Source organism: Nomascus leucogenys, chromosome 3, assembly GCF_006542625.1.
Source record: "Nomascus leucogenys isolate Asia chromosome 3, Asia_NLE_v1, whole genome shotgun sequence".
Lineage (NCBI taxonomy): Eukaryota > Metazoa > Chordata > Mammalia > Primates > Hylobatidae > Nomascus > Nomascus leucogenys.
In genome coordinates, this window is record NC_044383.1 from 44087796 (window position 1) to 44218080 (window position 130285).

Below are 130285 nucleotides of genomic sequence, written 5' to 3' on the forward strand. Positions count from 1 at the left end.
CCGTTTTCAGGCTTTGAGTCAACGTTTGGGGAATTGTGTTACGTACTGGGCGCCTACACCTCACTCATGTCATCCTCTCAGCAACAACATGAAGTGGGCGCTATTATCCTTTGTTTTACAGGGAAAAGTGAGGCTCAGAGAGTTAAATTGCCCAAGGTTATGAGATTTTCAGATGCGTTGAACCCAGGTCCTTTTGACTCCAAGAGATAACGCTTTTCACTAGCATTCTGGAGCTTCAGTTTCCTGTGCTGTGAAATGGGAAGGATTGGCTAGCAGGGTCCAGATCCCTGCCAGATACACCTAAAGGAGGCCTTGTATTTTTTCTCGAGATCTTGCTCTTTGACCCTGCGGGGAAAAGTTCTCTTTGGGAACACCGAGCTCCCCTCGGCTTGCCGAGGTCAGGGGTCATGTGCTCTTCCCGGGGAGGGTCCGGCCATCCTAGAGAGGTTTGGCTGGGAACACAGAAAGCCGGCGCATTACATAACCGCGAGACGTCCCTCCGCCGCTGCGCCCCTCGCCCCTAGCCAAGCCGCAGTACTTAGAGCGGATCCCCGCGCTAAATCCCCTTCGCCCGCCAGGCAGAGTCCCTGGCAGAGCTGGCGGGGCTGAATGAGCCGGTGCATTTCGAAGGCCGAGCACTGGGATTTTCCGCGCTACGCTTCCCTCCCCCCGGCGTTGCCAGCTGGGCCCCCGGCCCCAGCCTCGCCGGCGCCTCCGCCCAGGCCGCTCCCCGCCCCACCGAAGCGCGGATCGCGCCGCCTGGGGCCCGGGAAGGGGCCACCGCGCAGGGACGCGGCTCGGCGGGTGCGCCCCGGGGGCATGTCCGCGCGCTACCGCCAGGGCTGCAGTGGTCCCGGCGAGGTGAGGAGGCGGCGGGGCAGGGTTGGGGGCGGGTGTGGCAGGAGGGCGGGCGGGGCATGGGGGTGGTCTGCGCGCTGTGGGCGGGCTGGCAGAGCGGTGGAGCGCTGGAGCGCTGGGCTGTCCCGGGCTCAGTCTCGCCGGCGGCCCCGGCTCCCGGATCGCCAGCGCCCGGGCCAAGAAGCTTCCTCGGCTCTCCCTCTTCCCTCTCCCCGACTCGGTTGTGCAGAGGGCGCGGTGGCTCAGGTGACACGGGCATCCCTCAAGGAAGGGCGGCGGGACGGCGGGGCGCTGGCGCTGTCCTTGGAGCTGGAGGAGGACGGGGACGCTCCATTCTCCGCTGCCCTAGCGCCCATCCCGCGCCGGGAGCCTGGGACCCTAACTTGGGTGCGTCGGCGCGCAGCTTGGGTTGGGAGGGAGACACGTGCTCACTTGCCCTGTCTGGGTTGGGTCTGCGCTGCGGCCGAGTTTTTGGGCAGGTGGCTGGAGAACTAGCGGCTTTGATCTCCATCTCTTGTGGTTTTCAAATGCAGACTTCTCGGTGGAATAGAGACCATCTTTCTTCTGGATTTTATGTTTATAATACATTTTTAAAATCTCTCCCCCGTCCCCCACCTTAGACAATAATATTTACTTCCCGTGTGTTAATTAAAAACACACCGGCTTTCAGTGGATTGAACTCAATTTCTCAGTTGCTTCTTGTCCACAAAGAAACCAGTGATATCTGTATTTTGGACTCGGAAAAGCGTTCGTAACAAAATTTTGAAACACAATTCCAGTAAGTCCTAGGGCTATTTGGTTAGTCTTCCGTTTTCACACATCAACATTCTAAACCTCTTATACTATTTATTTATTTAGAGACAAGATCTCGCTCTGTCGCCCAGGCTGGAGTGCAGTGGCGCGATCTCAGCTCATTGCAACCTCCGCCTTCTCGGCTCCAACGATCCTCCCTCCCCAGCCTCTGGAGTAGCTGGGACTAAAGGTGCGCGCCACCACGCCCGGCTAATTTTTGTATTTTTTTTGCAGAAAAAGGGTTTCGACATATTGCCCGGTTTGCTCTCGAGCTCCTGGGCTCAAGCGATCTGCCCGCTTTAGCCTCCCAAAGTGACAGGATTACAGGCGTGAGCCACCGTGCCTGGCCATAATTTTTTAAAATGTCTAGTCAGGTGAGTCCTGCCAGGAAACTGGATAAACACTCTCCTTTTGAAGAGCCTCTAGTTAGTTCAATCCTACTTGCTTCTTTGCTCAGAGCTAGGCACTCCCGCGGCGCCACCAGCTTAGCCCGGGGGAAAATCTTCCGGCCTTTCAAATTCAGAAACACGTTCGCTCCACAGGTGTCCAAGCTCACTAACATTTAAAATCATCAGCTAGCTGCCCTTGCATAGTTTGTCGCTCCCCCTCCGTAAATGTCATGCCAAACTATGGCTAATGGTGTTTGACGTCCCCCACCCCCTGCGCCCCCAAGGTGACCGGATGTTTGTTGAAGAAATGAAGGATGTAAAAGAGTAGTGGTAGTAATTAGGTGAACTGGATTTGGTCACTTATAATTACAGGGTTTAGAGAAACTTTGAAACTGAAAGGCTTTGGAGACCATCTACCAAATTCAAAGCCTTCACCTTACAGCCAATACAGGAATCACAATACAGGAAGCTCAGATCCAGGTTGGCAAGGATTGGCTGAATTCATACTGTTAACTGGTGATGGAATCAACACTAACATCCAGATCTTCTCATTCCCACCTGACTCGGTTTTCCAAGGCATATTGCCTCTAGACATTTTGAGCGAAAATAATATGACTAGCATCACCTAATCATATCATTTTCCTTTTCTTATTTTTTATGTTTGTTTTTTTAACTGATGGGATTCTGAAATAGATGAGAGGTTGATTTAATCAAATTGCTTTTGTGGCACAATTTTTAAAGATGCAAACCTTTAATTTTAAGTAATATTTTAAATTATTTTTATATTATGGATATGCAGATACTTCTCAGGTGAACGCCCAGAACAAAATTAGTCCAAATAGATGGGAGTGAGTCTACCCCCATCTTTCCTTGGAGTCTTTTCTGATTCTCAGCACCCTCTATGGTAATGATTGGTCAGAAGTAAAAACATGAATTATAGTGTTGAAGTGGTTTATATGAGGACTGTTTGTTTGTTGTGATTAATACTATGACCAAAACAAAGCTAAGAAAGGAATTTCAAACTGACTTATTTAACATTACATTGCACTGCATATTTTTCAATTTAGTTCAATTTAGCAGATATTTATTGAGTGCCTACTGTATGCCTAGTGCTATTCTGGGCATTTGGGATGTGTCAATGAACAAAACAAAGAACTTTGATCCTATAGAGCTCAAGTTGCAATTTATTCATTAGAACTTTTCCAGGATTTCTTAGGCAGATACAAGAGAATTTCAGTTTTACCTAAGCAGGAAAATAAACATAGTGATCCAAACTATCTTCCTTCCAATCCTACAATTCTGAGAATCTTACAATCATGGAAAAAAAAAATGACAACAACAACAACAAAAAAAACAAATTCAGGTGAAGTTACTTTGACTTTTATGAGCTGACATTTTACTGTAAGTGAATTGCAGTCCCCACATTTGGTTATTTAATATATGTTCATTTGGAGTCAATGAAATTACATTTCCTTTATTGCAGGGACATCACCATGGTGACTAAACTTGAAGCACGGGATGATTTGTTTTCTTAAGAGTGTTAGTGGTACCATGTTAGTATTGGAGACTAATTAAATTAGTTTATAAGATGTAGCTTTTTATTTATTTATGAAGATGGTGTTCTGTTGTTATTTTGTCTCACTTTACATTTTGTCCCCCACTTTCCTCCACATTTATAGACTATCAGACATTCCAGTTTTAAGCATTTTCTAATTCTCTCAATTGCTTTTTCTTCAAAACAGCATGGTTTGCAAGCTCAGGCATGTTTATTGTTTTTAGCAAAGGCTTATCAAAATGAACTTGGCAGTTTTTCAGTCGTATACAGCCAAAGAAAAGTATTCAGTGCCGCTTTTGGGGTTGTTTATGCATTCCTCACCTAACCAGTTGCTTTGCTTTTAAAAATTGCCAATTTGGAAGCTATTTTCTTATGAGTACCTTTCCAGCGTATATAAAAAGTCACCCATTGAAATGGTATAGTAATTTAATTGATGAAAACTAAATATACAGTTGAAGAGGTTGGGGGATTTTGGACAGAAAGATTTTCCCTCTGATAATATTTTTAATGTGCTCTACATCAAAGGACATCAGAAAGTGTCATTATCTAACAATGTCCTGTTTGAAGGTGGTGTCTGTTGAACATCTGGAGAAGAGTCACAATTTCTGATGCATGCTAGGCACCTGGAATAGCTGATTTTTTTTTTCCTTCATTCACCCACCACTGTGCCCCATCAGATACATATCCTTCCTTCATTTACCGCACATTGACGAGTGGGGTTAATTGCTGTAGCCAGGTAAGATGTTGCATGAGATTAATTAATTATTTAATTCGTGTGTTCTTTCATTTATTAATTTGATGAATATTTATTGAACTTCTACTCCTTATTAAAAGATTTGTGTAAGGATTTGTGTGAAGATTGTGTTTTGAGCATCTCTTTTCTGGTACTGGTGACAGCAGGACGTATAAAGACACAGAACATGCCTCTGATGCAGCTTACATCCTGGTATGGAAGAGAGGACATTGTATGGCTAGCTATCATACCAATTCAAACTACCATAAGAGATGCATAAGTACTTTGGGAATTAAAAGGAAGAAGAGAGAGCAGGCAGGCACTGTGAAGATTTGAGGGTTAGGGAAGACTTTGTAGAGGAGGGCACATTGGAGTTGCTTCTTGAAAGATGGTAAAGCATGGTAAAGCTTTTATAGAGGCAGAGGATATACCTGTCTTTATGGGAGCACATCCTTGCCTCTTTTTGAAGACATGTAGAAAACTTCCTCTCGGGAACCAGTTGAGGCTGTGTTGGGTCGTATAATAGACACTTATCACCTCTCTGCCCCTCTACATGCATCTGACTCTGTTCTGCTTAATGAAATACTGCCCAACACTGAAACAACTCATTGGATTAACCAATGCTCTCCTTCTCCTCTGAACCACATTGTGGTGATTGCTCAGACACAGAGACCACTGTGGAAAATAGGTATCATCTTAATAAATTTGTATACTTTACTGTTACTAGGTCAGGTGCATGCTTACAGTGGTGTTTGGTTACAGTCCAGTTTATGCCAGTTGTACTTTGCTATTGTATTTTTGTTTTTTCTTTGAGACAGAGCCTTGCTCTGTCACCCAGGCTGGAGTGCAGTGGTGCTATTTCGACTCACTGCAACATCCGCCTCCCTGGTTCAAATAATTTTCCCACCTCAGCCTCCTGAGTAGCTGGGATTACAGGCATCCACCACCATGCCTGGCTAATTTTTGTACTTTTTTTTTTTTAGTAGAGACAGGGTATCACCATGTTGGCCAGGCTGGTCTCGAACTCCTGACCTCAGGTGATCCACCTGCCTTGGCCTCCCAAAGTGCCAGGATGCTATTGTAATTTTGTGATTTAATGAAATATTGCCTAAACCGTTATAACGTGAATGCTAAACAAAGAATGGTATTTCTGTGAAAACTAAGTTGATCACTATATGGGCCCATAAAAGTAAGTAATGTTAAAAAAAAATATATCAACACATGCTGCAACATGGATGAACCTTGAAAACATTATGCTAAGTGAAAGAAGCCAGATACAAAGACCACATGTTGTATGATTTATATGAAATGTCCATAATAGGCAAATGCATATCAACAAAAAGTGGATTAGTGATTGCCAGGGAAGCGGGGTAGGGGAAATAGAGAGTGACTGATGATGGATGCAAGGTTTCTTTTTGGGGTGACGGCTATGTTCTGGAATTAGATAATGGGGTGGTGGTTGCACAGCATTGTAAATATATAAAAACCACCAGCCAGGCGCTGTGGCTCACGCCTGTAATCCCAGCACTTTGGGAGGCCGAGGCAGGCAAATCACAAGGTCAGGAGATCGAGACTATCCTGGCTAACACGGTGAAACCCTGTCTCTACTAAAGTACAAAAAATTAGCTGGGCATGGTGGCGGGCGCCTGTAGTCCCAGCTACTCAGGAGGCTGAGGCAGGAGAATGGCGTGAACCCGAGAGGCGGAGCTTGCAGTGAGCCAAGATCCTGCCACTGCACTCTAGCCCGGGCAACAGAGCGAGACTCCGTCTCAGAAAAAAAAGAAAAAAAAAACCCACCAAATTGTACACTTTAAAAGTGTTAAAATAGTGAAGTTTATGTGAATTTTATCTCAATTTATAAAAAGACTATAAAGCTTTTTAAAAAGCAACATGAACAAGCAAATTACAAAAGGAAGAGGGATGAGTACTTAGGTGTGGCATAGTGATAAGAGATTTGAAGAGTACAGTAAAAATTTCTAGAATGATTTTGCATTCAGGTTTTTTCACAAGCTCCAATAAGGTCCTGATCCTCTTTAAGAAATGGAAGCAGGAAATCTGGATGTGGCTTAACCAAGAAAAATAACATAGAACTCCAATCATGACCCAATATCCAAAGATTAGTGAATGAATTTTTTGTTTATGAAAGGAATTGAAACAAAATGTTCAAAATATGTTTTATCAACTTTTTGACTCTGCTTTTCCTGACTTCTGATTACTTTACTGCTGAGAGCTTCTAATGTTTCCATTTCTGAGGGTACCCTGTATATTTTGAAAATAACTCATTTCTGTATCTAGAGAGAAATTCCATGTCTATGAGCCTCTTATAGATATAGCATTAGTCACTGAAGACTGTAAAGGAGGCCGGGTGTGGTGGCTCATGCCTGTAATCTCAGCACTTTGGGAGGCCAAGGCGGGTGGATCACCTGAGGTCAGGAGGTCGAGACTAGCGTGGCCAACATGGCGAAACCCCGTCTCTACTAAAAATACAAAAATTAGCTGGGCGTGGTGGCACGTGCCTGTAATCCCAGCTACCAGGGGGGCCGAGGCAGGAGGATGGCTTGAACCTGGGAGGCGTAGGTTGCAGTGAGCCGAGATCATGCCCCTGCACTCCAGCCTGGGTAACAGAGCAAGACTCTGTCTCAAAAAAAAAAAAAAAAAAAAAAAAGACTGTAAAGGAAATTGGGACTCAGTTTCCAAATTCCAAACTTCCAAATCACCATAAAAATCAGCAACTGTTTCCCCCTAACACTGTCTTCTGGCTCAGTGGTTCATATATGTAAACAAAGTAGCTACATAAAGTATTAACTATACCAATACTTAAAAATTATCACCCAAGTCATTTGTAGACTGTTTTTTTCAAAATATTCCTGAGCACAATTAATCATTTTGTGGTTTATTTGACATATTATAAATTAGGGCCATAATTACTTATTTTGGGATCAACTGGTATTATTTTTGTAATTCCACTTTGCTTGATGGAATACTTTCCATGGGAGTGAGTTCATATTTATCTACTGAAACCAGATGTATTTCTTGAAACAGCAATTTCAGCTCTCTGAACCTGTAACTTCAAAGCAACCACGTTCATAGCCCGTGAAGGAATCACCAAAAAAATAAAAACTCACGACAAAGTTAAATCTCATAAGGGAGAACAGAGTGCTGCTTCTTCAGGCAGTGACAGTTCAACCAGACAACTATCAAAAACCATCCTTAACCATCATTATTAAATAGTTATGAATAGGGGTAGCCCAAACTCACAAGCATAAATGATATAAAAAATAAGTGGTCTGTTCAGGTTGACACCTGACAACCTAGTATCCATAAATCGGTTGATTGAAGACTCTATATCAATGGTTCTCAACCCCACCTACACATTTGAATTACCTGAGGAAGGAAAAAAACTGGTACCAATGTCCTACTCTGAAAAATTCTGATTCAGTAGGTCTGAGATACGGGCTAGGGTATTGATAGTTTTTAAATCTCTCTGGTGAATCTCATGTACAGCCAGGGTTGAGAAACTATGGAGATATATACTAATAATTTTATGCTTCCTTAGAAAAAAATTTATTGAAACATAAAATTTCGTGTTGTGATATCTTCTTAACATATAATGGAAATTTTTTGTGTGTGCATTTTCTCTACAGAGGGACCATTCATTATATGGAAAGCTTTTCCCAATGGTTGAATGAATGTTCAGTGATTTTTTTTTCTTCTCTGTGGAATTCACTAGGCTTATGTTTATAAGATGTCAAAACAACCAAATCAACCCAATTGGTATAATTACTGTCAACCAATGAATTAATTAACCAACTATTTTCAAGTTTTTGGTGATTGTGGTACCGTATGGGTATTTTTGTTTAGGACAATAATTTGGCCTTTTACTCTACAACAATAATCTGTTTCCTCTAAAATACTTACAGATGTGTCCTTTATTATGTGTTTCTTTAAATTGATTGAGTTGTCAACCTTAATACTCAAACTTTCTCTGAAAACTTTCTCTTTTTATTCAATTGTATCAAATTAAATAAAAAGGGTTTTCTTGGGACAGGGTCTCACTTTGTCACCCAGGCTGGAGTGCAGTGGCCTTATCAGGGCCCACTGCAGCCTCGACCTCCCAGGCTCAAGCAATCCTCCCATCTCAACCTCCCAAGTTGCTAGGACTAAATGCATGAGCCACCATGCTTGGCCAGACTTTTATATAAGAAAGATATTATATAGGACTGTTACGTAAGAAAGATAGGAGTTTAAACCTTGCCCTATGTGACTTCAACAAAGTATGATTAATTTTAGAGTTTTCCTTGTCATTAGGATTTATTGTTTTTGAGAAAATGTGGTGAGGTGACTGATACAGATTCTGAAGATTGATCTAGTGGATTACTTCTACTTAGAATTCACCTCTTTTTTTCTTTTTATCTTTTCTCTCTCTCTCTCTTTTTTTTTTTTTTTTTTTTTAAAGAGATGGGATCTCACTGTCACCCAGGCTGGAGTGTAGTGGTGCAATGATGGCTTATTGCAGCCTTGAACTACTAGGCTCAGGCAGTCCTCCTGCTTCAGCCTCCAAAGTAGCTTGAACTACAGGTGGGCACCACCATGCCCAGATAATTAATTTTTTTTTCTTTGTAGAAATGGAAATGGAGTCTTACTATGTTTTTCCGGGCTGGACTTAAACTCCTGGGCTCAAGCAATCCTCTCGCCTCAGCCTCCCAAAGTGCTGAGATTATAGATGTAAGCTACCATGCCAGCCCCTTATTTTTTTTAGTTTTATTATTAGATTTTTTAGATGGAGTCTCACTCTTTCACCCAGACTGGAGTGCAATGGCACGATCTTGGCTCACTGCAACCTCTGCCTCCTGGGTTCAAGCGATTCTCCTGCCTCAGCCTCCTGAGTAGCTGGGACTACAGGCATCTGCCACCACACCCGGCTAATTTTTGTATTTTTAGTAGAGATGGGGTTTCACCATGTTGGTCAGGCTGGTCTCAAACTTCTGACCTCAAGTGATCTGCCCACCCTGGCCTCCCAAAGTGCTGGGATTACAGGCATGAGCCACCACGCCCTACTCAACCCCTTATTTTTTTAATTTGTTCTTATTTAGTTTTAATGCTCATGGAGATTCTCACCCACTGTTACCAGTTAGCTTCCCCAAATTATGCTTTAACTGTTGATTTTGTAATAAAAATAAATAAATTTTTATCCACGAATAAAAATCTTGATGGATTTTGGCCAGTAGATTTTAAACCGTATTTTGCAAATTCCTGAGAGTATCAGGGAGCACCTCTGGAGCTGTGTTACAGGGCATGAGGGCAATGGGTGGCAGACCGATGTCCAGCTTCCAGCTTTGGGCTCCTTTCTGGTGGCCCCTTCTGCTATCTGAGCAGGTGTCCTGTTCTTGATTTCACATATTTGGTTTCCAGGTAAGATTTTATTTGAACAAAGGATTTCTTGGCCAAAACAAGTTTCTAAGTGATTGGGCCACATGTTTCTAAGTTTCTGCTGTTCCTTGGCAAATTTGTTTTATATTCTGGCAGCTCCTAATTGTTTCAAGCTACTACTGTGCATCTGTGTTGAAAAGCCTGGGAAATCTTTGGTCTTATTAACTTTATAACTTTGATGCCTGTGGGGAGAGATAACCAAGTAAGCAGTTAGATATTTAGGGCAAGAACTATAGCTTGGGAGTTATCAGTATAGGGACTCAGTTCAAGTTATATGTCTCCCTGGGAGAGTGTTTCTAGAGAGAGGTGAGATGGGTCAAAGATCAAATTCTGGGGAATGGCTATGCTGGGCTAAGTGACCTTCTCTGTATTCACGTTAACCAAATGCGCATTTTGGTTAATGAAGTTTGCATTTCATATTTTAATTTTATAATTCCCCCATGTACAGTTGTACATAACTGCCAAAAGGGTTGATTCATGGGTATATATGTATGGGGGTGGGGGGTAGCATGATGGGGTCAGAGGACAGGGCTTGGAAACCAGCCAAGGATGCTTATACTTTCTTTAAAAACCCTGCATCATGCACAAATCACTGGGGCCCCTTCTACATGCAGGTTGAAGTGCACAATGAGAGGATAAACTTGGGTGGTTACCTAGTGAATTTGGCAATTCAGACAGCCATTGTGGCATTTTTTGACATAAAATTATTTGTTAAGAAATATCATGGTTTCTTACCTTAAAAAATCTAGCCATTTCCCCCGTATCTTAGTTCTCCCTTGTGGAGCTTGAATGGTGACTACTAGGTTTTGGGTATGATTCCATGGAGGTTTAGGTCAAATCCCCCTTCCACATGGGTCTGTAGCTAATTGTGTTTTATTGACACAGACTCCACCCTCAATGCCAGCTGGCTCTTTGGTAAATTTAGTCACGAGGAACACCTGGCAACAGCTATTAACTTAATTAAAAAATTCAAAAACACTCAGAAAAAGGCAGAGTACATAGATAAAGAACAAATAAATACTCATAAGTAAGATACTTGTTAAAATTATTTTACTTGATAATTGAAGTGTTCCAGTGATTAAGGGACTCGTCATTTTATCAAAATTAAGCCCCACACATTTTTTCCTTCCTTTCTTACTTGCTGAGATTGACTTCTTTCATTATCTTCCATATTCAAAAAAAATAAAATTTAGACAACCATATATTCTGATTTTATTACAGATGAAGATCTAACTAAAATTTCAAGTATTGCTTAGTAACTGATGGACCCAAATTGGTATCTCAGAATGTTTCTGGCATATTCTGCTTTCTTTGTCAATTCTTGCATGATAGTATACCTAATTGACTGCTCATGCAGGCTCTGTTAAGGTGAAATTTCAGTTTAGCTTTTGTTTTGTTTCGTTTTGTTTTGTTTTTTTGATATGGTGTCTCGTTCCGTCGCCCAGGCTGGAGTGCCGTGGCACGATCTCGGCCCACGGCAACCTCCGCCTCCCAGGTTCAAACAATTCTCCTGCCTCAGCCTCCTGAGTAGCTGAGACTACAGGCGCACGGCGCCACGCCCAGGGAATTTTTTTTTGTATTTTAGTAGAGACGGGGTTTCACCATGTTGCCCCAGGCTGGTCGCAAACTCCTGAGTTCAGGCAATCCGCCCGCCTCAGCCTCCCAAAGTGCTGGGATTACAGGTATGAGCCACTGCACCTCAGTTTAGCTTTTAACAGCTTTAAGCAGAATCTGTAGAAGAGACATTTGATTTAGACGAAATGAAATTAATTACCTTTAAAGTCTCTAACAAAAAATATTGTGATTAAAGAATGCTAAAAATAACTTCATGAGTTTACCTCTTCCCAGGCAAACATGCACTGAGGCCCTGCCATGTGTTAGACAGGCTTCTTCCTCAAAGGCTTGCCTTTTTCTGGGGAAGATACTTCCCAGGAGACGGAAAGCCTTTGAGGAAGGGCCTCTGTACGCACAAGTGTGTGTACAAAGTATCACAGCATTGGAATGAGTCCCATAAGTGATCACCTGCTATGGGCGTGCAGAGCCAGAGGCACTTAATGATGCCGAGGTTGGTCAAACCATTAAATAATTGTAGAAATTCTCAGGTTGAACCTTCTAGGCAGTAGGAGCAACAGGTGCAAAAGTGCTGAGGTGGGAATTGCCTTGGAATTGAAAGCGCTGCTCATCTTCGGATGGTGTGGCATGGCTGACAGGTAGGGAATATGTGTGGCCAGGGGGCTGGAGACGGCTAGAGGAGCAGGCAGGAGCGAGAGCATCAGGGTCTGGTACATTGCACCACCAAGGGGTTTTGATTTTGCTTTGGCAGTTTTTGAACAAGGGAGTGGGTAGGAGTGGGGATTTGGTGATAAAATTAGCTTGTGCTTCAAACAGATAACTCTGAATGGGGTTTGAAGAAAGGCCCCAGAGGGTCTGTTAAAATGGTGCAGATGGGAAATAAGATTAATACCTTATGGTAAGACTTTTATTTATTATTTTTATATTCCTGGTGCTTGGTGCCCTATAAGGCATGTGGTAGAAATGTGTGGTAGAAAGTTTGATATTCTGAGGAAGAAATTCAAAATTGTATCATCAGCTAAGAAGCTCAGTTGAAATCACTTGTCTGGATGTCTTTTCCTGAGGAAAAGGTAAAGAGTGAGGTATGAAACAGGTCGAAGAACTTGGGGGAATAACTAGGCTGTGCTCACGCGATACCCAGGGCATCTCTCGGTCATTGCACCTTTTGTTTTATTCTCTAATTATCTAGCTGTGTTTTGGTCTTTTTCACTGGTCCAACAAGAGGGCAAGGACTATATATTCTTTGTAGCATCACTGCCATTGCACAACTTTGGATGGGGTCATTTATATGCCTGTGTAGTGTGTCTGCACTGTGAATAGTGCGTGGAGTAGTGCTTCAGCTGCCTCTGCTTAACTGGTCCTAGCAGCTGTCATGGTACCTGACATATGGTAAGAGTTTAATATGCTTGTTGAATGAATGAATGAATGAATGATGACACAACATATAATGAGTGGTCAGAGGAAGAGAATCTGGCGAAAGAAACTAAGAAGCAGGGGTCGGTAGGGAAGAAAGATAAATAGTAGAGACTCCTATCATGGAAACTCAGGGAAAAACAAGTTTTAGTCATGACAGAGAGGTCCACAGTGCCACATTCTACAGAGATTGGCCAATTAAGGATGCCAGAGTAAACACTGGCAATTAGGAGTCGTTGGTGATAATGTCAAAAACAGCCTGAGTGGTGTGTGGAGGACACAGGAGGCAAATTCCCTTCCATTGAGGTGGGAATGGGAGGAGAAGCGAGGAGATTGTCAGTATTGACAGGACCTTAGAGGGTGGGTTTGTGAAGGGAGGATTCTAATCAGTGAGAGCCAGAAAGGGTGGTAAGGCTGAAGGGGAGTTTTCTTCCCTGCTTTTTCCTCCTCTTCCCTTCTTTTCTCCCTTACATTCTCCCTTCCTGCTTTCAAGAAAAGAGACACATGAGTAAATTTATAGGCTAAGGAGAACCCAGTGAAAAGGTCTAGGTTCAAAATACAGAAAAAGTAATAAGGGATACTAGCTGGCAAGACTAAATATAGAGTGACAAGTCTTTCTTTGAAACAGGAAGAAAAAAGATAAGGATGCATGTGGATATGAATAAATTGGAGAAATAGGAAATAGAGGAAAATAATAAACTGAAAGAAAGGAAAGGAAATGGAGGGAAATCCCATCTAAGGTCTCAATTCTGTCTACAAACTAATAACTAACGTGTTTTGGGCACTTTCTATATCGCAAGCATTGTTAAAATACCTTACACAGATAACTTACTAAATTCTTTCCACAACCTTGTGAAGGTGGAATTGTCTTAATTTACAATTGAGGTAACTAAAGCACAGAGAGGTTAAGTCACTTGTCTGAGGTTATACAGTGACGCAGAACCAGGATGCAAAGCTGTGTACCGTCATGCTGTACTGCTGAAAATGAGGGGCACATGGAGTACTTAAGACTTCAAATAACCAGTGTGTGTAAGGAACAAGTGCAATATATTTTTGCTGAGTCACACCAAGGACTTAGTTTCTGTTGGAATTCATAATTATGTTTTGCCATTAATCTCCAAGATTGAGAGATTTTCTCTAGTAAAACTTGATTTACCAGTTATAGGAGTGGAAATGTTTGGGTGTTCAGATTGATGTGGAATTGGGGGTTAGTAGTTTGAAACAGAGGTGCTTCTAGCAAGAGAGCAATTGAAGTGATGGATCATGAGGTCTAGAAGCCAAGAAGAGGGAAAAGAGAGCAGGACCAGTTAATGGAATGGGGGAAAGTGGAGCAGCAAGGGGCCCAAGGGCTCAAGGGGGTTGAAAACCAGGTGCAATAAGAGGGTGTTGGAGATGTTTGGAGGATAGAAAGTTGGGATTCAAGAAGGATACTTAATTCTCAATACAACTCTAGATTTCAGAAGTGAGGGCTCGCTTCACCTTGTGATGATAGGTAGATAGTATGGCTTTGGGAGCACATGGCTGAAATGGCTTGGAGGTGAATGCTATGGGACATGAGGTGGTCAAACTTGAGGCTGAGAATGGCAAAGCTGCTGGATAGATGTTGACTGGGCCCTGCCTCTCATTGGAGGATGGTTCCTGGTAGTCCTAAGGATGGTCTGGACTTCAGGAGGACACAACCCAAGTATGAGCAGTAATATGGAAAGATACAAAAGGATAGCTGGTTTCTGGCATACAGTAAAGACCACTTGATGATCTCAAAAGACCATTGTCAAAGGACAGTTGCATAGCTTACATTTTGCATGGCAGTTTTTGAAAAATAACTTGAAGTATGAATTGGCAAAACAATACACATCACAGGTAACTTTGGATGCTTCAGCCAAATTATAATTGGAAGAAAAGACTACATGCCCTGATGAAACCTCCTCCTCTTCTTCCTCCTCCTCCCTCTTTCTTTTTTCCTGGTAATGTGCAGTGTGACACTCTCTGGACAGAGAGAGGCAGCTGAAGATCATCAGGCTTCCAGATGTGGAGCTTTGTTATGACATGTGGGGGTGAGGGTCATGGGAGAGGGGCCGGAAGCTTCAGTGGGACTCAGTGTGGTGTCCTCTGCTTCTGTAGTTAGCCATGTGATGGGAAACCAGCAGTATGTGTTTCCTTTGTACAGCTGTACATATCATTGTTTCTTTCTCTCCTCTGCCCATGTAGGATTCTAGGAAATCAAAGTTAGATCTGATGTAAGCTTCAAAAGCCCCATATATGAAGATATGGAGCTATTGCTCCGTGATAGAATATGTGTACTAGGTCTGATCCATAAGTGTCATGAGTAGAAGATGTAGTTGGTAGGATGTTTTGGGGTGTAAGGAACAGAAACCTCGACTTGGACTGACTTTGTTGGGACTGGGATCAGTTACAATGGGATCAGCTACAATGTCCATGACAGAGACAAGGCATTGTTGTCAGATTCAGACAGGCTTACTAAGGGGAAGGAGCCTTGGCTGGCAATCAAGTCCCCAACTTCAGCATTTGATAGCAGCATGAACTTGGACAGATTATCACCTTCCATGAGCCTCAGTTTTCTCTTACAAGACCATTGCAGGGATTGAAAGCACTTTACATAAACTCTAAGTAGCTATACAAATGTGACTTACTCATTTAATAGTAAAAATAAGGACAATAACAAGAATACTTCCATTTACTGAGCATGTACGTGTTCCAGGCACTGGCTGGAGGCTTATCTGCATTCTCTTTATTACCCACTAAATACATAACAAGCAATGATCATATCCAGGCACTCTAGTAAGTACTTTAATTCCAATCTCAGTTAAGCTGAGATCTGAAACATTAAGGCTCAAGGACAGGGGCAGAGAACAGGTATGGGTTCAGTTTCACCCAGGGGTTCCATTTTTTTTTTTTTTTTTGGCCTATGTGACCCAGTAATGGCAGCTGACATGGGGCCTTGGACAGTTCTTCTATCTGCCAGGGATTGTCATTTGCTAACTAGTTCAGGGCTCACTGCACGGGTGATTTCCAAAACACAAGTGTATGTGTGCTTTTAAAACACTTGATGCTTTTGTTTCTACTGTTCTTTTAATTTTCTGAAATATAAGCTTTTTGCATTTTTAAGCTTTTGAAACAGTTGAGGGATTTACAAGTGCTTACTGAGTTCTAGTATATGTATTGGCTAATTTAAACCTCATGAAGAAGTCAAGCTTGAATTTGTATTGTATTAAGGCTTAGTGACCATGGGATCTGTCAGTAAGGTTTGAAGTTAGAAGATAGGTGACATGATTTTTTTATGTTGCAAATTGCCTTGCTTTGAGCATTGTGTGAGATGAACTTTTTCCATATTTTTGGTTTATATTGTTATGATAGTTTTCCTGAAGCAGCCTTGGTAGGTGGGTCAAAGGGTTTGAACTTCTTTTTATATAGATTGCCTGATTGTTTTGTGGAAACTTTTTGGATGGTGACAATGATATGCTTGTAGTGCTATTTGAGAAATATGCGTTTTTCTCTTTGTATGTTTTTTTTTTTTTTTTTTTTTCAGACGGAGTCTTGCTCTGTCACCGAGACTGGAGTGTAGTGGCGCGATCTCGGCTCACTGCAACCTCCACCTCCCAGGTTCAAGCAATTCTCTTGCCTCAGCCTCCCGAGTAGCTGGGATTATAGGCGCCTGCTACCACGTCCAACTAATTTTTGTATTTTTAGTAGAGACAGGGTTTCACCATGTTGGCCAGGCTGGTCTCAAACTCCTGACCTTGTGATTTGCCCTCCTCGGCCTCCCAAAGTGCTGGGATTACAGGCATGAGCCACCACACCTGGCCTTTGTATGATGTTTTACATGTCTGGGATTATAAAAGATTTCCAGAAAATCTGAGTCATTCTGTTGCCATGTAACATTCTTTTCCTCGGACCCCCCACCCCCTGCAATGACAATACAAATGGTGTTTCCATGGTTCAGCCTGTACTAGATCTTGAGGAAATCCAGCCTGAATTCCTGTATCCAGGAAATACATCAATTCCTGCCTATTAGTTCATAAAGTCTCAGGGGGAAACTAAACTTGTGCATCTGAATTCATCCTCGCCCTGGTGTGAGTTCCCTCTCAAGAGGCTTCCTGATCCTGTGTGCACATACACTCCCTGAGGGCCTATATTACAGACACATCTGTTTTTTATTCATAGTTCCAGTTCTCACGCTGGGATCCCTGCTATACTCTCAAACAGTTTATGAGTAAATTGATAGGGAGAAAGAAGTGGGAGATACCAGTTTTTGCTGATAGGGTATTTTTTTTTCTTCTCTCAACTTTTGTTTTAGGTTTAGGGGATACATGTGCAGGTTTGTTCCATGGGTAAATTGTGTTGGTGGGGTTTGGTGTACAAATGATTTCTTCACCCAGCAGTGAGGATAGTACCCGATGTGTAGTTTTTTGACCCTCACCTTTCTCCCACCATGCCCCTTCAAGTAGGCCCCAGTGTCTTTTGTTCCCATTTTTGTGGCACAGTATCAATATGGGATATGTGTTTTGGAGTTGTGGTGAAAGTGACAAGACTTTCATTCATATAACTGAATGTCGCATATAATTATTTCACCAATTCCTAAAATACTTCTCCCCAACTGTTCCTGCCTGCCCTAAGATATACTAATGCTGAAGCTATGTAGCAACCACCACTATTCTTAAATAGATTTTTAAAATATCATAGTTGTGATCATAGTGTATATTTAGTATATAATATATATTGAGTGTTTATATTTTGTTTTCTGCCTGTACATTTCCCCAGGTAATTTTAAACACCTAATGGGTTAGATATGATAATAGGAAAAAGCAAAAAGTGGGACCACCCCTGCCACATAAGGGTCCACCGGCAGTGACCACAACTGTGGCCAGGATTGTCAGGTAGGTGGAAAGAGATTGCTCTTTGGGGGCTGGGCCTCAGAGTAGCCCTATGAGTAGGAAGAAGATGGAGGCCCAGGAGGTCACTTGTTCCAGGTCACACGGCAAGTCAATGGAAAGCCTAGATTTCAATCCTAATCTTCCTAAATCCAACTTGCATGTTCTTTGCTTTTCTTCGTTTCTTTTTCCAGATTTGAATTTTTAAAATCACCTCGAAAATAATCCAGGCTCTAGAGAAGGGAATAGAGGAGATACTGCTCCCTCCACTGCCTCTCATACCTTAGGCTTGCACTGTGAACAGTTTGGTGTGCTCCCAGGCCACCTTCCTTGCATGTACAAATTGCCTAAGGAAACCAGCTATGCCTGTCACCAGCCAGACAGAACAGCTGCTGGGGGTAGGGCATGACTTGTCTTCTCCAGGACCTACCTCGGTGAGGCTTGTGGCATGCTGGGCTCTGGGGACCAAGACACACTGAAGTTTAACAGCAACAGAGAGAAGCCAGAGTGCCCCTGGCAGCCAACCTTTTGGGAAAGGAGAGCTATTTGTGCTCTCTGGCTTTCTGCCTGCACTGTTCTGACTTCCCAAGCAGAGAACAGAGCCCCTTACCAGTGGAGGGCTTCATGGAGGCCCAGGGACTGCCTCTTGTTTATCTCTGTTTTTCCTGTGCCTGCACTTATTAGTGCCCAGCTACTGTTGCATGAAAGGAATGAAGATGCCCTAACCCTAGTTCTGCTGGTAAACCATTTGAGTGACTTTGAGCAAGTCACTTCAAGATTAAAAGCCTAGTCTGTTTTCCCCAAGTCTAAGGTGCCCTTTTTTCCCCTCCTTATTTTAATGTTTCTGCAATAAGATGTTTTTGGCATCTTAGGTGTATATATTTAATATAGCAGTGTTTCTTAATTTTTCCTTTTTCTTGAAAAGTTGTAATAGCGAGATAACTCACAATTTATGTTATTTTAGGACTGTGGGAATGTGGCAATCATTTTCTTGAAGGATAGTTGAGATAGTGGCTACCTCCTGTGAACTGTGAAGTTTTATATAAATATCAAGAATCAGAAAACTGCCCAGCTGTGTTGTTACCGCCCAAATGCCCATTTCATTATTTCTCAGAGATGCCCAGATGGGAACTTCTTGATTTAAAAAGTAATGACATTCCTCTATTCAATAAAGTTGGAGCCAGGTGCAATGGCTCATGCTTGAAACCCCAGGGGTTTGGGAGGCCAAGGCAGGAGGATTCCTTGAGGCTAGGAGTTGAGGCTAGCCTGGGCAACATAGTGAGGCCCCAGTCTCTACCAAAAAAAAATTAATTACCTGGGCAAGTGGCATGTGGTTATAGGCCTACCTACTTGGGAGGCCAAGGCAGGAGGATTGCCTGAGCCCAGGAGAGGTTACAGTGAGCTATGATTGTGCAACTGCATTCCAGCCTGGGTGTCAGAGTGAAACCCTGTCTCTAAAAAAAAAGAAAAGGTGGTATTCTAGGTACATTTCTATTCTGTCCCATCGCCCTACCCCCCATGGAACTCAATAAACTATTTTATTTTAATTTTTTATTTTTTTGAGATGGAGTTTCACCTTGTCACCCACGCTGGAGTACAGTGGCACAATTATAGCTCACTGCAATCTTGAACTCCTGGGCTCAAGGGATCCTCCTGCCTTATCTTCCTAAGTAGGTGGGATTACAGGCACATGCCACTGCACCTGGCTAGTTTTTAAAATTTTTTGTAAAGATGGAGTCTTGCTATGTTGCCCAGGCTAATCTCAAACTCCTGGCCTCAAGCAATCCTCCTGCCTCAGCCTCCCAAAGTGCTGGGATTACAGGTATGAGCCATCATGCCTGGTACTATTTTTATTTCAAGTGAAACAAACAAACAAGCAAACATAGCTTTTAAACATTTGAACTTTTCTTAAATTAGACCTTAGCAAGAATCAATTGCTTACCGTGGATTTAGTGGATTCCTGGCCCTTACTGGAAATATCATTAAGGCCACAAAACTCTTAAACAGAATGTTAGTCCAAAAAAGAAGTGTTGTGACTCAAACTGAAAATGAGGAAGCCATTGAATGCTTACAATCTTCCAGGTAACATCAGGGGATCAAAAACAATTACTCAGACACTCTATTCCTGTCCAGATAGAGTTAAGTTTGGAGGAAGCAAAGGTTGCAAAGCCTAGGAACTGAGCTAAAATTTCACTTTCCAGCTTAATTCAGCCAATTTGCCCTAATACCAAGTCTGAAGGAGTTTACAGTCTAGTAGGAAACAATTTACCTTGCCAGTTAAAAACATGGTGCTAACCAAGTCACCAGTGGAAACAAGATCACAGAGAGAGTATTTACATTCCTAAAAGAAATCTCATCAGTTATTTAGAGTTTCTATTTTCAAGTTAATGGTCTGTCACAGCATTTAAACCAGAGGTTGCAAAGACAGACGTTTTGGGGGCCTCCAGTGTGAAGTAGCTGAGTGGTGACATCATCAGGAGGGGCTGGACCATAGCCAAATCAGAGAGGACAGACACATCAGGGCTCATTCTCTCACCATTCGACAGATAAACTTAAGTTCCGCTCTTGGTGATAGGGATACATCAGTGAACAAATTCAACAAAAAATTCCTGCCTCTCGGAGTTTACATTCTAATCTGCTGCTGTCTTAGAAAACAAATAACTAATAAGAGTAAATGAGTCAGACACACCGGTGTGTTCGTGTGTTCCTGTGAGTAAATTGTATGGACTTAGATTTTGTTCGCTTTTAGGCCCTTTTCACACAGCTAAGATTCTGCATACATAAGATTTACTACATAATGTAAGTAGAGTTAGTTTGTTTTTGGAGTTCTGCTTGGTCTGATGAGATAACTTGCCAAATGACCATATTTATAAGATATTATTGGCTCTGCAAGGCAGTACCTGGTTTATTTAATTCTAGTTTTGCTATTTAATTGAAAATGAAAGCTCATTGTGAAAAATCCCATTTCTTTCTCCTGTTACGGTACTGACTGTGATGACTTTCTGTGGTTAATTCATGAGGACTTAGTGATTTACCACGGCCGCAGTCATGAATTCCATGGCTCCGGGCTGGAGAGTGCAGGGGGTGCTCTTGCAAGCCTGGTTTTTCTTTGGGCAGCACAAGCAGGGCTTTCTGCACTGTGACTCGGATGAGATCACTATAATAACAAGCCTGGGAGCTTGGACCTGGGAAACCATATGCCTTTTCTTGAGCTTCTTGTGGGAAAACGGGGATAAGAAGCATCTGGAACTGCACTTATCTTCAGTTTCAACAAGTGGAACTTCTGCTGTGCCTGTAAAGTGAGGCAAAATGGGTCATTGTTGAGAGGAAGAAAAGCAGGCAGCTGGAGGGGAATAGAGCCCTCTGACACTGACTTCAATATCCTGCGTGGCTGTGTTTTAGTAAATGAATGAATACCGAGGATATGAATGTCTGTGGCATGGATTCCTGTTTCAGGAGGCTCTCTGCATGTGAACCTAGGAGCGCATTAATTCTGCTAAACAAGGGTCTTCACATTCCCGATGTGGGGGATTTTCCACTGGAGGGATTTGAGAGTCCTGACATGCTGTACGTATTACAGAAGTGGTCTTGGGAAATCCATGTGTCCTCATGTAATCACATCATCCATTGAAATTGCTCCCCGGTACCTAACAGGCCCCTTTTCTTTTCTTTTTCTTTTTTTTTTTTTTTTGTTTCTTTTTTTTGAGATGAAGTCTTGCACTGTTGCCAAGGCTAAAGTGCAGTGGTGTAATCTCCCTCACTGTGACCTCCGCCTCCTGGGTTCAAGCAATTCTCCTGCCTCAGCCTCCCAAGTAGCTGGGATTATAGGTGCATGCCACCATGACTGGCTAATTTTTTGTATTTTTACTAGAGACGAAGTTTCACCATGTTGGCCAGGCTGGTCTCGAACTCCTGACCTCAGGTGATCTGCCTGCCTTGGCCTCCCAAAGTGCTGGGATTACAGGCATGAGCCACCACACCTGGCCTGCCCCTTTTCATCTCTACAAAGCACAGTGGGCACTATTGTGGATTGATGGTTTGTGTCAACCCAGATTTATGTTTAAGCCCTATAAACATTGAGGAAACATTGTCACCCCCAATGTGATGGTATTTGGAAGTGGGGCCTTTGAGAAGTGATTAGGTTTAGATGAGGTCACAAGGATGGAGTCCTCATGATGAAATTAGTGTCCTGATGAGAAGAGGAAGAGAAAAATCTGTCTCTCCCCATACATGCTCTGAGAATGGCCATGTAAGCAAGCACACAGCCAGAGGGCCATTGTCTACAGGCCAGGAAGAGTGCCATGACCCAAGTGTGCTGGCACTCTGCTCTCAGACATCCAACCTCCAGAGCTGTAAGAAAAATAAATGTCTGTTGCTTAAGCCACCAGCCTATGGTATTTTGTTATAGCAGCCTGAGCTAAGACACACATAGTCCTCTGATGGTATCATTTCTTTCTTCTTTGACTTCAGTGACACCAAGCTCTCCTGGACTTCTTTTTATCTTTCTGGCCACACTTTCTCAATTTCCTTGCAACCGCCTCTTTTCCTAACCCTTCCTAATCTCTTTTTTCTTCCACCTACCTGCAAGGCACCTTGCTGCTCTTATGATCTGTAGACCAGCGAAGGTGTCACTTGTGAGCTTATCAGAAATGTGAATTTCAGATTCCACCCAAATCTGCCGAATCTGAATCTGCTATTTAACAGGTGGTACCTAGGAATATCTGAGAAGCCCTGCTCTTTAGGATTTCAGTTACCAACTGAATGATCTGACCTCCAAGTATACATCTGACACTAGATCTCTCTCTTAGGCTCTTGACCAGTTCATCTAACAGGTCTACTTAGAGGTCCCACAGGGATATCACACTTTTATCCATCTAGAATCTGACTTCTTTTTCCCAGATATGCCCCTCCTTCTTTGAGCAACCAACAAAATATAGGACCTTTCCAGAAAGTTTTACTTAAGAATGCCCATTTAACTACATACTCCTGGATTAAATGGTTTCTTTGGGGTCAGGGCTTATTGTCAGCTGGTGGGCACTGGTCTGACTAGTCCCTTGTTCTACTGGTCTCTGATTTCTCAGTGTTATCAGTCTCTTGCTAAATATTTTGATTTTCACCCATTGAGTCACATTTGATTAGTAACAAGTCTAACTTTTTATCCTCTGTGATGTTTCAAGGTATACATTTTATAAATATATTAAGTATTAATCATTATATTTGTTATTAATTCATTACAGATGCAAGTGGTAAATATTTTTAATGGTGAGGAAATATAATATTCTCTAATTTCAGTGTCAGATTTTCAAAATATTTGTGAATGACCACAGTGAGTCCAAAGGAAGAACCATCAGGAATGCAGTGTGACCTGATATGTCACATGATTGAATCACACATCTTTTTGGGAGAGAGAAATCAGAGACAACGTAACTGTCCAACAATAGGGGATTGGTGAAGTCAGTTACAGTGCGTTCAAACAATCAAATACTTTGCAACCATTAAAATGATCAGACAGAGTACATTTATTAACATAAGTGTACATCCATGGTATCATTATGTGAAAAGAGCAATATAGATTAAATGATCACAGTTTTTTTTTTTAAATTATGGTAAGTGTACATAACTTAAAGTTTACCATTTTAACCATTATTAAGGGTACAATTCTGTGTCATTAAGTACTCAATAGGAAAAACAAACTGTTTTCCTGTCTAGTCTATTCTCAATACTTGAGAAAACTTTGACATCAAAGGTATGGGGTTTTCCACACTGGGTAGTCCTCCAGTTCTCTACAGATACCACCCAGGTGTCCTGCAATTTAACTCAGTTCTGAAACTATCTACCTGGAGATAGCAGATCCCACAGATTAAGGGCTCTGTCCCATAAGACAGCCCCCACTTCAGATGCCAATTCCATGTCCTGGTTGGCACCCATACTTTGACCCAACCTGCTATAAATCAGAGGTTCCAACCCCCTCTTGGGTTCGATCATTTGCTAGAATGGCTCACAGAACTCAAGAAAACAATCTACTTACTAGATTAGCAGTTTATTACAAAGGATATATTGAAAGATACAAATGAACAGCCAGATGAAGAGGTACATAGGGCAAGGTCCAGGAGATTCCCAAGCTTCTCTCTTACTGGACCTTTGGCTTGTGGATGCATTCTTGTTCACCAGCTTGGAGGCTCTCTGAACACTGTCCTTTTGGGTTTTAGTGGAGGCATAATTGCATAGGCAATAATCATTAACCATTGGTGGTTAAGTCAATCTTCAGGCCCTATTCCTTCCCCTAAGGTCAAGGGTGGCTTGGGTTGGGGCAGAAAGTTCCAACCCTCTAATCACAAGTTTGTCTTCTCTGCAACCATCCCACAACCTGAGGCTGCCCAGGAGCCCGCAGACACTAGTCATCTCATTAGTGTGCAAAAAGAAACATCACTTACAAGGTTTGAAGTTTTCTTAAAATTCCTTATGTTGGGGAGCACAGAGACCAAATATTTCTCACTATGTCAGAAGTATGTTCACCGTTCGCATTGTTGTGCGTTAATCACCGCCATCTATCTCCAGAAGTTTTTCATCTTCCCAGACTGAAACTCTGTGCCCATTAAATACTAACTCCCCTTTCTCCTCTCCCTCAGGCCCTGGCAACCACCATTCTACTTTTTGTGTCTATGAGTTTGACTACCCTAAGGACCTCACATAAGTGGAATCATACAATGTTTGTACTTTTGTGACTAGCTTTTTTCACGTAGCATAATGTCTTCAGGCTTCATTTATTGTGTAGTATATATCAGAATGTCCTTCCTTTATAAGGCTGCATAATCCATTATGTACCACATTTTGTCTATCCATTCATCAATTTTTTTTTTTTTTTTGAAAAGGAGTCTCGCTCTTTCACCCACGCTGGAGTGCAGTGGCGCGATCTCGGCTCACTGCAGGCTCCGCCCCCCGGGGTTCACGCCATTCTTCTGCCTCAGCCACCTGCGTAGCTGGGACTACAGGCGCCCGCCACCTCGCCCGGCTAATTTTTTGTATTTTTAGTAGAGACGGGGTTTCACCGTGTTAGCAAGGATGGTCTCCATCTCCTGACCTCGTGATCCGCCCGCCTCGGACTCCCAAAGTGCTGGGATTACAGGCGTGAGCCACCGCGCCCGGCCTCCATTCATCTATTAATGAACATTTGGGTTGCTTCTGCTTTGGGGCTATTGTGAATAATGTGTCTATGAACATGGGTGTACAAACATTTGTTTGAGTCCTGGCTTTTAATTCTTTTGGGTATATATCTGGAAGTGGAATTGCTGGATTGTATGGTAATTCTGTTTTTTATTGTTGTTTGTTTTTAAATTTTATTTATTTATTTGTTTATTATTACTATACTTTAAGTTCTGGGGTACATGTGCACAACATGCAGGTTTGTTACAGAGGTATACATATGCCATGTTTGTTTGCTGCACCCATCAACTCGTCATTTACATTAGGTATTTCTCCTAATGCTATCCCTCCTCCAGCCCCTCCACCCTCCGACAGGCCCTGCTGTGTGATGTTCACCTCCCTGTGTCCATGTGTTCTCATTGCTCAATTCCCACTTATGAGTAAGAACATGCAGTGTTTGGTTTTCTCTTCTTGTGTTACTTTGCTGAGAATGATGGGTTTCCAGTTTCATCCATGTCCCTGCAAAGGACATGAACTCATCCTTTTTTATGGCTGCACAGTATTCCATGGTGTATATGTGCTGCATTTTCTTTATCCAGTTTATCATTGATGAGCATTTGGGTTGGTTCCAAGACTTTGCTATTGTGAATAGTGCTGCAATACACATAGGTGTGCATGTGCCTTTATAGTAGAATGATTTATAATCCTTTGGGTATATACCCAGTAATGAGATTGCTGGATCAAATGGTATTTCTAGTTCTAGATCCTTGAGGAGTCACCACACTGTCTTCCACAATGGTTGAACTAATTTACACTCCCACCAACAGTGTAAAAGCGTTCCTATTTCTCTACATCCTCTCCAGCATCTGTTGTTTCCTGACTTTTTAATGATCACCATTCTAACTGGCATGAGATGGTATCTCACTGAGGTTTGGATTTGCATTTCTCTAATGACCAGTGATGATGAGTATTTTTTTATAAGTTTGTTGGCTGCATAAATGTCTTCTTTTGAGAAATGTCTGTCCATATCCTTGGCCCATTTTGATGGGGTTGTTTTTTTTCTTGTAAATTTGTGTAAATTATTTGTAGATTCTGGATATTAGCCCTTTGTCAGATGGATAGATTGCAAAAATTTTCTCCCATTCTGTAGGTTGCCTGTTCACTCTGCTGATAGTTTCTTTTGCTGTGCAGAAGCTCTTTAGTTTAATTAGATCTCATTTGTCTATTTTGGCTTTTGTTGCCATTGCTTTTGGTGTTTTAGTCATGAAGTCTTTGCCCAGGCCTATGTCTGAATGGTATTGCCTAGGTTTTCTTCTAGGGTTTTATGGTTTTAAGTCTTACATTTAAATCTTTTATCCATCTTGAGTTAATTTTTGTATAAGTTGTAAGGAACGGATCCAGTTTCAACTTTCCCCATATGGCTAGCCAGTTTTCCCAGCACCATTTATTAAATACAGAATCCTTTCCCCCTTGCTTGTTTTTGTCAGGTTTGTCAAAGATCAGATGGTTGTAGATGTGTGGTGTTATTTCTGAGGCCTCTGTTCTGTTCCATTTGTCTGTATACCTGTTTTGGTACCAGTACCATGCTGTTTTGGTTACTGTAGCCTTGTAGTATGGTTTGAAATCAGGTAGCATGATGCCTCCAGCTTTGTTCTTCTGGCTTAGGATTGTCTTGACTATGCAGGCTCTTTTATGGTTCTGTATGCAATTTAAAGTAGTTTTTTCCAATTCTGTGAAGGAAGTCAGTGGTAGCTTGATGGGGATAGCACTGAATCTATAAATTACTTTGGGCAGTATGGCCATTTTCACGATATTGATTCTTCCTATCCATGAGCATGGAATGTTCTTCCATTTGTTTGTGTCCTCTTTTATTTCTTTTTTTTTTGAGACGGAGTCTCGCTCTGTCGCCCAGGCTGGAGTGCAGTGGCGCAATCTCGGCTCACTGCAAGCTCCGCCTCCCAGGTTCATGCCATTCTCCTGTCTCAGCCTCTCCGAGTAGCTGGGACTACAGGCGCCCGCCACCACGCCCGGCTAATTTTTTGTATTTTTAGTAGAGACGGGGTTTCATCGTGGTCTCGATCTCCTGACCTCGTGATCCGCCCGCCTCGGTCTCCCAAAGTGCTGGGATTACAAGCGTGAGCCACCGCGCCCGGCCTGTGTCCTCTTTTATTTCATTGAGCAGTTTGTAGTTCTCCTTCAAGAGGTCCTTCACACCCTTTGTAAGTTGGATTCCTAGGAATTTTATTCTCTTTGTAGCAATTGTGAATGGGAGTTCACTCACGAATTGGCACTCTGTTTGTCTGTTACTGGTGTATAGGAATGCTTGTGATTTTTGCACACTGATTTTGTATCCTGAGACTCTGCTGAAGTTGCTTATCAGCTTAAGGAGATTTGGGGCTGAGATGATGGAGTTTTCTAAATATACAATTATTTCATCTGCAAATGGGGACAATTTGATTTTCTGTTTTCCTAACTGAATACCCTTTCTTTCTTTCTTTTGCCTGATTGCCCTGGCCAGAACTTCCAACACTATGTTGAATAGGAGTGGTGAGAGAGGGCATCCTTGTCTTGTGCCAGTTTTCAAAGGGAATGCTTCCAGTTTTTGCTCATTCAGTATGATATTGGCTGTAGGTTTGTCATAAATAGCCCTTATTGTTTTGAGATACGTTCCATCAATACCTAGTTTATTGAGAGTTTTTAGCATGAAGGGCTGTTGAATTTTGTCGAAGGCATTTTTTGCAAATATCAAGATAATGTGGTATTTGTTGTTGGTTCTGTGTATGTGATGGATTATGTTTATTCATTTGGGTATGTTGAACCAGCCTTGCATCCAAGGGATGAAGCCAACTTAATCATGGCAGATAAGCTTTTTGATGTGCCACTGGATTCAGTTTGCCAGTATTTTATTGAGAATTTTCACACTGATGTTCATCAGGGATATTGGTCTAAAATTCTATTTTTTTGTTGTGTCTGCTAGGTTTTGGTATCAGGATGATGCTGGCCTCATAAAATGAGTAAAGGAGGATTCCCTCTTTTTCTATTGATTGGAATCGTTTCGGAAGGAATGGTACCAGCTCCTCTTTATACCTCTGGTAGAACTCGGCTGTGAATCCGTCTGGTCCTGGACTTTTTTTGGTTGGTAGGCTATTGATTATTGCCTTAATTTTAGAACCTGTTATTGGTCTATTCAGAGATTTGACTTCTTCCTGGTTTAGTCTTGGGAGGGTGTATGTTTCCAGGAATTTGTCCATTCCTTCTAGATTTTCTAGTTTATTTGTGTAGAGGTGTTCATAGTATTCTCTGATGGTAGTTTGTATTTCTGTGTAATGACAATACACAGAAATTGGTGGTGACATCCCCTTTATCATTTTTTATTCTGTCTATTTGATTCTTCTCTCTTTTCTTCTTTATTAGTCTGGCTAGTGGTCTATCTATTTATTGATCTTCTCAAAAAACCAGCTCCTGCATTCATTGATTTTTTTGAAGGGTTTTTTATGTCTCTCTTTCAGTTCTGCTCTGATTTTAGTTATTTCTTGCCTTCTCCTAGCTTTTGAATTTGTTTGCTCTTGCTTCTCTAGTTCTTTTAATTGTAGTGTTAGGGTGTCAATTTTAGATCTTTCCTGCTTTCTCTTGTGGGCATTTGGTGCTATAAATTTCCTTCTACACACTACTTTAAATGTGTCCCAGAGATTCTGGTATGTTGTATCTTTTTTCTCATTGGTTTCAAAGAAGATCTTTATTTCTGCCTTCATTTCGTTATATACCCAGCAGTCATTCAGAAGCAGGTTGTTAGTTTCCACGTAGTTGTGCAGTTTTGAGTGAGTTTCTTAATCCTGAGTTCTAATTTGATTGCACTGTGGTCTGAGAGACAGTTTATTGTGATTTCTGTTCTTTTACATTTGCTGAGGAGTGTTTTACTTCCAACTATGTGGTCAATTTTGGAATAAGTGTGATGTGGTGCTGAGGAGAATATATATTCTATTGATTTGGGGTGGAGAGTTCTGTAGATGTCTATTAAGTCCACTTCGTCCAGAGCTGAGTTCAAGTCCTGGATATCCTTGTTAATTTTCTGTCTCATTGATCTGTCTAATATTGACAGTGGGGTGTTAAAGTCTCCCACTATTGCTGTGTGGGAGTCTAAGTCTTTTTGTAGGTCTCTAAGTACTTGCTTTATGAATCTGGGTGCTCCTGTATTGGGTGCATATATATTTAGGATAGTTATCTCTTCTTGTTGATTGATCCCATTACCATTATGTAATGGCCTTCTTTGTCTCTTTTGATCTTTGTTGGTTTAAAATCTATTTTATCAGAGACCAGGATTGCAAACCCTGCTTTTTTTTGCTTTCCATTTGCTTGGTAGATCTTCCTCCATCCCTTTATTTTGAGCCTATATGTGTCTTTGCATGTGAGATGAGTCTCCTGAATACAGCGCACTGATGGATCTTGACTCTTTATCCAATTGCCAGTCTGTGTCTTTTAATTGGGACATTTAGCCCATTTACATTTAAGGTTAATATTGTTATGTGTGAACTTGTTGCTGTCATTATGATGCTAGCTGGTTATTTTGCCCATTAGTTGATGCAGTTTCTTCATAGCGTTGGTGGGCTTTACAATTTGGCATGTTTTTGCAGTGGCTGATGCCGGTTGTTCCTTTCCATGTTTAGTGCTTCCTTCAGGAGCTCTTGTAATTATGGCAGGCCTGGTGATGACAAAATCTCTCAGCATTTGCTTGTCTGTAAAGAATTTTATTTCTTCTTCATTCATGAAGCTTAGTTTGGCTGGATATGAAATTCTAGGTGGAAAATTCTTTTCTTTAAGAATGTTGAATATTGGCCTCCACTCCCTTCTGGCTTGTAGGGTTTCTGCCGAGGGATCTGCTGTTAGTCTGATGGGCGTCCCTTTGTGGGTAACCCGACCTTTCTCTCTGGCTGCCTTTAACATTTTTTCCTTCATTTCAACCTTGGTGAATCTGATGATTTTGTGTTTTGGGGTTGCTCTTCTCGAGGAATATCTCTGTGGTGTTCTCTGTATTTTCTGAATTTGAATGTTGACCTGCCTTGCTATGTTGGGGAAGTTCTTCTGGATAATATCCTGAAGAGTGATTTCCAACTTGGTTCCATTCTCCCTGTCACTTTCAGGTACACCAATCAAATGTAGATTTGGTCTTTTCACATAGTCCCATATTTCTTGGAGGGTTTTTTCATTTCTTTTCACTCTTTTTTCCCTAATCTTGTCTTCTTGCTTTATTTCATTAATTTGGTCTTCAATCACTGATATCCTTTCTTCTGCTTGATCACTTCAGCTACTGAACCTTGTGTGTGCTTTACGAAGTTCTTATGCTGCGTTTTTCAGCTCCATCAGGTCATTTATGTTTTTCTCTACACTGGTTATTCTAGTTAGCAATTCGTCTAACCTTTTTTCAAGGTTCTTAGTTTTCTTGCATTGGGTTAGAACATGCTCCTTTGGCTTGGAGGAGTTTGTTATTACCTACCTTCTGAAGCCTACTTCTGTCAATTTGTCAAACTCATTCTCTGTCCAGTTTTGCTCCCTTGCTGTTGAGGAGTTGTGATCCTTTGTAGGAGAAGAAGCTGTTGGTTTTTGGAATTTTTAGCCTTTCTGCGCTGGTTTCTCCCCATCTTTGTGGTTTTATCTACCTTTGGTCTTTGATGTTGGTGACCTATGGATGGGGTTTTGGTGTGGACATCCTTTTTGTTGATGTTGATGCTATTCCTTTCTGTTTGTTAATTTTCCTTCTAACAGTCAGGCCCCTCAGCTGCAGGTCTTTTGGAGTTTCTTGGAGGTCCTCTCCAGACCTTCTTTGCCTGGGTATCACCAGCGGAGGCTGCAGAACAACAAATATTGCTGCCTGATCCTTCCTCTGGAAGCTTTGTCCTAGAGGGGCACCTTCCAGATGCCAGCCAGAGCTCTCCTGTATGAGGTATCTGTCGGCCCCTACTGGGAGGTATCTCCCAGTCAGGTTACATGGGGTCAGGGACCCACTTGAGGAGGCAGTCTGTCTGTTATCAGAGCTTGAACACTCTGCTGGGAGAACCACTGCTCTCTTCAGAGCTGTCAGGCAGGGACGTCTAAGTCTGCTGAAGCTGTGCCCACAGCTGCCCCTTCCCCCAGGTTCTCTGTCCCAGGCAGATGGGGGCTTTATCTAAAAGTCCCTGAGTGGGGCTGCTGCCTTTTGTTCAGAGATGCCCTGCCCACAGAGGTGCAATCTAGAGAGACAGTTGGCCTTGCTGAGCTGTGGTGGGCTCCACCCAGTTCAGACTTCCAGGTGGCTTTGTTTACACCGTGAGCACAATACTGCCTACTGAAGCCTCAGCAATGGCAGACGCCCCTCCCTCTGCCAAGCTCCAGCATGCCAGGTCGATCTCAGACTGGTGCGCTAGCCGCGAGAATTTCAAGCCAATGGATCTTAGCTTGCAAAGGGGCGTGGAACCTGCCGAGCCAGAAACTGGAGGGAATCTCCTGGTCTGCCGGTTGCGAAGACCATGGGAAAAGTGCAGTATCTGGTGAGGAGTGTACTGTTCCTTCTGGTACAGTCTCTCATGGCTTCCTTTGGGAAGCTGGGAAAGGGAAATCCCCTGACCCGTTGCACTTCCTGGGTGAGGCAACACCCCACTCTGCTTCGGCTCACCCTCTGTGGGCTGCACCCACTGTCCGATCAGTCCCAGTGAGATGAACCAGGTACCTCAGTTGGAAATGCAGAAATTACCCATCTTCTGCATCAGTCTTGCTGGGAGCTGCAGACCAGAGCTGTTCCTATTCAGCCATCTTGCTGGAATTCTTGTTTTTGTTTTTTTTTTTTTTTTGAGACAGAGTCTTACTCTGTCACCCAGGTTGGAGTGCAGGAGTGCAGTGGCGTGATCTCGGCTCATTGCAACCTCTGCCTCCCAGGCTCAAGAGATTCTCCTGCCTCAGCCTCCCGAGTAGCTGGGACTACAGATGTTGCCACCACGCCAGGCTAATTTTTTGTATTTTTAGTAGAGGTGGGGTTTTACCAACTTAGCCAGGATCGTCTCAGTCTCCTGTTTACATATAAGTATATAAAATAATTATTCAAAGTATTTATTCCAAATAAAAGTAGTGCCTATTTGGGTGGCAGATGTGGATGATTTTTATTGTCTTTTTGCTCTATTTTCTCCTTTTTCTGCATCAATGATGTATAACGTGTAATTAAAAATGCTTGACACTCAGAATCAAGCTGTATCAATTCAGAGGTTGATGGCAACCCCCATTTGCTCTGTCTGCTCAGCCTTCGCCTGGGTCTTCATCCTTCTTGCCTTGAGACTTATGCTCCCTGGCACACTCTGTACCCTGGGTCCCTCCGATGATGCTGTGGTGCTTGGAGCTTCATGTTCCTCTGCCCAGTGAAGCAGAACCAGGGCTTGTTGGCAGTGGGTTAGACTCTAAAAACATTGTAACCAGGCCCCAACATATGTCTCTGCTTCTGTCATCTACCTTCGTCCCCCATCTTGGTTTTTAGCATAAAATAAATCTCCTTTTTGGGTTCGTTCACTCACCAAAGTTTTGGCTGGTCATCTTCGTTAATTACAACTAGCCTGGGAGAGTACTTTCTTCCTAGTCTGTAACACTGTATATTCTGTAATTTTCTGAATACTTTTAAGGCTTATAGCGAGTATTTATGTCAACATCAAAAGCAATAGTGGTTCCATATGTACCAACCTGGAAAAAGCGGAAAATCTATTCATGGAGCCAATTACTACTTTTATGAAAATAAGGGTTGTCCAGGGTACAATAATATATATATTTTTTTCTTTCACTTACTATATTTGATTATGGGCCAGCTAAAGGGTGGGTTGGAAAGCATGTTTGTGTTTTATGGTTAGAGAGCTTGATGAACCAGGGAACAGGTAATAAGGAAAGGCATTAGTTAAGAGCCTCTTTGCAACTAGTTAATGGACTCTTTACATGAGATTGACTGTTTTAATCAATGATCAGTGACCTTTCCGGGGAGCTTTTTTTGTTTTGTTTTGACAGGATGATTCTGGCTGCTTAGCTTCAGGACCAAGAATTTGAAGCAACGGAAAAGAGACTTTCAGAGCTGTTTGAACTTGAACTATTTTGTGTAGATATGGGAAAGAGTGGTATAATCTGATGACTAATTTTGAGGCCTCATGGAGATGGGAGCTGAAGCTGAGAAAATTGTGTATTGGGGAGGCACAAGGGTAAAATTCCATTTCTTATTTATTTTGTAACTGAACAAGACATTGCTGTTTATTTCCTCTTGACATGTCTTCCTTGTGCTGTTTTCTTGCAGACTTCTCAAATGAGAAGCATTTGATACCCTGGGGTTTTGGCTTGCTCTCGACTTCCTCCTTCACTTCCAGTCTCTGGTGATAGACTTGTCTTCCTCCACAGCCTCTGCTCAGCCCTCCAGTTCCTTCCTGTTGCTGTGGCCCCAGCTGGCTACAGTGGCCTCTGTGGCCCAAATTGTATGGGAACAATTGCGGACTCCACCACAAGCATCTTTCTTTCCAGTCTCTTCTCAATCTTATTGTGGACTTGCCTTCTCCAGTGACTCTGAACACACCCACCCTTCTTGACCCAGCTGGCCCCATGGTCTTTTCAGGCCACTACTTCTGACTCACCTGTCCACATCTCTTCTTTATTTGGGAACATCTAGAAATTCATATGCTCCATGCCCTTACTGGACTTCGCCTTCTTTCTCTAACCCCACGGTGTGAAATCACTTCATATTTCATCTACTTCAATCATGCTGTGCATCTGCATGGAAGAGGCAGAGAGCTATTAAGAGAGAGGTCTTGGGCAGATTAATGGGATTTTATGGGGACCTTCTATAATTCTATGTGGGATTGGAACAGCAACTACCGATTAAAGGGCATTGCATTCATTGTTTGTGGGTTTTCCTATTAAAATGAGTCACCACCTTTTTAATCTTTTTCAAATAAAACAAGGCCTTTGTTTACATGAGGATGCTAATTAAGGACCCACCACTTTAGTAAGGCATATTTAATGTAAAAGAAAAATAACGTAAAAAAGAAAAGGTAGGAGTCAATTATGTGAGGAATAAGTCACTCTGATGTGTTTATAATTTACTAAGATTTGTTACTCAAAGAGAATATTGCCTTGTTCTCTCTCATCCTATTGTTTCTAGTGACTTGGGGCTGCTTTTGAGAGCATTCACTGGAGAGAGATGAACTAAGTGCTTGTCTGTTTTGACAAGGTACTTATTACCAAATAGGAACCCGCTGATCCTGATCATAGATTGTAGTTTTGATTGTAGATAGCGCACATGTTTCCTACAAGCTTTGCTGATCACCATTGCTCATCTTTTCAGCCTTTGATTAAGAGATAGGAGAAAGCAGACTGTTGGCTTCCTTGGACAGATGGAAGCCTAGTTGACATGAAGTTGGGGAATTCCTGATCCTCTGCCAAATTAACATTTATGAATCATGTTGGCCTCAATCTGTGACAACCAATACGATTTGGCAGCTGGAAACTGAAATGCACACTCCTTATGGAAGGGGTGTTGACTTTAGCAGTGTCCGACACACGTGCAGCCAAGATGACTGATGTTTATTTGCTTCTATAGTCCTCAAGGCTCGAGGCACATGACACAGTTTTGATAGCTGTCCAGTGCGTGGCTCTGAAATGCTGCAAACTCCTGGGCAAGCTGCTGAGTTCTGCTCAGAAGCTTTACCATAAGTAGGTGAATGCATGCAAGATCTAGTTCTCAGTTGTATCAGGAATTTCTGAGGGCATAACTTTTTTGTTTTTTGTTTATTTGTTTTTTTTTTTTTTTTTTTTGAGATGGAGTCTCGCACTGTCGCCCAGGCTGCAATGGCGCGATCTTGGCTCACTGCAACCCCTGCCTCCTGGGTTCAAGCAATTCTCCTGCCTCAGCCTCCCAAGTAGCTGGGATTATAGGCTTCCACCACCATGCCTGGCTAATTTTTTTTATTTTTTGGTAGGGACGGGGTTTCACCATGTTGGACAGGCTGGTCTCAGACTCCTGACCTCGTGATCTGCCCACCTTGGCTTCCCAAAGTGCTGGGATTATAGATGTGAGCCACCACACCCAGCCAGGCATCACTTTTGCCTGAATTCCAGCATCAAATGGTCATTGTGCTTTATACTACCCTACATCCTCCCTGAGACAGTGACAGTTTTCAATCTGGGCTGTGTCAGCTGCCAACCTAGATAACTTAAAAGCAACAAAAGATCCTTAAAAGTAAGGATCAAATTATCTTCAATTCATGAGACAATTCGTTTTCCAGTTTTGACAGGGATAGGTATTTATTGGGGAATTTTTAAAATATATGTTAGGCATGTTCTAGGTACTGGGAATCCAGCCATGAAATAACATAGGCAAGTGTCCCTCCTGCATGGAGCTTACACTTTGGTAGTGAAGACAAATAATAAACAAATGAACAAATGAGACAACTTCAAATAGTGATAAATATGCTAGGAAGAAAATAAAACAGCCTAATTTATTATTATTATTATTTTTGAGATGAAGTCTTGCTCTGTCGCCCAGGCTGGAGTGTAGTGGTGTAATCTTGGCTCACTGCAGCCTTCATCTCCTGGGTTCGAGTGATTCTCATGCCTCAGCCTGGGTAGCTGGGACTACAGGCATGCACTGCCACACTCAGCTGATTTTTGTATTTTTAGTATAGATGGCGTTTTGCCATGTTGACCTTTCCCCACTTTATGTTTTTGTTTGCTTTGTCAAAGATCAGTTGGGTTTATTTCTGGGTTCTCTATTCTGTTCTATTGATCTATATGTCTGTTTTTATACTAGTACCATGCTGTTTTGGTAACTATGGCCTTATGGTATAGTTTGAAATTGGGTAACGTGATGCCTCCAGATTTGTTCTTTTTGCTTAGTCTTGCTTTGGCTATGCGGACTCTTTTTTGATTCCCTATGAAGCTTAGAATTATCTTTTCTAATTCTGTGAAGAATAATGGTGGTATTTTGATGGGCATTGCATTGAATTTGTAGATTGCTTTTGGCAGTATGGTCATTTTCACAATATTGATTCTACCCATCCATGAGCATGGGATGTGTTTCCATTTCTTTGTGTCATCTGTCATTTCTCTGAGCAGTGTTTTGTAGTTTTCCTTGTAGTGGACTTTCACCTCCTTGGTTAGGTATATTCCTAAGGTGTTTTTTTTTTTTTTTTTTTTTTTTTTTTTTTTGCAGCTATTGTAAAACGGGTTGAGTTCTTGTTTTGATTATCAGCTTGGAAGCTGTTGGTGTACAGAAGAGCTACTGATTTGTGTACATTAATTTTGTATCTGGAAACTTTGCTGAATTCTTTTATCAGTTCTAAGAGCTTTCTGAAAGAGTCATTAGGGTTTTCGAGGTAAACAATCATATCATCAGCAAACAGTGACAGTTTGACTTCTTCTTCACCGATTTGGATGCACTTTATTTCTTTCTCTTGTCTGATTGCTCTGGCTAGGACTTCCACTACTATGTTGAAGAGTAGTGGTGAGAGTGGACATCCTTGTTCCAGTTCTCAGCAGGAATGCTTTCAACTTTTCCCCACTTAGTATAATGTTGGCTGTGGGTTTGTCATAGATGGATTTTATTACATTGAGGAATGTCCCTTGTATGCCGATTTTGCTGAGGATTTTAATCATAAAAGGATGCTGGATTTTGTCGAATGCTTTTTTTTCATCTATTGATATGACCATGTGATTTTTGTTTTTAATTCTGTTTATGCAGTGTATCACATTTATTGGCTTGCATATATTAAACCATCCCTACATTCACATTCCTGCTATGAAAACCACTTGATCATGGTGGATTATCTTTTTGATATGCTGTTGGATTCAGTTAGCTAGTATTTTGTTAAGGCTTTTAGCATCTATATTCATCAGGGATATTAGTCTGTAGTTTTCTTTTTTTGTTGTGTCCTTTCCTGGTTTTGGTATTAGGGTGATACTGGCTTCATAGAATGATTTAGGGAGGGTTCCCTATTTCTCTATCTTGTGGAATAGTGTCAATAGGATTGGTACCAATTCTTCTTTGAATGTATAGTAGAATCCTGCTCTGAATCACTCTGGTCCTGGACTTTTTTCTGTTGGTATTTTTAAAATTACCATTTCAATCTTGCTGCTTGTTATTGGTGGGTTTCTAATTCTTCCTGCTTTAAGCTAGGAGGGTTGTATCTTTCCAGGAATTTATCCATCTCCTCTAGGTTTTCTAGTTTATGCCCATAAAGGTATTCATAATAGCCTTGAATGATCTTTTGTATTTCTGTAGTGTCAGTTGTAATATTTCCTGTTTTGTTTCTTATTGAGCTTATTTGGATTTTCTCTCTTCTTTTCTTGGTTAATCTTAGTAATGGTCTATCAATTTCATTTATCTTTTCAGAGAACCATCTTTTTGTTTTATTTATCTTTCATATTTTTTTTGTTTCACTTTCATTTAGTTCCGCTCTGATCTTGGTTATTTCCTTTCTTCTGCTGGGTTTGGGTTTGGTTTGTTCTTGTTTCTCTAGTTCCTTGAGGTGTGACCTTAGATTGTCTGTTTGTGCTCTTTTAGACTTTTTGATATAAGCATTTAGGGCTATGAACTTTCCTCTTAGCACCGACTTTGCTGTATCCCAGAGGTTTTGATAGGTTGTGTCACTATTCATTCAGTTCAAATAACTTTTTAATTTCTATCTTGATTTCATTTTGACCCAATGATCATTCAGGAGCAGATTATTTAATTTCCTTGTATTTGCAGGATCTGGGCTCACCACAACCTCTGCCTCCCAAGTTCAAGTGTTTCTCCTGCCTCAGCCTCCCGAGTAGCTGGGATTACAGGCACACGCCACCACACCCAGCTAATTTTGTATTTTTCATAGAGACGAGGTTTCTCCATGTTGGTCAGGCTGGTCTTGAACTCCTGACCTCAGGTGATCCGCCCATCTTGGCCTGCCAAAGGGCCAGGATTACAGGCATGAGCCACCGTGCCTGGCTTGATTGTTTTTAATAAATAAAAATATCAATTTCATTGATATCGTTTTTTTGATTTCCTTAAACTGGGCTTTGCCTTTCTCTGGTGCCTCCCTGATTAGCTTAATATCTAACTTTCTGAATTATTTTCCAGGTAAATCGGGGATTTCTTCTTGGTTTGGATCCATTGCTGGCAAGCTAGTGTGATTTTTTTTGGGGATGTTAAAGAGCCTCGTTTTGTCATATTACCAGAGTTTGTTTTCTGGTTCCTTCTCATTTGGGTAGGCTCTGTCAGAGGGAAGATCTAGGGCTGAAGGCTGTTCAGATTCTTTTGCCCCATGGAGTGTTCCGTTGATGTAGTTCTCTCCCCTTTTGCTATAGATGTGGCTTCCTGAGAGCCAAGCTGTAGTGATTGTTATCTCTCTTTTGGATCTAGCCACCCAGCAAGTCTGCCAGGCTCCAGGCTGGTACAGGGGGTTGTCTGCACAGAGGCCTATGATGTGGAGCGTCTGTGGGTCTCTCAGACATGGATACCAGCACAGTATTTGGGGTGTCTCCCAGGTCCTGCAGGAGCCATCCACCTCCTTCAGAGGGTCTGTGGGTCCTCTCGGGTTTCCTGATTTATTCCTGCAGTCATTCTGGAACAAAAATTCATAATGCGAGTCTCCTCAAGCTGTTCTGTCTGCCCAAGTCGGAGCTGCAAAAACTCTCTGATCATGACTGCCCTTTCTATTTCTTAACACTTTAAAATATAATATTCCAGGTGTTTTGTAAATATTTTACATCCTTGATAAAAATGAGGTCAACTATTTGTTGTTTTTCAACTTCATTTGTTCATATAATTTTTGGAACACATTCCCTTGCCAGTGTCTATATTTCAGCCAATTGTACATAAACAGGGAATCATTGTTAATGTAATTAATCTCAATCAATTGAACTAGAAATGTTTCCTTCTCTTCTCTTCTCTTCTCTTCTCTTCTCTTCTCTTCTCTTCTCTTCTCTTCTCTTCTCTTCTCTTCTCTTTCAACACAGTCTCTTTTTGTTAACCAGGCTGGAGTGCAGTGGCATCATCGGGGTTCACTATAGCCTTGACCTTCTGGGCTCAAGCCATCTTCCCACCTCACCCCCGCCGCCCTACCCCTACCCTACCCACCTCCGAGTAGCTGGGACTACAGGCACCCACCACTACACTCGGCTAGATTTTTGTATTTTTAGTAGAGTTTGGGTTTCGCCATGTTGCCCAGGCTGGTCTTGAACTTGTGGACTCCGCCTGCCTTGGCCTTCTAAAGTGTTGGGATTACAGGTATGAGCCACCGTGCCTGGCGCCTACTATCTTTATTTTTACTAGTTACAAAGATAAGAATTGTTTCTTGTTAAGTTTTCAAATAGTACAGACATAGATAAAATAATTATACCTACTTCTAACTTTCTCTCATGTAGTTTGCCTGCCGTTATGATTTAAGATATTGGAAATATAATTACATAGTAACATACATACATAAAATATAGCTCTGAGACCTCAGTAGGAAATGTTGGTTTATATCTTATTAGAAAGAATCCTCTTTAATGAAGATCGACTTGGCCTTAATGAAATCATCTTGGGTTTTTTTTTCCTCTTTCTGATCTCTACCCCTATTAATTCTTTAATCAGTAACTGCACAGAGGATAGCAATAGCATGATGAGGATGTATGCTAGATCGGAAGTCAGGAGACTTGAGTTTAATTCTGTTCTGCCTCTCACCTGCTATGTATGTTTAGGGAGATTTGAGTTCCAGAGGCCCTAATACAGTGCTCTTTCTCCCACACCGTGTAGAATTCTTCCTCTGTGCTTTCCAGTTATCCTTTTGTACCACTGTGCTTTTATTTTTCATTTGAAAAGACCTGGTCTTTGAGTTCTCAGCAATTTGGTCCAAAAAATATTCACAGTAGTTCAGTTTTTAAAATATATACATTTTTGTTTGTATAAATAGTATACGTTAGCCTCTGAATTTCTTTGTTTCTACCTATATTTTTTAAGAATAAATAAAACCAAAAGAAACTTGCTTTTCAAATCAATCTGATGTCTTTGTAGTGATATCTCATGTGTGTGTATTTGTTTAATTAATATACTTTATTTCTTAGAGCAGTTTTAAGTTTACAAACAGAAAGTACAGAGTTCCTGTATACTCTGTGTCTGCCCCCATCCCCTACTTTCTGGTTTTTCCTGTCGTTAACATCTTGCATTGGTGTTGTACACATATTACAACTGATGAATGAATAATGATACATTATTATTAACTAAAGCCTATAATTTACATTCGGGTTCACACTTTTCTCATTGTGTTTTAAAACTGTATTTCTCTGATTAAAAATGAGCATCTTTTCATGTATTCATTGGCCACTGGGTTTCCTTTTGTGTTGATTGCCTGTCAAAGTCCTTTTTGTATTGGACTGTCTTTTTCATATTGATTAATAGGAGTTCCTTTTATATTCTTGATAGGAGTCCTTTGTTGGTTATACATGTTGCAGATATATTCTTCCACTCTGTCTTGCTTTTTTATTGTCTTAATAACATCTTTTGAAATTATTAATTTTAATGTAGTCAAATGTGAAAGCGTTCTTCTCCTTTATAATTGGAGCTCTTTGAACCCTGTTTTAGAATTCTTTCCATACCTCCAAATCATGAGGATATTAGCTCCTGAAAGCTTAATTATTTTGCCTTTCATATGCAGTTGCATAATACACCTGAAATCAACTTTTGTGAATGGTGCAAGATTGAGGGCTCTGGGTTTTTTCGATAATTTCATTGGACGCTCAAATGTGGGAAATGTTTTTATAGCATTTCCTTCATCATTTATTTCCCCTTGTTTTCTTTGTTTCTGGGACTCCTATTGATTGAATATTAACTCTTCTGAACTAATTCACTAGTTTTCCTGTTCCTTCTAATATTCTACATCTTTGTGTTCTTGTTTACTTTATGGGATAGTTCTTCTTCTGATCCTTCCATTAAATTTTCAATTTCCACAATTATATTTTAATTCCAAGCATTCTTTTTTAGTTTCCAAATGTTTCTTTCTTTATAGCCTCCTCTTCTTGTTTTATTTATGCATTATGTTTTCTTGACCTCTCTGAAGATATTTACTGTAGTTTTTTTCTTTGAATTTTTCTTTCATGTCCTTGTATGTCCTTTCATGCCCTGAATTGTCCATGTTTCCTCTGAATTTATTTCTTTCCCTTCCTAAAGCCCCCATCCCACTTCTTATGTTAATTGTTAAAATAATTATTAGTTATATTAATAATTTCCTAATTATTTGATAATTTCTTAACTATTTGATGGTCTTTGGTTGTTCATTTATTTCAGAATGAGACATTAAGAAGCTGATCAGAAGGAAGGATTTGTGGATTGGCCAGTTGCATGTAGAATGAGCAGCTCTGGTTCAACTTACACATTTTTGGCTTTACAATGGTGCCAAAGAAATGCACATTCAGTAGAAACTGTTTTTCACATTTTGACTTTTGATCTTTTTTTGAGCTGGTGATATGTAGTAAGATAACTTTCTCATGATGCTGGTCAGAGGCAGCAAGCCACAGCTCTGTCAGCCCTGCGGTCATGACAGTAAACAACTGGTACTGTACTCTACAGTGTACTGTATTCAATACATTATGAGATATTCCACACTTAATTATAAAATAGGGTCTGTGTTAAATGAGTTTGACCAACTATAGGCTAATTTAAATTTCCGAGCACATTTAAAGTAGGCTGGGCTAAGCTAGGATGTTCAGTGGGTTAGGTGTATTAAATGCATTTTAACTTGGGATATTTTCAGTTTTTGATGGATGTATCAAGATTTAACCCCATCATAAGTCAAGAAGCATCTGTAGTTTCTGAGTAACACTCCCAAGGGTTAATACCTTTTCTCTTAGCTTGGTTAGTTTCTCCAAAGACAGTTGTCAGTGTTTTGCCTGGAAGCTAGAAACCTTGTTCCTAGTGTGATGTTTGTTTGTTTGTTTGTTTGTTTTTCGAGAGACGGAGTCTTGCTCTGTGGCCCAGGCTGGAGTGCAGTGGCGGATCTCGGCTCACTGCAGCCTCCGCCTCCCAGGTTCAAGCGATTCTCCTGTCTCAGCTTCCCAAGTAGCTGGGACTACAGGCGCACACCACCACGCCCAGGTAATTTTTGTATTTTTTAATAGAGACGGGGTTTCACTATATGTTGGCCAGGCTGATCTCAAACTCCTGACCTCAAGTGATCTGCTCACCTCGACCTCCCAAAGTGCTGGGATTACAGGGGCATGAACCACTATGCCCGGCCAGTTCCTAGTGTTTTTAGAGTAATATAGGGCCAGAGTTGTGGGACAGGGCATTTCACCATTCGGTATGATATTCATTTAATCCTCTTGTTTTTGTGTGGTGTTCTGCCTTCCCTCGCTACTTCCGCTGTATCTGCTATCTCCAAGAACAGTATGTAGCATTTCCACAGACTAAATACCAGTTTTCTTCCAGGGAGGGGAAGGCTAATTGTCTGAGGGGTGGGAACTTCTACAGACTTTCCATCAGTCCTATTTTTAGCTTCATTCCCACACTTGCTGTCTTTAGAAATCTTCTGTTCCTTCATTCCTGAGTCTTTCTGGGGTTCTGCAGTTTAGCTTCCTTCTTACCGTCTCCCTTCCATGTTGGATTAGGTTTCAGTGTTCTCTGTTTTGCTAAACCAGATCCCATCTGTTCATTCACTTTCCGGCTTCCAAAATGTGGTTGACATCTTTTGTTTGCTATTATGTTCTCTCCTGTTCTCTTTATCCTTGTGGTTTATTTCCTTTGATTCCTTTACTACCAGCAATGTTTTAGGAGGAGAGATAAACATGCGTGCTCAATCTGCTGTATAAAATTGAAAGCTGAATGTACCACAACTTACCCAGCTGATTCCCTGCTAATGGAAACATATTCCAATGTTTTGTAGTTACAAATAATGCTAATGCATTCTTACATGAGCATATCTGAGCATTTGGGGAGTGTTAACTATATGACAGATTCCTAAATGTAGAAGCATTGGGTCAGAAGTTGAGTACGTTTGAAACTAACTGCCAAATGTCACTCCAAAACAATTGAACCGGTTAATACTGCTGTCAACAGTGTGTATGAAATACAGCACATTTTTATTAACGAACTAGCTATGTGTCCTTTTTGATGCTGGACCAATGTGTTTCTTTGCTTGATTTAAAACATTTCCTCTATTTAATAATCTTGGCTGACACTTTCATGTTAGATAATTGAAAAACTCAATCCTAAACATTACCGTATTATACTTCTTCAAGAAGAAATATAGTGCGGGGGATTAAATTAGTTTACCAACAGGAATGGGGCCAATATGATTACTTCAGTTTTCTTTATTTCTAATATGTTATTGTGGCTCACAATCCTTCAATTTCACAGGCTTCTAGAACTTTTAACTTTGGAGGAACTGATGATTGATTTTTTTTTTTTTATAGTTTGCTTTGACAAAATTACTTTGGTAGAACCTTTCATTTATATGCTTAATGATACACACTCATTCTCCTTATCACCCTGCTTCTGACACGGCTCCTGGCCTATTTGCTTATTTAGGTATTTCAGCAAAAAGAGAAAAAAATGCATTTGTTTAGGTCTGTAAAACACTGGTAGTATAACTATATGGAAAGAGGAGCCAATCCGAGGAAGGAAGAGGAGCTGTGGACTGGGAGTTTGACAGCTCTCTTAGCTTACATTCTGGCTTAGCCGCACATTTCTGTGTGATCTTGGACAATCATATAAGCCCCGACCATATTTATAAGACAAGAATAACAGTGACTTTAAAAATTAGGACTTTAGGGTGCAAGTGACAGACATTAAACTCAGGGTGACAAAAAGTAAAAAGCGAATTCATTTGGCAGGCCAAAGTGAGTGGATTACCTGAGATCGGGAGTTCAAGACCAGCCTGACCCACATGGAGAAACCTCGTCTCTACTAATAATACAAAAATTAGCCGGGCATAGTGGCACATGCCTGTAATCCCAGCTACTTGGGAGGCAGAGGCATGAGAATCGCTAGCACCCAGGAGCCGGAGGTTGCAGTGAGCCGAGATCGGGCCATTGCACTCCAGCCTGGGCAACAAGAATGAAACTCCGTCTCAAAAAAAAAAAAAAAAAGAAAGAAAGAAAAAAAGTGAATTCATTCATTTACTTAACAGAGAACCTCAAGGGTGGGATTCAGATATAGCTGAGTTCAAATGTTTAAATAATTTCAGCAACACGTATTTCTTGAACTCTTTTCTAGGCTGGCTTAGTAAAGGCAAAAATGGCCACCTGCAGCTCACTGTTGGCATGCTGTGACTTGGGAACCCCATGAAAAGAAGCCACATCTTCCTTGTTGTTCTAGTGAATGTCTTATTTGCTGACTCTTATTGGTCTAGCCTGGTTCATAAGTCTCTGAATGAGTCATGTCTCTGATTGGCCAGGCCTCCCCAGGAGGAGATAGGTTCAAAGCACTTGAACTGAGAATGGGAATACTGAGGTGTTGTTTCCTAAAGGAAAGGGCATAGATGTTGGGCAGACAAAGGCAGGAGATGACTATTAACCTTCTCTACCTTCCATACTAGATTGGTCTGAGACTTAGAAAGAGTAATATTTGTGAATATAAACTCCATGGTGCTATACAACTAATGTAGATTATCTTTTTTATCTTATGAATACTTAATTATGACTTAGTTCAGACTTGTCCAAATAAATTACTTATAGCTATTTTTTTTTCAGACAGTTTCGCTCTTGTTGCCCAGGCTGGAGTTTTTGTTTTTATTAGAGACTAAAAATACTCTTGTATTTTAAGTAGAGACGGGGTTTCTCCACATTTATCAGGCTGGTCTCGAACTCCCGACCTCAGGTGCCTCAGGTGATCCACCCACCTCGGCCTCCCAAAGTGCTGGGATTACAGGCGTGAGCCACCGCACCCAGCCACTTATAGCTATTTTTTTTTTGCAAGTCCTTTTAAGCATAGGCGAGTTGTCCCCATTCTTGTTCCTAAAAAACTGCTCTTATCTTGGGCGATGTATAAAAGGGAAGATCGATAATAACCTTTAGTGGATAATTATATACATTTGTCATCATCCTTGTAGTGTCATGTTTAAAATGCTTTGGCCAATGAAGTAATAATCATGGCAGATTATTTTATCTTGGTATCTAATGGTTGTGATCAATTAACACATGCACAGCTTTAAAATATTGAAATTGATCTTTTGTTTGTTTGTAAAACAAATGACATCATAAACAAATGAAGCCAGTGGGAGAACATTGATATCATGGCAGCCTCAAAGGTGACAACATCTTCTGAATATTTCCTCCTTGTCATAACTTATTTTGATATCCAAGAATTGATCTAAACTTTTCCGTAATCTATTTATACTTAAGTTGGTATTGCCTCTGCAGATGACTTGCATACTTTTTTTTATAGCTCCTGTCTATATGTTTTTCTCCCTTTTGTGTATATGGTATGGATGGTATGGTGAATAAGCATCATTTGCAGAGTATAGTAAAACTGCAGCTTTATTTTTCGACTCCTACTTTCCCTTTAAAATTTGTTCAGTGGGAACAGCCTTTCCCCATCCCTGGGTGAACACGTGGACAGGTCCTATGGCTTTCTGCTCATTGTTAGGTAACAGACCATCCTCTGGGTCATTTTAAGTCACAAACACAGTCTCAATTTAGAAATTAAAATATCTAATTCCCACACGATAAAAACTTAGAATTTAATTTAATGTCAATTCTTACCTCCTCCCCCAGGCAGAGCCACTATAAAATTGTTTGTTTGTAGTGGGAGAAGGAGGCATGATTCTTCCCTCTTTCCAGCTTAATGTTTCTTCTTTCCCAGCTTTCTGGAATTAATTTTTTTAAAAAAAACTCCTCTAGGGTCTGGCTCAGTAGGAGAAGAGATTAGGAAAATAGGGCACAATCTTACTTGGTATGCGCACTTCTTAACTTTTTATGTAGTAGGTGATTTTATGTTTTGTTTTATTTTTTGTTTTTATTTTTATTTTTTTATGGAGGCTCCCTGCTTGTCCTTCTAGGCACACACCTGTGAGGCATGTAGTATATCTCTTTTGCCTGGTTGCAGCTCAGCTACTGGTTCTCTTGTGATTATGGACCCTTACTGTTAGAAAACCATCCCCTCTGCCAGCGGGCCCTCTTGGGCAGGATTATAATCGCTCCAGGCAGCTCTTTACCCAGAAAGCTCTGTAACTGGCCCATGAGAAACTCACGCATCTTTTGCCTCATGGAGAGTGGGGGTGGTAGTATAGTTGCTATTCATGGGAGGAGTCATGTAATAAAATAAGAAATATGTATTTGGCTGCCTAAAACTCTTGGAATTTCGTAAGTGTTAATATGAGTGATGGGGCATCTTTTGTTATAGTATTTGGTTTTTGTCTCCAGTTCTTGAAATAGCATTGGAGTGAGAGAACTGTCTTTTGTTATTCATAACAAGCTAACTTCATCCAACCTGAGCTTTTGTTAATGAGATGATTTTTGAAAAGGCCCTAAAGATGGGAGACTGGTTGTCCCATGACTAAAGGGTTGGACTTTCAGCAACTGCTCCCACTACCTCCAGGAGTAGAGAGGGGCCGAAGGTTGAGTTTATCTGAAATGGTCAATGATTTAACCAATCATGCTTACTTAATGAAGCTGCTATAAAAACCCTAACTGAAGGGATTCAGAGAGCTTTTGGGTTGGTGAACACATGGAGTTGCTAGGAGGGTGGGATGCATAGAAGCTCTGCGTTCCTGATCCCGGCCCCCCATACCTTGCCCTATGCATCTTTTCCATTTGATTGTTCCTGAGCTGTATCCTTTATAATATACCAGTAAACATAAGTAAAGATTTTTCCCTGAGTTCTGTGAGTAATTAAAGCAAAGTATTGAGGGGGTTGTGGGAACCCTTGATTTATAGCTGGCCCATCAGAAGTTAGAAGGGAGGCCCAGACTTGTGACTGGTATCTGAAGTGGGGGCAGTCTTGTGAGACCGAGACCCTTAACTTGTGGGATCTGACACGAACTCAGGCAGATAGCATCAGAGTTGAGTTGAATTGTTAGACATGGAGTTGGTATCGGAGGATTTGAAAATCACAGAATACTGTTTTACATATAAACCGACATGACCTCCTCCAGGAGTTGCCAGCAAGTTCTGAGATTTGATTGCAAGTCCAGTTTCACCGTTATCTGCTCATCATGATTTTACAATCTTCAAGCCCATCCATCTTTGACTCATTTCTTTGCCTATTGAAGAAAAGCCCTACTTTTACATTCCTCTCCATATAAAGACCCTTCATATCTTGAGTCACTATAGTTATCTGTCTGACCCTTCAGAGATTGTTATAGTTTTTTTGATTTTCAAGTGAACAGAGTTTATGTAGCATTATGGATGCTAATGTTTTGCACAGGAGAAATACATTGTTTACTTTGTTCCTATTTCCCCTTGATGATGACTAGTGACTATAATGACTTTTTTGATCCTCAAAGGACATTAGACATATCTTTAGGAACCAGTCAGCATTAATTTTTACACCTTTTTTCATCATATTTGAAATAACAGACCTTATTATGTGTTTACAGGTATAAACACATGTAATAAAATATTGACTCAAAAATATAGTATAAAGTATATTCCAAATGATATTATCCCCTTAAAAGTATTCACCTTAGGTTTTTAAGGTCAAGTTGTCATAGTTCACAATTTTTAAGATCTCATTTAAAAAATTACTTTAAGGACTGGCACGGTGACTCATGCCTATAATCCCAGTACTTTGGGAGGCAAAGATAGGTGGATTGCTGAGTACAGGGGCTGAACACCAGCCTGGGCAACATGGGGAGAGCCCGTCCCTACAAAAAGCACAAAAAAAGTTAGCCGGGTACAGTGGCATGAGTCTGTAGTCCCAGGTAATCAGGAGGTTGAGGTGGAAGGATCCTTGAGCCCGGGAGATGGAGGTTGCAGTGAGCCTAGATCTCGCACTCCACCCTGGGTGACAGAGTGAGACCCTGTCTCAAAAATAAATAAAATAAAATAAATAAAATAAAACAAAATAAAATAAAATAAATCTTTAGTATATAAAGAATAATCCTCAGCAGTGGCCAATCTCCAAGAAGGTGAATATGATTTTTGGAAACATAAAAAAGCCATTGTGAACCAAGTCTAATGTGTGATATTCATGACCAAATTGGGCAGTAATGTTGGGGTCAAAATAGCATTAATATGTCTATAAAATGGTGAGCTTGGTTTTCTTATTTAAATGATTGGGCCATGAAAACAATACCAATAGTAATTTCAAAGATTTTTCCCAGTGGTTATGTGTTATAATATGCCCACATTTCTAGAGATGATTATTTAAAAGTAAAATGTACAAGTACAAAAAATATGATCACCCTTTCTTTCATCATGAAAGAACTCTCCCTGAAGCTGTACACTGGCTAGCTCTGATAAAGCCACTCCCCAGTCGTTTCCTGATACGTCAATTTTCTTTTTGACTCTTGTCACACTACATCCTGGACTTATCCTGATATTATGCAGAATAATCCTAACCAGATCTCAATATCTCTGTGCATAGCATCTGTCTAGTTTACAATGAGCTCTCTGCATCCTGGGCTCTATCCTTCTTCCTAACATCTTTTACAGGGTTAGGGGGTGGTCCTTTGGGAATCCCCCAAACTGCTCAGAGATGAGCCATCTACAGATTTCGAAGGCATCATTTGGTGGGAAACTGTTACTATTGTCAGTTAGTCGTTGCTGCTGCTGCTTTTATCCTAGGCATAGGCATTGGAGTGACCCAATATATGAAAGCTAACTTATTTGAGGTTCACTGAACCTCTCCCATAGCCTATCAATTAGAGTGTGAGGGAGTTTGTTTCCTAAGTCCTTATTAGCATTCCTATAGGCATGGAATTAATTCAGAAAGGAAAATGAAATTCTGCTGTGCAAGGTGTGGTACCATGTTGCTCAGTTCCACCAACAAAGAGCTGGCACCCACATCCTCTTCCAAATGACCGTAATGCATGTGACTTCCTTAGCACTGACCACAAGTCAGTGCTGAAAAAATAGTAGCTGCTATTCATTCTTTAAAAGGTTCAACAAAAAAACCTTCCTTATGATTAAAGGATTTTTTTGATGAATCTTTTAAAGAAATTTCTATGGACTCAGGGAGTATATGTGCAGGTTTCTTATATGGATATATTGAGTAATGGTAAGGTTTGGGCTTCTAGTGTGTCCCATCCTTGTTGCTGCAGAAACATGATTTCATTCTTTTTCTGGCTGTGTAGTATTCCATGGTTTTAGACATGTGTATATATAGATAAATAATATGTATTTATTATACATACACATATATATTTAATGTATATTTATTAATATGGTATAATAAATGTCATATATATATATATACACACGACATTTTCTTTATCCAATCATCTGTTGATGGAAACTTGGATTGATTCTGTGACTTTACTATTGTGAATAGTGCTGCAACAAACATACAAGTGCAGGTGTCTTTTTGACAGAGAAATAACAATTTCCGTTTTTTTTTTTTTTTTTTTTGAGACAGAATCGCTCTGTTGTCCAGGCTGGAGTGCAGTGTCATGATCTCAGCTAACAGCAACCTCTGCCTCCCAGGTTCAAGCCGTTCTTGTGCCTAAGCCTCCCGAGTAGCTGGGACTACAGGTGCGCACCACCACGCCCAGTTAATTTTCTTTTTTTTTTTTTGTATTTTTAGTAGAGGTGTGGTTTCTCCATGTTGGCCAGGCTGGTCTCGAACTCTTGACCTCAGGTGATCCACCAGCCTCAGACTTCCAAAGTGTTGGGATTACAGGTGTGAGCCACCATGCTTGGCCAACAATTTCTTTTCCTTTGGGTAAATACCCAGTAGTGTGATTGGTGGGTTGAATGGTAGTTCTAGTTTTAGTTCTTTGAGAAATCTCCATACTGTTTTCCATAGAGGTTTTATTAACTTACATTCCCACCGACAATATATAAGCGTTCCCTTTTCTCCACATCCTTGCCAACATCTGTTGTTTTTTGACTTTTTAGTAATAGCCATTCTGATAGGTGTGAGATGGTACACTATGATGATGTTAATCTTCAGAATTAAAAATTTGAGTTCTCTTTTTGCCACACCATTCTGGGCATTTCCTTTAAACACCCAATTAATGAGTTAGATGTGATTTCCCCTTAGACAAGGCTTGTTGCCTTGCCTCAGGATGGTTGTGTTCGTTCAGAGGAAACTGACCCTTTGTATGGAATCCACAGAGCCCACAGCTTTCTTCTCAGTCAGCCGTAAAAGGGATTGCTGGGGATCATCCTTTTGAAGCACTGCCTATTGGAAGTGAAAGGGTATATGTTTCGTCCCATACTTCCAAATTTTGTCCTGGAGTGTCTTTTGACTTTAGGGGTTGATTTCGTACCAGCCCACACACATCTCTCTCCGAACACTGTATCTGTTGCTTTTTGATCTAGAATCTTTGATTTACTAAGCAGAAAATCAACCTTTTTCTCAAAGAGTCACAGTTCTCTTTATTGGAAAACAAAGGTGAGAAAAAGAAAAATAAGGTATCCAGGACGTCCCTTTTTCTGTGATATTCATTTCCTAGTCTCTATTTCTATACTTATTTCTACTTATTTCTTTTTTCTCTTCTTTTCTTTCTTTCTTTTTTCTTTTCTTTTTTTTTTTTTTTTGAGACAAGGTTTCACTCTGTCACCTAGGCTGGAGTACAGTGGCTTGATAATAGCTCATTGTAATTTTAAATTTCTGGATTCAAGGGATTCTCTGACCTCAGTCAGGATCCTGAGTAGCTGGGACTACAGTCACATGCCACTGTGTCTGACTAACTTTTTTCTATATTTTGTAGAGAAGGTTCTATCACATGTCACAGGTCACATGGTTTACTTATATATTTGACTCTCTAAATTTAATGATTTTTTATGAATCCTAAGTCTCCTGACGGAGTGATGGAGCAGGGAGGCCAATTCTCAGTCTTTGTGGTCTTTTTCTTTCTTTTTTTAGATAAGAAAATAAGTGAGCCATATGGGGCTTTTACATAAAACCTAGATCATCCTCAGTACCAGGCTGTGAGCTCACTGCTTTCCAACCCTGCAAGACATGGGTCATCTTCCCCAGAGTATAGAATAGAGAACTGAGGAGCTTATTGATTAAAAACTATTTTGACTGATTGCCATAAATGCCAGGGATTTCTGTCTCTTCTTTTGTTTTACATCTTCAGAAAATGCTGCTTGTTGAACGTACCTAATCATGGATTTTACTGATAGGGCAAAGTTTCCACTCTGTCATGATGGCTTACCAAGGAAGTTTATATTCTCAGAGGTACTTTTCTTATATGCATGAATTTTTATAAGGATGAATTAGATTTAGTACAGTCACAGATATGCGAGTCTTTATTAGAATTGTATGTCCTGGTGCATCTTTCAAAACTGTTACCTCTTAAATTAACTTCTTTAACTTCCCCAGTGTGCACCTACTGATCTACACAGGCTGCTCTCCTTTGTGTACACAAACACACTATGCTTATTGGGGCTTCTTTGCCCTGAGTCATTTCTTCTTTCACCTCCATTGTTCTTCCCCTTTCCCTGGGTGTTTCTCCAAATGCCCTCTCAGTCTCCGTGTTTAATACACTCTTCCCCCTGCCTGAATCCCTCTTCCTGCCATCCTGAGTTGTTCTCCCTCAAGCCTATCTCAGATATCTTTGGTTGCAGGTAGCATAAACTCATTAAACTGCTGTTAGGAAATGGAGAACTTTTGTGGAATGGTAAGTGGACATGAAGAACATTGGCCATAAAGGACCTCAGGACACCTGGAGCAGGATGAGCCATTAGATGTTATAAGCAGCTGAGTTCAGGACCTGGGGAGCCATTGGAGCCAATGCAACTCATTTCTCCATCTCACCCTTTTGTTGAAGCCACATAGTTTCTTGCTCTAAGTCTATATCAGACATTTTCAACCTTGTCACTGTTGACATTTTGGGCCAGATAATTGCTTTTGTTTTTCAGGATGTCCTGTGGAACATTCAGCAGCATCCCTGGCCTCTGTCCCCTAGATGCCAGTAGCACACCCTGATTGTGACAACCAAATATGCCTCTATAGACATTGCCAAATATACTCTGGGGAGCCAAATTGGCCATTGTTGACAACGACTGATCTATAGGAAACTGTTTCCTTGTTCCCCTGGTTCTTGGCTGCTCTGAATACACGCAGAAGGTGGCTCCTCAGCCTTGTTGTCCTGCACCTCCCAGCTCCAGCCTGACTCAGTTGCCCACTCCAAAGATGTAGAATCTCAGAATTTGATTCGACCTTTGGATTGGTTCCTTGGGATGATGTGTAGACTCCCGGTACAATCGGCAGGGCCAGGGAGGTGCAGAACAGGTAGCACAAACATGGCTGTCACTCACCTGCCCCAGATCATGCTGGGGAGTGAAATTTCCCTTGTATCTGAGTGCATACTCCATTAGGTACCTAGTATTTCCAATTTACATAGGAAAAATTCTAAAAACTTTTTTTTTTTTTTTTTTTTGAGACGGAGTCTCACTCTGTCGCCCAGGCTGGAGTGCAGTGGCGCAATCTCGGCTCACTGCAGGCTCCGGCCCCTGGAGTTCAGACCATTCTCCTGCCTCAGCCTCCCGAGTAGCTGGGACTACAGGCGCCCGCCACCTCGCCCAGATAATTTTCTGTATTTTTAGGAAGCAATGCCTTCTTAGATTATATTGCACATAGATAAAACATATGCAACTTGTGGAGGTGGGGCAGTGCAGTGGTTAAGAGCACAGGCTTTGGAGCTAGACTGTCTAGGTTCACATTCATCATACTGCATGCCAGCTGTGGCTTGGACAGACTATTTATTGGATCTCTCTTTGCCTCATTTCCTCACCTACACAATGGCAGTAATAATAACAGCAGTAATAATAATAATTATCACTTGTGTATTACTCACTAGATAGGCCAGCTACTCTTTTAAGTGTATTAAATTAATTTACTACATACCCACAACTGTGAGTTGAAACTCTTTTCAGAAATCCTTAGGACCAGATTTTTTGTTATGGTACGGAGAGCAGATATTTATAACCCTCTAGCAGGATCTGAGGGAGTACCTGGTAATCAATCACAAGATATTCTATAATAGAACATAAGAATATTCTACTAAAAGAGATATATAAGTAGTTTAGGTCTTGTCACCAAATGATTACACTGCCAATATCTGGGAAAATTGTGGGTTTGTTCTCAGAACTTTTGGAATTATACATTTGTATATTTATCTTCATTGTACAGATGGGGAAAACTGAAGTTCAAAAAGACTTAGTAACTTTTTTCTTCTGAGACAGTGTCTTGCTATGTTGCCCGGGCTGGTCCCAAACTCCTTGCTTTAAGAGAGACGCCCATGTCAGTTCCTGAGTAGGTGACTGGGATTACACGCATGTGCCACCACAGCTGGGTTCTGAGACTTAGTAACATGACCAAGTTTACACAGCTAGAAATGCAGAAGCTGGGATTTGAACTCAGGCATTTGGATGCCAGAAGACTATGCACTTGACCACAGCATTATAATACTTCATGTATCAGAAGGTTTTTGTGAGAATTAAATGAGTGAACATGTGTAAAAAGCACTAAGAACAGGCATAATACACAGTGAATGCTATTTAAGCATTAATTATTATCAGGATCTTCTTTTTTTTTTTTTTTTTTTTTAGAGGCAGCGTCTCGCTATGTTGCCAAGGCTGGAGTGCAGTGGCTGTTCACAGGCACGATTATAATGCACTGCCGCCTCAAAGTCACGAACTTAAGCTATCCTCCTGCCTTAGCCTATTAAGTAGGTGGAACTACAGGCATGTGCCACTGTACCCAGACAATCTTCTTCATTTTAGAGGGTTATTGTAATTTATTAATATAATGGTTGGCAGGGCAGTGATGTATTCAATTTGATAAGGCAGTGCTTCCCAACCTCTCTTGGGGAGGCAGACCTCAAAAATCATCATCTTTCTAAACCACATTGGAGTAAACCATGATGCTGTTACTGGCCCCGGTGACTCTGGGGTATGGCCACCAGAAGCTCTGCCCAGCTGCCTCATGAGCTGAGGGTCCTGTTATGGACTCAATGTTTGTGTTCCCACCAAATTCATGTGTTGAAGCCCTAACCCTCAAGTGATGTATCTGGAGATGGGCCTTCAAAGGAAGTAACTAAGGTTGAAGGAGGCCCATAAGGGTAGGCCATGATAGGACTAGTGTCCTTAGAAGAGATGCCAGAGAACTCATACCCCCTCTCCTCCAGCATATGCACATGCACTCAAGAAAGGCCACGTGAGCACATTGCAAAAAAAAAAAGGTGGCCATCTTCAAGCCAGGAAGGGAGCTGTCCCCAGAAACTGAATTTGCTGACACCTTAATCATGGACTTCTAGCTTTCAGAACTGAGAAAGTAAATTTCTGTTTTAGCCATCCAGTGTTTGGTATTTTGTTATAGCAGCTGGAGTAGACTAATACAGATTCATGTCACACCTGGAGCCTGGCTCAGCAACTAGGAAGCTCTGTATTAAGAAGGCATATTGATTGATGTGTTTCCTTCTACACAACATGATTTCACTCTGCTAAATTTTGTGGTTTTTTTCTTCTTTTTTCTTGGTCTATTCTATTAGACATTTTTTTTTTTAGACAGTGTCTCACTCTTGCTGTAGTTCAGTGGTGTGATCTCGTCTCATTGCAACCTCTACCTCACAGGCTCAAGGATCCTCCCACCTAAGCTTCCCTAGTAGCTGGGACTATAGGCCCACGCCACTGTGCCTGGGTTTTTTTTTGTATTTTTTGTAGAGACAGGGTCTCGCTGTGTTGCCCAGGCTGTTCTCAAACTCCTTGGTTCAAGCAATTTGCCCACCTCAGCCTCCCCAAGTGCTGGGATTATAAGCGTGAGCCATCACACCCGGCATCTATTAGACTCTTAACTATGACTTCTCATCCTTGGTTATACATTGACCGTGATACTGTTTTCCGCCACACTGTGATTAAAATTTATTATTGATGGATGTAAAACCCATAACCTCAAACTTGTTAGTGTAGAGTACATTGTAAAAATACATTGACTACCCTGGCCTTTGGAATGCTTCTAAGAATATATGTTAACTTTGTACCATAGTCTGTAGCTATACTTTAGCCTTTTTTTTTTTTTGCTGTGTTCTTGAGAAATGAGAATCCAAAGTAAACTGAGTTTGTACTATTTGACACTCTATTCTAAGTGAGGAGTACGGATTTAAGACACAAATCATTAAGTACAGACTAAATTGTACTTTTCAATCTTTTGGATGATTAATTATTTTTCAGAAATTCAAAAAATTTATTTTCTCTGGGCTATTTCATTCAAAGATTCTAAAACTATTCAGCGTAACTCAAGCCTTTACTTATTTTTTATCCTGAAAATATTAACTTGTTTTTCTCCTAGCTTCCGGTGAAGACAATTTTATCATTGTCAGCATTCTCTCAAGAAGTTTATGAAAGAAAAAGAGAATGATTTCCTCATGCGAGCCTGAAATGCCATGAGAAAGAACATTGCATTCTCATTCTGTCTAGTGCAGTTGTCCTAAAGTGGACTTTTTCATTCCATGTTATTTACTCATCAAATGTTGCATCACTTTGTAAAAGGAAAACAATTTTTGAAAATTATAGTGAAAAACCATGCTGGAATACATTTTTTTTGTTTTACACACACACACACACACCACACACACACACACACACACTCTCTCTCTCTCTCACACAAGAAAAAAAAAAGTGTCAATTAGATAGCAGCCAACCTTAAAAAAATAGTCATACAGTTTATCTATCCATCAATAGATTCCTGTTTTTGGCTTCTTGGGCAGATAAAAAGTGAGGGGGAAACTTTTAATCCATGTATGAAAGAGTAGTCCCAAAAGCAAAACTCTCAGGTATTAGTGGAATGATAAAATCTCAGTAAGTTTAAATAAAGAGAGCAAACCTAAACATATATATATATGACAAATTTGTCATATATATATAGACAAATGTCAACTATGCCAAGTATATAGACAAGCAGATGTGAACTGATGTTAAATGAAAAAAAAATAAAATGTACACACTTAGTTGCCACTATGTACAAGTGGTTTTATTACTTTGCATAAAAAGAGCATGAGTATTCCAGGAAATTCAGAAAATACAGGAAGAGCTCATTCATTATCTCAGTTTCCTTACACAGCTATTTCCTATTTTGTTGCATTCATTTCTTATTTTGTCCTTATGCATATGTATTTCTACAGTCGTACTCATAGCATGTACATTTTGTGTTCTGATTTAGAGTTAATATCCCAACATAGATGGGCATTTTTGTGTGCTGTTGCAGTCCTCAGAGCTGTCATTTATAGAGGCTTTTAATAGTTCAGGGACTGGACATAGCATTTGTGTACAACTTAGGAAAAATCATTAAAAAGGAAAGAACGTAGACACAGATATTTAGTATACAGATATTTGTCTGTAAAGAATTTCAGTGGAAGTTCAAAATAAAGAGTCAACTAAATACTGCAAAGCAGTGAAAATTAGTTTAAATGTTCAAGAAACATGGCATTTCTTGGATTGATAGTTCTCCCTCTTATTTTCATTTTGCCAGTCTCCCTCACTCCATTTAACTCTTGTGTTGTCTGCATAGCATAAGGGAAAATTGACTTGGAAACATGAAGACACTGGGTCTGTTTTCCTTTTGATACTCCAAGAAAAGAAATATGTGTATTTTAGTGATGACTAAGATATATATTTACTAATTTTCTAATCATGTCACTGTTTGATCTAGTAACTGGTATATGTAATAACTTAGTTAAGCATTTTTTTGTACCTACTGTATGCTCCTGTATAGCTACTGTAGTGAACAGTCTCTTACTTTTTAGTTTGGAAAATTATTGAAAGAAATCAATGAAGATGAAAAATGTATTTGCTGGTATTATACGGAAGGAAATTAGTATTTGTTAATAAGTGAATATTTAATAGATATCAGATGCTTTTACATGTATTTTGCCATTTAACCCTCATTAAAGCCCCCTTTAAAAGAAAATATTCACTGCAATGTACACAGCAGGACAGATTCAGAAAGCTAAGTTGCATGTCAAAATCACAGAGCTAGTAATTATCAGAGTAGAGTTTCCAAGCCAGATATGTCTGACCTCATGCCAAGGGCACTGTTCCATGTGCTTCAAAATGTAATGTGGTATTCATATTTGCAGCAGTTTTAATGGCCTCAAAGAGTAGTATTATAACTGAGGGTGGAGTGGGATGGCAAAAAAACCCTGGAATTATTGAGAGAGGGGTGTCCTGTCAGAGGAATGTGGGTTTCTTTTTTATTTTTAAAAATCTTTTTCTGAGCCATGTCGTGTTACTATTTACAGCTGCATCATGACCTAAAGGGCCTCTTATAAGCCTCCTTCTCAGATAAATTCTCTTTCAGAACATTTTTCACACCCAGCCTCAGAAGACATGTAAATGCCTCTACGTCAAGTCTTTGGATAGAGAATGGTGATAGAGCTTCTTTTTCAGTTTATGAAAAATGATGTAACTATTATTCTCCAACACTATCATGATATATAAATCATAATAATCATAGGACATTGAAATTTTAAGTTTTTTATCCCTTATGTAAGGCTCATGGAGGCAGTCTACAATAACAATAGTAGTAATAGCTAACATTTATTTGAATGCTTACTGTGGACAGGACCAATGCTTTGTGATATAATATGGGTTACCTCGTTTCATTTTCTGAACAACTCCGTGGGGTAGGAATTGGGATTTGAAAGGACCAATACAAAACATTCATATTTTCCCTAAGTTCTAAGCCAATTTAGAGGTAGAAACAGGAATTAAACAGATGAAGATCAAAATGCCACCCTAAAGGCTAATAATACTGATAGTTAAGGAATGAGGCTTAGGACAACTAGCCAAGTAGGGTTGCAATACTTTGCTCATGAAAAAGAGCCAAGTTGTAGTCACTGGCAGCTCGTAAACAACCACAGGCCTCCTTGCAAGGGCATCTTCCCCTATTTTATTTATAGCACAGAATTGCTGAGGAAGATGAGCTTCTCTACAAATAGGCAGATACCACATGAAAAAAAAAAGAGAGAGAGAAAGAGCGTGAGGTGAGTGTATGCAACGATTTCTCTCAAGGAAACAGATAAGCAACCCCTCTTATGGAGAAAAGTGAGGAGAAGGAGAAGAGCCAGGAGTGTTAACTCTACTGGAGTATCCACTCCACAGAATCATGGAAAAGGAGGTCTTTGCCCCCAGCTGTAGGTACTAAACATGGGGCTATCCTGCAGATAAGGAATGAGGCACTGAGACACTAAGTGACAGCTCACTATTAGTAAGTGGCAGAGAAGTCTAAATAAGGTCAGTCCATAAGTAAGAGGTAGAGTCAGGGCTGAACAAGCCAGGCTAGGACGGGCTCAGGCTCAGTTCAGGAACAAGGCAATGGAAAATAAAGATGGGAGGGCAGATGTGAGAGGGATTACAAAAAATAAGTGATAAGAGTTGGATTCACTTGTAATGAGAGTTGGGGTGGAGTCAAAATGACTCAAAGCTTTTAGCATTTCTAGTTGGAAACGATGAGAGCATTAAGAAAACAGTGTTTCCAGGGGTGAATAGCCAGTGTTTTTGGACATGAGAGTTTGAGGTACCCTGCAGACTATTGGAAATTTGAGTCTGTAACTTGGGAGAAAGATCGGAAGCAGAGATGCAGATTTTATAGTTGTCCATTTAAATAAAGGTGATAGGTGGCTGAAACTAAAGGAGTGCTTAAGTCTGAGCTGTGAAAGAGTAAGTTGGTTTCACAGATGAGTTTCACCTTTGAAATATACTAAAAGATTTGAGTTGGTAAAATCAGCAACTTGATCTAGTTTAAAGGCAAAGCCCAGCGTGAGCTCAGGACTTGACCTCAGGACTTGACCTCACCTTTTTACCATAGCCCTAGAATGCTGCAAGGCAAGCTTACAGGTCACACTGGTATGCAACACAGTTTCTGTTTCCCCCTGCAGGTTCACTGTTCATCCCACTTCCACCCTGTTCTCTGACCTGGGAGGCTGAAAACATTTATGGACTGCATCAGTTGGGCTCCCATTGGGTTCAATTACCTCTGAGACTTGGAATGCAGGAGGAGGTGTGGCTGATGTGTTTACCTCCTTGACTCTTTCACTGTCAGATCCTGTGGACTGACTGCTTCCCTTCAACAGGGACTTTCTACATCAGCTCTCCAAGATTCTAGCAACTGCTCTCTCCCTCTGCCCTCTTAAGTCTAGAGGTGATAATAGTTTCCCACTGTTACTAGGCCCAAGGCACTCCACTTCCTTTGTTAAGTTCTACTTGATGTAACTGTTTTTCTCCAACACTATCATGATATAGTGTTGTTAGATATTATTAACACTGCTTATACCTTTATAAACAATGTCTTTATTGAAGTCTTCCCTTCCAGTTCCTTAAATGATATACCCAGTAAACCAGAAAGAACTCATGTTCTCCAAGGCACAAGTCCTACTCTTAATAAACAGGGACTTCATCGGGTTGGGGGCAGGGGCGGGGCAGGGGCCGGTCTCAGAACTGGGAGGGAACAATAGATTTAGTACAGGGACTGTAAATCCATGTGTACATGTAATATTGTTGGTGGACAGAATATCTTACACAGTTACACGATTCTTCAAATGTGGAAGTGCCTTAGTGATTCATAAGAAAATTTATTTGAAAATTCATCAAATTTATTTTGCCTATTGTCTTTATACAGGTTCTTAACCAACAAATGGCTTATGGCTTATATTAAGAATATAACTATTGCTGTGTTTGGCTAAGGACATCTTTTTTTTTTTTTTTTTTTTTTTTTTTTTTTTGAGATGGAGTTTTGCTCTTGTTGCCCAGGCTCGAGTGCAATGGCACAATCTCAGCTCACCGCAACCTCCTCCTCTTGGGTTCAAGTGATTCTCCTGCCTCAGCCTCCTGAGTAGCTGGGATTACAGGCATGTACCACCACGCCCAGCTAATTTTGTATTTTTAATAGAGATGGGGTTCCTCCATGTTGGTCAGGCTGGTCTTGAACTCTTGATCTCAAATGATCCGCCTGCCTCGGCCTCCCAAAGTGCTGGGATTACAGGCATGAGCCACTACGCCCGGACTGGACATCTTTTTAAATGTACAGACTATACTCACATGCAAAGAATCTGGGAATTACTTCCAAGGACTTTGTTAAAAGTTCATCAAACTTTCTTCGGTTCCAAACTAGAGGGAGATGGAATGAACTGGTTCAACAATAACTATTTCTATCAGGATAGGAACAAAAATGACCATCTGTATCTTGAAGAAATTTTTGTAAAATCATTTCTAACTCATTTCACAGCAGAAATTCAAGTCCTCAGTCTTACAAAGAAAGAGTACACCACATTCCCAGCCTTGGCAACACCTTGTCCTTTGTGTGACCTGCTGTGGCTCAAGCAGTGAGCAGAGTCTACAGAACACAAAAATAAACATCTCTACAGGCCTGTGGAATTTGATGGCCGGTGTGACGTGGGGCAGACTGTGGGCCGAGTGCCAGGCCCTGTAGGTGAGCCCTCCTGCGGCCCACTCTGCAAAAGCAGAAAGAAGGGGCAAACCTGCCAGTGAATTTCTGTTTCCACCTTTGGCCTGGTCTGGGGTCAGGGCCTAGGCATGCCCCTGTGCCCAGTGAGATGTATTCAGTTAGGGTTCTATGACCCCAGTGCTGGGAAGGCTGGTAATGGTGGATAAAAAGATCAAAGAAAGGGTTTCTTGTTCCCATTCCTCAAGCTCCGTGTACCATTTCCCCATGTAATTTGAGAAATTATCCTGAACTAGAGAACTGGGAAGTTTGTTCACTAACTGCTTATTGAGTCCCTGTTCTCTCCCAGGCATGATCCTAGGCACTGGAGATACAGTGGGGAGTGGGAGCCTCCAGGGTCCCTGCTCTTAGGGATCTCACACTCTGAATGCAGAAATACGCTCTTCTGCCTGCGCTCTTACAAGTACCAGTTCTCCATAGTACTCCATGACATGAGGGGTTAATTTCTAGCTGACTGAAATAATGGACTCATTGCCCCTCCCATTTCAACAGCATGGCGGATCGCAGTGATTACAGAGTGAAGGAAATCCTGTGGTATGGAGAGCAGCACTGTTCTCAATAATAGACTCTCTGATGACGAACAAAAAGACTCTGTGAAATGCATCTCAAACTCCCAGGTTCTCCTTTACAGCCAAGATGCCTCCGATATAATCTGACTTAATAATGCCATACTCTATAAGAGTACAAAATTAGAATGAAAGAGTTCTACAAGGCACTGAGTTAGACACAAAAATTTATTCATGGAACTACACAAGTATTGAGCACTGACTTTATGCCAGACACTACACCCAACTTTATACCAGAACCCTATTACTGCAGAAAATGTAGTTGGGGGCAAGCTCCTGGTTATGAATTGCACATTCAACAACTCAGAAGTAAGCATTTTTCTGATGTTGCCTAGAATCAGTGGCTCTGTGGATTAGGAGCTGAAAGGGTGGGAAAGAATTTTGCTTTCTACTGTCTGCCTCGTATGTGAATCACGAGTTGTACCTTTTTCTTCATTTCTGTAGACCAAATACCATATAAATCACTCTGCTGTTTATTCTAAGTCTTATGTAAAGTGTTCCTGTCCTCAAAGCATCACACACAATGTAGAGGCTTTGGCAGTTTCTTTAGCAAAGGTCAGTGTTTCAGTTTAGTGCCCAAAGGTCTCTGACAAACATCCAAAAATTTCTGGTTGAAGTCAGTAATTATTTACTCCCGTTACCAGGATCTGTTTGAGGACTAAGCAGAGAGAAGCAGAAAGGAAAAATAAGCACATCAAAAAAAGCAGTCTTAGTCTCTCTTCACCTAGAACATTATATATGTATTGTCTCATGGCATATGTGTAATGTCAATGAACAATAAAAATAAATAAATCAATTTCCAGTTGAAGGCATCTCCAGGATCCAGAGGCTCTAAGTGGATAAAAACAATTGGGTGCTTGGGCCAGAGACTGTGCAAGCTTAAGCAGAGAGAGAGGGGTTTCTTAACTTCCCTCCCACGTTCAGTCCCTTTGGAACTCGAGTTTGCCCCTAGGATAGAAGTCTGTAAGGCTACCAGCTGGAACCCTTTGCTACTCTGCTGTAAAGGCTGTGCAGAAAAAAAATGTTGGAATTCTCTCATACTTGGAAAATTGCCCTTTAATACACATGGTTTCCTCTCTGTTTCCTAGCCATAGGCCAGGATGTTAACTGGGGTGGGGTAGAGGCAGACATTTAATTCTTGTTAAGAGGGAGTAATAAAATGCGAAGTGATAGGGAGCCAATCTATCGTTTTCTGAATATCCACAAGAGGCTTACATTTAGCAAAAACATTTAGCAAACACATGTCAGGCAGTGTTTAGTTGCCGGGGACACAACATCCAACATGACAGTTATGGCTTCTACAAAGATGCAGCTTAAAGGCCAGGGAGAGGCAATGGTTTGCAGTGAATAAGAGGACAAGCTTTGAAATCAGACCTGAGGTAGAATCTTGGATAGAGCATTCCTTACTTTGTCTGTAAAATGGAGATTATAATACCTACCTCACAGGGTCAAGGTGAAGGTAACATGGAATAATGTATATATAGCAGTGAATTCAGAGCCTGGTGGATTCAGTGCCCCTAAATAGTAATGATCATTGTTACTGTTATTACTTTGTGGCTTATTCTGTGTTCCAAGGGTCAGACACTTGAGCTCTGAGTGCTGGCTGGTACCTCCGTGACATGAATGCCACACTCTGGTGTGCGCTGTTTAGAGAGAAGCTGGTTGTGTTAAATACTCTTCGTTTTCTGGTTTTAATGGTTGATTTTCTTGCTTTGTGAAGATTAGACCTCTCTGATGAAGACGAAGTGCTTTCCATGTTTCTTTCAGCTGAATGGCCATTTAAAAACTAGTGACAGTTATTTATGCTTTTATTTCTTATGACTTGAGGAGGTTCTCCCTGGTGAAGGCAGAACTTATTTCATTCATTTATTAGGCATTGAGTAAGCTCTTATTCTGAACCAGGCAGTGTGTTTGGGTGCGTGTGTGTGCACGCATGTATTTTGTTTGGGTTTGGGTAAGGTGAGGGGAATTGGGGGAAGATACAAAGGTGACTTGCTCTGGGAGTTAAACAGTCTAGTGGGAGACAGAGAGACAGGTAAATAGATAACAAGAATGTATTTGATAAATGCCAGGAAGGGCGTGCACAGAGATCTCGAAAAACCTGGAAGAGGGAGATGCCTGTTTTAAGGCATAGAAGCAGTGGAATCAGGAGTGATAGGTAAGTCAGGTGGGGAAGTATGGAAGAAAGGAATTTGAAGGTAAAAGGAATAGCATGTGAAAAGATATAAAGCCTGAGTTTTTCAGTGAGTTGAAAGAAATTTATAGTATTATAGGATAGGTGGGTGTGGTAGTGATGGGCTAGGAGTGAGGCTGATGTTTGGCTAAGGAGATGGTCATATTTATGGGCTGAACATGGCTTCTGCTGAGGACTTCAAGGACCAGCCAATCCTCAGGCAAACAAATTATGGCTGAGGACACTGAGTTTCCATGATGAGAAACATTATCTGTGTGTTTCCCTCCTGCTTCTCTACAGAGACAGGAGTGAGTGTGTAGATCAAAGAGCTTCAAATGGGACACATTAAGGGTTACAAAGGTACCCTAAAAAAGTACCTCCCCACTGCAGAGGTAATAGTAGAGTTCATTTAGAAATCTTCTCTAGTGAGTTGCGGTAGGGTTGAAACTTACTCGTAAAACAATATGGATATGAAAAAAATTACAACTTGTTGCTATAATAAATTTCAACTTCTTCATAAGTCTCCATTTTAAACGAAGGCAAGAGCAGGGAGTTTATTTTGCTGCCTTTGTCCTCTCTAAAAAACCTTTGCTTATTCCCAAGTTATAAAGATTTTTTCCCCTCTGTTTTCTTCCATAAGTTGTATAGTTTTCTTTTACGTTTACATCTTCTATCTATAGGTTTGGTATATGGAGTGACAGTAAGAGTCAAGATTCCTTTTTCCCCATATGAATAAATGTGTAGGTCTGTATCTGAACTCTCTATTCTGTTCCACTAATATAATGTGCCAATATCACACTGTTTTGATTAGTCTGGTTTTAGAACAAGTCTTGAAATCAGTTAGTGTAAGTCTTCAACCTTTGTTCTTTCTTTTAAAAATATTTTGGCTTTTCTAGGTCATTTGCAGTTCCATATAAATTTTAGAATCAGCTTGTCAGTTTCTATTAAAAAAAAAAAAAAAGACTGCTGAGGCCAGGTGTAGTGACTTATGCCTGTAATCCCAGCACTTTGGGAGGCCAAGGCAGGAGAATCGCTTGAGCCCAAAAGTTTGAGACCAGCCTGAGAAACATAGTGAAACCTCATCTCTACAAAAAAAATACAAAAATTGATTAGGTGTGGTGGTATGTGCCTGTAGTCCCAGCTGTTTGGGAGGCTGAGGTGGGAGAATCACTTGAGCCCAGGAGGTCAAACCTGCAGTGAGCCATGATAGCGCCACTGCACTCTGGCCCAGTGACAGAGTGAAACTCTGTCTCAAGAAAATAATAAAAAAGAAAAAAAATTTAAAAGAAAAAATACCGGCCAGACATGGTGGCTCACACCTGTAATCCTAGCACTCTGGGTGGCCGAGGCAGGTGGATCCCTTGAGGTTAGAAGTTCGAGACCAGCCTGGCCAACATGGTGAAATCCCATCTCTACTAAAAATATAAAAATTAGCCGGGCATGGTTGTGGGCACCTGTATTCCCAGCTACTCGAGAGGCTGAGGCAGGAGAATCGCTTGAACCTAGGGGAGGTAGAGGTTACACTGAGCCGAGATCGCCACACTGCACTCCAGCCTGGGTGACAGAGCAAGACTCCATCTCAAAAAAAAAAAGAAAAAAGAAAGAAAGAATGCTGCTGGAATTTTGTTTGGGATTTCACTGAAACTATCAACTAACTTGAGTATATATGATATCTTCCAAGTCTTCCAATCTATGAACAGGATATCTCTCTTTCTCTCTTTTTTAGGACTTTGTAAATTTTTCTTAGTGCTGTTTTGTAGTTTTAATGTAAAAATAATGCACATGTTATGTTGAATCTATTTCTTGGCATTTCATATTTTTGAAGCTACTGTAAGGTGGTATTTAAAACTTTTTAATTTCTAATTATTCACTAATACAGGAAATGCAATCAACTACAAAAGAAAAAATAATAAATTTCAATTCATCAAAATTAATGGCTTCTGCTCTTCAGAATACACCATTAATAAATGAATAGGTAAGCCACAGAGTGGGAGAAAATATTTCTAACACATATATCCACAAATAGCTTGTATCTAGAATATATAAAGTATTCCTGTATCCCGATAATAAAAGACCACCTTGTAAAAAATGAGCATAATACTTGAATAGACACCTCACAAAAAAGATATATGAATAGTTAATAATTATATGAAGACTGGTTAATATAATTAGTCATTGGGGAAGTACAAATTAAAACTACAATGAGATACCATTTGATATCACTAGAATGACTGAAATTAATCACACCATCAATACCAAGTATTGCCGAAGTTGTGAAGCAATTGGAACTCTAATTTAGTACTGGGAATATCACACGACCACCTTTAAATACAAGTTTGGCACCTTCTTCTAAAGTTAAAATATTATGATTGAGCAATTACTTTCCTAGGGGTTTACTCAAGAGAATGAAAACATATGTCCACAAAAAGACTTGTACACTCACGTTCATAGAAGTTTTATTCATAATGTAAAACTGGAAACAACTGTAACAATTATCAACGAACGAATGAATAAACTCATTGTAGTATATCCATAACACATACTAATATTCAACAATAAAAAGAATCAACTGCAGATACATACAACAAACTGAATGATTTCAAAACATTATCTTGAGTGAAAGAGGCCAGAAGCAAAATAATCCATATTGTTTGATTCTATTTTTATGAAATTCTTGACAGAATTCTATCTTGACAGAAAGAAATCTATATTGACAACTAACCTATATTGACAGAAAGCAAATCAGTGGTATTCTGGTGCCAGGGTTGGTGAAGATTGACTGCAAGGGAGCCTGAGGGGATGTTTGGGGATGATAAAAATGTTCTTTGTCTTGATTGTGGTGGTTGTGATTACATGAGTGATACATTTGTCAAAACTCTGAAATGTAGGCTTAAAATGGGCATGTTTTATTGTATGTAAGTTATACCTCAATTTAAAAATGTTTAACAGTCTTTGCAAATTTAGTATTTTCCATCTAAGATCAGCTTTCTTTGGATATTATTCAGCCAAATCTGAGGTTATACTCTGATTATTAGGGTTGTTTCTCTCCTCTCTTGTGTTTATTCCTCCTTCTTCATGAGTGTGTCTGGTCTAGGGGAGAGCTCATGTGTCCTTATGGTAGTGGTGGGGGAGGTGGTTAGCATGCAGGCCCTCTGGTTGTTTTCTAAGTTCTCATTGGCCCATGCAGAGGTTTTCCTAGTATTGGTTACTGGGCATCCTGCTGGCCTCCTGAATGTGGATAGAAAGTGAAACTCATCTTGGTGCTCTCTAGGTGATGGCTTCTGTCCTCATTGTGTACTTTGCTGCTGGGAACTTATGGTTTGTATTCTCCATATGGCCAGGGCCTGGAGGAATTCCCCACCTTTCTTGCTGTAGTTCTTAAGGGTCAACTATGATTTCCATTTGGCTCAGCACATGTGCCATGGCCCTGGTTCTCATCTCACCTATCTTCCATGTCTCCATTGAGAACATGGGAGAATCCCCCCATTGCTTCTGTGCCACCTAGGAGGTGAAGGACAGTCAGTGGGCACTCTGTTTCTCTCTGCTTAGACAGAGGGGACCAGTGAAGTTGTGTCTTCCCACAGTTATACATGGGACACATAGCACAGGCCTCCTTATTGGCACTTCCCCCTCAGCTACCTAGGTTAAAGGGAAACTATCTCTTCACCATACCACACACCTGTCCTTGGTCAAGACTTAGGGAGTGGGAAACATAGTCCCTAAGAAACCTGGGCAGCTCATCACCCTTCCTTTAAAATCCGTTTCCCTTTCCTCTCAGGGTAGGCTTCTACTTTCCCTTTCTGTGTGATGGGAATGTCCCCTGTAACACAATCTCATGATTCCTTGCCTGGGGATGCATTTATTCTGAATGGAGCTTATGTCTCATTCCCTACAGCAATAGGCTTCTTGACTTAGTCTTAATGACATAAGGGAACATTTAAAGGAACCTGGCTTACCAGAAAGGGGCAATACATCAGAAGATTTTTAAAAAAATATTACCTGTAGTATAGGAATATTTTAGAAATGCCTAAAAAAAAGGAGACTGGCAAATTTCATGATTCTTAAGCAATAACAAAGAGGAATTGTCTCTACCTTGAAGGAGTTATTAAGTAAACAAAGAGTAAAGTTAATTAGAGTTTACTGAGAGTGCTTACCTGTACCAGTTAACTTGCATATCAGGGAAAATGTAGTTAGTAGTCATCTAGTTTAGAAGACAGATATCAGTAATTCAACATCCTGATTTTATTAATGATGAAATAGCAGCAGAAAGGAAGTGATTCACACAGGGTCACTGGGACTCAGCCCAAATGCCCATCCTTGGTATTTTTCCGTCATACTCTATCTCTTTTGTGGCTACAGACAAACTTATAAGATAAGAATACAGCTAAAGGTGAAAGAAATAGAAGGAGTCAAGGAAGGAAAGAACAAGGGAAAGCCAATGTTGGGGGCCTTCCAAAACAACAAGAGTATTCTAGGAATACTCTTCCCTTTGTTCCAGTTGCTTACTGACTATAAGAAATTTGTAGGTTTTCTAGTGATAAAAGAAATATCTTCAGAAAACTTTACTGTGGGCAACATAAAAGAGTTGCCCCACAAATGGACTGCTTTACTGCAAGGTTACTGAATATTAGCAAGAATTTTTTGCAAATGATTTTTTTTAAAGTGAAGAGGGTAAAGTGAAATTGAGAATATATCCCAACTTACACTGTAAACAGTAATCTTAGAAGAACATCATCATGTAGTAATTCTTTCATCTCAGAAAATTTTTCTGAAGCTAGAATGGGATGCAGAATACTGTTCCATTTGATGAGTAGAATTCATCAGTTGTTGATGTCGAAATAATATGAATTGGAGGCTGATTAGTAAAATGAAGAGTTGCAAGATAGTAAATGCTTCCATTGCTTATAGTTTTAGGCTGGGGTGCAGTGGCGTGATCTCAGCACACTGCAACCTCTGTCTTCTGGGTTCAAGTGATTCTCATGCCTCAGCCCCCCAAGTAGCTGGGATTACGGTGTGCACTACTACACTCAGCTAATTTTTGTATTTTTCTTATAGAAATGGGGTTTCGCCATGTTGGCCAGGCTGGTCTCAAACCCCTGACCTCAAGTGATCCTCCCACCTTGGCCTCCCAAAGTGCTGGGATTACAGATGTGAGCCACTGTGCCCAGCTGCAACACTATTAACTTAATAAAAGACCTGCCCATTATATTTGTCTATTGTCAGGTGGATTAATTATTTACAAGAATGCTCAGGTTAATGTTGTGGGAGAATTGCAGACTGCTTCAAAGTCTCCAGGAAACAAGGTTTGCCATGTCTAACCTGCACATTTCTTCTGAATATGTATAAATCTATTAAATGACCTGTTTTGAAAGAAACTCACATGCGTTGTTTTGTGAACAGCCGTATACCCTTGTGATAACCTTGTCGGCTTCTCCCCCCTTCCTTTTGTCGTGGTCACTCACATGAATGGTGCTTAAGCGTTAGCATTGCTTGGACATCTTGTTGACAGAAACGCCAATAGCAATTTTGAAATCTCAGAGCAGATGGGCAAGTGCATCATCCAAAGTCAGCCAAAGCTACTTGCCTCCATTTACACTCACATGCAGTGTTGTCAGGGGAGTCCTTTCACTTCCCTGAGCTTCAGTTTCACCATTGAGGAAGACAGAATGGTAGCGTTTATCTCTGAGGATGGTGAGGATCGAGTGCGCTTATTCAGGAGACATTGTTACTAATAGTATTGCATACAAATGCTTGCAGAGAGGCTCTTTCTCCCCACCCTGGTGTCCCATGAAGATGTTCCTTGTCCTGTGGTTTTACCCAGGTTGACTCTGACTTACAGCAGACCTTCGTTCATCGTGCTATCACCACAGCCATCTTGGGATGATTATTTAAATTTTTTATTTGGATTTATGCAATTGCATTTTTGGGATATCTTCTCAAATCAGTTCTTAACTTATTACATGTGGAAATGCCAGAGGATGCTCACCTAGAACAAATGTAAAGGGAATCGTGAGTTTAGCAGCAGCAAAGTAAAAATTAATGATGCTTAATATTTTTGTAAAGAAACAGAACATTTTATTTTTGCCAGGGGCTTGTTGCCTACAGTGTGTCCTCTACTGAATAATCACCTCATTTTCAATGTGCCATATCAATAAATGATAGTTATTTTTAGTCCTTGAAAAACCATACAAAAGAGACTTTTGTGCTCACCAAAGGAACAGACCTGAAATCTCTATTTGAGAAAATTACATGTAAAATGATATTTAACACAGTTTTGGAAATGAATAATAACTTAATCATACCAGCTCAATTATATTCCTTTTTACATATTCTTCCTACTCTTTGTGACAATTACAAGTGTACAATTTTTACATAAGCTTTACATAGCTTCCCTCACAAAGTATATGAGGGTCTTTTTTTGGCTTTAATATTGCATCATAATAGTTTTCCATATAACAATACTATCTTCCTGTTTATAATTGTAATGAATTGCATACTCTTCTATTTGTTGAACATGTCATAATTCTCCAAATATTTCCTGGTTGTTAAACATTTAGGTTGTTTCTGTTTTATGTATTATTGTTAATGCAGCTATTATTTTTTGCCCATAGTGGCTTCTCTTACATTGTTTTCTTAGGGTAACCTCCCAGAAATAGAATTGCTATTGAAAGAATGTGGATACCTTTCTAATTCATGATCCATCACATTATGTTGCTTTTTAAAAGGGCTGTTGCACAGCTCTGGCTGTTGCAGTATTCTTTCATAGCATAGGCGCCACTAACTAAGGATGGTCCTTATACCGGATGTTTATGGGTAGGTGGATTTATAGTCTTACACTGGAAAACAACTTAATCTTGGGGGTTATTTAAGCGGAAAAGCCTAAGAAGAAGCTAGGACTATACCAAGGCAGGAGTTTCTAAGTTGTGCGTTTTTTTACTGGTACAACTGATTGTATCACATCATAACACTTGGCAGTTAATTGTGTCCAATTGGTGAGTTATTCCATTGTGTGTGTTTGTCACAGGTGTAGGTAGACTCTTGAATGCTGGTTCTATTGGAATTGAGAGAAAGAGAGGGTGCCAGGCATAAAACATACCATAAACATGACTCACATGGCTGTTTAAAAAGCTTTGATTTATGTTAGTACAGTATGGGCGGAAGTTGAAAATCTTACTGCCCCAGGGGCCTGGCAGGTGAAGCACACAGGAACTGCACATAAATGTGTGCAGGACAGGGTGTCAGGGATAGGGTAAAGCTGAAGTGCAGGACTTGTCTGAAAGGGGATACTGCTGCTTGGCTCCATCTCATGGCTGCCACAAGGGAATGCAGTCCAGCATCATTTTAGAGCTTGCAATTTTTCAGAAGAATTTGGAAATTTGGGTAGTATCTGATATTTACAAGTGCCAACTAATGTAAACATTTACAAAACACTGTAGGCGTAATAAAAGTGTCCTGAAGCTTGATTTGCTCATTGCTGCCAGTTTGTGGGTGCTCTTATTTGACTATAACTATGATTCTGTGAAGTAGGCAGAAGGTAATTTTTTGTACAAACAAGGAAGCTGAGGCTTAGAAGTTATTGTTCAACAGTTCATGAACTGTGCCTGTCCCACTAGGATGTGAGCCTCATGAAAGCAGGGCTATTGTCTCTTTTCTGCAATGCTCATAGCCCAGCTCCTAGAATAGTTTCTAGTGCATATTGAACACTCAATAAATATCTATTGAATTAATGAGTGATGAACAAATGAAAAGAGGTTAAATCACATGGCAAATAATATCTACATTTTTGTGCCAGATATTCCTCATGTTTTTTCTCACTTTGACATATACAACATTTTATGAAAGTAAAATTATTACCTCCATTTTATGGATCAGTAAACTGAGGCTCAGAGACATAAAGTAATTTGCTTGAATTCATATATAACTCTTAAGATGCAGAGTCAGAACCCAGATCTTCCATCTGGGTCTTGGCTCATTAACTTTGTCCTCAAACTAGCTTCCTTCATGGTTAAGAGGTGGCTGCTATAGATCCAGGTATCACATCCAGAATCTACAGGAAGAAGAGGGGCTTGTTTCTTCCTCATTTCTTTTCTTAAGAACAGGGAAACGTTTCCCAGAGGACTTCTCTCCATAGCTCATTGGCTAGATACTTCCTGTTCTGTGCCTTATCACTCACTGACATGGGAATGGGAGACCAATCCAAACCCATCCCCTAAACCAAGGGACTGGGCCCAGATGGCCACTGGAGAGAGCAGATAGAGTTGAATCCTAACAAAGCCAGGGTTATGATGGAATAGAGGAAGGGATGGACTACCAGCTCTGTCTTCTCCAGCAGGCTGTGTGTGAAAGCAAAAATACAGATATGGTAGATCTTTTAAAATAAGAGCTTTTCCTTGAGCGTTTCATTTTGGGGAAGAAAGTAGATGACTGTTAAAGCTACTTATTCATGACACAAAGTTATATTTTGGAAAAACTTATTCTGAAGCTCCAGAGTGTTAAAGACACCTTCAGAGGGTTGGTTTTGCTCTGAAATTTCACAGCTGGTCAAGTCAGTGACCTACAAGAATGTTTCAGGGAAATACCAATGGTACCATTTAAATAACTGCATTTATAGCTACGTCAGGCTGCAATTCACATCATTGTTACTGGTGTGTAATCAGCAAGAATTATGTGTATAACTAGACAAAAATGTTTATGAATTTATACCAAGGAATGAGGAAATGTAGTAGAAGCAGTGCAGGGCTTGGTTAGGAAGGCTGGCCTTGCAATCAGACCAAGGTTCATAGCCCATTTCTGCTGCTTCATTATCTAAAGATATCTTTAATCTTGTAAGGATTAAATGAGATACTGTCTGTAGTGATGCTTGCTAGCAGCTTGGCCTATGGCGAGTGCTTTGTAAATAGCAGCTTTATATCACTGTTATTTTCACTTAGCCCCAACACTAGTATTTTGGCTATTACTGAATCCCCAGGCCAGTGTTTAGCAATATTATCATTTCCAGTAATAACTTTTATTTTTTTCCTTATCAATAGGTTTAGTATTTATGCCAGTATTGGTCTCCCAATACTTTTGATAGATTTATAATTTCAATTGTCCACATAATCGCCTTTGTCAGTCTCCCCAAAGTCACAGGACGGTTAACAGCATGAAGATGAAGACCTGAGGCTTCAAAAGGAGCAAACCTAAGTGATGTATGTGGGAGTTATTCTTGTTGCCTTGGCCTCACTACCCCTGCTCTGTATGCACTCTCTGAAGTCACAAGCCACCAATTTGTTCCAGTGGCTTCAAAGATGGCACACTTACAAATTTCTGTTGTGAGCCATTTTCTTGAGAAAGTTGTGGTCTTAAAGTAAATGTTTTTTATTAGACAATTTGTTTTGCCCATAATTTACCAGGAGGTACATAGTCTTTGTTCATCAAATAATCCACACATTGTCATAGTTGAAATGACATTTCATTTAATTAATGTTAGTATTTCATCCAGTGATCACAATAAAATTATAAAAGCAACTGGGTAATTTGCTCAATTCTATAGCAAAAGTAGATGTTGAAACTTATTTTTCCTCTCAAAAAATTCGTCCCTGACTGTAATTAAGAAGCCTGTTTGACAAGCCATGGAATGCCTTAAGAAGCACCTTATCTCACAGTTTCTGTGGGGCCAGAATCCAGAAATAGCTTAGCTGGGTCCTTGGCTAAGGGTATCACAAAGCTGCAGTCAGGGTGTCAGTGAGACTGTCCTCAACTGGAGGCTCAATTTAGGGGAAAATCTGCTTCCAGGCTCACTTGGGATGTTTGCGAAAAAGCAAAAAACAAAAGACCCTGAGATCTTCATGTTTCTTGCTGTCTGTTGGAGGCTGCCCTCAGCATCTACAGGCTGCCATTGGTTCCCTGCCAAATGGCTTTCTCCTAGGTGTGCAGCATGGCAGTTTGCTTCTTCAAGGACAGTGGGAGAGTGAGAGTGGCTAGCAGGCCTGAGTCATATATAACATGACATAATTACGAGAGTCAGGGTCCATCACAGGTGCCATATTCTGTTGGGTAGAAGCAAGTCACAGGTCCCTCCCACGCTCAAGGGAAGGGATTACATAAAGATATGAACAATCAGAGTCAGGACCATAGGGGTACCTTAGAGCCTGCCCACCACAAGGAGCTTTGTATATTGTGACCACTACTGAATCCTTAGTGCCCTAAAATGGTGCCTGACACATGTTAGGGATTCAATAAATATTTACAGTTGAATGAATGAATGAATGCAGATATTACTTCTTTGAAGTATGTATTGCTAGTGTTTTTTCCCCAAGCCTGTGGCTTACCTTTTGGTTTTGTTTATTAATCACGTTTTAATACAGAAATGTTAAATTTTAATTTAGACAAATTAACAAAATTTTTTTATCTTGGTTTGTTTTATTAGTTTACATCTCAGGGAGTTTTCCTATCTAGAGAACAGATAAATATTTGCCTATATTTTCACTTAGGTTTTTAACTACTTCTTTTTTTTTCACGTTTATTGATTTATCTGGAAGGTCAACAGCTAAATGGAGAGTTGAACAGAATGTGGTGAATAATACTTCTTTTCTTCACTGATCTTTTTTTACCTTATTTGGATTGTATTAAATATTATATACTAGCTTCTGGGCTCTCTACTTTGTCTCATTTATTTGTCATTCCATTCTTACTTCAATTACACACTTAAAAAATTATAGCGTTTTAAAAAATGCCAAGAAGTTGCTGTCAGACTCATTCCGTATAATAATTAGGCTATGTTATAAGCTGTTGTAACAGAGAGACTCCAAAATACAGAGACACAAATAAAATGGAAGCTTATTTATCTTTTGTGTAACAGTGTAGAGATGTGCAGAGTCCAGAGTAGGAGGGCAGGTCTCCCTAGAGTCATCTGGGGACCCAGGCTGCTTCTGTCTCGTAGCTCTGCCAGCCCCTAGACTGATGTCCTGGTCTGTGTGGTTGAAGTGGTTTCATATCCACATCCATCTTCCAGTCTGTTGGAAGAGGGTGCTGGAAGTCCTCGAAAAGTACCTTTGCCTTTGAGGTGATGAACCAGAAGTGGCACGCATGACTTCTGCTCACATCCCTTTCATGGAGACTACACTTTCTTGCCACAACTACCTTCAAGAGAGGCTAGGGAAAAATGGTATCAAATAGAGTAGACATGCATTTGACTACAATTTGAGAGGTTCTATTATATTTTTTAAAAAGAAAGCATGTACCAAGGACAACAAATAGTCTGCCTCAGTCTAGTATTCATAGTTACAAATACTCATATTTAATAGGAAAGTAATAATCATGTTTTACCAAGTGAAGAAAAATCAACTTTTGGACATAGCAATAAGATATAAATATGTCCTGATTTTTGGTTTTAGATGGCGAGTAACCCATGTGCCAGGTAGCGTTCTATGCCAACCTTGAATGCCAACAGGAAGTCACTGGACAGCAAACTCTTCCAAGATCATAACTTGGCTGTTGGAGCAACCTGGAAAAGAAGAAAAAAGAAAAACCATGGCAAAAGTAAATAGAGCTCGGTCCACCTCCCCTCCAGATGGAGGCTGGGGCTGGATGATTGTGGCTGGCTGTTTCCTTGTTACTATCTGCACCCGGGCAGTCACAAGGTAGGTAGGATTTTCTTCTTGACTTATTAAGATGACCTGGCCTGTCTTTTCTTTTAAATCTGCTTCATTCTGTTTCTGAACCCATCATTGTGAACATATGTGTGTGTGCATGTTGTGTGTGTGTATTTCCGTTGACTCTTCAGGTATCATTTCCTTTGCAAAGTATGTGATTCTCTTACACTTATGAGTCCCAGATAGTGGTCTTCTCATGTGGTGTGTGTGTATTTCGATTGACTGCTCAGGTATCGTTTCCTTTGCAAAGTATGTGATTCTCTGACACTTATGAGTCCCAGATAGTGGTCTTTTCTATCATATCTGATATTTAAACCTGGAGTCTTAGGACATTTGTAGGCCAATGCTGTGACTATTCCAGCCATTCATTTTCATAAGCAGCTCCAGAATATGTGGAAGGATGTAACATCTATTTCTTTTCACTCTTCATCTTCCACTCTTCAGTAATATGAAATACTTAAAACCCATCACATATGAAATAGCATGGGAAATGTCCTACAGTATTTTCATAATGAAATCACTTTTCTGGGGATCTTAAAGGATTGGTAAATGCACACCTGAGAAGGTAAGTTAGCTTAAGGTGGCATAGCTCCAGGGGAGGGTAAGATCATTTCTACAAGTGTGTTTCTCCAGAATTTTAAACTCTGTCATCTTAATGATAAATCTAAATTAAGGTAGATCTTATTTCTTAAAGTTTTACAAAGCTAATAGGATGTGTGATCTATAATTCATAAATCAAGAAAAATACTATGGGCAAACTGATGGCAAGAGATCATAATCATAATGGTGTGATGTGGCTTTAAGTCTAGGGATGAGGAAAAGGGGTACCAGGTGACAAGAATATGGTTGTAAAGTTTACACTGGATGTGTGAATGTATCACACAGAGTTAATCTTACACAAGGTTAGGGTCTATATTCATCCCAGAAAGGATAAAACTTGCAAGGCCAAAATAATCCTGGAAAATTCCTTGGCTGCCTAGGGCTCATTAAGCCCCTGGAAGCTTAAAACCTAGCATTTAAATGATTTTGCTTTATTTTGCATTTTGGCTGCTGTGGTGATGACTTCTAGGTTGAAGGAGAGCACATATATAGATACAGGGATTCTCTCATGCTTGCCTGCTCTCTTCTCCCTCTTACTTTTCTCCAAAGTCAGTGTGAATATGCCTAAGTTAGATGCATGTACATTAGGACTCATCCATCTCATTTATATTTGGAGTAAATATGCATTTGAAATCTACATATGTTAGCTCTTTCCTCTACAGGTGTTTTCATTCAAATAGAAATCTTTATTTCTCTCCTCTGGCAGCAGACCCTTACAAGAAAGTAATTTGGACTAATTAATTTGATGGCATCATCAATACAGGCATCAATGTCCCTCCCATAACAAAGATACAATGCAGGATAGAATAAGATATTCATCTTTGCTACAGAAAGGGTTGGTTGATTGTGTGTCATAATAAACTACAGATTTGTTCAAAATAATATAATTGATGCTGGGTGGTTTTACACTGTTGGTGGGAATATAAATTAGTCCAACCATTGTGGAAGACAGTGTGGTGATTCCTCCCTGACCTAGAACCAGAAATACTATGAAGTGTGATTTTTTTTTTTTTTTTTTTTTTTTTTTTTTTTTTTTTTTGAGACAGTGTCTCCCTCTGTTGCCCAGGCTGGAGTGCAATGGCGTGATCTCCACTCACTGTAACCTCCGCCTCCCAGATTCAAGCGATTCTCCTGCCTCAACCTCTGGAGTAGCTAGGATTACAGGGATACAAAATTTTGTACTGGGATACAAAAATTACGCCTGGCTAATTTTTGTATTTTTAGTAGAGACGGGGTTTCACCATGTTGGTCAAGCTGGTCTTGAACTCTTGACCTCAGGTGATCCACATGCCTCAGCCTCCCAAAGTGTTGAGATTACAGACATGAGCCACTGCGCCCTGCCAAAGTATGATTCTTAAGAAGACCTCTGTAAGAGGAATTGGGAGACAATTATCCCTTTGGCATTGTGACTTCTCATCACTCATATGACAGCTCCCTGGACATTAAGAAGTCTAGATTATGAGTCTATAATATGAGTCTTGTGTTCTGGGTTTGAGGAAGTTGTGGAGTTAAAAGGAATCCCTATCCTTGGTCCTTCCTATGGAAGTTTCCATCATTCCCATGATGAGGGAGTTCTGGAAGTGGGAACAATGCTTTAGAAGGAGGGATCATGCTGGAATCTTAGGGGTAGTTGAGTCTTCATGATGAAGTTGCACTTCTGTGGAGCTGCCCATAGTGCTTTTAGACGAGATACTAAGATAAGTCTCCCAATCACATTGTCTCATGTGAGCCTTGTGATTTATTCACCCTCTATTTAATAGATTAGGACACTGATGCTCAGAAAGATTGACTTGTCTACATTTATTTTATTTTATTTTGAGGCAGAGTTTCACTCTTATTGCCTGGGCTGGAGTGCAGTGGCATGATCTCGGCTCACTGCAACCTTCGCCTCCTGGGTTCAAGTGATTCTCCTGTCTCAGCCTCCTGAGTAGCTGGGATTACAGGTGCGTGCCACCACACCCAGCTAATTTTCTGTATTATTAGTAGAGATGGGGTTTCACCATGTTGGCCAGGATGGTCTCAAACTCCTGACGTCAGGTGATCTGCCGCCTCGGCCTCCCAAAGTGCTGGGATTACAGGGGAGAGCCACCATGCCCAGCCTACATTTTTTTTTGTCTAGTAGGACAGAGCTGGACTAGAATTCTAGTTTTTTGTTTGTTTGTTTGTCACTTTACATACATTCATAATCCATTGACTCTTGAAACACACACACACACACACACACACACAAACACACACACACATAAACACAGAAACCACTATGCTCTTTCCAATATATAACTAAATAGCTTCCTAAACTGTTCTCATACATACACCACATTTCTACCTGCCCCTGCATATATACTACACACACATAAGCATACACATACACACACAAACATGCAAACTCTGCAGCTTATCCTTTAGAACAATTGTGTATTACAAGACATGGGTTTTTTTTAAAAAAAATAACTGCCTTGGTTATGAGAGTCATTGTCTTAACATGGGCAACTTCTTAATATCCAGCGAGCTGTCATATCAGCGATGTGAAGTCATAGTACCAAGGGAATAAATGTCTCCAAATTACTCTTACAGAGGCCCTCTTAAGAATCACACTTCAGACTAAGGAACCTAGGAACCAAGGAATTAATTATCTTTTCTTCTCATAAAATGTATATCTTAGTGCAAAATTCTTCCATAGGAAAAATTGCAGAGGAACAGGTATTCCTGAGTGCTCTTCAACTACTTTTCTCCTTACTTTCCACAGTGTTTTACTTTAGTGTAAACTTCCTAGGCTTGCCCCTCCTCCGACATACCACAGACAAATAGGAAAAAGTGAAACACATCTTACTTGCACAATTTTTTTCCAGTAAGATCAAAAGTTAACTCAGGAGCCTAAAGTGGTTTGTTAACTCACCCCACATTGCAATTTATAGGAAGGGGATAATCCATCCTGATTTACCATCACCCCATGATTCTTTCTATTCTTTGAAATTCATGATTGGATGTATTTTAAGAACTTAAAAATTGTTTAAAAGTGTCAGGAGTAATCACTAATAATGCCTCTTTATCACCTTGTTCCCAACCAAATCCTAATTAAGTAAAGCTCTTCAGTATGTGAACAGTAAAGGCAATTTATTCTATCTGCTTAATATTAAGCTGTATCTAAGTATGAATTTGATGATGAAGAATCGAAAGGCAAAATCAGTTCACTCCAGAAATACCTTCCGGTGGTAGAATGCCTGTCACTTGAGTCATTTCCGTAATTATAGTTGGTGCGCTTATGCCAAATCTTTCAATTGGATAACTAAGGGAACTTAACTCTTAAGTCCTCTGTACACCAAAAAAGAAGTAAGTAGATAGCTCCAAAGTGCCTAATACTGTTATTTTTCAGACAGGTAAATAGACCCAAAGGTCAAATTCTCATACTTCTGTCTGTGGAAGAACCATGAAGAGAATGAAACTCATAGATGCCCAATTTTGTGTTATCACTTGACCAGTCTAACATGTTTGACTGAAAACCCCTGCCTCGTTTGGCCAGAGGTATATGGGCTAATGCATATTGGATTCAATTGGTGTTGATACTGGAGGAGAGTCTACGTAACAGCTGCTTAGATTTGGCAGCACTATAAACAATTTTATCTTTATCAACAGCAAATGGATGCTGGTTCTTTAAAGAAGAAAAAATTTGCTAATCCCTCTGTCTGAAAAAGAACATCTATGGTATGCTCCTATCTACAAATAAATAGACAAACCTCCCAGGCGGAACCCAGGTCATCCACACATGCTAACGTCTTTCATTATTGATCCTCAGGGACACAGTGGATGTTATACAGAGTTTTCCAGGCCCTTCTCCATCTTTAGGATAACTCAGGACACCACAATCACAATCAGACTTGGGGTAAATATGTTTATACTGCTGCTCTCAGTTTCCACTAAACAAATTACAATAACATTACAGTCTGAATATTTTTGGAAAAGTCATAGGGGGAGAGAACTTTGTTCCAAAAAGAAATAGTAGCTAAAGCAGGATGGAATAAAGGATGCTTAGTTCAGAAAATTCTGGCTAATTCAGTGTTCTGTGTAAAATTAAGTACATGTGTTCTCTGCCTACAAAAAATATGTAGTAACTGGTTGTACATAAAAATATTCAATAAAGATTAAAAAAAGAATCACACTTCATGGTATTTCTGGTTCTAGGTCTTTGAGGAATCACTGCACTGTCTTCTACAATGGTTGAACTAATCTATATTCCTGTGAATAGTTTAAAAGTGTTCCTATCTCTCTGCAGCCCTGCCAGCATCTGTTGTTTCTTGACTTTTTAATAATCACCATTCTGACTGGTGTGAGATGGTATCTCATTGTGGTTTTGATTTGCATTTTTCTAATGATCAGTGATGTTGAGCTTTTTTCATGTTTGTTGGCCGCATAAATGTCTTCTTTTCAGAAGCATCTGTTCATGTCCTTTGCCCACATTTTAATGGGGTTGTTTGTTCTTTTCTTGTAAGTTTGTTTAAGTTCCTTGTAGATTCTGGATATTAGACCTTTGTCAGGTTGCAAAAATTTTCTCCCATTCTGTAGGTTGTCTGTTCACTCTGATGATAGTTTCTTTTGCTGTGCAGAAGCTCTTTAGTTTAATTAGATCCTATTTGTCAATTTTTGCACAGAAATACCATTTGACCCAGCAATCCCATTATGGGGTATATACCCAAAGGAATATAAATCATTCTATTATAATATAAAGATATATGCACATGTATGTTCAGTGCTGCCCTATTCACAATAGCAAAGACATGGAATCAACCCAAATGCCCATCAGTGATAGACTGGATAAAGAAAATGTGGTACATATATACCACTATGTATATACTATGCAGCCATAAAAAGGAATAATATCATGTCCTTTGCAGGGACATGAATGGAGCTGGAAGCGATTATCCTCAGGAAGCTAACACAGGAACAGAAAACCAAACACTCTGTGTTCTCAATCATAAGTGGAAGCTGAACAATGAGAACACATGGACACAGGGAGGGGAACAACACACACTGGGGCCTGTCGGGGTGGGGGAGTGGGAAGAGGGAGAGCATCAGGAAAAATAGCTAATGCATGCTGGGCTTAATACTTAGGTGATGGGTTGATAGGTGCAGCAAACCACCATGGCACACATTTATCTATGTAACAAACCTGCACATACTGCACAAGTAACCCAGAACTTAAAGTAAAATAAAATAAAATTTTAAAAAATGAAAAAAAAAGAATCACACTTCATGTGTAATTGCAGGCTATTCTGTTCATAAATTGGCCACTTGAGTTGGGTTGATACTTAAAAAGCAATGTTTGATTTAAATGTCCAAAACCCTGTCCCCCTCCAGGTCTGAGACCTATTTTTCTCTAAGTCTACTGGGTCCAAATTAACTTAGCTGCAATATATGTCTAGAATCCTGTGGGATTGTAGAGCTCTTTTGAACTCTCTTAACAATAGTTGAATTCTTATAATAATTGCCAACTTTAGCTGAGCACTTACATTGTGCATGTTGACATTCTTCAAGCATTTTTTATGGATTAAATCATTTAATCCTCATAACACACAGCAGTTGAAGAACATGTCCAAGGTCCCATGGTTAGTAAGTGGCAGGACTTTTAGCCACTAGGCTACAATGCCCCAGTAGATCAATTCTGGTATGCCAGATGTTGTCAGCACTCACTGTATAGGAGACAGAGCAAAATTTTACAGCAAAGTGGCAAGATTGAGACAGCAATCGTGCTGGCCTCTGAGAGAAGGTATTTTTGAGAATGTCATTTTGTAACAGATGACACTTGGTGATACTTTATTTCCACATTCTTATGAACAGAGCCTACGAACCCTGAAAGTTGTTAGGAGTTGTTTGCTACTGCAGCATAATCCAGCCCATTCTGACTGATGCAGTCATGTTTACCAAAATGCTTAATTTAGAGATGAAGAAACTGAGGCCCTGAGGGACTAAGAAGCTTTATCAAAAACCTCAGTTACCTAGGGTGAGAACCAGGGATCAGGACCCTGCTTCACTGTAAAATATTTCAAAGAACAACCAAAATAACAAAAATAATTTCTGGAGTGAGATGCACACATGCTCCCAATAAAATTTCATTTATTTAAGATCATGCCTGTGTTCAGAGGCATACATCATGAAACTACTACTCAAAAAGTTCTGTAGTGCTTTTCCCCTTTGAGAACAGATAAGTGATACAATATTCTTCCCATAGTTCATGAAAGTCACAATCATTCAGAAGCCTGTATGTGGTTATTAGAAAATTTGCCTTTCTTATGCCTGCTTACATGTTTAAATGAGAATTTCAGATATTAATTTTGATTTCTGTATATCTAAAGTTTGATTCATGTGTCTGATTAAGTCATCTAAGAAAATCAGCAAGCAGAAATCAAAGTAACTTTTTAAAAAAGTGACAAGGGACAGACATGGTTACACTACTAAGTTCCCCAAAACAGTTTAGTGAAAAAAAGATATTATTATTTATAATTTGAAAATATCATCATCTGGGGGCTCTTTTCTCTTAGACATCATGTGATCCTCTTACATCTCCAGCTTCTGCATCTCCCTCTTGTGGATTTGTTTTCTCAGCTTGTAACACTCATTTTCTTCACATCCCTACTTTACCTCACCTAGCCATATGTTCCTATATAGCTACCATCCAGTCTTCCTCCTTCTTCCCTTTCTCATTCACAGTTCTTGAAGTTGCTACTCAATCATTTTCACTTCCTTGTCTTCTAGTCACTTCCTCTACCAACTTTAATCCTTCCTCCTTTCCTTTGGCTTGCTTCCCTTGAAAAGTGTTTTATGAACACCAAGTATATGACAGGTACTATACTAGATATTTGGGATTCAGTGTGAGATAAGACAGACATGGTCTTTGCTGTCACAGGGTAACAGTCTAGTGAAGAATATAAACAAATGCAAAGGGAATTGCCACACAGTGTGATAAATGTCCAGCATGTAGTTGAAACACATAAGAGTGGAATCAAGAGAGACTTGAGTGGTCAGGGAAACCTTCCTGGAGGAAGGTTATCTTGAGACTAAAGAATGTGGGAGGTTGGGAGAGCATGCTAGAAATGAAAAAAAAAGTTAAGGCTCAAAGATATATATATAAAAAAAAAGAAGCATGGGTGATGTGTTGAAAGAGGCAGGCAGAAGTTCAGTATTGCTGAAGTGAAGAACCCGACAGGTGCACAGAAAAGAGGCACACTAAGAAGCGCTAGCTCATGCAATTTCCTAAGTCAGGTTAAAAAGTATGAAGCATTAGGATCTGATTTGTGTTCTAGAACATTGAGTGTAGAATGTACTGAAGGTAGCCTGGTATGAATTCAGGAAGATTAGGAGGGTTTTGGCTGCAGTACCAGAGAAAGGTGCTGGTGTGAATGATGAATGGTAAGGGGGATAGAGATATTAATATGTTGAGGAATTTGAAGGATATGTATGAGATAGTGACTTATGCCTATAATCCCAGCACTTTGGGAGGCTGAGACGAGAGGATTACTTGTGCCCAAGAGTTAGAGACCAGCCTGGGTAACATAGGAAGACCTTGTCTCTAGCTGGGCATGGTGGCGCACTCCTGTGGTTCCAGCTATTGGAGAGTCTGAGGTAGGGGGTAGGCGAATCGCTTGAGCCCGGGAGGTCAAGGCTGCAGTGATCACACCACTGCACACACACTGCACTCCAGCCTGGGCAACAGAGCTGAGACAAACGAAGGAAGGGAGGGAGGGAGGCAGGCAATAAAAGTAAAAAAAAAAAAAAAAAAAAAAAAAGAGAGAGAAAGAGAGAGAATAAGTAGAACTTGGCAATTGAGTAGATCAGTCGTTCTCAGGCAGACTGATTTTGGTCTCCAGGGTACATTTAGCAATGTTTGGAGACATTTTATGTAGAAGCCAGGGATGCTGCTAAACCTACAATGTGCAAGAAAGCCCCCTACAACAAATAATTATCTGGCCCAAAATGTCAATAGTGCTTCCACTGAGAAGCCCTGGGGTAAGGATAACTAGACTACAGTCATGTGTTGCTTAATGACGGGGACGTGTTCTGAGAAATATATCATTAAGCAATTTCATTGTTGTGTGAACATCACAGAGTGTACTCACACAAGCCTAGAAAGTAGCGCGTACTGCACACCTAGGCTATATCGTATAACCTATTGCTCCTAAGCTACAAACCTGTACAGCATGTTACTGTATGATACTGAATACTGTAGGCAATTGTGACACAATGGTAAGTGCTTGTGTATATAAACATAGAAAAGGTACAGTAAAAATCTGATATTATAATCTTATGAAGTCACCATTGTATATGTAGTCTATTGTTGATCAAAATGTCATTATGTGGTACTTGTCTGCAGTTTATAATGAGGGTAAATCCAAGAAATCATTATTCACTTAAATTGAAGTCCTAGTGGTTAGGAGAAAATAATAAACTTTTTAGTATTAGACTAGCAATTTTTAGAATGTTAAGAAACATCATAAGGTTTTCGTTATTGTTTGCACTGAATTAAAGCTAGTTTGACTGTTGCAGTTAATCAATGCCAGGCAGTTTATGTTACCATTCTCTCTGTCATTGGGTGTGACTGTTTAATACTCCAAGTTCCAATATAATTATTAATCTAGCATCAGATCTGCTGCAGCTTATCTGGTTTCTTAAATCATTGGATAGAGAAGGACCACTGTTTATACCCTTTGACAGAGAATTACATATAGCATTCAGTGTGGCATGCAAGAATGGGACTGTGGTGAACACAGAGATGTGCCACTCGTTTGGCCTTAGCTGCAGGGTGTACAGTCAGCAGAGCCTGCAGCTGTCAGTTCTTAGGTCCCCCTCACCTGCAGAAAGCTGCCTCTCCCAAGAGCAGACCCTTGGGCATAGAGGGGGCACCCACCGCCAATGGCTGATTGAGGATGCGCATTAGGGCTGAACCATTTCATTTGGGATTGACTGAGAATTTGTTAGGCCTGCATTGCAGTTCGACCTCTGCATAATCCTGCATCCTTCCCTTTCCTTCTACAAGTGTTGATCCTTACTGTATGCCCCGCATGCCAAACTTCATCCCACCTTCTGCTGGGACTTAGAATTTAGCTCACCACATTGGTCCATTTTCTCTTTCCTACCACAAGGATCAACAACAAAATTATGGGGACCAGTGCAAAATGAAAATACAGGGCCCCTTGCTCAAAAAGCAGGGGGAAATGCTGTTAAATGTACTAAAATAGAAAGCTTTTTCCTTTCTTCAGTGGTCTCTTTAAATTTTTCATGATGTTTAAATTTGCTATTTAGTGTTATTCTAAGTAAAGAAAATGAGAGTGTGAAATAATTAGAATGAATTGACTACACATCTTTATGTTTTGCAATGTCAGCTTTAAATGCAAATATGAGTCTTGAACTCATATATGGAATCACTGAAGTCACACAACTCTTACTTTGTAGCTCATACATACATACATATTTCATTTTCCATCAGAACAGTAGAAACCCTGCACAAAACTAACTCAACTGTTTTTATTTGACTTCCTGAAACTTGCACATCCTATCGACATTCTCCTACCTTCAGCTTATTGACGACTAAGGAAGGACTGAAAGGGAATGGAAATATGGGTTGGCTGATCTTTCTGTTTCCTTCTATGCCATCACCCTCAACATTAGTGGTTCGCTAATACAAGGAAGTGATATGAATGAAAAAGGATATGATAGAAATCCTTGGTCCTTTGTGATTCTTATAACACCACTGCCTTCTTTCTGCATTTGAAGCAGGTTTTGGTTCAAAAGGAAAACATAGCCTCTTGGGGCTGGTAGACCCTTCTTTTCCTATCCCCAGGCCTGCTAAGTTGTAGATGTAACACACTTACTTCATACTGGCTTTGAGTCTTAACTGAACTCTCTCGAATCGTGGGCCTAGCAGAACACTGTGCTTATGGGACATCTCTAACACTGTGTGTGAATGGTGCATCACAGAACTGCAGAAACACATATTGCATGTATCTCCTCTGCTCACATGAAGTCTCCATTGTTCCATTGCACTGCACTTATGAAACACAAATTCAAATACAAAATTATTAAGCTTGTAATCCCAGCACTTTGGGAGGCCGAGGTGGGTGGATCACCTGAGGTCAGGAGTTCGAGACCAACCTGACCAATATGATGAAACCCCGTCTCCACTAAAAATACAAAAATTAGCCGGGCGTGGTGGCACGCGCCTGTAATCCCAGCTACTCGGGAGGCTGAGACAGGAGAATCACTTGAACCTGGAAGGCGGAGGTTGCAGTGACCTGAGATTGTGTCATTTTGCACTCCAGCCTGGGCACAAGAGTGAAACTCCATTTCAAAAAAAAAAAAAGTTCAGTCAGTGACAGACAGCCAAACATTAAATCAAGTTTCATGCTTCTAAGTGCCAGGCTCTATGTGACTGCGTAGACTGCACGCCCATGAAGCTGGCCCTGCCTAACATGGCAGTCTTGTTTATACCTGGTTCTCTCCCTTCTTCTCCAAGCTCTTCACCACCTACTTTCACACCCAGCAGCAACTGGGGAGGAGAGGCAGAGTGAACATAACAGGTTACTGTGGATTGTTAAAGCACAATTAATTGGAATTTAGCTCCAAAGAGATTAGTAACCTCTTATCTCATCCCCAAGCCACAGTCCTGATTTCTTCCCCTGTTATCACCGGGCTATAAAAGCTTCCTGCCTGAATGAGGACGCCATGCTAATCCATATAAGGCTCTTCCAAGTTGCACAGTGATGCAAACTATTGCTTCTGGTTCACATGTCTTTCTCTAAGTAATTAACTATTTTTCAATATAAATATTTCTTTCTCTTTCTCTGCACATACACACACATATATACACATTTCTGGTTACATAAGAAATCATGTTTATTGTAAAGTAATTGAAAATGCTGTATAAAGATTAAATAATTATTTCTAATCTCACCATTTACATATAATGATTAGGTACATTTTAGTGTATATGTTTTCAGGAAATTTTCTTTTTTTAATTACACTTTAAGTTGTAGGGTACATGTGCACAACGTGCAGGTTTGTTGCATATGTATACATGTGCCATGTTGGTTTGCTACACCCATTAACTCATCATTTACATTAGGTATTTCTCCTAATGTTATCCCTCCCCCATCCCCCCACCCCACGACAGGCCCCAGTGTGTGATGTTCCCTGCCCTGTGTCGAAGTGTTCTCATTGTTCAATTTCCACTTATGAGTGAGAACATGCGGTGTTTGGTTTTTTATCTTTGTGATAGTTTGCTCAGAATGATGGTTTCCAGCTTCATCCATGTCCCTACAAACGACATGAACTCATCCTTTTTTATGGCTGCATAGTATTCCATGGTGTATATGTGCCACATTTTCTTGATCCAGTCTATCATTGATGGACATTTGGGTTGGTTCCAAGTCTTTCGTATTGTGAATAGTGCCACATTAAACATATGTGTGCATATGTCTTTATAGTATCATCATTTATAATCCTTTGGGTACATACCCAGTAACAGGATCGCTGGGTCAAATGGTATTTCTAGTTCAAGATCCTTGAGGAATCACCACACTGTCTTCCACAATGCTTGAACTAGTTTACACTCCCACCAACAGTGTAAAAGCGTTCCTATTTCTCCACATCCTCTCCAGCACCTGTTGTTTCCTGACTTTTTAATGATGGCCATTCTAACTGGTGTGAGATGGTTTCTCATTGTGGTTTTGATTTGCATTTCTCTGACAGCCAGTGATGATGAGCATTTTTTCATGTGTCTGTTGGCTGCATATATGTCTTCTTTTGAGAAGTGTCTGTTCATATCCTTTGCTACCTTTTTGATGGGGTTGTTTAATTTTTTTCTTGTAAATTTGTTTAAGTTCTTTGTAGATTCTGGATATTAGCCCTTTGTCAGACGAGTGGATTGCAAAAATTTTCTCACATTCTGCAGGGCAGTTCACTCTAATGGTAGTTTCTTTTGCTGTGCAGAAGCTCTTTAATTTAATTAGATCCCATTTGTCTATTTTGGCTTTTGTTGCCATTGCTTTTGGTGTTTTAGTCATGAAGTCCTTGCCCATGCTATGTCCTGAATGGTATTGCCTAGGCTTTCTTCTAGGGTTTTTCTGGTTTTAGGTCTAACATTTAAGTCTTTAATCTATCCTGAATTAATTTTTGTATAAGGTATAAGGAAGGGATCCAGTTTCAGCCTTCTACATATGGCTAGCCAGTTTTCCCAGTACCATTTATTAAATAGAGAATCCTTTCTCCATTTGTTATTTTTGTCAGCATGGAATATTCTTCCATTTGTTTGTGTCCTCTTTTATTTCGTTGAGCAGTGGTTTATAGTTCTCCTTGAAGAGGTCCTTCACATCCCTTGTAAGTTGGATTCCTAGGTATTTTATTCTCTTTGTAGCAGTTGTGAATGGGAGTTCACTCATAATTTGGCTGTTTGTCTGTTATTAGTATATAGGAATGCTTGTGATTTTTGTACATTGATTTTGTATCCTGAGACTTTGCTGAAGTTGCTTATCAGCTTAAGGAGCTTTTGGGCTGAGATGATGGGGTTTTCTAAATATACAATCATGTCATCTGCAAACAGGGACAATTTGACTTCCTCTTTTCCTAATTGAATAATCTTTATTTCTTTCTCTTGCCTGATTGCCCTGGCCAGAACTTCCAACGCTATGTTGAATAGGAGTGGTGAGAGAGGGCATCCCTGTCTTGTGCCAGTTTTCAAAGGGAATGCTTCCAGTTTTTGCCCATTCAGAATGATATTGGCTGTGGGTTTATCATAAATAGCTCTTATTATTTTGAAATACGTTCCATCAATACGTAGTTTATTGAGAGTTTTTAGCATGAAGGGCTGTTGAATTTTGTCAAAGGCCTTTTCTGCATCTATTGAGATAATCATGTGGTTTTTGTCTTGGGTTCTGTTTATGTGATGGATTACATTTATTGATTTGCATATGTTGAACCAGCCTTACATCCCAGATATGAAGCCAACTTGATCTTGGTGGATAAGTGTTTTGATGTGCTGCTGGGTTCGGTTTGCCAGTATTTTATTGAGGATTTTTGCGTCAATGTTCATCAGGGATATTGGTCTAAAATTCCCTTTTTGTGTGGGTGTGTTTCTGCCAGACTTTGATATCTGAATGATGCTCACCTCATAAAATGAGTTAGGGAGGGTTCCCTGTTTTTCTCCTGATTGGAATAGTTTCAGAAGGAATGGTACCAGCTCCTCTTTGCACCTCTGATAGAATTTGGCTGTGAATCCGTCTGGTATTGGACTTTTGTTGGTTGGTAGGCTATTAATTATTGCCTCAATTTCAGAGCCTGTTATTGGTCTATTCAGGGATTCAACTTCTTCCTGGTTTAGTCTTGGGAATATGTGTCCACGAATGTATCCATTTCTTCTAGATTTTCCAGTTTATTTGCATAGAGGTGTTTATAGTATTCTCTGACGGTAGTTTGTATTTCTGTGGGATTGGTGGTGATTTCCTCTTTGTCATTTTTTTATCACGTCTATCTTATTCTTCTCTCTTTTCTTCTTTATTAGTCTTGCTAGCAGTCTATCTATTTGTTGAGCTTTTCAAAAAACCAGCTCCTGGATTCATTGATTTTTTTGGAAGGGGTTTTCTTGTCTCTGTCTCCTTCAGTTCTGCTCTGATTTTAGTTGTTTCTTGCCTTCTGCAAGCTTTTGAATTTTTTTGCTTTTGCTTCTCTAGTTCTTTTAATTGTGATGTTACGGTGTCAATTTTAAATCTCTCCTGCTTTCTCTTGTGGGCATTTAGTGCTATAAATTTCCCTCTACACACTGCTTGAAATGTGTCCCAGACGTTCTGGTATGTTGTGTCTTTGTTCTCATTGATTTCAAAGAACATCATTATTTCTGCCTTCATTTTATTATTTACCCAGTAGTCATTCAGGAGCAGGTTGTTCAGTTTCCATGTAGTTGAGTGGTTTTGAGTGAGTTTCTTAATCCTGAGTTCTAATTTGATTGCACTGTGGTCTGAGAGACAGTTTATTGTGATTTCTGTCCTTTTACATTTGCTGAGGAGTGTTTTACTTTCAACTGTGTGGTGAATTTTGGAATAAGTGCGATGTGGTGCTGAGAAGAATGTATATTCTGTTGATTTGGGGTGGAGAGTTCTGTAGATGTCTATTAGGTCTGCTTGGTGCAGAGCTGAGTTCAAGTCCTGGATATCCTTGTTAACCTTCTGTCTCGTTGATCCATCTCATATTGACAGTGGGGCATTAGTCTCCCATTATTATTGTGTGGGAGTCTAAGTCTCTCTGTAGGTCTCTAAGGACTTGCTTTATGAATCTTGGTGCTCCTGTATTGGATGCATATATATATTTAGGATAGTTAGCTCTTCTTGTTGAATTGATCCCTTTACCATTATGTAATGGCCTCCTTTTTCTCTTTTGATCTTTGTTGCTTTAAAGTCTGTTTTATCAGAGACTAGGATTGCAACCCCTGCTTTTTTTTGCTTTCCATTTGCTTGGTAGATCTTCCGCTATCCCTTTATTTTGAGCCTATGTGTGTCTCTGCACATGAGATGGGTCTCCTGAATACAGCACATTGATGGCTCTTGACTCTTTATCCAACTGGCCAGTCTATGTCTTTTAATTGGGGCATTTAGCCCATTTACATTTAAGGTTAATATTGTTATATGTGAATTTGATCCTGTCATTATGATGTTAGCTGGTTATTTTGCCCATTAGTTGATGCAGTTTCTTCCTTGTGTCGATGGTCTTTACAATTTGGCATGTTTTTGCAGTGGCTGGTACAGATTGTTCCTTTCCACACTTAGTGCTTCCTTCAGGAGCTCTTGTAAGGCAGGCTTGGTGGTGACAAAATCTCTCAGCATTTGCTTGTCTGTGAAAGATTTTATTTCTCCTTCACTTATGAAGCTTAGTTTGGCTGGATATGAAATTCTGGGTTGAAAATTCTTTTCTTTAAGAATGTTGAATATTGGCCCCCACTCTCTTCTGGCTTGCAGGGTTTCTGCCAAGAGATCTGCTGTTAGTCTGATGGGCTTCCCTTTGTGGGTAACCCGACCTTTCTCTCTGGCTGCCCTTAACATTTTTTCCTTTATTTCAACCTTGGTGAATCTGACAATTATGTGTCTTGGAGTTGCTCTTCTCGAGGAGTATCTTTGTGGTGTTCTCTGTATTTCCTGAATTTGAATATTGGCCTGCCTCACTAGGTTGGGAAAGTTCTCCTGGATAATATCCTGAAGAGTGTTTTCCAGCTTGGTTCCATTCTCCCCATCACTTTGAGGGACACCAGTCAAATGTAGATTTGGTCTTTTCACATAGTCCCATATTTCTTGGAGGCTTTGTTCATTTTTTTTTACTCTTTTTTCTCTAAACTTCTCTTCTCGTTTCATTTCATTAATTTGATCTTCAATCACTGATACTCTTTCTTCCACTTGATCAAATCGGCTACTGAAGCTTGTGTATACATCACGTAGTTCTCCTGCCATGGTTTTCAGCTCCATCAGGTCATGTAAGGTCTTCTCTATGCTCTGTTTATTCTAATTAGCCATTCGTCTAATCGTTTTTCAGGGTTTTTAGCTTCCTTGCAATGGGTTCGAACATCCTCCTTTAGCTCGGAGAAGTTTGTTATTACCGACCTTCTGAAGCCTACTTCTGTCAACTTGTCAAAGTCATTCTCCGTCGAGCTTTGTTCCGTCGCTGGTGGGGAGCTGCGATCCTTTGGAGGAGAAGAAATGCTCTGGTTTTTAGAATTTTCAGCTTTTCTGCTCTGGTTTCTCCTCATCTTTGTGGTTTTATCTACCTTTGGTCTTTGATGTTGATGGGGTTTTGGTATGGATGTCCTTTTTGTTGATGTTGATGCTATTCCTTTCTGTTTGTTAGTTTTCCTTCTAACAGCCAGGTCCCTCAGCTGCAGGTCTGTTGGAGTTTGCTGGAGGTCCACTCCAGACCCTGTTTGCCTGGTATCACCAGCAGAGGCTGCAGAACAGCAAATATTGCAGAATAGCAAAATTGCTGCCTGATCCTTCCTCTGGAAGCTTCATCTGAGAGGGGCACCTGGCTGTATGAGGTGTCAGTTGGCCCCTACTGGGAGGTGTCTCCCAGTTAGGCTACACAGGGGTCAGGGACCCACTTGAAGAGGCAGTCTGTCCGTTCTCAGAGCTCAAACACTGTGCTGGGAGAACCACTGCTCTCTTCAGTGCTGTCAGACAGGGACATTTAAGTCTGCAGAAGTTTCTGCTCCCTTTTGTTCAGCTATGCCCTGCCCCCAGAGGTGGAGTCTGGTTGAGCTGCGGTGGGCTCCACCCAGTTCGAGCTTTCTGGCCACTTTGTTTACCTACTCAAGCCTCAGCAATGGCAGACGCCCCTCCCCCAGCCAGGCTGTCGCCTTGCCGTTTGATCTCAGACTGCTGCGCTAGCAGTGAGCGAGGCTCCGTGGGCATAGGACCTGCTGAGCTAGGCGTGGGATATAATCTCCTGGTGTGCTGTTTGCTAAGACCATTGGAAAAGCACAGTATTTAGGTGGCAGTGTACCAATTTTCCCAGTATGGTCTGTCACAGCTTCCCTTGGCTAGGAAAGGGAAATCCCCTGACCCCTTGTGCTTCCTCCTGGGTGCGGCAATGCCCCCCACCCTGCTTTGGCTCACCCTCCATAGGCTGCACCCACTGTCCAACCAGTCCCAGTGACATGAACCAGGTACCTCAGTTGGAAATGCAGGAATCACCCGTCTTCTGCATCAATCACGCTGGGAGCTGCAGACCAGAGCTATTCCTATTTGGCCATCCAGGAAATTTTCTATTTACATAAACTGGTTTTACAAAAATAAGTTCTTACTATATGAACTGTTTGGTAACTAACTTATTTTTTACTTAACATTATATTGCAAATTTATTTCCAAATCAATATATACAGATCAACATCATCATTTTTAAGACTTACTATTTTATTTTATTGATATGCCATAATTTATTTAGCCAGTCCTTTATTGATGAGCAGTTACATTGGTTATGATATTTGGCTATTCTCCGGAATATATCCTCTTATATATCTATTATTATTATATCCCTCAGAATATATCCTTTTATATACATATATATATAGTTTTATAGACTAAACTAGTTCTCCAGAATATATCCCTTTATCTATCTATCTATCTATCTATCATCAATATCACCTGATTATTTCCTTTATATAAATCCTAGAGGTGACATTGCTGGTGATATATAATTCTTTATTGTCAAGTCTTAATTTGTATAATAACCTCTCAGAAGAAGTTAGCAAAATACAAAAGTAAATAAGAATCCATGTTCTTGACCTGCTTTTGTTTCCATAAAACCTTCCTTAGAGCAGTGGTCTTCACATCTACTTGGCTTTAGTAGCCCCTGTGGTGGTTGAACACTTGTTCTTCTTATTATCCAGCGTGGCCCAAATGGTCAGCTTCTGATTTCCCACTTATTATGGTCTAGCAATTAAAACCCTTGGAGACAGGAGCAGCTAATTGAACCAAACTTTTTAAGTTCTGGCTCAAATGCATGCTCATTCATTTTTTGTATAAAATGCCTGCATTGTATTTTTCAGATGTATCTCAATTTTTTTTGTGGAGTTCCAGACATACTTCACTCAGGATTATGCACAAACAGCATGGATCCATTCCATTGTAGATTGTGTGACCATGCTCTGTGGTGAGTATCACTTACTAGGATAGGGAATTACTGGCCACTCTTGAACTGTATATGACAATGATGTTCCACTGACTTTGATTACTAGTTTTCCTAAGTAGAAGGGCTACATTAAAAACTGGCTAGGACTATATAATATAAAGAAAAGATCAATCCTATCTTCAGGCCAAAGCCAACCAGAGTTGCTCTTGTAATTAATGGTCTTGGCCGATGTCAGGTAGAACAGTTAGATAATACACTCAAAAGAACACATAAGATTTGGTTCTTCCATATAGAGATAGGATGCTGAGCATTCTAGAACCTGTCCTGATTTTGGAAGCAATTTACAGTATATGCTTGGCTTCTCTCTTCCAAATGCTATGGCCTTCTCATTCTCCAGTTATGTAAATAGTTATCGATAGTACCATGAGCCATTTTTATATAGTCATAAGTGCCAACAGTGTTGTATCACATCTCAAGTCTTGGATTGCATTCTGTTCCTTTCCTAAGGGCTTGACATTTGGCTCATGGATTTCATCTTTTTCGTGTATAAATCTTCATGCTTAGAGAAGTATTGGGGAAGGATAGGATTATGTCGTCATGAGATAAACATGTTCATTATGGGTGTAATTTCATTCAAGAAACTCCAGAAGTGTTATATAAGGTATGTAGGGTGTTCTAGAAATGTATGGAATTAACATTCCATCTGTAGTAGAGGACAAACCTGGAATTTGTTTAAAATAAATTTCAAAGTCACATTATTAAATTGATGTCTTAGAGAGTTTCTAAGATTAAATCAAATTGTTTGTAGCTTAGACCCACTTAATCTGTTCATTTCAATGAGTTCTGAGTATTTTAGGAAATTTTCATCTCTTCAAGCCATGTCTTAGTGGCAAAAGGGAAATAATACCTGTATTCAGTAACTCATAATAACCATTTTATTCCATTCTAGGTACTGACTCATATTTCTTTTTGGGAAAAAATACATATACTCATGAATCAGTTAAATTGTACTGAAATATATAATATTTGCTTGGTTGGGAGGAAGTTGAGAGCAGTTCTAAGACTAAAAGCAGGTTTCATGCGAAGGCTAAATCAACTCTTTCAACTAATAAGAAGGTCTTAAGGGATCAAAAAATCATATATTTGAGTTTTAGAGCCTGTCTTTTTTTTTTAAAACCACTTGATTTTCGGGGTCACATTATTAGTCACAGCATTTGCATCAGCATGCCAAAGAAGCCATGTTTGTCTTCTCAGAGGATAAAGGTGACTGATTTCCCTCATTTCTATCTTTTGGAGAATATTCATAATCCCCCAAATAGGAGGAAATGACCTTAGGTGACCAATATGGTCACAATGACTGTGTGAAGCTTTGAGTAGGGTTATGTCAGAAGCAACATATTTAAATTCTATGCCAGACCAAGGGGCCTGTTGTACACAATTACCATATACCCACCTGCTCACCTTGCAACATAATATTAGAACATTAAAGTTCAGAGTACGGATGAGAGTCTGCAGAATCACATGTGGGACACCCACTGGGAACAGATCTGCTCTGTGATGAACAGACAAGTTAACAGTTGAACTGACCCCCAATTTCAGTCTGATCGATACAAAAATGATCATACTCCATACTCTTCAGACACCTTAGAAAATCAGCTCTTCTGATCTTTCTACTAAGAGTTACTGATGTCAGCGTGAATTTTTCCTTAGAAGGAAATTCACATGCCTTCCTCACCCATCACTCCTGCCATTAGTCTGAGAGACCCAAAGAGTAAGGGCGTGAAATAACCTCACACTCAGTGTTAGGTGCTCTTGTTGGTGACCTTGGGCCATGCCATATACCCCTGAACTTCAGTTCCTTTTTGGTCTCTGGCTTTACTTAATATTCTATGAGCCTTGAGGTCAACGTAATTCTGATACACTGGTAAGCCACAAATTGAGTGAGACCAACCAGAATGTCACTATGGGCATGGAGCATTTTTCTTAGATTTTCTGGGCTTTGATATCTCAACCACAGGATGTGCTGAAGCCTGAAAACTGGGCCAGATTGTGGAATTTGTCTATGATCTCTCTCTCTGGTCTTTTACGGCATAACACTGCTGGTCACATGGTGTTATCCACTTTCTTTCTCCAGCAATTAACTGTCACCATTATTGCTAATGATATATGATCAACACTATAGTAAGCATCCCTGTGCAAATGACATGTAATTTAGAGAAAGTTGATCCACTGTTTAAAAAACACCCTACCATCCTGCCATTATGACTATAATAGAATAAAGAGGAATGAGCCCTGAAATGCAGGTCAGGAGACTTGAGTTCTATTCCAACCCTGCTGCTTATTGTCTGTGGGACCATGGACAATCACTTCCTTTCTCTGGGCCTCAGTTTCCAAAGCTGCAGAATTAATAGGGTGGGCTCAATGCTTTAAAGGTTCTCTGCTCTGTCAGTGCCACATCACAGCCTTTCACAGTGCCCTCAAGGCCTTTCTGTTGAACCTATTTCTTATTGTTTTTGAAGCTCCACTTGGGAGTGTTGTCAGTAACCATTTATCCTGTCAAGTGGGAATCATGCTGGGTGGCTTGCTTGCATCTACTGGACTCATCCTGAGCTCATTTGCCACGAGTCTGAAGCATCTCTACCTCACTCTGGGAGTTCTTACAGGTAAGGGCACTTTGTACCACCTGTCTCACCCCACTCCATCCAGGGGTTTCCAAGCACATCAACAGAGAAGTAATTCATAAAATATTCATTTTGTTAGATGCATAATTTAGTTGACCTAGCTTATGTCTACCTACCTAGCAGTTAAACAGAGCTGGAAATGAGATTACATTACCCTAATGAAAATGCATCTCCACTGTAATTCAACCAGATGGTAAAAGCAACTGCAGCTTTCTCTTTGGAATTAGTGTATGACTGAGATTCTGTACTCAGAAGAAACAAGATATTACCCAGGGCAACATGAATTTTCAGCAATGGTCATTCTTCCAACCGTTGCCAAGACATTAAAATACTATTGATGGTCAATCTGAGTTGCTCCTGCTTTATAATGAATATTTCTGTCCAATAAATGGGAGTTTCTAATTTTAAAAAAGCCCTTTATTGTGAATATTCTTATATTACACATTCTTTCTCAATGCTGTGGAAGTATCACTTTAGCAAATTATAATAAATCCCATGGGAAAAAAGCAACATGTACATTCAATAAATCACACTTACAGAGACTGCATAGGATTGTGCGACTGCAGTAGGAGTTTGCCCATCACTCAAAGGGGTGTGGAGAGTAGCGCCAACTCCTGTCTGCGCATTGTGCCATTGGTGTGGCATGAATAAGGTCAATAAAAGACATAACCTCATAGTGAGGCTATAAATTTGGCTGTGTTAGCTAAAGAAGGTACATCCACCCCTAGTAACCCAAAGAGCCTGACTGCTGCTATGGTGACCAATGGATCCCAGTTTACCAGGCACTGTCCTGGTTTTAACACTGAAAGTCCCACATCCAGAAACCCCTCAGTCCAGGCAACTCTGGCTGGCTGTAATTGCTGTAGTTGTAGTTGTAGTTGCTGGCTACCCTTCACTGCAGATGGAAGCAGGAGCTTCTGAAGGTGGTTCTCTTTTTCCTCCTCTGACATTCTAGTTGCCATAAAATCCAGGCTCAAAGCCCCTCAGATTTTCTTAACTTAGAAAGTAATGGAAGTTGATCTTTTTTTTTTTTTTTTTGAGACAGGGTCTATCTGGCTCTGTCCTCAGGCTGGAATGCAGTGGCGCAATCTCAGCTGCAACCTCTGTCTCCTGGGCTCAAGCCATCCTCCCCCTTCAGCCTCCTGAGTAGCTGAGACTACAGGCGCATGCCACCACACCTGGCTATTTTTTGTATTTTTTTGCAGAGATGGGGTTTTGCCATATTGCCTAGGCTAGTCTCAAACTTCTGAGCTCAAGTGATCTGCCTGCCTCGGCATCCCAAAGTGCTAGGATTACAGACATGAGCCACTGCACCCAGCCCAAAAGTTGAAGGTCTCTAAAAAGCTTTCTAGAGTGTCAACATTTGTCTGCTGACCTTAAGAGATATTTTCACATATATGAAAATATACATTGCTATGTTCACATATAAAATTGGCGTGATGTTTCCCAACTATGTAAAATTACCCTGGAATTTTCATAGTTGTTTATGCTATTTGAATCCAAATTCCAGAGTGGTACAGATTGTCAGTGTTGTGTCTTCATAGGCAGTGAAGAGTTTAGGGAATTGTCTGGATTATTTAAGTTAAAAAATGGAGGAAGTGATAAGTTTCTTTGGTTGGCATTATCCAGATTTTCTAGTGAATTCCAATTTAGTTTGTGTAATGATTTTTATGTTCTTCATTTAATTTTGTTTATGAAGTCATATTTCCTTAAGGGTGTTCTCCCTAAGAAGAAAGTCATATATATTCTACATTTCCAAATTGTGAATGACTGGTGAGGGGAGACTCATTTTAAGCTTGGTGTAAAAAGCAGCTTTAAAAGGGTTTGATGAGAGGTCAGATTCTCTTTAATGTAAGTCACTGTATTCTGAGATATCGTTGTCTGTTTATGGTACATCAGCACTCATAGAGTTCTCTTTATCCTCAGGTCTTGGATTTGCACTTTGTTACTCTCCAGCTATTGCCATGGTTGGCAAGTACTTCAACAGACGGAAAGCCCTTGCTTATGGTATTGCCATGTCAGGAAGTGGCATTGGCACCTTCATCCTGGCTCCTGTGGTTCAGCTCCTTATTGAACAGTTTTCCTGGCGGGGAGCCTTACTCATTCTTGGGGGCTTTGTCTTGAATCTCTGTGTATGTGGTGCCTTGATGAGGCCAATTACTCTTAAAGAGGACCACACAACTCCAGAGCAGAACCATGTCTGTAGAACTCAGAAAGAAGACATTAAGCGGGTATCTCCTTATTCATCTTCGACCAAAGAATGGGCACAGACTTGCCTCTGTTGCTGTTTGCAGCAAGAGTACAGTTTTTTACTGATGTCAGACTTTGTTGTGTTAGCCGTCTCCGTTCTGTTTATGGCTTATGGCTGCAGCCCTCTCTTTGTGTACTTGGTGCCTTATGCTTTGAGTGTTGGAGTGAGTCATCAGCAAGCTGCTTTTCTTATGTCCATACTTGGAGTGATTGACATTATTGGCAATATCACATTTGGATGGCTGACCGACAGAAGGTAAAATTCATGAAACCACAATTGGTTCCCCACCAGGGGACTTTAAGCCTTGAGTTTCTCCTCAGCCCCTTACCCTGTGGAATACCTAGGTCTGAATAATGTTAACAAGTCTGCAGTATCTGAAGGCATCTCCCTTGCTGGTACTTCTAGATCAGAGGTTGGCAAATTTTTCTGTAAAGGAACAGATAGTAAACATTTTTGGCTTTGTAGGCCAAGTGTTCTTCATCGTAACTACCCAACTCTGCTATTATAGTACAAAACAGCCACAGACAATATGTAAACAAAAGAGAGTGGCTATGTTCCAATAAGATTTTATGAACACTGAAATGTGAATTTCTCTTATAATTTTCATGTGTCACAAAATATTGTTCTTTTGATTTTTTCCAACCATTTTTAAACGGAAAAACCATTCTTAGTTCACAGGTAGTACAAAAAGTTGTCATGTGCCAGATATGTCTAAATTGCAGAAGCCTAGGGTAACTACAAGTTCTGGTGGTTCATTTAATTCCATCCCAAGACAAGTCAGTCCTCAAGTAAGACAACTTCAGGCTGGGTGTGGTGGTGTTAGTTTCTTTTGAACCACTCCTGACTGGCAATGGAAAAAGGAGCAGAATTCAGTTCAGGCAGGAGGGCCAGGTGCAATGATAACACATTATCTGTAGCCACATATTCATGTTTGACAATGCAAATTGCAAGTAATTTCCCTGTAATTGTAGGCTTAGAAACCAAAGTTATAAGAAATCTACCAAGTAATTTCTTCAGCAAATGCTCATCTGTTTGGACTGAAGAGTGCAGGCTACTCATATTCTCCTAAATGATGAACCATTCACACTTGAGATGTGACCTGCAGGGCTAATACCATCATGTAGCTTCTCACAAATTATGTTTTTCGTAATTAATCAGGATCCAACTGCCATTCTCCAGTGTTATGAATATGATATTTAGTATTAATTCCACATTTTTAATGACCTACAGAAAGTCACCTAACCCTCAGATCCACAATGATCTCTATCTGTAAAATGAGCCAGTGCAATATTTGCCTGTTGACCTTATACTATTTTGTGAGGTTCAAATGAGTCTGTTAGTAGAAAAATGTTTGTAAAGCATAGCTGTTAGAGCTGACATTGTACAGATTCTTTGAAATAATTGGTATCATAGATGGGTTTGGAGTTAGCGGGAAAATTAAAGGGAATAACACTTGGGAAATTTTGAAATATATTAGACTTTGTCCTAGTCCGAGACCTCCATCATCTCTGGCAAATCATTTTAATGTCTTTGTATTACAGTTTCCCCTTTGTGTAACCACTTGGGTTACTGGGTATTTATGATCTATGATGTGCCAGATACCAATGGATAACATATCTAAAAGCATCTGATAAGGTAGACTGCTAGGAAAATTAGCCTTCTGATCCTTTACATCAAGCTTGTCCAACCTGCGGCCCATGGGCTGCCTGTGGCTTGGGACGGCTTTGAATGTGGTCCAATACAAATTTGTAAACTTTCTTACAACATTTTGAGATTTACGCTCTTTCTTTCTTTCTTTCTTTCTTTCTTTCTTTCTTTCTTTCTTTCTTTCTTTCTTTCTTTCTTTCTTTTCTTTCTTTCTCTCTCTCTTTCTTTTCTTTCTCTCTCTCTCTTTCTTTTCTTTCTTTCTTTCTTTCTCTTTCTTTCTTCCTTTCCTTTCCTTTCCTTTCTTTTCCTTTCCTTCTTTTTTTCATCAGCTATCATTAGTGTTAGTTTATTTTATGTGTGGCCCAAGACAACTCTTCTTCCAATGTGGCCCAGGGAAGCCAAAAGATTGGAGACCCCATTTTACATTTTATTTCTATTTTATTTCACGACTACTTTCAGAGTAACCCTGTGAGATAAGTAACCTTTCCATTTTATAGCTAAAGAAATTGAGTTAGGCAGGCAGTGGGTGGCAGGACTAGTTTTAATATTCTACCTTTCTAATTTTGAAGCATATATTCTTTCTACCACACCGTGCTTCCTGGAGAGAAGAATTCTTACATTTGCAAAAAAGAAAGATAGGAAGACAGCATAGGTAACACACAATGTGAAAGCCACCTCTGTAAATAACTGCAATGCTTACTGCTGCATAGCCGTGGCTCTAAAGCTCTTTTACAGAATGTGTACATCCTGCACTTATTCTTGTTCTTCAAATCTACAGGTGTCTGAAGAATTACCAGTATGTTTGCTACCTCTTTGCTGTGGGAATGGATGGGCTCTGCTATCTCTGCCTCCCAATGCTTCAAAGTCTCCCTCTGCTCGTGCCTTTCTCTTGCACCTTTGGCTACTTTGATGGTGCCTACGTGACTTTGATCCCAGTAGTGACCACAGAGATAGTGGGGACCACCTCTTTGTCATCAGCGCTTGGTGTGGTATACTTCCTTCATGCAGTGCCATACTTGGTGAGCCCACCCATCGCAGGTAAGTTTCCAGAGAGAAACTCCAACCACCTTTTCTCTTTGGCATATTGATGTGAAAACAGCAAACCCACATGCAGTCAATGAGAAGGACTCTCGAAAGAGTTGGGGAAGAGTAAAAGAGAAAAGAGTTATAAGAGCCCCCAAAACCATCATGGTCCTACCTACATCCTTGTTTTATAATCTTCCAACCAAGTAAGAACCTTAGCCTACCTGGAAAGAGTAAGTCCCAAATTACGGTCTTGATTCCTTTCCATATTAATGATGGGAGCAGGGGGATGGAGCAGTTGTTTGGCCGTATAAATAAGTAGGGTACATTCAGAGGGAAGTCTCAGGGGAGAACAGGATTCCAACAGGGGGCAGTGGGTGATGAGGCTGAAATTATAAATGCCAGTGTCATAGTGGAGTGTTTTGGGTGCCAGACAGAGGAACTGGGCTGTATTCTTCAGAGACTATGGATAGTATTAAAGTTTTTATGTAAAAGGATAATATGGTAAAGTATGTATGTTAGAAAATGTGATCTAGCAATTGATCTAGTAACTTAGGAGAGAGGTAGCTAAAATTCCATTCTAATAGTCTAGGAGGCAGCTGATAAAGGCCTGAGCTAGGGCTGCTGCAGCAGAAATAAAGATGAGCTCTGGGGGCAAGGAGGAAGTTTTCAAAACAAAATTCAGCAGAATTTAGCATACAGAGGTGAATGGGAGAAAGAAGTCAAGGATGACTTAGAAAATTATGTCGTGGTTGAGGAAATAAGGAAATTTGAGAAAGTGGCATTGCCTGAAAAATAATGAATATGGTTTTTAGATATGTTGAGATTTCTGAAATATACAGGTAAAAATGCTCAATAGAGCTGTTTAAAGATGAAATATCAGCTTTAATGGATGGCCTGATTTATATATAGACTTGGGAGTCATCATACAAAGCACCTAGAATGTTTTATAAACTCTAAAATGCTATAGAGTGAAGCATGATTAAACAAATAATTTGACAAATATTTATTGTATGCATTAAACAAGTAATTAAACAAATATGTATTTCATGTGTAACTAGCATTGTGTTTATCATGGTGGAGAGACAGGAGTAAACAGGTCACAAGCTGTTTCTCCTTCCTAAATATGTGGTCTACACCACCTGTATCAGAGTCTCCTAGGGACCTTGTTAAAAATGCAGATTCCTTGACACTCCCACCTATGATCTGAATGTCGAGGATGAGTTCCAGAAATCTACATTTTCAACCAGCTTTGTTGTGATGCTCATGCATGGTAAATATTGAGAATTACTGTTCCATATTATTGTCTGCCTAAATTAAAACTGAGAGTGAACAAGGTCTCTGAAGACAGGCAAAAGAGAAATAACCCAAAACTTTGCCTAGAAAGAAGGCAGGAATTTTTTTGAGGAAGGCAGGGTTTCTGCCATTAGCTATTATTGTGAATAGACAGTTTCAGGCTATTTCCAAATCCAGCAATTGGGGTGGAATAAAAACAGAAAACTAGGGGAAATTGTGGCCGCTTGAGTGGTGCAGATGAAAAAATCCTGTTCAGTTTAAACTCCATGATATAGATCTTTATGTTTAATGCTCCATTTTTGAAAACTGCCCCCAAAATGTTCCCACATCCTCTTTCCATAGCCTATTTTAGTGCTAACCAACCTTTAGAAACAGTGTCATTCTATCAAAGGTCACAGGACACAAATGAAATTAGGATTCAGTTCGTGGCTTTCATTGGCAAATCAGACATGATACTCATTACTGGGAATTTGAGGATTAATTCTTATTGTATCATTTTCTTATGTATTTACCTTTCAAATGACAACTCTCTACTCAGTCTTTTTTGTTTGGTGCTATAGAAATGCACAAGTAAATCAAACAATAACCAAAATATTTGAGAGCAGTTTAAATTCAGGAAATTTTGTGGGGCTTATAACAACTTCTACATGCCATTTTTGACTAATGGATCTGAAGTAGGTAAGAGAAGAAATCATATGCTTCTCTGGTGGGTTTTCTTGGCAGATAAGGAAAGTTTGAAGGAAATTAAAAAACCTTTGTTAATTATAAAATAATTGCCTGATGAAGTATAATATTATTCCACTGGTTTTCTGTCATTGTGCCCCTATTTTGCATATCATATGCCTGGTTTTCCTCAAAATTTAGAGCTGAGGTAGATATTGAGATTAATTTGTTGCAACAAGAGATAAAGAAAAAAAAAAGCTAGTTTGCATTTGCAACTTCTAAAATGGCCAAAAGTTCTGATTTTCAAACTGGATAGAGTACAATGACTGAATCCAATTGAAGATGCAATACTGCTTTGAAGCATGTCATGTTACTCAAAATAGTGTATGGGTGCTGTGAATACTACTGGCACTTTGTACAAGTATGTTCTCTTAACACCCTAGGTAAATTATTCCAACTTTAATAATTTAAATGATGCTGTTTTTATCTTTTTACCAGATTTCATGGGGTTAATAATAACTAATATTTATGTTGTGACTACTAAGTACATGATGCTCTTCCAAGCACTTTACAGAACAACAATCAATTCACTCTAGAAGTTTTCCTGGAAAACAGAATGTATTTTTCAGTTGCTGCACAATATTTTTAGGTGACCTCTTTTTGTCTCAAAGTTACAATTGGTGGTGCTATCGATCTATTATTATCCTTACAAATTATTAGAATTTGAGAGTGGGTAAGCAATTGAATTTTCAACTCAACAATATAATTTTGCTGTTGTTTGTTACAGGATGGCTGGTAGATACCACTGGCAGCTACACTGCAGCATTCCTCCTCTGTGGACTTTCAATGATATTTAGTTCTGTGTTGCTTGGCTTTGCTAGACTTGTAAAGAGGATGAGAAAAACCCAGCTGCAGTTCATTGCCAAAGAATCTGATCCTAAGCTGCAGCTATGGACCAATGGATCAGTGGCTTATTCTGTGGCAAGAGAATTAGATCAGAAACATGGGGAGCCTGTGGCTACAGCAGTGCCTGGCTATAGCCTTACATGACCAATGGCCTTGAGCCCCAGAATCTTCAGGTTTGAGAGAGGTGGGGCCACCAGATTCTTTATGTTTCTGAAACTTCATTTTGGCAGAAGTATTGCCTTCCAAGGAAATTATTATTATTGTTTTGTTAACATATTAATATTTATAAGGGAAAATAGCACATAATAAAGAAAGCTGGACTAGCCCAGAGGCTTCTCATTTGGGATTTGTATTCATAGCTGAACTCATATCTTTTGGTCAATGGGCATAGCTCTATGAGAAATGTAAGGACACAGCTGATCTAATTAGCTGTAATTAGGGATAATTTCAAAGCATAACCAAAGCAGATGACACTGGGCAGCAGCTTTGTTCCAGTCTCAGCCCCTTCATGTTCCCTCCTCAGAAAGAAAATGGAAACATTAACATGTAGCTTTGCTTACCTTGTTCTGGTTAGAGAAGGGAGGTCAGCTTGGGTGTGGTGGTGAAGAATGAAGATGCCATAACTTTTTCATGGTGGAGTTTCTCATTAGGGTTTTACTTGGGATTGTTAAAGAATACTTGAGATTCTTCAAAAACTGGTGATTAATATAGAAAGAAACTCTTATTTTTTTTTCTCTTAGTCTTCCAGCCAGCCCTTGCCTCTGCCCAAGGGTAGACACCACTATGAAAATCCAAATAATCCTGGAATACCATGGTTGGAATAGATCTTAAAGGGCGTCTGGTAAGATCCATTTGAAATTGTCCACTGGAAACCAAAAGCTCTTTTCCTAAGACCGGGTTCCAGGCTCTCACCTTTGTTACCATTACATACAATACTTACTCTAAATTTAGCAGAACACACTTAGTCACAAGGACAACCTCTCAATCTTACCCGAAATGTTAACAACACCAAAACTTCCCGTTTTTTACCTTCAGAGAAAAAGCTCTCACTTAGACTGCAGACGCATTCCTGTTAGATTGGAAAAATGTTGGCAGTATTCCAATTGGGCAGGAACTGAATTCTTGAATCAGCAGGTCTCTGGTGAGAGTTTTCTTTGCAGATCAGACATTTAGTTTTATCATTACCCAAAAGAGGATTGGAGGGGGTCAGTTGTCTGAAAAATATTATCCTAGAGATATTCTAAAGGTGAGATTCCTTTCTCCCTGTGTTAATTCTTGTTCCACTGTCTACTGCTCTTCATCTCTTTATGGATAATAATTAGAAATCTACTCATTGGATTAGAAGTTTATTCACTCTCAAATACTCTACTTTTCTATGGTTTGGGATAATTTCTGAGTCTTCAGATTGAAGAGGGAAGGCATGGAGGGAAGAAAAAGCCCAGATCCCCCAGCTTGTTTCCAACCATTTTAAGTCCAAAGAATTATAATCCTGAATCTCACATCATGTCACACCTGTAAATAGGGGCGAATTATGCAATCAATTTTAATTACCAGGAGTTTAAAATCCAAATGTCAAGGAACTGTTTTGACCCTGAAGACTATTTAATCCACTGTCCCCTACAAGGCCTCACAAGTGCTGGGGAAAAAAAAAACAGCAAGGAGAAGATTCTGAGTTAATGTGTATGCTCAGCAAGAGAGCTTGCCTATACCTTGATTATTTCATAAAATCACATGTTAATACATTGCTTTCAGAATGAAATACTGACTTGATTTGACAGGAGAAAATGGTAATATTTCATAGTTGTTTTCCAAAGAGAAATTTAAATGTTATCTGTTATCTCCTTACTTAGTTTAATAATTTAGTTTTGAACCCCGTTGACTTTGTCATTTGCAATTTTAAAAATATTTGGGGCTGGGCATGGTGGCTCACGCCTGTAATCCCAGGACTTTGGGAGGCTGAGGCGGGCGGATCATGAGGTCAGGAGGTCAAGACCATCCTGGCTAACATCGCGAAACTCCGTCTCTACTAAAAATGCAAAAAATTAGCCAGGCATGGTGGCGGGCACCTGTAGTCCCAGCTACTTGGGAGGCTGAGGCCGGAGAGTCACTTGAACCCAGGAGGCGGAGATTACAGTAAACCAAAATCATGCCACTGCACTCCAGCCTGGGCGACAGAGCAAGACTCCATCTCAAAAAAAAAAAAAAAAAAAAAAATTTGGAAGGTATCTGTAAAACGTCAAAGTTAAAATGAAGTTATATCTGTTTGGAATAGCACTTTGCCCTAAATATCATTTTTTGAATTTTCAAGCCTAAAGATGTCTAAAAATATGAATAGTTACAAGTATTCTTATACATATTTTTTATCATGATCACAACAAAATTTTGTTTATATGGTTCTGCAATATAATTTCTGTGAAGTATTATAAGTATTTATGAAAAATGAGAATAGTGATCAGAACTTTTAAAGATTTTGTATAAAAACATTTGGGAGAGTTGACTTTATACATGCATAGATTTGCATTTTACTTTCCCTTTTGAGGCAGCATTTTTAGAAAATCAGTAAGAAAAATGTACATCTTAAGGTCTATTATTTTACATTTCTACACAGAATTTTAGTGTTAATGTTCCATGTGTCTATACTGTTTATTTCAAAACTGAGAAATTCATGGGAATGATGTATTTTGTGGAATCAAGAACAAAATTATAGTGGGATAATTTTACATCTTAAATATTTCTTTCTACTACTGTAAGCTCTACTTTGGAATTATCTGAGTAGAAAATCAGAAGACATTATCTAACTTTGTAGATACACTGTATGATTGGGCTCTTTGTTCAGATTGTAATTTCATTAATAGATGAAATATTTATGCTAATATTTTCTTATTTCAAAAGCAAAATAAAATAAGTTTATTGTCCTGTGTTTGGAAAGACATTTTTCCCTTGGACAACAGGTTTGGATTGGATGGCGGGTGGGCCTGTCTGGATCATGCTAAGATGTGGTCAGCATTTTAAGATGTGTTAAGTAATCAAATGATTTACAAAAACCAAAAGTCTTTATTGAGTTCTTCCAGTGTGTGAGCTATTATGCCAGGCACTTCCTATGCATTGTCTAATTTAATCCCCATAATCCTCTATTATTATTGTTTTGTAGATGTGGAAACTGAGGCACCAGTTCCTACAGCTCAGTATCCACTGCACTCCTCTAGTGTGAAATCCTGTAAAACTGGGATGCTGCTGATGCTGAAGCCCTGTGTCCTTCCCCTGTGCCTACTTGGATCATATTATGTGGGTTCAAGAAGCTGTTGGGAAACAGACGCTCCCTTGGACTGATAAAATCCTTTGGATTATGCTTCAATCTTCTAATCAATATTGAAGGAAGATTCTAGATTGGAGATTTCCAAGAGTTTTCCCAAGAGGATCTATCAAAACCACTACTTTCAGGCTTAGTGGTTTAATTTGCTGTCGATTGATCCAGGCTTCTTTTGGGGAGCATTTAGGGTTGAGGGGGTGAATTGGGGAGCATACTTTGTCCCAAAAGTGAGCTAGTTCCACTCTCTGCTTTCCACATTACCAAAGTCAGGCTTTCTCAGTTAGGAGTTGAGTTCTTTTTGAAGTGCCTTCACCACTGCCAGTGATAATGAAAATGGTAATGTCTATTTGGCACGCCCCTTCCTGGTCCCAGTAGGTCTAATTCCGAAATTGTTTACTGAAATGAAGTAGTACAAATTCAGGGTAGATATCTGATTTTCTTTTCTCACACTTGAAATTTTGAGTAAAAAAAAAGAAATTTTTTTTTTAACTCCGTCAAACAATAGATTTTTATATCTGTTGCCAGAGCAGCTACCAATGACAGATGACTGAGGTTTTGTCCCATAGCACAGAAAACTATTTGATTGGGGAATGGGAAGATATTAAATAATGATAAAAGGACTGACATTTAAGACAAAATATTATGGTACTTTTCAAACATATACAAAAGTAGAATGAATAGTGTAAAGAACTTGATGTACCTATCCCCCCACATCTACAATTATCTACCCGTTATCCTCTCCCTTGAGAAGCAATTTGAAATATATTAACATGTGGGCAGCTCATGTTTCCTTCAGCTGCCAGGGAATACCTGAACTTGGCAAGAATAATTTGTTCCTGCTAACGGGGACATGTGTGGTTAGTATCACCTTATCAATGAGCCACATCATTACTTACAAAGTTGATTGGGCCGCCTTTCTTGATATGGGCTTTGAGTGTCTCAATTGAAGATTAAAATTTTCTCCTTTTCTCCCTAGCACCCTAAGGATCTATCTACCTGAGGCCCAGGGCTGTATTAAATAAGTTAGAAGAGCCTTTTTTTTTTCTCTCCTGACCCAAGAGAGTCAAACCAATGAAAAGGGATTTTGAGGTTTAGATGAGAGTGATCATTATTACTCTCATTATTGCTCTGAATTGTTTAAGGGTCAGAGGTCTTTTTGAGGGATCTGGGACCTAAGATAGGTCTAGAATTAAGTAAAAAGCAGTTTATTTTTGAGGTTCGAATTGGCACTAAAAGGCTTTAGAATTAGCATTTCAAATGGAGCCCTTTTCAAATTTTTCCATAAATATGTTTCTTTTGTGATGACAAGTTAGGCCTTTTCCCACTGGCCAGTATAATTATGGAAGAGTTCAAGGACCTTGTCCTATGAAAGATGAAGACCTATGCTTATTCTTGGACAGCTTATTTTTGCAACTAGGGGCAGAGCAAGGTGTGGGTATGGGTCAAGGTAGGGAAGAGTTCGGGAGTGGGAGAAAGGATGGGAGGCAGCTTCTGTGTGGTTACCTGAGGTTCCAGCCCACGTGCAGGTGGATGAATCCAGATATCTGAACCTAAGTTTCTAAAGCTCAAACAGGGAAGAGCAAAGCCTTTTTCACAATCACAGAACTGACAGGGCTGATGTTAGTATTCAGTGCCCACACTGGACCTACGAGGTCGCAACAAGGGTAGTTCCTGATGTCAGGCTACATCCCCCATCCTCTACTACATTCTAGCGCCCAGTTTTTCTATCAGTTCCTCCAAGTACCAAGCCTCCCCTTTATACCCCCAACCTTGGGGCATTTTGCATATGTTGATCCCTGTGATCACACTCTTCTCGTATTTTGGGTCTCAGTTTAAATGTCACTGCCCTAGAGAGTCCATCTTTAACCACTGCCCTTATCTAAATTATACATCCCTCCTCCACCACTACCACCCACATTCTTCATGCTCATAGCATTCTGTTATTTTTCCTTCAAAGAACGTGTTTTAGTTATGATCATATATATTGATGTGTGTTTTTATTTTTAAATTTCGTCTGCTCCACAAAACCACAAGCTTTCTGAGGATAGGGATCATACTGACTCATTCACTATTTAGAGCAGTGCCTGACCCAGAGTAGGCATTCAGTGAATACTTGGTGAACGAATAAATGAGTGTAAAGAACAAATAAATGAAAAAACTGCTAAGGAGAATTATAACATTAGTGAGAGTGGGGCGGATTGAAGGGTTGGGGTGCAGGTTTGTTTGGGTGCAAATTGCTCTTGTACTCAGAACAGATAGGATACATTAGATGTTCCTAATTTAGTGTGTCAAAATGGGACACCTTGTTAGAAGTGTCACATAAACAGTAGACGCTCTGGAGCATTGACCATTATGGAGCAGGTTTTGGAAAGGGAATAAAAGTGGCAAAGAGAAAAGTTGATCAAAAGATATTAAATAACAAACTTTGGATTGAGGCCTGAATGTAAAAAATGATACTACTGTGTTCAACCCAGACAGGCTTAATTAAATAGCTGTTGTGCACAAATGAGTGGAAACCCCAGGGAAGAGGAACTGTTCACACAAGGGAGCCCTGGAACGTTGGGAAAAGGTGGATTGCACATGCCCCAAACCTGAAAAGACGGGGTTTCAGTTACAGGCACCACACAAACTGCTTTTACACAAAATATTTATGCCAGGGTTTTGCTAGGTGCAGGAGATGTTTCTGACTGAAATCTTTGTTCTGACCAGACCTATGGCTGCCCCTAACTCATAGGGCATTATTGAAAATTAGACAGTATGCTGGAAGAAGTTTTTAAGAGATGGTGAAAGGAGTTAATCAACCATTTATCAAGCATCTTTGGAATCTGGTACCATGTTATATATGGTGGAGAATTAAAAATACACATAGCACCCCCTCCATGATCTCAAATTTACTACCTAATTGGTAAATTGAAACCAACTCAGGTTAGAACAACACCAAGAAGTTATTAAATATTGACCTGAGGCTAAGGGCATGTGTAGTACTTTGAGGGTTAGGAGAGGAAGAATTCATTATGGGCTGAAGAAATTTGATTCTGGGGAATCTGAAGACAGGATTGAACAGGTTGGAATCAGCCCTTACTTTTTTCAGGGCAAGAGGCTGGGAGTGAGGGAAAGAGATGTGAGGCAGCTGCTTTGTGTGGCTCCTTGAGGTTCCAGCAGGCATCTCAGGCCAGTGCAGAACCAAGCACACGTGGACATAAATGTTCCGATGACGGGTCCATAAAGGTGTCTGGGACTTTTGGGGATTGCAGTTGCCTTCTTTAAGTACAAAGCAGGGATTTTCAGGGCATGAGGTTATAATTCAATATTCATCTCTCAACTGTAAAGAGTGTCATTCTCTTCTTAAGGATCCAAAGCTTGAACAGCACAGAAAAGCGTTTTAAAATTGACATGTTATGCAGCACTGCCATCTGCTGGAATTAGCAAGAACACTTCCCAGGAGTAGGGGATCTTCAATTATTCAACTCCCCAAGGCCTACCTTAGCACAAACATTAAAGTTTGTTATTGTTTCCCTCTCTTCCAACTCCCCCTTGCTCGTTACCCATCCCACATTTATCCTGTTCCTCTTGCAAGTATAAATACGGGGATAAAGATGCTGTTTGCTGTTTTCAGCTTTTGGTTACCTATATCAGTTCTGTAACATAGAGTATCAAAGTTAATATGAATGATGATTTTGACTGGCTTGACTAGGGATAGCCATTGGTAAAACATAAGGTAAAAAAAATTTGGAGTCCTCTGACTTTCTCAGGAACCCAGATTGTCAGCCTTTCATTCTTGTTCCCACTGTGACCCTTACTAATGTGTTAATTTATTTGATGTGAGCTGATAAAGGAGTTAAAGTGTGAGACACAGAATCTTAAAGTTATACCAGAAGCCAAATGTTAGAAAATGTTGAAACCAAATGATATAGAAGAATGGATTCCATGTCAATTTGAAAACATCAAATATCGGATTATACTATACAGCAAATATGACAAAGTTAGTGATTAAATTTACTTTAAATGTGTAGTGCATGTGAAATTATGTGGGGATTCTATTTATTTATAACTGAAATTGCTTTCAAAGGAGAGTGGATCATGTTAAAATGAAAGTTCTTATGTAGAACTAAGCAACTCAGTGAATTTGGTTATGCATAGTTGGGTTTGTGACAGTACGAGGATAAGAGTTAGAACTGAATTGCTCTGTTTAAGAAAAATGGAAGAATGGTTTTGAACGGAGAAGAGACACAGGGAAAGAGGCAAAGCTCAGAATCACAGAAAGAGGCAGGCAATAAATGGTTGGGGATCTTTCCTTCTTTTCTTCTTTCTTTGCTCCCTCCATTCCTCTTTTTTGTTTCCTTTCTGTCTCCCCTCTCCCAATATCCCTCCCTCTCACTTCTCTCCCTTTTTCTTTCTGAAAAACAGAGATTACCTAATATTAACTTTAAAGTTGTAGATTCTTCTGTCTCCTGAGATCTTCTCAATAAAGGGTTTTTATATAGAAATGAGCTGTAAGTGATTTTAGTTTTGGTGTTTGTTTCGGTTTTTATATTTGTTGTTGTTTGTTTGCTTTGGTGAGATTTGCTGGAGTTGATGTGGAATGGAAAGGAAAAGCATGTGAAGAGAGATGAAGTTACTCTTGAACCAAATTAATATTTAATAGAATTAGGGACTTGCAGCCACATTCCAAAGTCCATGGCCTGGAGGCTCAAGGCAAACTCAGGGGATGTTAAAGCGCAGTTGACCCCAGCCCTAGTTGTTACATGTGTTCCAGCGCCCTCCACCCCTCCCCGTCCCCGCCCCGTCCCCTCCCCGTTCCCTCCCCTCCCCTTCCCTTTCCTTTTTAAATTGACAAATAAAAATCGTATATATTTATCATGTACAACATGATGTTTTAAAATATGTATACATTGTGGAATGGCCAAATCAAACTATCTCCTTGCCTTCTTATTTTGCTCTCCACACTGGGTGAGGGTCTGATGCTGGCTGGTGTGTGCACAAGGGATATATCCCTCCTTCCAAGGACAAAGGACTGGGTACGTGTTCTGGCTTCTAATTGTTTACTGGTTCTTCAGTCTCCCAAAATACGTGGCTTCCTTTTTTTGAGGAATTTATTCCAAATCTTTGAATTCCAAAATCCAATTCTGGAAACAAACCCTCGCTTAGATGGAGTCCATCAGTTTCTTAGGTCATTCTCCCTGGGGTTTCAGAACAGCTTTTAATCCCAGCATCAAGAGGCAGCTGATGTGCACAACTAGTTCCCTTTCCTAGTTCCTTCCAGGGAATTTCGGGGTTCTGTGTACAATAGTGTCTGGTGACCTATGATTGTAGAATGTATGGGATTGGTGTGATCCTCTAGAATCTCTCTCCTCTGGTCTGTAAAGATTTGGTCCTATCTTCCCATATCCTTCATTCCAAATTTTAAGACTATTTAGAAAGCATTATATAGTAGTTAAGTGCTAGATTCTAGAACCAGACACCCAGAGTTTGAATCCTTTTCCTACCTCTTATTAGGTATGCGACCTTGGGCTTGCTTAATGTGTCTAAATCCTAATTACTCGTGTGCGAAATAAAAGAATAAAAATGCCTATTTTAGGGGCGTTTGTAAGGATTTTACAAGATTACTACATGCCCTGCACGTAGAACAGCACCCAGCAGATATTGTGTACTATGTAAGAGTTAGCTATGATTATCATTGCATCACCGAAGTCAAAAACTGTGTTCTATGTTAAGTGTTCAATCCAAGTGGCCTCAATCTATGCTTGCCCTTCAGAGTTTGTTGTCTGTGAGGCACCTGTGTGCTCCCATTGAGGCATGGCTTTCCCAAAGCTTATTCATGTCACCTTCATTATTTCTTTAGTTACTCAGCTAGGTGCCATCATGAAAGGAGGTATTGAGAAATCCAGTTCATCACTTACAGAGGAACCCCTCAGTTCAGACAGTTTTGGGAATATATACATGGCATTTCTAGCACATTTCTAGTAATTAGATGCTGTTTTATTCCTCACTTAAAGTGAAATACAAAATGTTTAATGAACAAATTAAACTTAGTAAATATGAAGTTTCCGAAGAAGGGGGTAGTTGTGGTTGGGGTGGGATCCAGTGTGAGTGGCTTGATCTCAGGAAAAGAGAAAGCTAAAGAAGAAGAAACCACATCCCAGTGAGGCAGGGAACTTTGGCTCAGAAGAGAAGTAGAGAGGAATGCGGAGGCTGGAGTCCTGGGAGAAAAGGGGATGTATAAGCAGAAAGAGAGGGGATGTATGAGCAGAAAGCTAAGTGATAAACTTGTTTTAAATTAAATATACACTTGCTATGTTGTTCTGATTGGAGAGAAAGAGGAAGAAAGTCAGTTTTGTGAGAAGGGGCTATCCCAATCTGTGATGGTATGTTTTATAATGTTATTTTCTGATCTATTTAATATAGACTTTATCTATTGATTTTCTGCTATGTTGTTAGGATTTAATTAACTGAATTTAAAGAACTCTTCTCATCCCACAACTCAATTTTTACTTATTTGTTTTATGTTATAATAACATATTTAATTCTTACTCCATCAAACCTTAACTGTATCTTTTGAGTCTCTATTCTTCTGCTATGGTTTGAATGTTTTTGTCTCCTCCAAATTTATAGATTGCAAGCTTAATCTCCAATGCAACAGTATTGAGAGGTGAGGCCTAAGGAGAGATGTTCCTGAGGGCTCTGCCCACATGACTAGACTAATGCTCTTATCAAAAGGGCTTGCAAGAGTGGGTTCTTGCTCTCTTCTGCTCTTCTGCCATGTGAGGAACAGAGTTCCTCCCTTCCAGAGGATGCAGCATTCAAGGTGACATCTTGGAAGCAGAGACCAGGCCCTCACCAGACACCAAACCTGCCAGCTCCTTGATCTTGAACTTCCAGTCTCCAGAACTATGAGAAATAAATTTCTGCTTGTTAAAATTACTCAGTCTCAGGTATTCTATTATAGCAGCACAACAGAAACTAAGACAATTTCCCTTACCTCTCTTCCCCATTCTCTTTTCCAAATCAAATATTATAACATTGGAAAGATTTATTTATTATTAATTTATTATTTATTTATTTATTTATTAGACAGAGTATCACTCTGTCGCCCAGGTTGGAGGAGTGCAATGATGTGATCCTGGCTCGCTGCAACCTCTGCCTCTTGGGTTCAAGTGATTCATGTGCCTCAGCCTCCCAAGTAGCTGGGATTACAGGTATGTGCCACCATGCCTAGCTAATTTTTGTAATTTTAGTAGAGATGGGGTTTTGCCACGTCAGCCAGACTGGTCTCGAACTCCTGACCTCAAGCAACCTGTCTGCCTTAGCCTCACAAAGTGCTGGGATTACAGGCATGCGTCACCACATCCAGCCATGTTTTGTTCTTTAATCATAATTACTGATCCAGAAAGTTGAAGAACAATAAATGACATTTATATTATGTAAACATTATTTACCTACCGCCAATTAGAGTCCTCTTAATTAAATTTCTTTCACTAGATGTGTCAGTTTGATCCAAGATGCGATGTTGAACATGCAAGAAATGTATTCGAGGAAACACCTCCGAGAAAAAATGGGAAGAGAGCAGACAGAGGCTGGGAGAGCCATCCAAATGTGATGCAGGTCTGACCCCATATGTAGGAGAGACAGAAGGAATAAAAGTTGGGTAAAAACATCTTAGATTACAGTATTGTTTTAAGGAACATTTGGCAAGGCTGGTGGGGAGTCCTTGAGTTTAAATTGCTCATCAGAGGAGTACTGCATCTTTCAGGAGAGGACATGATTTAGTATCCTTGCCACACTGGGAAGCATGGCCTCAGTGTAAATGTAGTGATAGATTTCAATGTGTACAGATGGGACCTTCAGACAATTATAATCCCTGTAGCTAGAGATCTGAGAGGTGCTTCTCATTGCTACCACATTAGGGTTACAATGTTATTACACTTAAACTACTCAAAGGAGACTGTTCTAATTGTCAAGGCCAAATGGATTTTCATTTCTTGTAATTCACCAATTATATAAAAACATGCCACATTGTTTTATAGTTCTGTCATGTTCCTTAATCTCAGTAATGAACATATTCCATAAAAGGACTATCCTTGGGCCTGCCTGTGTTGTAGGTGATGTCATATAAGCATAGTCACATCATGGCCAGATAAACTCTGTCAATTGAGGTTTAGCCTCCAACAAGTGATTACCGGTAGAAACTGTAAGATGGGCATGAGTGCTACTGAACCAGCAGCCAGGAGAAATAAATTATGGTCCACAAATTAGTTGTGAAACCTTAAGTCATATCACCAGTCCTGGTCTCAATTTTCATATCAATAAAGTTGGTTGGAGTAGGGATTTTCTCAAGGTCCTCCTGATTTTAAAGTTCTGTGTTTTCTACAAGGTTGTTCCTGAACTGAAGAAATCTGCATCGTTGACTCAATCTAGAAAGGAATAGTGACAGCTTATATTGCTTTTGAAACTCTGGCTGATAGCATGTGATCAACTGGTAAGACTATTTCTGCACTCAGAGAGGACAGCAAATATCTTTAAGAGCTCCATGACTGGGAAGCCAGTTTTTCTGCCAGCTGATTTATCATTTGTTGAAAGGGCTTTTCTCAGCTTTTGTGAGTCAGGGAGCATACCTTTAGTGCTGAATGAAATAGTTTCCAAGAGCACCTTCAAGATTTGGAGAGGCGGCATTTCTTTTCCGGAAGGGTCAAATTACCCTGAAGAGGAATCACAGCCACTTTTCTGGGCATATTTATGAGTTTGTCTAATAGGCAAGAAAATAACTTGGGCCTGGCATCATAGGATTCTTATCAGGCTTGACAGGATGAGTTCATCTAACTAAGTAGGATTTGGACCCATTTCAGAGACTTTGAGTCAGTTGGTGAGGGCAGCTTTCAGAGGTAGGTGCAAGACAATATACAATTCAACTCAGGCAGCTTTTATTAGAGTATTATATACCAAGTATATGATGAGGAGTCCAAATGCAAACTGGATATTCAAGGAACTTAGGATTTCCTGGGTTAAGCCTATTAGCCTAATTAATTTTATTCCATTTACACTTACTTTTCACATGTAGATCAGTAGCTCCCAAACTTTGCTGCACAAGTTCCAACTGGGAAATCTAAAAATCATGATGCCTGGACTGCACCCCATGCCAATTAAGTCATTCTCTATGGGGTGTGACCCAGACATCCATGTTTTGTTTTAACTTTTTAGGTGATTCCAACATGTAGCCAAGTTTGAGGAACAATGTTGTAGACCTTAACTACTCAAAATGTAATTAGAACAGCCACAGCATCTTCACCTGGGAGCTTGTTTAAAGTGCAGAAATCTCAGGCCCCTTCTGTGTATGAACACAGTCCTGATTTATAAAAACAAGTTAACTGATGAAGCAAATAATCTTTCCTATGATTAACTGTCTGAGTAACCCCCTAATGTGAGTTTTTTGAATTATGTGGCAAGTGATAGAAGTTATGTACTTTCAGGTGGGAGAAATGGCCTGCTTTGCTAGAATATCCTAAAATATTTGAAAGGGACAAATGTGTCTACTGATAGGTCAGGACTTCAGTGCTGACTTTCTGAAATTCTTGAGTAAAGATCATTCCCTTCCTTGTTCTTCCTTAATAGATCAAACAAAATAATAATAATAATAATAAAACAGAATTAAGTAAAACAAAAGATTTTTAAAAATTAACACGAGATACACTGCAGTATATATGTATGTCTGATTACGTATAGAAAAAAGATCTGGAAGGATACATATCAAATTATAAGTTATAAGTTTACCTTGAGGGTGTGGAACTGTGGTAGGGTGAGGGGACTGCTCTCATTTTTAAATTCACATACTTTTGTAATTTTTTTTGAAATTTACAATAAGAATTCATTATTTTCATAACAAACCATAATAGAAATTTTAAAGATGATAAAAAAACAAAAAGTAAAACACACACACACACATAATAATTTTAAGAGTTACATTGGAGGAATGGAGAATTAAATCACATGGTACTTTTCCACTAATACTGTGATGGTACATAATTGTGTAGTCTGTAATCAAAGAAACTACATTAGAGAAGCCACATTAAGTAACATCCACATTAAAAAGTCCCCTGGGATAAGAGCCCTCAAGCAGCGACCCCTCAAAGTGGATATTAAAACTGAAAGCAGCGCTTAACTCTTCCTGGAGTATCTACATGAAAAAAACAACACTGAAAATTTCACATTAAAAAAAAAGCTTCACAGAAGTCACTTTGAAATGCTAAAATAGCCAAAGGCCAGAAATTGAGGGTATAAAAACTCTATTGAGAACAGATTCAAAACTAGTACACTGAAACCTTGGTAATCTATGGGTGTAGGTTAGGGACATCTTCTTTTTCCATTTGTTTATCAGTTCTCCCAATTTCCCAATGGCTGCTTTATAGCTCAATAATTTTAACCTAAAAATATTGTAATTTTAGTTGGAAGGAATAAAATTAATTGCATCTAGATTCATTGCAGATTTTAGTAAAAAAAAAACGGAACAATTTGAGACTCACTATTTTCCATTATTCATTTTTTTCCACATAATTATTTCTAGCTACTTAATAAACATTTGGGGATTGAATCCCTGAAGTTACATATTTAAAATTTGAGGAAATCCTTTTTCTCCTCTTCTGGTTTTTTCATTTTATTGAAGTCACTAGAGATGACAAACTTTTTATTATAAACTTTTTTCCAACAAAAAAGATATTTTAGGCGACTATTAGATTTATAGCTAAATATCCTCATCAAAGTCAAAACATCTGTAACTAAAAAGTGCTGTCTTTTGCAAGCTACACAATTAAAAGCTTAACTATTAATAATGTAATTTTGTACTCCTGGAAGAGTATTCCTGATCTAGGTATCAAAGGTTTACGTAGGCATATATTTACTACATAACATGAGAAATTTAAAGAGCAGAGATAAAAAGCACAGATCTAATGCCCATACCATTTTTAAAAGTTACAATAGCTAGAATATTGCTATTTCTCAACGGATTATAGTATTTTAATTAAAAAGAAAAAAAGAAAACCGCACAAGATTCATCATAATGCATATAAAGTATTTAGCACAATGCTTGGTACACAATAACTATTCAATAAATATTAGCTCTATAATAAACAATGGATTAAAACAATAAAAAAAACAGAACCCATAATGGAGGGAAAAACTTAGAGCTAATTTCCTAGAGTATGTATTTAAATGGAAAGTCGGAGCTCACAGAGAGCAGTAAGGAATTCTGCATTTTCTGGATCTATCTTTTGTGCCTTCTCATAGTACTCAGCAGCTTGCCTCTTTTCTCCTTCCAGTTTGTAAACAAACCCTAGGGCACTTAAACTCTGCACATCTAAAGCATTGTGACAAAGTCTCTTGGTAGCCAATTTCTTCAGAGCACTTGTCAGTTTGGTGCGAAGGGGCGATCTGTCTTTGACCTTTAAGGCTTCTAAATAATGATGGATGGCAGTATTTTCTGATTTACGGTGAAATTCCTGAAAGCGGCCATAGTGGTAATGGATCTGATGTTTGTGATCATTGGTTATGTTCTCCAGACAAAGAGCTTTCCGGAAAATGTCCTCAGCATTGCTATACTTGCCTCCTTCAGCATACATGTTGGCCAGGTCTGTGTAGGCAAATGCAAACATAGAGTCTCGTTCCATGGCTGCTTTGAAATGAAATATAGCAGATGAAATCAGCTCATCAACCTTTAGTTTATCTTTTCCTTTAGGTCTGTTATGTGTGGCCTTCTTGATTTGGATCATTTGTGCCCTGTAGCAAAGTCCCATCTGGTGATGCAGGAAAGAAGAAGTTGGTGTCACCTCCAAGGCCTTTTTTAAAAGTTCGAGAGCTTTGTTCCAGGAATTTTTTCTCCTATAGAACTTGGCTGCATAACGAAGGATGTAAGGCTGGGATGATATTTGGTCCAGGATTTCTTCAATATACTCTTCTCCTTCAGCTTCTGCATGTACATCTTGAAGCTTCAGTGCCAGAAATACCTTAATGTAGCTGTTATCTGGGTTCAGGGTAACAGCCTTTCTCAAAGGCCCCAGAGAAAAGCTCTTTACAGACCCTTCTCTGTCAGAATCATCCAGCCGATACACTGTGATAGCATAGCCGATGTTAAATTCTGGATTGTCAGGTTCCACTTCCAGAGCCTTCTCAAAAGCCGCTTTAGCCTTTTGATAATACTTTCCTCCAAATTTCAAGAGTGCCCACCCCTTCTCACAGTCAGTCTCAGGACACTCCAACTTGTAGTTAGAAGGACTGGACAATTTCTTGCAGACGTTCCCTATCTTACCTGTATACTTCTGAGCTTCTTCAAGCTGGTCCATGTGATAATACACCCAGGCATAGTTTCCCCAAGTGACCAGGCTTCGTACTTCTTCTTTGTCTGAGTGTTCTTGCTGGATTATTTCTTCTGCTTGTTCCAAGCACTCAAGGGCGTCTTTATTTTGGCCTTTTAGGTGTTTCACATAGGCCAATAGGTTATAAAGAGCAAGTCTAGATTTTGTGGTAAGAAATTCAAGCTGTTGCCCAATTGTATCTTCCACCTCAAAGAGATCAATGTCTTCCTTAAGTAAATTCCATGTAAAATGACATTCTAACTCCAACAGAATGGCCTTCAAGGTGTCCTTAGGAATTTCACTGTCAAAGATAAAATACTTTTTAATTTTTGAAGAAATACAAGAAATAATTTTCTAAACCTTAAATATTGTTCTTTGCATAACAACTAATTTTATCCCTATTTGATCTTACAGTTAAAGCATTAGGTTCCCGTAACTTTATACTAGAGTTTCTTCTATGTACAGTTATGTCCTAGAAATATTTCATTTAAATTCTCACTATTTATTGCAAAAACAGTTCTGGAGAGATGACAGAGCTTTCTGTATTACATGTATCTATTTCCTTTTGGCAATCACTAAACCGTTGAAAATTAGGAATAAATATATACATATTCAATAATTAATATGAAAATTCCATTTCTGTATTATGAGTACTGATCTTGACTAGGAAACCTGGTAAAATTGCTCCTTGGTAATTGTTCCTTTCTCTAGTGTAAATGTACCCAAAATATGGGCAAGACATGCCATGTCCTTACAGGCTGCTTAAATCCACAACAATACGGCTTTACTGGCCCCCTGCCTAAAACAAACACCTGTTTTGAAAGTCTCTACCAGCCCAGCCCAAGGAGGATGAGGAGGGCTGCTCAGGTATTATGGATATGGTTGTAAGATCTCAAAGGGACATTCAATCAGGTACTGACGTGGTTTGTCCAGGCTCTGGAATTTATGCACAACTGGACACCATGAGAATTTTTACTGTTTAAACTTTGTCTACTTAATTTTGTAACTTCGTCTTTGGGAAGCTGATAAGAGAGAAGCTATTGCATCAGAAGAGGTAACATGTATCTTTCGGTAATTCTGTTCTGCTAGGAAGAAGCAGTCTTTCATTGTCCTTGGGAGACAGTCCCCAATGGGGCTGAGCCCTTTTCTTCCCCATCCTGCATATATACGGTGCACGCCACCGTCTTTTTCTTTTTCTTTCTTTCTTTTTTTTTTTGTTGTTGTTTTCAAGCCCCTTCCTGATAGTACTCTCCTTTCTTACAAATGTTATATGTGGCCAGGCGTTGTGGCTCACACTTGTAATCCCAGCACTTTGGGAGGCTGAGGAGAGTGGATCACGAGGTCAGGAATTTGAGACCAGCCTGGTCAACATGGTGAAACCCCCGTCTCTACTAAAGATACAAAAAATTAGCCAGGCGTGGTGGCACACGCCTGTAATCCCAGCTACACGGGAAGCTGAGGCAGGAGAATCGCTTGAACCCAGGAGGCGGAGGTTGCAGTGAGCCGAGATGGAGCCATTACACTACAGCCTGGGTGACAGGGCAAGACTCCGTCTCAAAAATAAAGTTAGATGTGTGGGTGACACTTAAACTTTTTTTTTTAACTTATAATGGGAACAGTTAACATTTATTGTGCAAGTATTATGTGCTAAGCAGTTAATTGATAGGATTTATTACTGTCCTTTTCCACAGTCCCAAGAGATGGACACCATTAATTTTTACAGATAAGGAACAGAGTTTGAGAAACTTTGGGGTCACTCAACCAGTAGGAGTTCAGTCAGGATTTAGAACAAGGGACTATCTGCTTTTAGAGCCCAAGACCTTAACATCTCATTCCTCATTAAATGCGGAGGGTTCACTAACCACGTGCAGGGCAGGGTGCTAGCCCCTGGGGATACAAAATGATTAAGAAAAGGACGCCATCATACTGAATCAGTAAAGGAGACAGATAAAGAAATCCTCATAAAACAGCGGATTGGGTGGGACGATAACAATCTGTGCTTGGTACAGAGGTAGCTCCCCGGAAGGGAAGAACTCAGACCCAGACATCAGAAAGGCAAACTGGCAGTGGCAGGCGAATGTGACGCCTGGAGGGCTGCGGCGAAACCGCGTATGCCACACCGAGGGAATGGCAGCTGGAAACAGAGGCACGCGACAGGCCTAGGGAGACCCGTGGCACGTAGCCTGCCCCCGGAACAGCGCCTGGGGGCCCTGCAGGCGCCGACCAGTTTCCCGGAAGCGGCGGCCGCTGGCCCAGCACTGTCACCGTCGCCGCTGCCGAGAAGAGCCGTCGGGTCGCGATGGGTGGACAGGCCTCCCGGGGGAGCGTCGCCCGGCACATGCCCTGACAGTCCCGACCGCAGACGCCAGGGATGGGGCAGGCTCCCGCGGAGCATCTCCTGTTCCTCCTCCCTGACCGGCCTCCTTAGGCGCTCGGGAGGGACCGGACTCCGGAGAAGCGTCCACTCGGCCACCCTCCCCGACAGGCCCGACTTCAGACGCCACGCGCCGGGACAGAGCGCCCCGGGAGGGTCCCCAACGCAGATGCCCGGTTGCCAGGCGCGAGGGGCTTGGCCCCTGAAAAGGCTGCAGAACTGCGCTGGAAATGAATAAAAGAACCCTGGTTTGAAACAAAGGCCGACGCAGGGCTTGGGAGGAGAGGCAGAGGAAAACCCTTACCTCATGATGGCAGCGCTTTGCGGCGCAGTCCCTCGCGCTCTCTGTCTCCTCAGCACCGGGGACCGCGGGAAGCCGCGCGGTGGGCGTGCGCGTGCGCATGCGCGTGGGCGCGCCAGGCCTGGGCAGCCCCGGGACTCGGCCGCGCGGCGTGTCTTTGTTAAAGGAGAGACCCCAGCCCCAGCAAGAACAGGAAACTGGAAATTGAATCAGATGCGGAGCTCTCAGAAACCGAAACTTAAGAAATCGAAATTTAACGTAAGCTTCAGAAACCGAAACTGAATAGAAGAGCTCAAGAGCCGCGTCCAGACGTTTGCGGAGTCCCGGGTCTTTCGGAGTTGAATTTGCAGCTGGGCTCCTGCACTTTGGTCTCGGCTTTTATCTGCCTCTGTGAGTACGCTGAGGTCGCATGCTGCCCGTTTAACTGTTTGTTTGAGATAGCGTCTGTGTCACCCAGTCGTGATCTCAAGCGATGCGCCTGCCTCTGCCCCCCAAGGTGCTGGGATTACAGGCGGAAACTGAAGTCCCTGCTTCCACTCCAGTCTTTTGATTCAACAAGCAACACTACAATGCTATACATCTATGCTGTTATTTCTGTTGGGTGTAAACTAGAGAAATTTGGAGCTAAAATCTATATACATTTTAAGTTTTGACGGATATTGCCAAATAGCTTTAAAAATCCACTCCTACCCACAATTGTAGGAGAGTATTTCTCTTCCATACCTTCACCAATGGTGTTTTGTGTAATAAGGACCCAATAAAGACGAGAGTGGTATTGGGGATCTAGGCAGAAAATGTCAAACACCCATACCTTAAACATTTTGTCCCCTCTGAATTCATTCGGCAAATATTGACAAACAACTGTAAGAGCCAGACTTTGTTCAAAGTGCTGTCAATATAACAATAAAGAAAACAGACACGGGCCTTACCCTTATTGAGTTAATGTCTGTATTCAAAAACCTCAATATCCTGTCCATAATTCATCTTTTGCATTGATTTTGATTTTTTTTTTTTTTTTTTTGAGACAGGGTCTCACTCTGTCGCTCAGGTTGGAGTGCAGTGGTGAGATCACAGCTCACTGCAGCCTCAACCTTCAGGGCTCAAGCCATCCTCCCACCTCAGCCTCCTGAGTGGCTGGGACTATATGCCTGCACCACTATGTCAGGCTAATTAATTTATTTTTTGTAGAGGCAGGGTTTTGCCATGTTACCCAGGCTGGTCTCCAACACCTGGGCTCAAATATTTTTCTAAACCTTAAATATTGTTCCGCCCAACTTGGCCTCCCAAAGTGCTGGGATTACAGGCATGAGCCACCATGCTTGGCCTGATTTTGAATTTTTTTTAAACATATTGCATTGAAATATTGTCTACCTTGATCACTGAGCTTCTGGCACCCTACCCCCCCAAGACTTAGTGCCTGAAGTGAGTGCCTCATTTAAAGCAATCACTTCTAACAGTTGTACTGCCTTATACAGAAACTGCTGGTCACATGCGGCTATTAAGGACCTGGTTTTTAATTTAATATAAATTTAAAAACTGATAATCAAGTTAATAGAAAACTTACATTTGGAAAAACTTAGGTATACAAATCTGCTTTTTTTAAGTTGCAAATTTTATGAAATCTAAATACAGAGCAAGTATTTCCAATGATTATCCTCAGCAAACTAATGCAGGAACAGAAAACCAAACACTGCATGTTCTCACTTATAAGTGGGAGCTGAATGATGAGAACACATGGACACAGTGGGGAACAACACACACTGGGGCCTGTTGGAGTTGGGGGTGGTGGGAGGGAGAGCATCAGGAAGTATAGCTAAGCGATGCTGAGCTTAATACCTAGGTGATGGTGTGTCCGGAATTGGTTCCTTCCAGTAGGTTCTTGGTCTTGCTGACTTCAAGAATGAAGCTGCGGACCCTCGCGGTGAATGTTACAGTTCTTAAAGATGGCGTGTCCAGAGTCGTTCGTTCCTTTTGATGTTCCGATGTGTCCGGAGTTTCTTCCTTCTGGTGAGTTCGTGGTCTTGCTGACTTCAGGAGTGCAGCTGCAGACCTTCGCAGTGAGTGTTACAGGTCTTAAAGGTGACGCGTCCGGAGTTGTTCGTTCCTCCTGGTGGGTTCCTGGTCTTGCTGACTTCAGGAGTGAAGCCGTAGACTTTCGCGGTGAGTGTTATAGCTCATAAAGGCAGCACGGACCCAAAGAGTGAGCAGCAGCAAGATTTATTGCAAAGAGCGAAAGAACAAACCTTCTATGGCTTGAAAGGGGACCCAAGTGAGTTGCAGCTGCTGGCTGGGGCAGCCTGCTTTTATTCCCTTATTTGGCCCCACCCACATCCTGCTGATTGGTCCGTTTTACAGAGAGCTGATTGGTCCACTTTACAAAGTGCTGATTGGTCCAGTTTGACAGAGTGCTGATTGGTCCAGTTTGACAGAGTGCTGATTGGTGTGTTTACAAATCTTTAGCTAGACACAGAGTGCTAATTGGTGCATTTACAATCCTTTAGCTAGACAGAAAAGTTCTCTAAGTCCCCACCCGACCCAGAAGCCCAGCCAGCTCCACCTCTCAATCCCCTCTCTAAACAGGACACCCGAATTGCTGATGAGAATTTGGCCAATGACTGCTGTAGCTACTTTCTGCTGTATAGGGGTGAAGAAGGGGCCCTGCAGTTGTAGTGTCCTCCAGGGGGGAACTCTTTAGGCCAGTGGAAGGGCCAGTGGGGCAGTCCAGGGGTCCTGGGTAGAAGTTGTTAGTTGAACTCATTTGGGATTCCATTTGTAAGACCATCTGTAACTTGAGGGCCTCAATTCTAGAGGAAACAAATTTGACAAGAAGGTTAAAAATACAGGGCCCAAAGGCAAATAACAGCAAGATGGCTGCCACAGGACCTAGAAAGGGGAGAAGCCATGTTGCCCAACTCCAGAGGTTGGTATAAGAGTTTGAAAGGCGTTATCTGATTTCAGAAGCCTTTTCCTGTAAACACCAGGCAGCATCTCGTGCTATCGCTGACTGGTTAGTGTAAAAACAACACTCTTCCCCTAAGAAGCTGCAGAGTCCTCCTTTATTAGCAGTGAGGAGGTCTAGGCCTTGGCGGTTTTGGAGAGTCACTGCTGCCAAAGAGTCTGTTTGGGATTGTAGAGTAAGGATAGATTTTGTTATTTCATGCAAACTGTCTGAGAAATCCTTTGAGAGTGTGTGGTAGTAGGATAATGCATGTTACACTGTTAACTTTTAGCAAACTTTACGTTAGTTGAAAACCTTGTCAGTTTGGGATTTCTATTATTCTTTGCTATTAATAAGACCTTGCTCAGTCCATATTAACTTAGAATTGGTATAGATGGCTCCTTCCTGATTCTGTAAGTACTTTAAGGTTTGGCTGAGTGCAAACAGCTGGCACATTTGAGCAGACCAATTATTAGGCAATTTTCCTAACTCTGCTTCTATAAGAGTTTCCTTATTATTTACTGAATACCCATTTTTTTTTTTCCTTAATTGCCCAGGAGGAACCATCTATCCATCCTGTCCTGAAGGGAGTTCCTCCTAGATCTGGTCAGACCTTTGTATGGTAATTAATTAAGATTTAGATCCCCTGTTAGGAAACCTGCTGGGTAAGGATTTTTGATAGGAAGGCTACTGGTTGTCAGTGGCTTCAGTGCTTTCGGGCTACGCCCTTGTTTACACTGACAGCAAGGTGGTATTGGAGTGTTATAGGGTTACTGAGAAGACCTTCAATTATCAATTATAGGTTTTAAATTTACCCTGGCTTTTAAAGGAATAGGGTGCACTGTGTTTTCTTTACTACTTCTATCTCTCTTTCTCTTCTTCTTTGTCTCTCTCTTCCTCTCTCTGTCTCTCTCTCTCTCTGACTTTCTGTCTCTTTCTCGCTTTCCTTTCTGCTGGTGTTTCCCTGCCTCTGCCAGCCGCTTATGCTGCTGTCCTCCCCTCTCCTTCGCCTTTTGAAGGCTTCGGCAGTGTAAGACTGCTACCTCCTTGGGTTTTTGCACTACGTGCAATAACTCCATGGTTTCCTTGTGGTATTTAATGAGGGTTCCCCCAGAGATTAGGAACTCCCTTTCTTCCCATATTGCAGAATGGGCATATAGGATTAGATAAACATAGTTGCTATCTGTATACACATTTATTGTTTTTCCCTTTCCCAGTTCTAAGGCTTGGGTAAGTGCCACTAGTTCTCCTAACTGGGTGCTGGTCCCTGGGGGAAGAGGCTTACTTTCAAGTATGGTTACATCACTAAATATGGCATAACCTGTCCTTTGTATCCCATTCTCCACAAATGAACTTCCATCAGTATATAGGTTAAGGTCAGGATTAGCTAAGGGGACTTCTAAGAGATCATCTCGGGCAGCGTAAGTCTGGACTAATTTGTTGGCAGTCATGCTCAATTGGTTCCCCATCCTCTGGGAGAAAAGTGGCAGGGTTGAGGGCCACGCACATAGGTATTTGAAGCACTGGTCCCTCAAGGAGTAGCGCCTGGTATCTAAGTAGGCGGTTGTCTGATAGCCATAAACTTCCTTTGGCACCTAGTATGCCATTTACATCATGAGTATCCAGACAGTGAGACCCTTTCCTTGTATTATTTTGATAGCCTCTGACACTAAGATGGCCACTGCCACAACTACCCTTAAACAGTGAGGCCAGCCTTTTGCTACTATATCAATTTCCTTACTTATGTATGCCACTGGTTGTGGGGTTGTCCCACGAGTCTGAGTAAGGACCCTAGGAGCTATTTCTGCTATCTCTGTGATGTTTAAAGAAAAGTTTCATCCTTTGGGAAGGCTTAAGGCTGGAGCTTGAGTTTGTTTCTTCCAATGCCCAGACTTCAGGGTTGATTCCCTTCTCAAGTAGGGGACAACAAATGGGTAACTTATTCCTCATATTCATGTCGATAATAGCTCCAGCTTTGGCTAATATATCCCTCCCTAATAAGGGTGTGGGACCTTCAGGCATAACAAGAAAGACGTGAAAAGAGCAAAGTCTCCCAATTACAAATGAGGAGGTGGGAGAAATACCTGGTTACAGGCTGTCCCGGGATTCCTTGGATGGTAATGGACCTTGAGGACAGCTGTCCAGGACAGGAGATTAACACTGAGAAAGCTGCACCAGTGTCCAGGAAGAAGTCAATTTCCTGCCCCTCAATGGTTATACATACCCGGGGCTCAATGAGAGTGATGACATGAGCTGGCGCTTGCCCCAGGCACCCTCAGTCCTGTTGTTGGATCATCTGGTTGGGGGCTTCTGTCCCAGAGAACCTTTGTCTTCTGGGGCAGTGTGCCTTCCAGTGATTGCTTTGGCATAGTGGACATGGGTGAGGGGGCAGCTTGTTTCTCATAGGATAATATTTTTTAAAGTGTCCTTGTAAACCACACTGATAACAAGCCCTACCGGGTGATTGGCCTGCTCCATTTTCTGTCCTCTCTGAACTACCAAGGTTTGTTTGTCTGAGGGCCATGACTAAGGCTGCGGCCTTTCTCTGATCTCGCTTTTCCTTTTCGGCCTTTTCCTCTTGGTCCCTATTATAGAACACCAAGGTTGCCAGGTTTAATAATGCCTCCAAGTTTTGTTCAGGGCCCAGGGCTTGCTTTTGGAGCTTTCTCCTGATATCTGCAGCTGATTGGGTAATAAACTTATATTTTAGAATCAGTTGACCCTCTAGTGATTCAGGTTGACAGGGGAGTATATTTTCTTAAGGCCTCCCGTAGCTGCTCGAGGAAGGCAGAAGGATTTTCTTCCTTTCCCTTAGTTATGGTGGACGTCATTGAATAATTCATGGGCTTTTTCCTAATTCTCCTTAGTCCTTCTAGAACACAAGTCAACAGATGTTTACGACTCCAGTCCCCATGATCTGAGTTGAGGTCCCAGTGGGGATCCATACTGGGGATGGCTTGCTGACCAGTAGGGAATTTGTCCCTTTCTTGGGCTGTCATTCTATCATTTACCTGACTAAGATACCAGGTATCTCCAAACTCTCAGGCTGCAGCTAAAGCCACATTCTTTTCATTAAAGGCCAGGGTTTGATCTACCACTAGCATGACATCTCTCCAAGTGAGATAGAAGGTTTGCCCTAGGCCCTGTAGGACATCTATGTACCTATCAGGATCATCTGAAAACTTCCCCAGGTCTGCCTTGATCTGCTTTAAATCAGAGAGGGAGCAGGGGACATATACTTGGGTTGGGCCAAATTCCTCTCCCCCTACAGCTTGAAGGGGACATAACCGATAGCCCGGGGGGTTTTGTGGTCCTTTGGAGATTTCTTTGCTTATTTCCTTCTGGGCAGGGAAGATTAGAGGAGGCTTATCATTAATAGGAAGGGGAGCTATAGGGAGGCTAGGATATGGGGATAAGCTGAAAGGTCCTCCTGTGGGATGTAAATTGCAAGCTTTGCATAGTTGTGTATTTTCCTTCAATGAAAAGAAAGCTTGGACATAAGGTATTTCACTCCATTTGCCTTCCCTCTTGCAGAAAATGTCAAGCTGCAGGATAGTATTGTAATTTATACTTCCCTCAGGTGGCCATTTTTCCCCATCAGAGAGAGAATATTGGGGCCAGGCCATAGCACAGAAAAAAGTGAGCCACCTCTTTTTCAGGGTTTGCAGGTCAAATTGGTCCCAATGGCTTAGGATGCATTTCAAGGGTGAGCCTGTTGATGCATGAGTGTTTTCCATCTGAAAGACAAAACCACCCGTGGTTTTGGTTTGTTTGTTTCTTCCCCTGCCCAAGAACCCGCAACAGTCCCTGGACCCTGCTGATCAGAATAGTTGCACTCACCAACGCAGCAGCAGAAACACCTCTTGCCCAAGAACCTGCAATGGTCCCTGGACCCTGCTGATTGGAATAGTTGCGCTCACCGACGCAGCAGCAGAAACACTAGTTTTCCTCCTAGACCACAAGGAGGACCGAGGAAGGTCGGATTTAGTGGCTCTTACCTATGCATTCTTGAAAACCTGCACCCTTGCCTGTCCTCCTAGACCACAAAGAGGACCGAGAAAAATCAGATTTAGTGGCCCTTACCGACGCATTCTCTAAAACCTGTTAGAGTCCTAAGCATTCTCCTGTTAGTATTGGGACCTTACCTGTGTCCCTTAAAGATGTTATGCCCCAAAAATGAAGTAGAGGGCCATATCCTGAGGGAGGGAAGGGATCTCCAGAGTTGGTAGAGTAATGCCTTTTGTCTTCATTTATATGAAGAGGAAGGATACAATTTCTGAGGCTCCCTATATTCTAGCTTCAGGAATAGGTTTTGTTAGGCCTGCTTGTCTGAGGAGGGATCCTAAAGTTCCAGATAGTCCCACATACAATGGGGCTTTGGGCAAAAATTATGTCTTTCTCATTGGTGAGCCCAGGTGCCTAAAGAAGGTAACAGAGTCCAGAAGTTTATACTAGAAATCATTCTTATAGGAGAAACTAGAAAAGCACCAGAGACAGGGAGTGGTTTTTAGAAGCGGGACTAGCCTCAGAGAAGAGAGGCAAGAGAAAGTTTGTCTGGCAGGCATTAGGACCCAGGAGGCAAGGGTTAGGTTAGATAGAGTAGATGAGCGAGTCTCGCTTGGGCGACATGTCTTTGAGAGTTCTGCTCATGGCTGCAGGGTCAACGAACTTGTTGTCAGGACCCCGGAGCTGAATGGCTTTCCTCCCTGTCGACCCTCAGTTCAGCCCAGAAGTACAGGAATAGTGGAAGCTGGTTCCAGACAAAGCAACGCTCCCAACTCCGAAGAGTTGGGGGTTGTTAGAGAGCCCTTTCCCAGAAAGCCTGACACCTGTGTCTTTAGTCTGGTGGCCACACTAATTGCTTTTAACGGGTCAACAGGTGCCCAGTATTTAGCCCCCAAATTCTAAGGAAAAATAGGATGGAATAGCAAGTGAAAGGGGTCCAATGGTACTCACCGCTTGGCGATAGGCAATAGTCCCTTGGTGCTGGCCAAAATGTGTCCGGAATTGGTTCCTTCCAGTAGGTTCTTGGTATCGCTGACTTCAAGAATGAAGCTGCGGACCCTCGCAGTGAGTGTTACAGTTCTTAAAGATGGTGTGTCCAGAGTTTGTTCCTTTTGATGTTCAGATGTGTCCAGAGTTTCTTCCTTCTGGTGGGTTCGTGGTCTTGCTGACTTCAGGAGTGAAGCTGCAGACCTTCGCAGTGAGTGTTACAGCTCTTAAAGGTGGCGTGTCCGGAGTTGTTTTTTCCTCCTGGTGGGTTCGTGGTCTCGCTGGCTTCAGGAGTGAAGCCGTAGACCTTTGCGGTGAGTGTTACAGCTCATAAAGGCAGTGCGGACCCAAAGAGTGAGCAGCAGCAAGATTTATCACGAAGAGTGAAAGAACAAAGCTTCCACAGCATGGAAGGGGACCCGAGCGGGTTGCCGCTGCTGGCTCGGGTGGCCTGCTTTTATTCCCTTATTTGGCCCCACCCACATCCTGCTGATTGGTCCATTTTACAGAGAGCTGATTGGTCCATTTTACAGAGTGTGGATTGGTCTGTTTTACAATCCTTTACCTAGACAGAAAAGTTCTCCAAGTCCCCACCCAACCCAGA

The 130285-nt window shown here is 40.6% G+C and overlaps 2 protein-coding genes and 1 long non-coding RNA gene across 3 annotated transcripts; 1 reads left to right on the forward strand and 2 right to left on the reverse strand.

Annotated features, from left to right (window-relative positions):
* Window positions 1-951: 951 nt before the first annotated feature.
* On the forward strand, window positions 952-106348 carry SLC16A12 (solute carrier family 16 member 12). Its single transcript, XM_030809287.1, has 8 exons — window positions 952-1104; window positions 1885-2024; window positions 74455-74700; window positions 92879-92982; window positions 95481-95624; window positions 97569-98148; window positions 100319-100578; window positions 103310-106348. Exons 3-8 carry the CDS (start codon window positions 74501-74503, stop codon window positions 103570-103572), a joined length of 1551 nt encoding a protein of 516 aa, XP_030665147.1. The 5' UTR covers window positions 952-1104; window positions 1885-2024; window positions 74455-74500; the 3' UTR covers window positions 103573-106348.
* Window positions 68944-81075, reverse strand: LOC105739512. The gene is made up of 3 exons (XR_001115439.2): window positions 80817-81075; window positions 74387-74564; window positions 68944-69065 (listed from the first exon to the last, which is right to left on the reverse strand). It is a non-coding gene; the product is annotated as an uncharacterized LOC105739512 (long non-coding RNA).
* A 9286-nt stretch (window positions 106349-115634) lies between the features above and the next one.
* IFIT5 (interferon induced protein with tetratricopeptide repeats 5) lies at window positions 115635-122359 on the reverse strand. Its single transcript, XM_003255203.4, has 2 exons — window positions 121755-122359; window positions 115635-119377 (listed from the first exon to the last, which is right to left on the reverse strand). Exons 1-2 carry the CDS (start codon window positions 121757-121759, stop codon window positions 117934-117936), a joined length of 1449 nt encoding a protein of 482 aa, XP_003255251.1. The 5' UTR covers window positions 121760-122359; the 3' UTR covers window positions 115635-117933.
* Window positions 122360-130285: the final 7926 nt, after the last annotated feature.

Coding starts and splice junctions, on each gene's coding strand:
- SLC16A12 (XM_030809287.1), top strand. CDS start 74,501: ATGCCAACAGGAAGTCACTGGACAGCAAACTCTTCCAAGATCATAACT. Junction 92,983..95,480: donor TTGTGTGACCATGCTCTGTG/GTGAGTATCACT, acceptor TTGTTTTTGAAG/CTCCACTTGGGAGTGTTGTC. Junction 98,149..100,318: donor GGATGGCTGACCGACAGAAG/GTAAAATTCATG, acceptor TCAAATCTACAG/GTGTCTGAAGAATTACCAGT.